At 46.2% G+C, this 144,179-nt stretch overlaps 2 protein-coding genes across 7 annotated transcripts; one reads left to right on the forward strand and one right to left on the reverse strand.

Moving 5' to 3' along the window:
* Nucleotides 1-4,099: 4,099 nt before the first annotated feature.
* On the reverse strand, nt 4,100-115,963 carry NOSIP (nitric oxide synthase interacting protein). 4 transcript variants are annotated; one of them, XM_073570835.1, is made up of 10 exons: nt 115,818-115,963; nt 112,339-112,431; nt 108,073-108,178; nt 91,194-91,275; nt 83,305-83,446; nt 83,025-83,161; nt 82,371-82,558; nt 59,042-59,150; nt 57,141-57,221; nt 54,183-54,471 (listed from the first exon to the last, which is right to left on the reverse strand). In XM_073570835.1, exons 2-9 carry the CDS (start codon nt 112,406-112,408, stop codon nt 57,165-57,167), a joined length of 891 nt encoding a protein of 296 aa, XP_073426936.1. In that variant the 5' UTR covers nt 112,409-112,431; nt 115,818-115,963; the 3' UTR covers nt 54,183-54,471; nt 57,141-57,164. The 4 variants fall into 4 exon arrangements, with proteins under 4 accessions (XP_073426937.1, XP_073426936.1, XP_073426934.1 ...); XM_073570836.1 differs by lacking the exons at nt 54,183-54,471; nt 57,141-57,221 and adding an exon at nt 4,100-6,713; XM_073570833.1 differs by lacking the exon at nt 57,141-57,221.
* Nucleotides 47,372-56,558, forward strand: LOC141085457 (reticulocalbin-1-like). Of its 3 annotated transcripts, none has more exons than XM_073570832.1 (7): nt 47,372-47,487; nt 48,995-49,236; nt 51,581-51,774; nt 52,932-53,107; nt 54,239-54,299; nt 54,528-54,727; nt 55,646-56,558. In XM_073570832.1, exons 2-7 carry the CDS (start codon nt 49,001-49,003, stop codon nt 55,751-55,753), a joined length of 975 nt encoding a protein of 324 aa, XP_073426933.1. In that variant the 5' UTR covers nt 47,372-47,487; nt 48,995-49,000; the 3' UTR covers nt 55,754-56,558. The 3 variants fall into 3 exon arrangements, with proteins under 3 accessions (XP_073426933.1, XP_073426931.1, XP_073426932.1); XM_073570830.1 differs by lacking the exon at nt 51,581-51,774 and adding an exon at nt 51,328-51,521 and having other exon boundaries at nt 47,382-47,487; XM_073570831.1 differs by having other exon boundaries at nt 47,394-47,487; nt 49,000-49,236.
* Nucleotides 115,964-144,179: the final 28,216 nt, after the last annotated feature.

Here is a 144,179-nt window from a genome sequence, read left to right on the forward strand (position 1 = left end):
GTTGGTACTACTCTCTTCTCATTTTGAAGTGTTCTGCTTTGTAACCATTTTATGCTGATTTGAATACATATACAGTATATGATCCATTAATTTTGTATGGTTTTGCTGCCCTTATCCCCTACAACTAGTTAAAACTGCTTTTGGTGCTCATATCTGACAAATATGTACAGTAAGAAAATTCAGAGCTAAAGATATGAAAAATTAAAAAAAAAAAAAAAACAGATTTAAACAATATATTAGAGATTTCAGTTGACGTAGTGTTATTCTAAAGAAGTATATGCAGGTGTTATAATATGAAACACTGTATATAGTTCAGGGTTAATTGCATTTGTACATTTTTTGCTTAGTTTTTGGTGCTATTCGCCTTTTTTGTCATTTGTGCCCAAATCTTCTTTAACTTTGTACCTTTCTTCGAGTCTATTTTATATGTGTTCTCTGTGTTCGCCTCTTTCTTTTTATGTTTGTCATTGTTGGCAGGGTTTCGGGTTCCAAGATTTTTTTTTCCATTATTCATCTCTTGTGACTTTTCGAAAAGTCGCAAAATTTTTCACATATATACTCTGGTCCCTCTCCTTCTTGGAGTGATTTTAAGTACTCCAATCATTTTGGTGCAATTGTTGCTTTATGTTCCGAACCGCGCAACTTTTTTGCGCTAAGGGGATGCAAAAAAAAGGTTAAAGATAAAAATAAAGACCGATCAAAAAAAAAGAAAGTGGTGTAAAAAAAATCACAGCTCATGAATTGCACCCTTAGTGCAATTTTTTAGCTTTCTCATAGCCAAACGGTACATTTTTGTCCCATTTTAGCTACTTTATGCACAGACCTGTAGTTTATTACATGGTAGGTTAACATGGTCCTTAGTTTGGCTCCACCTTTCACCATTATGGTAAATACACCGCTGTCCGGTTGCCCACCCAAGATCCCTACCAGTTGCTTAGCTATCGGGGGGAGGAGGGGGCGAGATAGTCCCGCTTTGGCCCCCCCACACCCGCTGTCCCGCGCAGGATTTTACTTTCCCGCACTGCAGGGAGAAAAGCCGCCACGCCCCCTCCCCATGCACCGACCCTATCCTCGCCCTCAAGCAGAGACCCGGTGTTATCGGGATAGTCAGGTGAGGAAAGTCTCCAGGAGTGGACCCTCTGGATCGTGGCACTGAGGGGCCCCGGGCGAGCCACCAGGTGGAGCTGACCCCTATACAGGGATCATTAAGAGCAGGCCCAGGGGTTCGGGTATCATGATAGCCGGTCCTGAGAGGGCCGGCTCAGAATGGACTGGAGTAAGACCACAGGACTACAGGAGAAAGGACCGGAGCAGGACTGCAGGAATGGACCACGGACAGTAGGACGGAGCAGGGATACAGAGGACAGGACCGGAGTAGGACTGCGGGACTGGACCACGGACAGCAGGATGAAGCAGGGACACAGAGGACAGGACTGGAGTAGGACTGCGGGACTGGACCACTGACAGCACGACGGAGCAGGGACATGGAAGACAGGACCAGAGTAGGACTGCGGGACTGGACCACGGACAGCAGGATGAAGCAGGGACACAGGGGACAGGACCGGAGTAGGACTGCGGGACTGGACCACAGACAGCAGGTCAGAGCAGGGACACAGAACACAGGACTGGAGTAGGACTGCGGGACTGGACCACTGACAGCACGACGGATCAGTGACACGGAAGACAGGACTGGAGTAGGACTGCGGGACTGGACCACAGACAGCAGGATGAAGCAGGGACTCAGAGGACAGGACCGGAGTAGGACTGCGGGACTGGACCACAGACAGCAGGACAGAGCAGGGATACAGAAGACAGGACCGGAGTAGGACTGCGGGACTGGACCACCGACAGCAGGATGGAGCAGGGACACGGAAGACAGGATCGGAGTAGGACTGCGGGAGACAAGTGTGGAAAAGGTGAGAAGCACTAGTAGCGGAACAGGGAGCCTAACGTGCAAAGTAACACGAAGATCAGGCGCCTCCATTACAGGAGGGTGGCCTGATATGCCCCTGCCTGGTCTCCCATTGGTCCGGCGGTGCTTCCGGGTCAGGGCACCGCCAGAGCACAAGAGACAGGAGGGAGGCGCGGCCTATGGCGCATGGGCATAGCATGTAGAGACGCCGTCGGCTGCGGACCTATCAGAAGAGGCCGCCGCAGCTGCCAGGCGGCGAGGGGCTGCGGTGCAGGAGCGGAGGAAGGGTGAGTATACAATGGTGGCATGACACCCGGCCACCGCAGCTCCTCACAGCCTGCAGTGAGATCGCTAGGCTGTTCTGTGTGCACAGGACCTGTGATGAGGTCACAGGAGGGGAGGAGTCATGGGGTCACATGATCAGGGGCCTCCGTGTCTGCAGGACTCTGCTGTGCTGGTTGTCATGGTGCTGGATGAGGGGAGTTTATGTTTGGGGTCAGGTGGAGTTTACAGGGTGGATGTAGCAGAGCCCTGTGTGTATGAGGTGTACGGAGCGGAGCCGTGTGTGTACAAGGTGTACGGAGTGGAGACGCGTGTGTACGAGGTGTACGGAGCGGAGCCGTGTGTATGAGGTGAGCGGAGATGTGTGTGTACATGGTGAACGGAGTGGAGCCAGATATGTACGAGGTGTGCAGAGCAGAGCCGGATGTGTACGAGGTGTACAGAGCGGAGCCGTGTGTCATGATCCAGGTTGGATTATGACAGATTTTGCACAAGTAACTTTTTTTTTTTCCTTTAAGCTGTTTGCTTAAAGTTAGTTTTGCCCCGGTGGCCATTAGGGTCATTACACTGTGGTTGTTTTAGTTCTAGTTTTGCCCCCGGTGGCAGTTAGAGTCATTGCACTCTGGTTACTTTAGTTGAGTTGCCCCCCGGTGGCCGCTAGTGTTATTGCACGTGATAATGAAGCAGGTGTGATACCCTGGCTCCTATCTATAAAGGAGTAGCAGGTGGTCTCACTCACTGTTCATGATATTGCTCATTTCCAACCAAGTCTGGGGAAGGAAGGAACGACAGAGAGGAGTTCCTTGCAGCTCAGGGGAGCTCTGGTGTAATTGCTTCAGGCAGAAGTTGAATTTAGGTGTCAAGCTTCAGGGGTGAAGCTGAACTTTGGTGTCGTACTCTGTTGCTGGGAGTAATAGTAACAGAGCTAAGCTAAGTGGTGTTTTTCCCTGTTTGTTACCTTCCTTGTGTGTGTATTAGTGCATTGGTGGGATTAGTTTCTGCACTGTCCAATTCACTAGAAAGGGATAGGTGCAGGGCGAGCTAGGGATTTGAGGTATCCAGCTCGTCGCCAGATGCAGAACCTGCCTAGGAATCGTCAGGAGTGTAGGGACACTGACTCAGGGGAGTGCAGGAGGTCTCCACGTCTCCGTTCCCTATTGCAGGACCCTCCATTGTAACGGTTTCCCATAACTCTGTTTAAATTCGCCCTGCTGGAGGCGGTGTATCCAGGTTCACGGGTGTTATAGAAATTCGCCCTGCTGGAGGTGGTGTATCCAGTCACACAGGACATTACATTGTGTGTGTGTATGAGGTGTACGGAGTGGAGATGTGTAAGGAGCGGAACCGCTTGTGTACGAGGTGCACGGAGCGGAGCCATGTGTGTACGAGGTGTACGGAGTGGAGCAGTGTGTGTACGAGGTGTATGAAACAGAGCACTGTGTGTACATGATATGTCCTGCACCAGGAGGCTCAGGTGGGCATTACAATGGGAGCCGGGCTGCTGTAGTATCTTTATAGAATCTTTCTTTCTCTCTCTGTTCTTTCTCTCTCTGCTTTTTCTCTCTCTCTGTTCTCTTTCTTTCCCCGTTCTTTCTCTCTGTTCTTTCTTTTTTCCCCCCTTTCTTTCTTTCTCTCTGTTCTTTATTTCTTTGCCCTTTTCCTTTTTCATTCCCTCTCTGTTCTTTCCCCTTTCTTTTTTTCTATCTCTCTGTTCTTTTTTTCTGTCCCCTTTCTCTCTGTTCTTTCTTTCTCTCTCTCTCTGTTTCTTTCTTTCCCCTCTTTCTTTCTCTCTGTTCTTTCTTTCTTTCCCCTCTTTCTTTTTCTTTTCTTTCTCTCTGTTCTTTCTTTCCCCTCTTTCATTTTTTCTCTCTGTTCTTTTTTTCTGTCTCCTCTTTCTTTCTCTGCTCTCTTTCTTTCTCTCTGTTCTTTCTTTCCCCTCTTTTTCTTTTTCTTTGCTCTCTCTTTCTTTCCCCTTTATTTCTTTGTTTCTATCTTTATCTCTCTGTTCTTTCTTTCCCCTCTTTCTTTCCCTCTCTGTTCTTTTTTACTTTCTCTCTCATTTCTCCGTTTTCTTTTTTCTCTCTGCTCTTTCTTTCCCTTCTTTCTTGCTTTTTCTCTGTTCTTTCTTTCCCTTCTTTCTTTCTCTCTCTGTTCTTTCTTTCCCCTTTCTTTTTTCTCTCTCTATGTTCTTTTTTCTGTCCCCTCTTTCTTTCTCTTTGTTTCCCTTCTTTCTTTCTCTTTCTCTGTTCTCTTTCCTTCCCCTCTTTCTTTTTCTTTCTATCCCCTCTCTTTCTCTTCTCGCTCTTTCTTTCCTCTCTTTGTTTGTTTCTGTATTCCTCTCTGTTCTTTCTTTCCCCTCTTTCTTTCCCTCTCTGTTCTTTCCTTACTTTCTCTCTCTCCTTTCTTTCTCTGTTTTCTTTTTTTCTCTGTTTTCTTTCTTTCCCCTTTCTTTCTCTCTCACTCTCTGTTTTCTTTCTTTCCCATCTTTCTTTTCTCTCTCTGTTCTTTTTTCTGTTCCCTCTTACTTTTTCTCTGTTTTCTTTCTTTCTCTCTGTTTCTTTCGTTCCCCTTTCTTTCTCTTTCTCTGCTCTTTTTCTTTCCCCTCTTTATTTCTTTGTTTCTTTCTTTCTCTCTCTGTTTTCTTTCTTTCTCTCCTTTCTTTCTCTGTTTTCTTTTTCTCCCTCTCTGTTCTTTCTTTTCCTCAGTACCAGTCAGTGTGCCAACAGTACCAGCCACTGTGCCCATAATGCCAGCCACTGTGCCCTCAGTACCAGTCAGTGTGATCAGCAGTGCTAAATGGGTGGGACTCTGGACATTGTTAAATGTAAAGTGGGCACTTATTGTTATAGGGGAACTCGGGTAACTGTGACTGTCAAAGGGGCACACACAGGCCATTATTACTTTCTAGGGGGCAAAATATGGGCACTGTTTTCTAGGGCACTTGCACCCGAGTTCACTATATTGTAGAGGGTTGCTTTAGAATTTAAAGAGCACAGAGAACCACCCAGCAGGTGCAGTAATAGGGATGCATACGGCAGCAGCGGCTCAGCATTGGGGTATCAGTAGGATGAGGGGTTTGCGCAGGTTTGGGATAGATGGTGATGGGACTGGAATATGAGAAGTGAAACATATCTTTCTTGTATTCTCTGCAGCCGAGTCCTGGCTGGAGAATTGTCATTGTCGGTCTGGGCCAGATGGAAAAGACGTGAAAAGTGAACAATTCCAACAGAAAGAACGTTGGCGGACACTATCTGTAACTCTGCTGTAATCACTTATATGTTCTGTAGGACTGGTATCTACCACTGACCATATGGCGGTAATATCTATATTGGTCTTTATATAGAGATTATTTTCAGTAACATCGTAGTCATCTGCTGAGGTTCTCCTCCACTATTAGGGTGCGTCACTGAGTTGTAATCAAGTTACCTGGGTAGGGGCCCACTCAGAAGTTTTGCCCCCCTAAATCAAAACCCTAGCTACGCCACTGATCCCTACTGTTTAGCGATGATGTTCGCGAGGTGGAATCATAACCTCGGAGTGGTGTTCTCCTTTCTAGTCCGTTGTCTTCCTCTTATCAGACAGGGATTGTCATTACCGATGTGGCAGCTTGTTCTGCTCCAACATTAGTACACTGGCTCGTTGCTTGAGTATTTCTTAATTTATAATGTATGGAGCACTCAGGTTACAGCTGGATGGTCACAATCTGTGTCAGCACAAATCTGTCCTCCTCATTGTGTGTGGGCCTTCTTGTTCTTCCAGTCACCTGGGATGCCCCACCAGAAACGAAGAAATAAAACACAGCTTCAGGGATGAAGATCTGACATTCAGGATGTAAAATATTAATACTCGCGTACCTATGAGAGCAACGAGGGTCTTATCATAATCTGTGGAGGATGCAAGGCAGGGCAATTTTATTTTTTTCCACCACCAGGAGCTAGCAGTCCCGGCCTATGATCTATAAAGCATGATAGAACAAAATTTCACCTGCACCATGGTTTCTGTATTTTTTTTCTCAACTCGTGGTTTCGTAGAAAATACAAATCTATTTATAAATGATTTTACCCATCATTGTGTCACGTGAAAGGAAACACGTGCTGTACATTATAGGAAAAAAATCACCAATGCAAATGAAAAATGGCCAGATCCAACGTAAATATGTGCCATTTATAGTAGTGGTGTCTTCTCATGCGGTAGTGGGGGTCTAAGGGTCCTGTAAACACAAAGCCCTGTGTTAACATTACAACGAAAGGTGAATAGTTGGTACTTGATAAAATGATAAAAAGACTAATAAAAAGTCCCCATGACGTAGCAAAGTTAAGATGATAAAACTTAAAAGTCAACTGAAAAATAGAGAAATTAGAAAATTTGGACTTATCTGATCATAGTCCTCTACTTCAGGGTAGATGTGACTTGTATGATCTCATTTACACCTTCACTCAAATGTAGGTACAAATCATGTGTCCAGTTCTCTAGTAATCCACACCGCATTCACCTAGTTTCAGGTGCCTCCCCGTCTTGCCTATCACAAAAAAATAAAGAAGGGGGACACGTCGTCTCAATAGTGAAGCTCTGTTTAAATTTGTTTATCATTCTAAAGCTTTTATTATACTCACAGGATAAAAACTTGGTACAACAAACATAAAATCAAGGCGAGGTCAGCTACCTGACTCAGAGTTTCGCTGTTAAGGCTTCTTCTACGCGTTTGATCTCCACTAACTGATTTCTGTTTAAATAGTTCAAAACACCAATCTGCATATAAATACCAGTCTTGTCAAGAGCTTGTTGCTCAAAAATTTTACACATAAAATAGTGGTGAGGTCAGTTGTCCAACTCAGAGTTTCGCCGGTAAAGCTTCTTCTAAGGGCTTGACCTCCACTAACTTATTTCTGTTTAAATACTGTAGTTCAAAACACCAATTTCCATATAAATACCTATCTGTTATAAAAATTTCACTATCACTTTTTTTGTGGTAAACTACTTTCCACGGAGTTTCAATAGAGGAATGATGTGTGCGAAGAGGCACCTGAAACTAGATGTCATGGGTCATAATGCAACACCATGGTAAATCATTACATTCAATTTTGCAATGTGTCGCTGCCATTTTAGTGTCACATGACATAGGTCACCGTGTAGCCATAATTCCTCCTTGAAATGTATCACTAAATTAACAACTGTGTGGGGAGAGGAGGGTCCTGGACCCCTCGATCTCCATGTGCCTATCTGCATGGCATTGGCTTGGAAGAGATTGAATGCAGAATTATTGTTTCTCAGATGATCAAAAAGTCACGGTCTCTTGGAGTACTATCAATACATCTTTCAGCATGTGTGCACATCTGTGGTATGAATCTATGGTATTCAACTCATTTTATGAAGCAATATAGGATATCAGATTAATAACTCTAATACAGTCTTGTCTGCATCAAGGATGGCCACTGGTAGATCTCAAAATCTGACACTGCTCCCACTCATACCAGCAAACAACTCAATAAGACTCTCCATGATTGGCTGGATTGTTTTCTTACATGTTGCTGTCCAAACTGGAGGTTTCTATTGTCTAGACGAAAATTAGATAGCCATATGTAACGTGGCACGGGTATGTAATGTGGCACGGTAGCTGGTTGGGTGTGTGGACTTGTGCTGTGAGGGCGTTACACCCGTGCATGCTACATGTAACTGATGTTGCTGGTTTGCCAGGACCAGTTGTTTCACAGTTCAATGTGGGAGACCACCATTCAAAAATAAAACTTTTTACTGAATGGTAACTTGGTAGGGAATATATACAAGAGTTAGCGGGTACACAGTCTTTTAAATGTTTCCTCACAACTCAAGGCATTTTCCACAGTTTCCTTCCTTTCTTTCTCTATTGGTCTCTATTGCCACTGTTTCCCACTACTTCTCCACACCCCAGCTTAAACACTACAGTCCTGCTTAGTGGTTTATTTGTCCCTCGGTTTTGCGGCCTCTTATCCCTTCAAGGTGCCAGTATAGCCAGTAATGCTGGCGCTCTGGAATTCACGTCCAGGACACTTTACTCGTCCCAGATTCTAAGTCCTGTTTAGGCCCGTTACCTTCCAGAGTTATAAGCTTGGTGCCTTGTGACTAGTCGTCCTCTCCCAGGACCCGTCTCCGGAAGGCAACAGTCTCTTACTCACTTCTACTCCGGATCTCACTATCACTTTTACTTCGGTCTCCTCTCACTTAGGGACACCCAGAGTGCAGCGCGTTGGACCTTTAGGTCCAACTGGCCCTAACTGACTCTTGGACCGGAAATTGACACTTTCACTTTAATATTCACTCATTAGAAGTTTATACTTTTACATGTCTGGAAGCTTAGCCGAATGTTGTTCCTTCCCAGAAGAGCTGAACAGCGAAGGTCATGACCAATCTTTATTGAAACCCTCCGCTCATGCTCTAGTTTGCTAGGTATCCATGACTCGCGCAAGCGCAGATAAAATCTTTGAAGCAAGATGAATGAATAGTTTTATCAGTGATTCCAGAGATGAAGGAATCGAGTGAACTTACAGTGTGTTTCAATGGAGGTTACCAAAGGATGTGTCTTTTGTCGGCTGAGAAGACTTTTTTAACAAGGGGACGCAGAACTTCTAATGAGTGTATATTAGTAGTTGGCTATTTTCTCGATTCCAACACATTTTTAAAGATCATACATAAAGCGTCCACCCCTTTAAGAACCTGTCCGCTTGGCGACACTACATCTCCTGTCTGCCACCCTCCTTCCCTTCTCTCCCCTGTACAACGTGTAAATGTTTAATTCATGTACAGCGTGTGCCTGAAGCTCCATCTCAGCTTGGTGACACCAGATCCTTAGTGACAGACCCTCCTGCTCTCTGCAGACATCTCAATCCCAGATTCCGTAACCGCGGGGTGAGAGATTTGCACAGCACTGAAGGCACCCATCACTTGCCTTGATGTACGTACGTACCTTACCAAACTCTGATACAGGAAAAAGGATATCCATTACGCCATCATGACAGACATGCCTCCCAATCATTACGCTCCCGGCACGCCAGGCTCACTTCTTCTGTCCCTACCGTCTTCCATAGTTCTATTTCTGCAGAATATCCACACAGCGTGGAGTGGACAAGTCAACAAATTTTGGTGCTTGCTATGGGCCCCCTTTCTTCTATATCTTCTACGTGTCTCAACCATAGGATCTCATGGAGCTTTATCATTGAGAGCAACTTTTTTTGCAATTTGATACAACAATCGCCAAACTTCCTATTGACTTTTAATAAAGGGGTATTCCATCTACCTCTCTATGGGATAGGTGATAAATTCTAGATCTACGTGGCTCCGGCTGCTTATATGTCCATTTAGTTTACAAATATTTTTTCCAACCAAAAAATATAGATAGAGATATAGGAGGGAATTCGCAAAGTATTTTAATGCTTTTGAATTATATCAGATATGTCTCAGAATATTATAAAAAAAATTTCCCTTTTCTACTTAAAATATCAGTAAATACCATAATCGTGACATTTTGAAATTTATAGTTTTGACTTGTTTTAATTGAGGGGGCACTATTGCAATGTAATCTATGAAACATATGTGACAAGGCAGTGGTGAAAAATGGTATTGCATGTTACAAACCAAATGTTTGTGCTTCCATACTTATTTGCAGATGACTGAGAATCCAATGAATATCACTTTGCATATTTTCTAACCCAGTGGATCCCCAGCAAGGGTTGTCTGTATTTTTTTACAGTCCCTTTTGATTAGAAGTGTTTTGGGGAACTACATTTGTCACAATTAGTCTTGCTCCTGAGGCCACTAGTCAATTTAAAGGGGTTGACCAAGACTTTAACATTGATGGCTTATTCTTAGGATATGTCATCTATGTTTGATCGGTGGTGCTGTGACACCCAACACCCCCGCCGATCAGCTGTTATCGGTGTCAGCATTGGAGCTTCTCACTTACGTAACTGTCGCACCCCCACTGATCAGACATTGATGACATATCCTAAGGATAGGCCATCGATGTTAAAGTCTCGGATAACCCCTTTTTAAAATTATGGGGTACCTAGCAGCAACTATTTAATTTTCCATGAGCTCCTCCGCAGAAAATAGTAAAGGGGTATTCCCAAAATCATGAAGTAATCATAAAGTCTCATGTTTTCTATACTTAAAAAATCAATCACGTTCTCTGAAGAACCCCATGATCCACCAATTAAATCTCAGAATTGTAAATACTAATGAACACTGGTCACCGAGTAGATCACAGTCAACTTTCAAAACGATCAACGATGGTGACTTCATCCATATGAATAAAAATTGCTCAAGTTGAGCTCTATCTATTTCTATCAGAAAGCAGACAGGACAGAAGACAGCAGAGTGAGGGGCCTGCAGCACTGAGGAGGAAAAGGGCACTGCTGGGAAATATATACTGCTCAAAGAAATAAAGGGAACACAAACAGCCTGTTGCAAATGGAATAGTGTTGCTTTTATTTTTTTGAGCAGTATAGTTTTAGCAGATAAGAGAAGGGCCGCCCATTCATCTCTATGAAGAGGGGCAGAAAGGGATTTAAAAAAGACACAAAGGTACCAGAAGGAAGCATTAATTGTAAGAAAAATTATTCATGCTGATTCTGTGCTTTGTAAAAAAAAAATGCTACCAATGTGTGAATATTCCCTACGAAATACATGGTACCCAGGGGCGTAACTACCACGATCGCAGAGGTCGGCCACTGAGCCCGGGCTCAGCGGATCAGAAGCCCGGCAGGTCAGAGGCACGCCGACACCGGCAAAAGTTAAAATCTGTTGCCGTGCAGGATTAACAGCCGCTGGCCAATCACAGGCCGGCAGCTGACTTCACCGACGTATGACGGCAGCAGTGAGATCGGGCAGCTATTGTTGTGCAGGGGAAGCGCCATTCTGCCATAATCCCGCTATACAGACAGCCAGAAACAATGTATCACAGTGCGGCGCATCCGCCGCATGTCACGCAAAAAGTACCATCGCCACGCATCGCACAGACTGGTACATATCCAAAATGCACAGAGCAGAGTGCTCCAACGGATGTACAAAGCAGAGCACACACACCGGCTTGCATCCACTGGTCGGCCCTTCTTCACACACAGGTTAAATATTGTACATATACGTTACTAGCTGAAGAGCCTGGCGCTGCCCGGGCTTAGTAACTAAATGTGGTTAGTTATAGCAAATTATAATTATCCTCCATCCCATAGTCCCGTGCCCATATACCCATCATACATATCCACGATCCCATAGGCCCGTGCCCATATACCCATCATACAGTACATATCCTCCATCCCATAGTCGAGTGCCCATATACCCATCACACATCCTCCATCCCATAGTCCCATGCCCACACATCCTCCATCCCATAGTCCCATGCCCATATTCCCATCATACATATTCGCCATCCCATAGTCCCGTGCCCATATACCCGTCATACATATCCTCCATCCCATATTCCAGTGCCCATATACCAATCATACATATCCGCCATCCCATAGTCCCGTGCCCATATACCCGTCATACATATCCTCCATCCCATATTCCAGTGCCCATATACCAATCACACATTCTCCATCCCATAGTCAACCATTATGACATCATAATGAGCAGCGGGGCTTGCAACCTATGATGACAGCGTCGCCATGGCAACCATTATGACATCATAATGAGGGGCGGGGCTTGATACACAAACACTTTTTCCCCCATTATGTAGATAGGGGCAAAATTGTTTGGTGAATTGGAACGCACGGGGTTAAAATTTCACCTCACAACATAGCCTAGGACACTCTCCGGGTCCAGACGTGTGACTGTGCCAAATTTTTTGGCTGTGGCTGTAGCTGCGACGGTGCGGATGCCAATCCCGGACATACACACATACATACACACATACATACATACACACACTTTGAGCTTTATATATTAGATTTGCAGGACTTGTATCGTGTGTGCGGCATACACAGGTCCACGATACATACAGTTGTGGCCAAAAGCATTGACACCCCTGCAATTCTGTCAGATAATACTCGGTTTCTTTCTGAAAATGATTGCAAACAAATTCTTTGGTATTATTATCTTCATTTAATTTGTCTTTGGTACCTATTGAAATCAAGTATTTGAACACAAATACAGCCTGCAATGGTCCTCGGTCTACTGAACCACCGCACGACCTGCTCTACCCTCTCCTACTGTATCCTCACCCATCCCTGTAGACTGTGAGCCCTCGCGGGCAGGGTCCTCTCTCCTTATGTACTTGTGTGTCCCTTGTCTTACACGTTTATTATACTTGTCTATATTTCCCCTTTTCACATGTAAAGCGCCATGGAATAAATGGCGCTATATAAATGCATAATAATAATAATAATATTTGAACACAGGTTAAATCCATCGACCCTTTTTAGAAGGAAAAATTCAGTTTATAACTCATTAATAACTGTAGACACCCAAGCAATCTAGGTCTGTAGATTTTAGAGAATACCTGGTGTTACGCCCATTAAAAAAAAATTAAAAGATAAATACATGATAGAACATAGCAAACGTAGCATTTAGCAAGACTAAATGCTTCCTTAAGAAGTTGCTGCCATCTATTGGTAGAAATATGCACAGAGATATCATTTCAAACTGCTCTCATGTCACACTCAGATTTCTTTAGCTGGAGGAATGATTGCGGTCACTGGTGATTTTCTTTTTTGGGGGGACTAAGAAGGTATCACCTCTGTAGGGTAAGGCCGAGTTCACACAAGCATATTTCATCGTCCTTATATGGGCCGCGATGCCCAGACTGACCATTGGTCTCCCTACCTGAACATATAGCCTTACAGACATATATGAGGCTGTAAGTTTGGATTGTTAGACCCGTAGTCTGGGCATTGCGATCTGTGTACGGATCGTGAAAGATTCTCCTATGAACCCGGCCTAAGTGAGAGTAAAACCTAATTGTTGCTTTGAATTAACCAAAAATAAGTTTCAAGTTGGGCAAAGTAGGACAAAAACTAATTATTAAAAGGAATTTGCTCACTTTAGAGACATAGAGCATAATGCGCATCCTGGCTTAGCTTTTATCGCAAGTCTAAGAGAGCCGCTGTACTCATTCTCTGCACAATTGACAGTCGCCTTGGGTTAAAAGAAGTGGGATCCCCTTTAGCTAAAAAAAAAAAAAAAAAAGAGCCACCTAGAGCTCAGCTTTGAGGCATCAGTGTTTCTTTCATTCTACTGAGGTGATAAAGTGCTTGATGCCCATGCACAAATGCCCGGTGCTTGTTCTCTATAAATATTCCTTTGCATTATGTTAATTTTTAGATTTCCACTTCCTTCGCCATATCCAGGGAAAACATGAAGTCACTGTCCCGGAAAGAAGTTTTCAGCATGGGAAGTTTTAGTGGCATTTGTGTATGCTGTACAATGTTTACCCCCAGGGCACAGCATACTGAATAGAAATGGCTGCCAGATCTCCGGTCCTTGTAGGCCCAGTAAGGCAGGACCGCTCGCCCTCCCTCTCCAGCCCTGACATGAAGCTGGCAGATGTATTGAGCGTGACAGAGTGTCCTGATCCCCCCAGGACCCCTTCACACATGAGTCAATCTGCTTTGCATTTTTAATTGACGCCGTCCACGGTACAAAGGAATCTACTTATCTCTGTACGCCCCCGTGAGCATCCGGCTGCGGTGAGCAAGGGTGACAGCCTAGACAACGCCAACCCTCCCTTCTCCCATCTCTTTACTCTCATTGTGTCCCTTCGAGTTATGGCTACTTACTGCCTCTCTCCCTGGCACTTCATTGCCCCTGAAGCCTATCGTTATATTGCTGGGGATATGAGAGAGGATGTTCTGCACTTGCATACTTTATGTTGGCAAATGAGATTGTCAGCCTTGTGGGACAGAACCTCTTCGCTTTAGATTCAGATGCTGCTTCCTTCAAATCCACGATAATTTACTTGCAATGTTTCACTCTAATTATCCATTTGCATTGATAAGGTCTTTTAAAACTTTTTGCCTTGCTCACTATTGAGTATGGAAACACAATATTTTTTTAGCATCCTACTTTAGGACCCCCCATAGAGATTGGCTACAAAAAGCATCCCCCGTGGCTTGCTTATTCTAACGATAAAGGATTACCCAAGGTCAACCCCCTTGACTTCCCACTGATGAACGAGTATACTCGGTGCTCGGGTTTTCCCGAGCATGCTTGGGTGATCTCTGAGTATTTTGTTGTGCTCGGAGATATAGTGTTTGTCGAGGAAGCAGCTGCATGATTTGCGGATGCTAGTGGGTCACCCTCCCAGGGCTGTGGGGTACTCGGTACCGGGCCCATCTCTCAGAGAGGGGAATGTCACAGCAGCGGTGACCCGGTCCGTGGCCCTGGGCGCCCATGTAAAAGGGGTGGAATAAAGTTTATGAGTGAATGATTTGTGACGCCACCTGTGGTGTTCGGCAATGAAGATGTTAAGCCGACTCTGTGGACAGATCCTCTGGGACAGATGGTGGGGTGCAGCAATGATGGTGTAGCCCTCCACAGGCAGGGCTGTAGTCTCAGGGCAGAGTAGATGAAGAGGATAGGTGTTGAGGAAGAGGGTGTAGTGTTTGGCACAGAGATGTAGCAGTGCTGGAGAGTTTGCAGGAAGAAGGCAAGGACACAACAGGGTGCAGTTTCTTTACCTTTACTTTGTAAGTGCAGTCCAGGGTCCAGATTACAGATGGCACAGGAGCTGATTAGCCTGGAAGCAACTCAGGAATCTCTCTATGCAGATAGGTTGTGTAGTCTCCTTCCTAGCGCTTACTTGAGGTACATGCAGTACTGTGTTACACTGAAGTTCCTCCTTCTTGTTCCCTCTCAGATCTACCTCGTATGGCAAACAGCTGTAGCCTTCTATCTCTTCTTTTGGCTCATCCGTTGATGTGGTGCCTCCAAGTCTTAGGTGAGAATAGAGCATTTACAGCTCCCTATTCCTCTGGTTTCTGTTGCAGGACTTTCAGTATCCATACAACCGCGGAGACCAGGCTCCAGATCATGCGCTCCAGCTGGGAACGAGCTCTCAACTCTGCTCCATCCCCCAGCTTCTCTCTCTACGTCTACACACTTCGCCCTCCTCACAGAACTGACTAATTTCCCCTCCTGGCCCCCAGAGAGAAGCTCTTCCCCTTAGTATTGGTTCAGAGCTCCCTCTGCTGGCCTGGAGTGGGAACTGTATTGTATGTAGAGATTAACTGCTAGAGAGACCCTTCATTGCTTCCAAGCCTAACATCACCCTCCCTGGAGGAAGGCAATGCCACTGTGGCGACCAGACTCCTGGGGGCGCCACATTCCCCCCTAGTGCAAATCAGTACTCCTGGACTGATAAAAAAATATGAACATATAAACAAATAAACAATTATAAATGTACAAGATTTAGGGAAAAAAAAATGAAAAATACAAAAACCAAAAGCTCCAAAAATAGTCCTATGACGATTAGTCCATGGTCCATTCCTGGGCAAATGGTGAACTATATACAAGGGGTTCTTAGAGTCTCTGTAGGCACAAAACTTAAAACGTTACATATATACATGTACAGGTTAACATTTACATTATTTGCATAACTTATTTAGATGCGAAACCTGAGGGGTGGTATGCCTTGAGTACTACGGACAGACCTACGTAGCTCTGGTGTGGGTAAACTGGGTAGTAGCAGTCTACGGACTCACCATGGGTATGACAGATTCACCACTGGCAAGGCGAGGATTCTCTGGCTCCACTGCTGGTGTGGCATCTGCTACCTGAACTTCCTGATTTTCAGAGTTCTCTTGAGTCACTTCTTGTACTACCAGTTGGGGAAAGGTCAAAACTGGCACCACTATGGCATTATTCGCTCTAGTCCAATTTACAGGGAATTCTCCAAGTACAGTGCTGACCTTTTCTTCTTCCTCTATGGGTTGGATGTTGTTTTGCTCTTCCATTCTTTCTTTTAACTGGTCAGGGCACAATTTCAAATGATCCCTTGATACTGTTGCTGAGGTTTCTCCCCCATCCTTACTGATAAGGCACACCTTGGTGTTATCGAAGATTGATGGTAAGATGGTGTAGGGTTCAGCTTCCCATTGGTCATCCAGTTTATGCATCCTCCTTTTCCTTTTTAGGACTTGTTCTCCTGTTGACAAGGGAACTGCAGGTGCATGGTGATTGTAGTGCCTTTCTTGCTTTTGTCTTGCCTGAGGTAGACTCTTTTCTACACACTCTTGTACTCTTCGATACTGTTGCTGCCTCTCTGTGTCCCAGTCAGCATCTGGTGATGTTACCTCAGGTGTAAGGACTCCCATATCCAAATCAATAGGCAGCTTACCAGGCCTCGCTCTCATTAGGTAGGCTGGAGTGCAGTTGGTGGAATTTACAGGAATGTGGTTGTAAAGGTCTACCAGATCTGGCAACTTTTCTGGCCACAGATTCCTCTCTTCCAAAGGCAAGGTCTTCAGTAGATCGATCACCACCTGGTTCATCTTTTCACACATGCCATTGGTCTGTGGATGGTACGGTGTTGTCCTGATCTTCTTGCAACCGTACAAGTTACAGAATTCCTGGAACACTTCTGCCTCAAAAGCTTTACCTTGGTCTGTAAGCACTTGCTCGGGGTATCCGTGTGGTCGACAAAAGTGCTGTTGGAAGGCTCTGGCTGCTGTCCTGGCTGTTTGATCCTCGACAGGCACAACTACCAAGAATCTTGAGTAGTGGTCAACGATGGTAAGAGAATAAATGTAGCCTGAACGGCTTGGGACCAGCTTCACATGGTCCAGGGCGACCAACTCGAGTGGTTGTTTGGTTATTATTGGCTGCAAAGGAGCTCGCTGGCTGTTACGGTCCTTCCTGCGCAGGTTACATTGTCCACACTCCCGGCACCAATTTTCAATGGCTTTCCTCATACCAGCCCAGTAGAATCTCTCTCGGAGCAAGACCTCCAACTTCTTCCAACCGAAGTGTCCAGCTCCATTGTGGTATGCTTCCAAGACCATTGATGCTTCCCTCTTTGGGACTACCACTTGCCAAACCAACTCATGAGTGCGGGAATTGATACTCCTCCGACACAGCTTTCCTTCATAGATGAACAGCCGGCCTCTTTCCTTCCACAACTGCTGGGTTTCTTCAGGAGCATTCGACTCTGGGCATGCGTCAGCTTGTGACAGTAGCTCCTTCACCAGGCAGACTGCGGGGTCGCTATCCTGGGTTTCTGCCCAGTCATGATGAGGCAATGGGTTTAGGGTGGCCTCTTTCAAGACAGACCGTCTGTTTCTCACTCCTTGGGCACGTTGGGCCGCAATTGGCCGGTGGAAGGCAGGTAACTCTATTTCTTCAAGTGCCTCAGGGTCTTCTCCTGCATCTGGCAGATTGGGCATTCTGGACAGCGCATCAGCATTGGCATTCTTGTGCCCTGCTCGGTACTTGATGGTGAATTCATAGTTAGACAGCCGAGCCATCCATCGCTGCTCCAGTGCACCTAGTTTTGCAGTTTCCAAGTGAGTCAACGGGTTGTTGTCCGTGAAGATGGTAAACTTGGCTGAAGCTAGGTAATGCTTGAATCGTTCAGTCACAGCCCAGACTATGGCGAGGAACTCCAATTTGAAGGAACAGTAGTTGTCAGGGTTCCTTTTCAGTGGGACGAAGCTTCCTGCTGGCGTAGGAGATCACTCTTTCCTTGCCATTCTGTATCTGTGACAGTACTGCTCCAAGTCCCACGTTGCTGGCATCAGTATACAACACAAAGGGTTGGTCATAATCTGGGTAGGCCAGAACTTCATCTCCTGTGAGAGCCATCTTCAGTCGAGTGAAGAACCTCTCCAGCTCCTCATTCCATTCGAATGTAGGACTCTGCTTTCTGGCCTTCTTGGGCTGACCCACCAGAAGATTTTGCATAGGCGTGGCTATTTCAGTGAAGCCTTTGACGAACCTTCGGTAGTAGCCTACCAACCCGAGGAATTGACGTACCTCATGGAGGTTGCTGGGCTTCTGCCAGTCTTGGATGACAGTGACTTTGTCTGGATCCGGTGCTACACCTTCTGCACTCACTACATGACCGAGGTACTGTAAAATAATGAGATCATCAAGGTACAACAGGACTGTCTCGAAGTTCTTGTGCCCAAGACAGCATTCCATTAGCCGTTGGAATGTCCCTGGAGCAGTGCAGAGCCCGAATGGCATGTAGTTGAACTCGCAGAGTCCCATTGGTGTGGTAAACGCTGTTTTCATCTTGTCTGCCTCTGCCACGGGAACCTGCCAATACCCACTAGTGAGATCTAAGGTGGAAAAATAGTTAGCAGTTTTAAGTGCAGCTAATGACTCCTCAATTCTGAGTAATGGGTAGGCATCTTTATGTGTAATGCTGTTAATTTTTCTGTAATCAACACACATTCTCATGGTACCATCCTTCTTTTTCACAAAGACTATTGGAGCTGCCCACGGGCTACAACTGTCTCTGATCACCCCAGCCTCCTTCACTTCCCGCAACATACCTTTGGCACACTGGTATTCTGTTGGGGGTATAGGCCGGTACCTTTCTTTTATGGGTGGATGATCTCCAGTGGGGATATGGTGTTGAACCCCTTTTGCCTTCCCAAAATCTAGAGGGTGTTTACTGAATACCCGCTCATACTCCTGAGTCACACGGTAAACCCCATTCTTTTAGTATGAAGGGGTGGAGTCAGTTCCCACCTGCAGTTGCTGGCACCATTCCTCCAGCTGCTTTACAGAGCGATTGTCATCCACCTGGTCGGATGAGACCAAGGGCTCTGCTGCCCGTATTGCGTTGTTACTGACAGTAAGCAGCTTAGCAACTGTGGCATACCGAGGTATTGTGGCCTCCTCTTCCCCACAATTCAAGAGGTGTACAGGTACCCTCCCTTTACAGACATCAACTACCCCTCTGGCTGTCAGGACAGTGGGCCTACTATCAGAGTACACTGGTTCTACCATTGCCTGGTAATCTTTTCCTCTGAGGCCTATGGCTACCCGACACCAAATCAACATTTCACATCTGGGGGGTATCGCAATGGGGAAAGAATCACTCACTCTGACGCTGCCAATTTCTCCGCCAGACAGTTCTACCTGCTGTCTTTGCATCAGGGCTCTGATCTCCTTCTGCAGGACTCGTTGTTCACTGGAACCAGCAGTCTCAGCCACCTGTTGCAACAAGACAATAACCTCGGAAAGACAATTTTCAGTCACATTGGTACCAAGAGTCATCATTGGGTTACATTCTCGTCGATCAATATCCACAACTATCAGACCTTGAGATTTTAACACTACTCGCCCCACTTTAATGGTAATCTCTATACATCCTACTTGCGGTAAAGACTAACCATTACTGGCAACTACTGTGAGTTCATCACTTGGGCTGCGGGTAAGTTCAGAGTCAGCCCAATACCGCTTGTAAAGGATATAGGGCATAGTTGTCACCTGGGAGCCAGTGTCCAGCAAAGCGTTCATGGGGATACCGTCAATCACCACTGGGAGGACCGGTCGCCCTCCAACATACTTGGCTCACCAGTTCTTTGGGCCTTGTGGTCCTACTCCTGGGGGTTGGCCCTCTGCCCCAGGGGTTGCTCATTTAAATGACAGAATCTTGCGATGTGACCTGCCTTGTGGCAGTGACGACACATGGGGCGTCCGTCCTGGTCATAGCGATCGTTGTTCCTTCCTCGGAGTGGCGGGATCCTCTTCTTCTTTAGCCACGGGACATCCTCTGGACTGGAGGCGAGCTGGATCTTCTCCTTGGAGGATACCTGCAGGGACTGCACGGTTTTAGCAAGTGCAGCCATACCCTTGGTCAACTCCTGGACCTGAAGACGCAGTTCTGCAGATGGATTTTTGTCCAGAGTCTGTGCATCAGCCTCCACAGGGATGGAAGGGAAAGATGTTGCTTCCTGGTGGTATGTAATCGCTGGGCACCTAAGGGGCGCTGGACGGCTGACATTTGGTTCATGCAGCACCCGGATAGCCCTGTCTATGAAATCAGCAAAGTCTAGGTCAGGGTTTTGTAGGGCTATGATGCGCAGCTGTGCTCTGTGGGTGCTGGATAGGAGTCCCTCAATGAATTGCTCCTTTAACAGTCCGTCTCCATCTTTCACACTGTCTGGGTCAATCTGCTTGATGGCTCGCAGCGCCTCCTGCAGGTTAAGAGCATAGTCCCATATACTGTCCTGCGCTTTCTGCTTACACCCAAGAATCTCATCTTGATTTCAGCTGCAGTGCGGGTGTCAAAAGTGCTTCTTAGCTTAGCCAGAATCTTTTTAACAGTCTCCTTATCAGTGTCCTGTCAGGCTTTTACCTCTCTTTGCGCTGCACCAGTTAGCTACCCAATAAGGATGTTCACCTTCTGGCTTTCAGAGGATACACCTCAAACAAACTGCACAGTCTCTCTTTGAAGTCACTCAGGGTATGTGACTCCCCTGAATACTGTGGTAGCCATGCTGCTCCCGGTATGTAAGGCATAGACAGCGGCATTAATAATAATAATAATAAATTTTATTTTTATAGTGCCGACATATTCCGCAGCACTTTACATTTCAGAGGGGATTTGTACAGACAATAGACATTACAGCATAACAATAATCACATACAGTAGATTATAACAAATACCAAGAGGAATGAGGGCCCTGCTCGCAAGCTTACAGTCTATGAGGAAAGAGGTAGACACGAAAGGTGGGTGGTAACAGTTGCCCTGATTGTATGGACCAGCCATAATGTTAAGTGTGTGACAGTACAGACACAGAGGGCTAATGGATGCATAAAGCATGTGGGAACATGATGCGGGAAATCTGGTTATGGTAAAACTTTTGGCTGTGCCACACAGGGATAGATTAGGTTAATGTGTTGAGGCGATAGGCCAGTCTGAATAAATGTGTTTTCAGGGCACGCTTAAAATTGTGGGGATTGGGGACTAATCGTATTGACCTGGGAAGTGCATTCCAAAGAATTAGCGCGGCACGTGTAAAGTCTTGGAGTGGGAGGTTCTGACTATTGAGGATACTAACCTCAGGTCATCAGCAGAACGGAGGGCGCGGGTAGGGTGGTATACTGAAAGAAGGGAGGAGATGTAGGGTGGTGCTGAGCCATGGAGGGCTTTGTGGGTGAGGGTAATAAGTTTATACTGAATTCTGGAGTGGATGGGTAGCCAGTGTAATGACTGGCACAAGGTAGAGGCATCGGTGTAACGATTGGTGAGGAATATGATCCTGGCTGCAGCATTCAAGACAGATTGGAGAGGGGAGAGTTTGGTAAGAGGGAGACCGATTAGAAGAGAGTTACAATAGTCGAGACGAGAATGAATAAGAGAAACAGTAAGAGTTTTTGCAGAGTCAAAAGTAAGAAAAGGTCGAATTCTAGAAATGTTTTTGAGGTGCAGATGACAAGAGCGAGCCAGTGATCGAATGTGGGGGGCAAAGGAAAGCTCGGAATCAAGTATGACCCCAAGACAGCGGGCCTGTTGCTGGGGAGTAATAGTGGAGCCACACACAGAAATAGCAATGTCGGGTATAGGTACATTAGTAGACGGAGGAAACACCAGGAGTTCAGTTTTTGACAGGTTCAGTTTCAGATATAGTGAGGACATGATATTAGACACAGCGTTTAGACAATCGTCGGTGTTTTCTAGAAAGACTGGCGTGATGTCAGGAGAAGAAGCGTATAATTGGGTGTCATCAGCATAGAGATGGTACTGGAACCCAAATCTACTGATTGTTTGACCAATAGGGGCAGTGTACAAGGAGAAGAGGAGGGGGCCTAGAACCGATCCTTGGGGGACCCCAACAGTAAGGGGAAGGTGAGAGGAGGAGGAACCGGCAAAAGATACAGTAAAGGCGCGGTCAGAGAGATAGGAGGAGAACCAGGAGAGAACGGTGTCCTTGAGGCCAGTGGAATGGAGCATAGTGAGGAGGAGCTGATGATCCACAGTGTCGAATGCTGCAGAGAGATCCAAGAGAATTAGCATGGAGTAATGACCATTTGATTTAGCTGTTAGCAGATCATTAGAGACTTTAGTGAGGGCAGTTTCAGTGGAGTGTAAAGAGCGGAAACCGGATTGGAGAGGGTCGAGAACAGAGTTTTCTGAGAGATAGCGGATAAGACGGCAGTGGACCAGGCGTTCCAGGAGTTTAGAGATGAAGGGAAGATTAGAGACAGGTCTATAGTTAGCGGCACAGTTTTGGTCGAGGGATGGTTTTTTAAGTAATGGATGTATGATGGCATGCTTAAATGAGGAGGGAAAAATACCAGAAGAGAGAGAGAGGTTAAATATTTTAGTTAGGTGAGGGGTGACAGCAGGGGAAAGGGACTGGAGGAGATGTGACGGAAATGGGTCACTGGTGCAAGTAGTTGGGCGAGAAGATGCAAGGAGCCTGCTTTCTTCTTCTGTGACTGGTTCAAAATCAGAGAGTGAGCTAGATGCAGTGGGGGAGGGAGGACAGTGCGTGGTATGAGGTGATTGGGAGATAATTTCCTGTCGGCATTATGGGGACTGCGGCGGTGGGTGCTATTGGAGCCGCAGCTGCGTTGGGCCCTGCATCTTGCGGCGCTGAGGGGTTAGCGGGGGCGTCCGCCGCTGCATCGGCGCGTGTCTCCGACATTCTCTTCCCCCCTAGTTAACGTTAGCCAGGTCCCGAGGTTGAGCAGGCTTAGGGTGGTTTCACATTAGCGTTTCAGGGTGCATCGACGGCCTGTGCACGGCCGCCGCTAAGCCCCGCCCCTGCCGCACCTCCTCCGGTAGCTCCGCCTGCCGGTGCATGACGCTGCATGTGTCCTGCGTCCCCTATCTTTATCACCGCAGTATGCGTTTGGCGGCGCATGCATCCATTTGACGGTGCGCTGAGCGCAACCAAATTGCAACAGGTTGTGTTTGCCGCTGGTTGGCGCACCGTCAAAAGGACACATGCGCCGCCAAACGCATACTGTGCATGGCCTGCATCCCCAGTGATAAAGATAGGGGACGCAGGACGCATGCAGTGTCATGTGCCAGTAGGCGGTGCTACTGAAGGAGGCGTGGCAGGGCGGGGCTTAGCGGCGGCCGTGCGCAGGCCATCGATGCGCCCTGAAACGCTAATGTGAAACCACCCTTACCGGATGCAGCTTTGCAGGCTGGATGATCGGGGCTCCAGGCCTCTGCTCCTCCCACCTCTCGCGCGCTGGCCTCTTCCGGCGCGGCACTTCACTTCTTCGCGCTCTTCGGCTGGCTCCGCCCACGACGGCCCACCTCTTTGGGTTCCTGCGCGCGCCAAGCAGCGGGATAATGGTGGCACTTTCACCAACTGTCTATAGCACACAACACAGTCTCTGGCACACAGGACCCGGGGACACCGGGCTCCGTAAATCCTGTTCGTGACACCAAAATGGGTCGCCCTCCCAGGGCTGTGGGTTACTCGGTACCGGGCCGGTCTCTCAGAGGGGAATGTCACAGCAGCGTTGACCCGGTCCGTGGCTCTGGGCGCCCATGTAAAAGGGGTAGAGTGGTGGAATAAAGTTTATGAGTGAATGATTCGCGACGGCACCTGTGGTGTTCGGCAATGAACATGTTAAGCCGACGCTGCGGACAGATCCTCTGGGACAGATGGTGGGGTGCAGCAATGATGGTGTAGCCCTCCACAGGCAGGGCTGTAGTCCCAGGGCAGAGTAGATGAAGAGGATAGATGTTGAGGAAGAGGGTGTAGTGTTTGGCACAGAGATGTAGCAGTGCTGGAGAGTTTGCAGGAAGAAGGCAAGGACACAACAGGGTGCAGTTTCTTTACCTTTACTTTAAGTGCAGTCCAGGGTCCAGATTACAGATGGAACAGGAGCTGATTAGCCTGGAAGCAACTCAGGAATCTCTCTATACAGATAGGTTGTGTAGTCTCCTTCCTAGCGCTTACTTGAGGTACATGCAGTACTGTGTTACACTGAAGTTCCTCCTTCTTGTTCCCTCTCAGATCTACCTCATAAGGCAGACAGCTGTAGCCTTCTATCTCTTCTCTTGGCTCACCCGTTGCTGTTGTGCCTCCGAGTGTTCGGTGGGAATAGAGCATTTACAGCATCCTATTCCTCTGGTTTCTGTTGCAGGACCTTCAGTATCCATACAACCTCGAGACCAGGCTCCAGATCATGCGCTTCAGCTGGGAACGAGCTCTCAACTCTTCGCAGTCCCCCAGCTTCTCTCTCTACGTCTACGGACTTCGCCCTCCTCAAAGAACGGACTAATTTCCCCTCCTGGCATCCAGAGAGAAGCTCTTCCCCTTAGTATTGGTTCAGAGCTCCCTCTGCTGGCCTGGAGTGGGAACTGTATTGTATGTAGAGATTAACTGCTAGAGAGACCCTTCATTGCTTCCAAGCCTGACATCACCCTCCCTGGAGGAAGGCAATGCCACTGTGGCGACCATACTCCTGAGGGCGCCACATTAGACATGCTGAATACATGTGGGGATTGCCTGTTTGATAGGAATTTCGCACATGTATTTAGGCTGTCTAGCAGCCACAAATCCTGCAGCTGTGTCGACAAACACTAAATCTCCGAGCACTCCAAAATACTTAGAGATCACCCAAGCATGCTCAGAAAAACCCAAGCAACGAGTATACTCGCTACTACTTCCCACTGTGATTACTATCCATGATCTATTAATGATCTAACGCAGTGTTATGTACAAGTATTTACGGCTTTAAGACACCCATACACACCTGACCAACGTCGCCTAGACCTGCCAATATGAACTGTATCAGCCAACAGTGTAATTTCTATGGGGGCCGCCCGACTGTCCCCCAATAGGTAACGTCAGGGTAGGTAGGAATATGGCTGTCAGAGATGTTTGGCAACTTCTCTCTCGAAGAGAGAGGCCCAGAAGAAACATAGATATTTTTGCATCTCCTGTTCTGCCAACACCTCCAAGGCAGTGGTCCTGAAAGTTATCAAACCAGCTTGACACCTCTTGGCAGAAACATACCACCAAGGAAGAAACCTAGAAACTTACCCTGCTATCCGACCACACCAATCCAATAAAATCAAAGCATCCTCCACTCCAACCAGAATACCTAACAACAATATATCAGTCTTAATATCATGGAAGTGTACTCCATCCCTCTATAAAAGATCATTATCTCTTTCCAGCATTCAATGGAGCACCACCACACTCCCAATGGACCGAACAAAACGCAAAATCCAGGCATGCGGCAATCTCCGTGCCCATACAATCGTGGAAAGAGCACTTAATTCTCTCTAAAATATCGTAGCCACCATCTAGACCGTAGTAAAACACAACGGTCAAACAATTGACAGTCTGTAAATTTACCCAAAACAACTATCCTGAGGGATATTAACTCTTCTTATTTTACCAGCCCAGGATCATTACCCCCACCATGAATAATGAGGATGACTGGACCTCTGTATTCCCTCTTAACTTTCATGACCACAGGTAAGAGTTGTACCACTGTAACGCCAATGAACATCAGCTGCTGAAAAACCCATTGGACGCTGATGTGCCCAAAATTCTTCCCAATGAAATTAAGAATGCCCCACGATCAACAGAGCATCTGGAAAATTAATATACACTCATGGTAACTGCAAATGTGGGTGAACATAATACATATCACTGTCCAAGTGTCATCTACCAAAAGGCTTGACACGATCCACACTGACACCCAAAGAATCTGATTTAGTCACTGCTCCAATCCGGTATTAATGTGTCCCGAATTCTGCAAGCTTTAAAAATTGCTTCAAATTGAAGACAAGTAAGTGGGGACCAATTTGCATCACAGGATGTTTCTTTTCCTTCTTCAAACTCCATAAAACCTGGAAAATCTCCCACAAACCCCACATTTTTCTGCTCACTCACCATTACAGTTTAACATTGCGCACACTGCATGTGTACTAAGTAGTCAAGTGTAAACTCCAAATGCCTATTGTTACTATCTATAAAGATGCTACTGGATAATTCATCAAATATTCCCAAAATTTGAAAAATTGTGCATCCAGCTCAGGGCAGGATGCCTTGCTTCATGCCTTTCCAAAAACAGCCCCAAAACGAACATCTACATCAGTAAAAAGTTGTAATTGTACATTCAATTCTTCTAACTCTTGATGCAAAGTTCTTCCATGCAATAAAGCTTTCTAAACCAAAAGATCCTGCCTCATGCTACAATTAACTTTGGTAAAATTATCCGGTCATGAAATCTCCCTGGTTGCCAGCGAAAAGCGCCTAGAGAACACAACATGCAAACCCTAATAAATGAATACTGCAACTGTCTCAATGTCAATTTTTTAACAAGAACGACCTGATCTATTATAGATAGTAAATTAGCCACTTTTTCTTCTGGCACTGTGCATGATGTGGCAGTGACCCAGCAAAGTTCAAAGCAAAGTCTCTTTAATGTTCAGCACATTAATGTTTCATTTGCACAAGGAAAGACTAGAAGCAATGGGATGAAACTGAATGGGAGGAGACACAGATTAGATATTAGAAAAAACTTTTTGACAGTTAGAGTGATCAATGAGTGGAACAGGCTGCCACGAGAAGTGGTGAGTTCTCCTTCAATGGAAGTCTTCAAACAGAGGCTGGACAGACATCTGACTGGGATGATTTAGCGAATCCTGCTTTGAGCAGGGGGTTGGACCAGATGGCCCAGGAGGTCCCTTCCAACTCTACGATTCTATGATTCTATGATTCTATGATTCTATACTCACAAATCAGAAAGTAAATATGAACCTCCAGATCGCAGCCGGGAAACAAGACAGTCCACCTCCGGATCGCAGCCGGGAACAAGACAGTCCACCTCGAGACCAGTTACCGTGGGCGACTGCACCACCGTATACGCTGAGGGGTGCAAGGCCTTTTGGCTCTGCTTGGCCCTGTGTTGCTTCACACAGGTGGTGCTCTGCAGAGCCTTCTGCTCTGCACACTTGCAAGATCAAAATGACACACCCAACACTCTGCTTCAGGGGTTTTTACAAGGAAACTGTGGCCGTAGGCCACATGGAAGACCCAGCCGGGAAGGAAACGGACTGCCCCACTACTATCCTGTAGTACGTTTCAAAAATAATAGCCCAGAGCAGGTATTCTTAAATCTGCCTTGGACAAATAGCTTGCCCAAGACCATCACTTTTATTTTGCATTGAAATCACAGCTATGCTTGTGATTGCAATGTACTCCCACAGCCTCAATACGCCTCTGTGCGCATCCTGGGGGGAACACATAGCGACCCTCGCATATGACACCGGTCACTCCTCACATACCCCCTCCTCTGTTCAAACTTGTGGGTTTAAACACTTGCCACCACACAGGGGGTCTGTGACAGAGCATCTGCATGTCCCTGTGACTTCCACACCCGATGCTCCACTGAGAAACCAATTTTTTGTAAGGACTGGAACCATCAGGTGCCTCACTAATTCCTCTCCTTTACATTTCTCCTCCACACTTTGTAACGTGACCAACCTCCCCGTTCACCATTGCAGAAGACAGGCCCACTTTCCTGACTCCCATAGCTTAAGTACTGTGCTTCTGGCCCTCAGTACAGTTTCCTCAGTACCCTTACCCAGGGCTCGGTGACTATGTCATGCTGGATCACCAAGGTCCACCCAGGCAGCTCCGAGAACACATTCATACTCCGTGCCTCTAGTCTCTGCTGATCAGCGAGAGCTCCATTTTAACCTGACCCCCGACTCTGTCCTTGGCTGGTGCCAGAACGTTCCCCATTGGTACGATCGGAGTCTGCATGGGACCCTGGAGCTGAGCTGTCCCAATCTTACCAGGGGACATTCCCAGCTCGGGGATCGATGGGGTCTCCTCAATCTCTCCTGCTATTACCTCTAGGGGAAACCTATCGGGGTTACACTCTGTCCCAAGGTTGGCGACCTCTATGGCAGGTATCTCTGGCTCGGGATCTTCGAGCTCTGTACCCGGAACAACATTTACCTTGGGAGGGCTAACCTTGGTCTCCCACAGGGACCAGAATAGGAACAAGTCTCTTCCCTACACAGTCCCATATGGCTGGGTCTTCACCACTCCCAGCACATGTTTGATGTCTCCACATGGTGTGGAAAAAATAACCTCCGCGGTCGCGTACTCCCAGAGTTCCCCATGTATACCCATCACCTCCACTTTCCGTCTTTTGGGGTTGTCCCTGGCAACAAGGGACCCTGTAGTGGTGGTAAAGACTGGCTGGGTACACATAGACACAAGGCCAGTATACCCACAGTCTATGGGTCCAGATATCAGGGGGCAGTTGGCAGCCACATGTCCGGGCCCTTGGCACTGCCCAACACTTAATCGCTGCGGCACAACTAGACCTTGGGGCCACTTTAGGGGAAACGGGACTTTTGTCACTCTCACTTCGGGCTACCCCCTCATCATGGGCTCGGCTCTGGTTAGCCTCAAGAGAGGTTTGTGCACCTTTCCCAGGCTCCTGGGCTAACGAGGCCCAAGGTGACAGCCGAAGTAGAGCCGTGTCCCGCACAAAGTCCTGAGTGTCTGTTTACCGCTCAACCAGTCCAACCAGCTGGTCCAGCGGGCCCGGATCCCCTTGACCCACCCAACGCTGTATGGCTGCTGGCAGAGCTCTCACCAGCTGGCCGACCACCACCCTCTCTACTATCTGGGCCGGGGGTTAAGGTCTCAGGCTGAAGCCATATCTTTATTAGCTGCAACAAGTCATAGGCCTGGGACCTGACGGGACGAGACTCTGGAAAGGACTAGTGTACACCCGCTGAGCCCGCACATACATATTAACCCCCAATCGGGCAGGGATCTCACCTCTCAGCTTCTCATAGTCGAGGCTATCTTCCCAACTGAGGTCCACGTAGGAACCGTAGGCCACATGGAAAACCCAACCGGGAAGGAAACGGACTGCATCACTACCATCCTGTAGTACGTTTCAAAAATAAAAGTCCAGAACAGGTTTTCTTAAATCTGCCTTGGACAAATAGCTTGCCCAAGACCAACACTTACTTTTATTTTGCATTGCAATCACAGCTATGCCTGTGATTGCAATGCACTCCCACGGCCTAAATACGCCTCTGAGTGTATCCTGGGGGGACACATAGCGACCCTCGCATATAACACTGGTCAACTGCCTCACACAACCTAACATCTATCTCCTTGGCGACAATTTCGATACATAAGAAGGACAGTCTAGTAACAGGACCCTCCGACTTGCCCTCAGCTACGGAAATCTGAAACCTGGACCTTAATATCATCGAGATAGTGGATTACAGAAAGCAGTCATCCAAACAGCAATGGGATCAAATAGTAATGAACAAAAAGAGAACTCAATGTTCGACTTCGAAATCAGGGTCCCCCATAGCAAACAGCTTCACCAAAGGAAGCGTATGAAGCAGCAAAGCCAAGAGGAGATATCCTCAAATTTGGCAAAGGGGCTCCTGAAATGGGTCTGCCATCCTGCCCCGCTCAACCTCATTTGCAACCATTTTCTCGTGCAGTCTCCAAGTTATCAGATACCGATTTCACATTTTCAGACAGTAACAAAATGGCAGAATGCTCGTATGTATTGAACATGATGCTGCATCTCGTATAGGCTAACAGGCACTCTCCCAAGCTGGGCTCTTCTGCAAAAGCAAAAATCATTCAGATAGAGATCAAGGTGTTGACTTGTCTCCATATTCCACAATCTCAATCCAATCTGATCCATCATTGGTGGGATATTCTGGAAAAATAAGTCTGATCCACGGAGAACACATTCAGAGATCTTGTGGAGTCCATGCCTTGGTTGTTTAGAGCTGATTTGGTTACACGTAAGGGAACTACACAATGTAAGGTCTTGATGTTATGGCTGAGCAGGGTATATCTTTAAGGCTCACAAGGTCAGTAAACATGGCAGTTTTGAACAGTCTGTGTGGCCAATAGTCTTATGTGTTCATGTCTCGGTGTAGGATGCATGGGGCATAAAGCGCTCGGCTCAGTTTGTAGCCTTGGGATACATATAACCTTAATCCAGTTCTGCACATAATTTCCTTTGTTTTCTTTACATAAGTTTCCTCACACCAGCAACATCATTTTCTATTAGATTACATCAGTGACAGGCTCTTCATTTTGCTAATTGTGGTTTCCAAGCGAATGCCTCTGCCTGACACCCGGAATCTTTGCATCGACTCCTCTCCCAGATACTGAGTGAATGAAACGCACAGAGCCAAGTTTATAGGGATCAACACAAAACTTTTGTATAATGTTTCAAAGAAGTTTCTCTATCCTAGACAACTATGGTAGGTTATAGTTGTAGTGACTCGGAATGGAGAAAGGAGGAAGCAATTCTCCAAATAAATGGAGGTCCCAGAGGTGAAGCCTCAATCTATTAACCTTAGACTTTAAATTTTAGTAAGGGTAAGACTCAATGTCTGAAAGATTGAAGTCAACATACTGCAATGAAATCTAATGCTCAATGATCTACAATGACTTTTTGCTAAACGAGGGGCAGGGGATCTCTAAACTTCCAATAAGTGGGAGTCACAGTGGTGCAACCCACATCTTTCAGATATTATGCCCACTTGTTGACCTACTAAAGTGTCTGCCTTACTGGCATCTAATTGTGATTATTGAAACCAAAGCCCCTCATACACATTAGACTAATGTCGGATGAACCTGCCAATACTGATCATTGGGAGAGATGTCGATAGGGCATGTCCGATTTCAGATTTCTGATCTGATTATTCTCTGGAGATAGGCCATTGTCAGAAATGTCAACCGGTGACTTTCTCATACAGAACACAGTAGCGCTCGGCCAAATGAGCGCTCCTGTGTATGGGAGAGTCGGCTGAGATGGCTGTCGGCAAAGCAATTATTCGAAGCAACGTTTGGCCAAAAACCATCTAATGTGTACGACTGGTTTTAGGCAGAAGGTTCCAGGTGGATCTGTAGATTCTACCTAAACAATGATTTGATGGGTTTTTCTGAGACTTTAGTACCGAGTGGTGGGGATCCAATCTCCAGCAAACTCACCAATCATCTGACTTGGTGATTACCGAAACTGAAGCAGAAGGCTCTAGGCTGATCTGAAAGTTCTACCTAAATTATGGTTGAATGGGTTTTTCATACATTTTAGTGCTAATTGGAGGGGGTATTAATTCTGGTACCCCCCCACTAGTCAACCGCCTTAGTGATTACTGAAACTAAAGCACAAGGTTCCAAGTAGATCTACAGGTTCTATGTAAATGTTTGCTCAATGGGTTTTTCAGAGACTTTAACACTGTGTGATAGGGGTCCCACCTCCAACACCCTCACCAATCAGCTGTCTTAGTAACTACTAAAGCAGAAGCAGAAGGTTTCTGGACAATTTGAGTATTCTACCTAAAAGATGCTTCAGTGAGTGGTGGTCCAACTCCAGCACTTCCATCAATCAACTGTCTTATTGGTTAATGAAACTGAAGCAGAAGGTTCCAGGTGGATCTGAAAGTTTTATCAAAGAATGGTGTTTCTAGGACTTTAATGCTGACTTGAGGGGGTGTTCTGGTACCCCCACCAATTAACTGTCTTAATAACTGAAGCAGAAAGTTCCAAGAGGATATGCAGATTTTGCCTAGATGATGGTTTATTGGGATTTTAATACCTTACAAAATTGTTCAATGGGTCTTTATAGGATTTTGATACTGATTGATGAGAGTGCTAGAGCAGGGATCACCACCAATCAACTGCAATACTAACTAAAAAAACTGAAGCAGAAGGGTCCAGGTTGATTTTCGCGTTCTACCCACCAATCAACTGTCTTTGTGTTTAATGAAACTGAAGCAGAAGATTCCAGCAAGATCTGAAGGTCCTACCTAAATGCTGGTTCAAATGGATCTTTTGAGAACTTTAAAGCTGTTATGATCGTGGACGCAGCGTGGCTTACCAGCCAATGCTCCTATGTCGTCGAACCATAACGACGACGGGGTATGCGTCCCAGGTGATCGTGGAATGTGGACCCACTGGACCACACAGGGGGACCCGGGTCTACCCGGACTAAGGAAGGGTAGCGACCGGGGTCTGTGGCAGCTGAGCTAGTGGACAAGATGGCCATATGTAGAACTAAAACACACCGCACAACTTCAGGTATGAAGAAACATAAAGTTTACTTAAATAAAGCAAAAGACATCTAGACACCAGGTTCTCGATTACGCACATCACAAAGGGCACACATCTCAGGTTGACAGGCGAAGCAAGAGGTCATCAAGGGTTGACGCAGTCCAGGGTCATCTGGCACGGGCATCCTAAGAGGACTTCACACTTAGGCCTCAGGAGTGGCACAGGCACAGCAGGAGAACATCAGACACTGACCTCGGACTAGCTTCAGACGATGGCAAGAGGCCATCACAGGTTGACGCAGTCCAGGGACATCTGGCACGGGCTTCCTAGGAGGACCTCTCTCTCGGCCCACAGGAGCGGCACTGCCTCAGAAGGAGAACATCAGACACCGACATCAGGCAGACATCAAACGATGTCTAGGGTCATCACGGGTTGATGCAGTCCAGGGTTATCTGGCATGGGCATACTTGGATGGCCTCTCTCTCAGGCCTCAGGCGTAGCACAGCAGGAGAACATCTGACAACGACCTCGGACAGCCTTCAGACAATGACAATAACAGGAGCCATCACGAGTAGGACCCCAGGGAACCAGCAGGACATTAGAACATAAGCAAGACACAGATAGCACAGGTCCAGGAACGTTGGCACTACAGCACTGGGCATCGACTGGTCAAGTCCAGGGCTCACTGGCGGGACCGTCACCGGGGAACAGAGCTGGAGAATCCCGGGAACCACGGAGGAGGAATCCATCCAGGAACACAAGCGGGACCAACTCAAGAGCACACATTGGACCACCAGGACCATGGACTGGACATCTGGACACAGGCTGGACATCGGAACACAGACTGGACATCGGAACACGGATGGGACATTGGAACACGAACAGACATCTGGACTCAGGCAGGACATCAGGACACAGGCAAGACATCAGGACACAGGCAGGACATCAGGATTCAGGTAGGACATCTGAACATCAGGACTCAGGTTGGACATCTGGACATCAGAACTCAGGTTGGACATCTGGACATCAAGGCACGAGCCGGATATCAGGACATCAGGGCACAAGCCGGACATCAGGACATCAGGTCACAGGCAGGACTTCTGGATATCAGGACATCTGGGCACAAGGAGGACATCAGGACATCAGGTCTTAGGCAGGACATCATGGCACAAGGCGGACATCAGGTTTCAGGTAGAACATCAGGACACCAGAACTCAGATCTCAGATAGAACATCAGAACACTGGCATTGGACTCCGGACATCTGGCAGCGATCGACAGGCTCCGGACATCACGCCGCGGACATGAGGCCGCAGTCATCAGGCTCCGGACATCTGGCAGCGATTGGTAGGCTCCGGGCATCAGGCAGCGAAGGATAGGATCCGGACATCTGGCGGAGGACGTCAGGCACCGGACATCAGGGAACGGTCATTAGACACTAGACATTAGGCCGTGGTCATCAGGCTCCGGACAAGAGGCCACGGTCGTCAGACTCCGGACATCTGGCAGTGTCCTAAAAAGGAACTCAAGCGGTCTGGTGCAAGCACCGCCGGGTTGGACTGGAGCGGGTCGGGGACTGCACCGAATAACAAGCTGAATACAGAGTAGTAGAAACTCAGCAAACTCTCCAGACTCCAACTTCCAAGATGAACCCAGGTATATTCACAGAAAGTCAGCTAGCAAAAAGTCACAGTCACTGGGCACAGGGTTCAAGACACAGAAGGACTTCAGGAACAACACACAGCAGGAATCAGGACAAGGACTCTGGTATCAACAGATAAACAGGGCAAGTCCAGGAACACAGACATCAGCTGCCCCAAAGCTGATAACAGACTGAACAGAAATGGATCTGGGTACTCTGCCCCCCCAGAGCAGGCGGAAAAACAGGCATCAGCTTTCCTAGAACTGAACACAGGCAGGACAGGAGCTGAACACCAAACACACATAGCAAGACTCAGAAACTTAATGCAAAGCTCTGGTAATGCCCCACAGGACAGGGGGAACTTTATATAGGAGCTGCCCCGCAGCAATAGGCTGGGAGCAGCAATTCAAGCACACACCCATTAATCATAAAAGCAGGGGAGGTGTGGCCGCACGCACCCTAAGCACAGCCAGAAACAAATCAGCGTAGCAAAGGACACCTGGCAGCGGCTGCAAGCCCGGACACACGTGGTAAGTCATGCACAACTGCAGAGGACCTTGCAACCCGCGGGTAGCTTCCACAGCGGCAGCCAGGGACCGCACATGCGGGTGGTCATGCAGCGCAGCGGAGACACTCACGCATGTATGGTTACGCAGCGGAGTCGGGAACTGAGCAGCATCCATACAGGTAAACTTAACTGACAACAGCATTCCAGCTCATTAGAGGGAAAGAAGCGAAGGATTAAAGCAGAGATATGCAGAGTAACGCCGGGTAAACAGAGTACAAATACAGCGGCGTTACAAAAGCTGATTTGTGGGATCTAACTTCTGGCACCCCCACCAATCAACTGCCTTACTAACCAAAGCAGAAAGTTCCAATAGGATATGCAGGTTCTACCTAGACGATGGTTTAAGTTTTTTTCTGCGATTTTAATACCTTAAACAATTGTTCAATGCTTTTTTCTAGGACTTTGTTACTGATTGGTGGGATTCAACCTGTGACACTCCAACCAATCAACTACCTGAACTCCCAAAACTGAAGTACAAGGTCCGAGGCCAATATGGAAGTTCTACCTAAATAGTGATTTAATGGGTTCAGTCTCCGACACCCCCACCAATCAGTTGCCTTAGCAATTACCGAAACAGAAGGAAAAGGCTCAAGACCGATTTGTAGCTTCTACCTTAACAATAATTCTAATTTTTTTTTTAGGAATTTAATGCTGATCGGTAGGGTTCCAACTTCTGGCACCCCTATGAATCAACTGAAGGGGCTGCGGCTTGAATAAAATTGTGGATTCAGTGCCAACATACATTACACGCAAAAAAATATGCTGGGAAATTGTAGTTCAACAAGATCCACTATAATAAGATCGTAAATTAGACTTGTCTCGATCTAGATCTCTAGAAGGGAATAAACTAGTGAATAGCAAACACACAAATCCTTGTCAATGTTACGACTCCATGGTACGAGCGCGTTCATCGTCTAGACCATCTTTGCTCTCTGCCTTTCAGCCTCTCTCACCCTCTTCTTGTGTCTCCCTCTCTCTTCTAATTGTAACAGAAAATATGCTGTGAAATTAAGATCACGCAAATCAATTACGATATGCTACTCATGAGTGCGCCTTGTATGCACAGACCAACAAGAGGCGGCAGAATTTCACAACCTATCAGAAACTTTATCCCCCGAAACGGAATGGGTGTCATTTCCATCTCCGATGGCCCAAAAAGGGCAAAATATGTAAAGCACTGAAGCACAAAAGCTCTGTCCTCTCGCTGTCACACACTGTTTTTCTTTCCTTGGTGCACAATTTCCGAAAGAAGTTCCAATTTAGAAAAAGCTTTGTTGCCTCAAGGAATTTCAATTTTATTACTTCAAGTTTTTTAACTCCAGTGCTGCAGCGACAAGCCAGAGTAGTATGTTCTCCAACTTGCTAAGGAACTCGCGGTTCAAAATTGAGGTCAGACTGCCTGGGAGGTGTTCATTTATTATAAGGGCTTGGGATATCGATGATCAGTCCTTAACATAGATCTTCAATCTTAGAACGGTGGGGTCTATTTAGAGTTGATTTGCGGTACACAAGAACCACCAAGCTACAATGTTCCAGCTCCGGTCACTGTGAATTTCCTGTGGCTGTGGTACCGGGAATTGCGTCGTGGGGTTGCCATGACTGGTGGGGGTGCTGGGTCTCTCTCCCCCTACCACTAATCTAAAATTGATGACCTATTCTAAGGATAGGTAATCAATATCTCATTTCGAGATCCGCGAGTCCCTTCCCTACGTGAATGTTGGCTGCAGACGGGTTTGCCAACTATCCAGAAATTCCAGTCTGGGTATTATCCCCCCGACGCATTGTTATTTTCTCTGATGAAGCCCTCTTCAGACTGTTTGTAACATCTGGTAGAATGATTGTCTGGAGAAGAAAAGGTGAGTGTTACCTTGAGATGGGTGTACTGCAAACAGTAAAGCCTCCTGAGACCATTCATGCTGGGAGGTTTCTCACCCATGGAAGGGGATCACCCACAATTTTGCCAGAAATAAAGAATGGGATCTAGAGCAACGTCTCCCAACGACCCGGAAGCAATGTGGTGATGATGCTTTTTCCAGCATGATGGAGTCCAAAGTGATAACTAAGTGGCTCAATGAGCAAAACGTTGAGGTTTTGGCTCCATGGCCAGGAAACTCCACAGATCTTAATCCAATTGATAATTTGTGGTCAAACCTCAAAAATCAGGAGGACAAACAAAAACACAGAAATTGTGATAAACTGCACTGAGTTAAGATTTGTCCCAGAGCTGATATCCAGCTGCCAAGGTGAGGATTAGATGTCCTGAAAACTAAGGGTTGATATTGAGTCTTGAGAAAAACTTGATGTACAGTTTAAAAACATACAATTGTGCTCCAGTAACTATCAAAACCTCTGAGTGAAGAATCTAAAAAACACTGACTCAGCAAATTTTGTGAAAACTAAAATTTTTGTCAGTCTCAAAACTTTTGTCCATGTCTGTGATGATAATAATAATCATGTCTGTTATGATAATGAGACTGCTGAGAAATTATCGCAATAGAACAACTTATTGTGTGGCTCTCCCTACTTGGAAGCAGCTGGGATTCTTGGTTCCGAAGAATGTTTGTATCTCAGGCTGTTATATATCTCATGTTTACTGCTTGTGTGTCAGCTGGAAGTATAGACTGGCTCAGATGTGTTTATGGAAGATGACATTGCCCCCTAGTGGAAAGTTTTAATGGCTGCAAGAGATATGCTTTAAACAATACAGGCCCCCAAATCCATAAAAGGTAGATATGAGCTGCTATTGGAATCATACAAAGGATTTATTAAAATTTAAACTACCATAGAAGTAAAAGGAGAGTCTGTGTATGCTCAGTTACATTGCCACTGTAGCAAAAAGTAAAAACATTTGGTATTGCAGAATGCGCAACTGTACGAACTAATAAAATAGCATAATATTTATTCTAGTTGGCAGATGTTAAAAAAAAACAAAAACTGGAAGCATCACTTTAGAGTAAAAAGATGGGGCAGCATGGTGGCTCAGTGGTTCGCACTATTGCTTTATAACGCTGGAGTCCTGGGTTTAAATCGCATCAAGGACGACATCTGCAAAGAGTTTGTATGTTCTCCACAGGTTTGTGTGAGTTTCCCCTGGTTTTCTCCCAGTCCCCAAAGACATAGTGAGAGTGAGATTAGATTGTGAGTTCCAATGGTGACTGCACGATGATGATGTCTGTAAAGCACTGTGTAGTATGACGATATAAGTAAGTACAATCTATATATATATATATATAAAGCTAAGTGTATGTATGTGTGTGTATGTATCAAGCCACGCCCATTCCACATAGCCCTGCCCACTGGCGGGTGGAGAGCGGGGTTGCACAGGGAAATTGCGGGGACATGGGTGGAAAGTGCGACTCAGATGGAGAGCGGGGCTGCGGAGGGATACAGCGTGGAGAGCGGGGCTGCGGATGGATACAGCGTGGAGAGCAGGGCTGTGGAGGGATAAAACGGGATGGCGAATGGAGAGTGGGGCTGCAGAGGGAGAGAGTGGAATGATGGGTGGTGAGCGGGGCTGTGGGTGGAGAGCGAGGCTGTTAAAGGAGAGAGCGAGTGGAGAGCTGGTCTGCTGAGGGAGAGAACGGGACGGCCAGTGGAGACAGGGCCTGCGGAGAAAGAGCGCGGGACGGTGGATGGAAAGCGGGGCTTCGCAGGGAAGAGCGGGACAGCGATGGGGAGAGGGCCGATGATGGGGGTGATGGGGAGAGGGTCGATGATGGGGGTGATGGGGAGAGGGCCAATGTGGGAGTGATGGGGAGATGGCCAGTGATGGGGAGAGGGCCGATGATGGGGAGAAGGAAATGATGGAGGTGGTGGAATGGGCAATTTCTACATAAAGGGGATCATGATGGGGCATATTTCTACATGAAGGGGATCATGATGGGGCATATCTCTGTTATGAATGAGTCACCGGAGGAGGAAAAAACAAAAATACAAGCTAAGTCCAGAAAACCAGAGAGGTTGGTAGATAGCGGATTGCAGACCCCTGATCCTATTCACAACAACTAACAGTAGCCGTGGGGTGTTCCTACGGTGGTCCTAGACACCTCGTTCACAGCCGAACTAAATAAGCCTAAAGAAAGGGGAAATCTAAACTGCCCCAGAGCAGACCCCAAAGCAATAGACAGCCCCCAACATGTATTGACGGTGAAAACAGATGAAAACACAAACACAGACAGAAAGTTAGGCTGAGCAAACGATGGGGCCCTCACTAACTAGATAGGACAGGAAAGAAAAGCAACTGTCTGCAATCATGCAAAAATCCTGCCAAAAATAATGTCCAACACGTCTGATAAAAAAGGCCCTGAAGTCACTAGACTTCAAAATCACTATATCAGCACTCAGGTATATTCTGAAAACAGATCAAAGAGATCAACTGATCAGAGACAAAAATGGAGTTCAGCCAGTCCCAACCAGGACTGGCTGAACACAAACACTAAGTAAACCAGACAAAATTTCATGGAACAATAGCAGAGCAAAAACTTAGCTTTAGTAGACAGGACTAAACTGGAGGCCAGAGCTCAGAGCAGAGAGGATCACCAGCAACCCAGCAGGGCGTCGGCAGCCTTATATCCACTCAGAGATTCCGGATGTCCAATCACACTCCACCTGTTCAGATGACAGGTTTTTCCCATCCAAATCAATTTCACTACCTCCTTTCACCAGCAGAGGGAGTTCATCGGACATCAAAGGTGAAGGAGAAAATGAGCTCATAACATATCTCTACATGAAGGGGATCGTGATGGGGGATTTCTACATGAAGGGGATCATGATGGGGCATATTTCTACATGAAGAGGATCATGATGGGGCATATTTCTGCATGAAGGGAATCATGATGGGGCATATTTCTGCATGAAGGGGATCATGATGGGGCATATTTCTACATGAAGGGGATCATGATGGGGCATATTTCTGCATGAAGGGGATCATGATGGGGCATATTTCTACATGAAGGGGATCATGATGGGGCATTTGGCCCATGTTGACACTTCATCATAAATAATTGGGTTTTAGGTTGCAGTTTGGGCACTCAGTCTCAGAAAGGTTCGCCATCACTGTCTTATGGTCAACGGGATCCTCTCCTCTAGAGCATAAGCTTTTATGGTGAGTGAGGTCTTCTCTCTCCTGAAGAGTGGAAGCTCTTATGGTCAGCAGGGTCCTCTCTCTCCTGTAGAGTGTAAATTCCTCTCTCTCTTCTGTAGAGTGTAAGCTTTTATAGTCAGCTGGGTCCTCTCTCTCACCTGTAGAGTGTAAGCTCTTATGGTCAGCGAAGTCCTCTCTCTTTCTTTTAGAGGGTAAAATCTTATGGTCAGCAGGGTCCTCTAACTCACCTCTAGAGTGTAAGCTCTTATTGTCAGCAGGGTCCTCTCTCCGGTGTAGTGTAAGCTCTTATGGTCAGTAGGATCCTCTCTCTCCTGTAGAGTGTAAGCTCTTATGGTCAACGGGGTCCTCTCTCTCCTGTACAGTGTAAGCTCTTATGGTCAGCGGGGTCCTCTCTCTTTCCTGTAGCGTGTAACTCTTATGGTCAGTGGGGTCCTCTCTCTCCTGTAGAGTGTAAGCTCTTAAGGTCAGTGAGGTCATCTCTTTCTCCTGTAGAGTGTAAGCTCTTATGGTCAGTGAGGATCTCTCTCTCATGTAGAGTGTAAGCTCTTATGGTCATTGGGGTCCTCTCTCTTCTATAAAGTGTAAGCTTTTATGGTCAGCAGGGTTCTCTCTCCTCTGTAAAGTGTAAGCTCTTATGGTGGGCGGAGTCCTCTCTCTTTCCTGTAGAGTGTAAGCTCTTATGGTCAGTATGGATCTCTGTTATGAATGGGTCACCGAGGAGGAAAACTAAACAAGTTAAGTCACAGAAAACCAGAGAGGTTGCTATCTATGCAGATTGCAGAACCCTGATCCTAACCACACAACTAGCAGCAGCCGTGGAGCGTTCCTATAATGAATCTAGACGCCTCGTCACAGCCGGAGGACTAAATAAGCCTAAAGCAAGAAAAGGGGAAAACTAACTGCCCCAGAGCAGACCCCAAAGGAATAGACAGCCCCCACACATGTATTGACGGTGAAACAAGACGAAAACACAAACACATGCAGGAAAATAGGCTGAGCAAACGATGGGGCCCAAACTAACCAGAAAGGACAGGAAAGGAAAGACACTGTCCGCAATCTGCCCAAAAAACGCTACAAAAATAATGTCCAACACTTCTGATTTCAAAATTAACCCTGAAGTCACTAGACTTCTCCTACTATATCAGCACTCTGAAATATTCTGAGACAGAGCAAAAAAGAGGCCAATCTAATAAGGGAAAAAAGCAAATTGGCAAATACAGATAAATAAGAGTGGAAATTCAGCACAGCCCCAGCCAGGGCTGGCTAACCACACAAAAAACTGAATAGACCAACAAAATCAAGTGTGAACATTAGCAGAAACACTTAGCTTGAGATGACTGGAACAGAGCTGAAAACCAAGACCTGAAAAGCCAGAAGGAATCACCAGCACCAGAATAGGGCGTCGGCTGTCTTAAATCCAGTCTGAGATTCCAAAGATCCAATCGTTATCCTCATCATCAGGTGGCAGATCTCTACTAATTAAATCAACCTCACTACCTCCTGTTACCACCAGAGGGAGCCTGGAAGGAGAACTCACAACTGATAGACCAGAAAATGAGTTCACAACAGTACCCCGCCCTTGAGGGGTCACCGAACCCTCATCCACGCCACCAGGCCGATCAGGATGGGTCCGGTGAAAAGCACGAACCAATCTATTGGCATGAATATCAGAGGCAGAGACCCAAGAATTATCCTCCTGGCCATAACCCTTCCATTTGACCAAATACTGGAGTCTCCGTCTAACCAAACGAGAATCCAATATTTTCTCTACCTCATATTCCACATTGCCTTTAACCAATACAGGGTCAGGAGGTGCTGCCATAGGAACTACTGGCTCAACAAACCTCTTCAACAGTGATTTGTGAAATACGTTATGGATCTTGAACGTAACTGGAAGAGCCAATTGAAAAGAAACAGGATTAAGAATCTCCAAAATCTTATAAGGTCCAATAAATCTTGGCTTAAATTTTGGAGATGCAACCTTCATAGGAATATTCTTAGACGACAACCAAACCATATCACCCACTTTAAACCGAGGACCAATGGTCCTATGCCGGTTGGAAAATCGCTGGGCCTTTTCCTGAGAGAGTGACAACTTATCCACCACTTGGACCCATATCTGCTGCATTCTCTCAACCACAGTGTCCACACCTGGGCAGGACGAAGATTCCACTTGCCCTGAAGAGAATCGAGGATGAAACCCAAAATTACAGAAAAAGGGTGACATCAAAGTGGCAGAACTACCTCTATTGTTCAGCGTGAATTCGGCCAAGGGCAAAAATGAGACCCAATCATCCTGATCAGCAGATATAAAACATCTTAATAAGACTCCAAGGTCTGGTTTGTTCTCTCAGTCTGTCCATTGGTCTGGGGATGAAACGCGGAGGAGAAGGATAACTGAATTCCCAGATTGGAACAAAAGGCTTTCCAGAATCTGGAAACAAACTGGACTCCTCTGTCCGACAAAATGTTCTCAGGAATCCCATGTAACCGAACCACCTGTTGTAAAAACAAGGGCACCAACTCAGCGGAAGATGGCAACTTTGGGAGTGGTACAAGATGGACCAACTTCGAAAATCTATCACAAATCACCCAGATAACAGTCATTCTCTGAGAGACAGGAAGATCAGAAATAAAATCCATTGAGATATGGGTCCAAGGCCTCTTGGGCACCGGCAGGGGCATCAGCAACCTACTAGAACGAGAACACACCGAGAACAAGTCCCACAGGACTGTACAAAATTCCTGACATCACGAGATAAGGCAGGCCACCAAAAAGACCGACTCACCAAATCTCTGGTACCAAAAATACCTGGATGACCAGCCAATGCGGAGCAATGAACTTCAGACATCAATCTTTTTCTCCACTGGTCAGGAACATACAATTTTCCCATAGGCAACGCTCAGGTTTATCCTCCTGAAATTCCTCCAGGGCGCGTCTCAAATCAGGCGAAACGGCAGAAAGAACTACCTCCTCACCTAGGATGGTAGTAGGCTCGGTCACATTAAGAGAATCAGCAAAGAAACTCCTAGAAAGGGCATCTGCCTTAACATTCTTAGTGCCCGGAAGAAAAGAGACCACAAAATTAAAACGCGTGAAAAACAAGGCCCATCTAGCCTGTCTAGGATTCAAGCGTTTGGCCGACTCCAGATAGATCAAGTTCTTGTGATCGGTGAGGACCACAACTTGATGTCTAGCTCCCTCCAACCAATGTCTCCACTCCTCAAATGCCCATTTCATGGCCAACAATTCCCGATTCCCCACGTCATAGTTGCGTTCAGATGTGGAGAACTTTTGAGAAAAGAAGGCACAGGGATTCATCTTAGAAGTCACAGGGTCTTTTTGGGACAAAACAGCTCCTGCACCAATCTCAGAAGCATCTACCTCCACCTGAAATGGAAGTGAGACATCAGGTTGCCGTAAAACCGGAGCTGAAGTAAATCTCCGCTTAAGCTCCTGAAATGCTGAGACAGCCTCAGGAGACCAATTCAGCACATCAGCGCCCTTCTTGGTCAGATCAGTCAGTGGTTTGACAATACCAGAAAAATTACCTATAAATTTACGACAGAAATTAGCAAAACCCAAAAACTTCTGGAGAGCCTTCAAAGAAGTAGGCTGAACCCAATCATAAATGGCCTGTACCTTGGCCGCGTCCATTTCAATAGACGACGGAGACAAGATAAATCCCAAAAATGAAATCCTCTGTACACCAAAGAGGCATTTCGATCCCTTAACAAACACGGAATTCTCCCTCAAAATCCGGAACACAGTCGGGACATGTTCCACATGAGAATCCCAATCACTAGAAAAGATCAAAATATCATCCAGATAGATGATCAAAAACTTATCCACAAAGTCTCGGAAAATATCATTCATAAAGGACTGGAAGACAGAAGGGGCATTAGTGAGCCCAAAAGGCATCACCAGGTACTCAAAATGTCCCTCCGAAGTATTAAACGCCGTCTTCCATTCATCCCCGAGCTTGATGCGAATAAGATTATAAGCCCCCCTGAGGTCAAGCTTAGTAAACCAGCAGGCACTCTTAACTCTGGAGAATAAATCAGACTTCAGGGGTAACGGGTACTGATATTTAACGGTCATCTTGTTAAGGGAACGATAATCAATACACGGTCTTAATGAACCATCTTTCATGGCCACAAAAAAAAACCAGCACCTAAAGGTGACGAGGATGGTCTAATATGACCCTTCTCCAACGACTCCTTAATATAGGATCGCATAGCAACATGTTTGGGTACTGATAAGTTGAAAAGCCGACCCTTGGGAAATTTACACCCAGGCATCAACTCAATTGCACAGTCATAACTCCTATGAGGAGGCAAAGATGCAGACTTACTCTCACTAAATACATCAGAAAAATAGGCCAGATAATCAGGAATATCATGAGACTGAGGAGAGGTGGAGAAAACAGGAGCGTCCCTAAGAACACACTCACAACCCCAACTCAACACAGACACAGATTTCCAATCCAAAACGGGATTATGAGTTTGCAACCAGGGAAAACCCAGAACAATAGTATCATGCAAATTATGCAGCACCAAAAATTTACAATTTTCTTGGTGGTCTGGGGCAACTCGCATTATCACCTGGGTCCAAAACTGAGGTTTATTCTCCACCAAAGGAGTAGCATCAATACCCCTCAAAGAATAGGCATCCGCAGAGGCGTCATGGAAAAACCACACCGTTTAGCAAAGTCCAAATCCATCAGATTCAAAGCTGCTCCTGAATCCACAAAAGCCTTAGTGGAAAACGTGGATAAGGAGCAGATCAGAGTAATTGCCAAAAGGAACTTAGGTTGTACACTGCCCACAGCAAATGTGTGTACAAAACGTTTCTCTCGTTTAGGGCAGACAGAAATAGTATGAGAGGCGTCTCCACAGAAAAAACACAGCTTATTACGCCTTCTAAACTCCTGACATTGCACCCTAGACAAAACCCCATCACATTGCATAGGTTCAGACGTTTGTTCAAAAGGTGGCAGCGCCTCCCGTGTAGTTTTACGTTCACGTAAACGCCAATCAACTTGAATGGCTAATGACATAGAATCATCCAGACCAGGGGGAACAGGAAATCCCACCATAACATCTTTTACGGTCTCTGATAAACCCTTCCGAAAGAGAGCTGCCAAAGCACTATCATTCCATGTAGTAAGGACCGCCCACTTTCGGAATTTTTGACAGTATAACTCTGCAGAATCCTGACCCTGGTCTAATGCCAACAGAGTTCTCTCAGCTTGATCTACAGCATTAGGTTCATCATACAACAACCCCAAGGCTTGAAAAAATGCATCCACATTAGTCAGAATAGGATTTTCAGGTGTCAGAGAAAAAGCCCAATCCTGGGGATCGCCGCGCAGCAAGGAGATGACAATTTTAACCTGCTGCGCAGAGCTCCCCGATGAGTTAGGCTTCAAGGCAAGAAATAATTTACAATTATTCTTAAAATTCAAAAATTTAGACCGATCCCCAGAAAACACATCAGGAGTAGGGATCTTAGGTTCAGCAGCATGTGACTGAATGAGGTAGGTGGAAATTCCCTGCACTTCAGCAGCAAGTTGCTCCACACGATCAGACAATTGCTTAATCTCCATTAGCAAAAAAAAATCCTCCTACAGCCCCAGAGAAAAAGAGGAAAAAATACATAAAAAAAAAATTCTGACACTTTTTTTTTAAACAAATTTTTCCTGCTTTTGAGTACCCTAGAATCTGCGGTATGGCTGGTGATTCTGTTATGAATGGGTCACCGAGGAGGAAAACTAAACAAGCTAAGTAAGTCACAGAAAACCAGAGAGGTTGGTAACTATGCAGATTGCAGAACCCTGATCCTAACCACACAACTAGCAGCAGCCGTGGAGCGTTCCTACGATGAATCTAGACGCCTCGTCACAGCCGGAGGACTAAATAAGCCTAAAGCAAGTAAAGAGGAAAACTAACTTCCCCATAGCAGACCCCAAAGGAATAGACAGCCACCACACATGTATTGACGGTGAAACAAGATAAAAACACAAACACAGGCAGGAAAATAGGCTGAGCAAATGATGGGGCCCAAACAAACTAGAAAGGACAGGAAAGGAAAGACACTGTCTGCAAACTGCCCAAAAAACCCTACAAAAATAATGTCCAACACTTCTGATAACAAAATTAACCCTGAAGTCACTAGACTTCTCCCACTATATCAGCACTCTGAAATATTCTGAGACAGAGCAAAAAAGATGCCAATCTAATAAGGGAAAAAAGCAAATTGGCAAATACAGATAAATAAGAGTGGAAATTCAGCACAGCCCCAGCCAGGGCTGGCTAACCACACAAAAAACTGAATAGACCAACAAAATCAAGTGTGAACATTAGCAGAAACACTTAGCTTGAGATGACTGGAACAGAGCTGAAAACCAAGACCTGAAAAGCCAGAAGGAATCACCAGCACCAGAATAGGGCGTCGGCTGTCTTAAATCCAGTCTGAGATTCCAGAGATCCAGTCGTTATCCTCATCATCAGGTGGCAGATCTCTACTAATTAAATCAACCTTACTACCTCCTGTTACCACCAGAGGGAGCCCAGAAGGAGAACTCACAACTGGTAGACCAGAAAATGAGTTCACAACAGATCTCTCTCTTATGTAGAGTGTAAGCTCTTATGGTCATTGGGGTCCTGTCTCTTCTATAAAGTGTAAGCTCTTATGGTCAGCAGGGTTCTCTCTCCTCTGTACAGTGTAAGCTCTTATGGTGGGCGGAGTCCTCTCTCTTTCCTGTAGAGGGTAAACTCTTATAGTCAACAGGGTCCTCTCCTGTAGAGTGTAAGCTCTTATAGTCAGCGGGGTCATTTGTCTCCTCTGTAAAGTGTAAGCTCTTATGTTCACCAGGGTCCTCTCTCTCCTGTAGAGTGTAAGCGCTTTCTTTGCCCCAATTCTAATTTTAGGGGGAAATTCTGCAAATTCGAATTTCAAAAGATCTGCTCATCTCTTGTGAAGATATTTTTTTATTTTTTTGAGACTGCAAATTTCTACCAATGAAAAATAAGCTAAAAAAAAACCCCAGAACATGTTATACAACTTTCCGCCACTAGGTGTCACTTTATACCAGTAAATGCAGCCCAGCTCACTTTACAACACGTTGCTCATGCTTCTCACCAAGAAAAGTCATAACTCCTGAATGTCTCACTACTTAGTAGCCGCATCTTTCCCCAAAAGCCCAATAACAAGTAATCAACACGCATGTGTCCCAAACTGGGCCGATAAAAATATCCGTGCAACCCGTAAAAAACAAATCCTTCATCGACGGGAAAATGGTGAAAAAAAAAACTTTTTCTTTTATACAAATGTCTGAAGGTTTAAAATAATAAAGTATCCAAATTTGGTATCGCTGTAATCGGACTGAGCGGGAGAAGAATCATATGAGCAAGGACTTTATACCGCACAATGAAAGGCGTAAACACACGGTAAAGTGAACGAAGTCATTCATAATTACAGCTCGTACGCCTGTGTGGACACAAAACCGAAATGTTGCGGCTGTTAGACGAAGGAGCGCAAAAAAGGGGCCAATAAAGGTTAATCACAACTGAGAGCTAGGTGGCAGCACTGAGTGTGGACTAACTGGTTAGTTACTATGGAAACACTGCTTCTCTGCACTAAGAAATTGAACTTCGAATCTTTTTGACCCAATGCGGCACCGGTAGCACTCGCCGGCGTGTTTAAGGCGTTGCTTGGTAACATACCTACCATCTGACGCCCCGCCTCTGTGCAGCGCGTCTACACCCACAGAAGACAGTCAGAAACACGTGGTCGTGTCAACGTGGCGAGCACTGACCAATGGAAAGCAAGAGCTCGGTCCAGAACTTTCTCTGACCACGCCCCATCAAGGGCGTTCTGATATTCTAATTTGCCAGAACTCGTCCTTTCCACGCCTACTCGCTGCGAGCATTTTAAAGGGGCCGTGCAGCTGATACACAGATGCAGACTGCGATCTCTGAGGCGGAGGCTGGAGGAGCAGCACGAGGTAAAGCATCGGGTGCGGGGTGACAGGGACATGACTGCTGCGCTGTGATCGTGCGTCATGATGTGCTGCAGGAACAGACTGTGCACTCTGCTGTGCGCCCCTAACTCCCACCCGTCCTGTAGCGCTAGACCTTGCAGAACGACTACTCCCAGCATCCCCCATAGCTCTGGGCATAGCAGTACAACTCCCAGCATCCCCCATAGCTCTGGGCATAGCAGTACTACAACTCCCAGCATCCCCCATAGCTCTGGGCATAGCAGTACTACAACTCCCAGCATCCCCCATAGCTCTGGGCATAGCAGTACAACTCCCAGCATCCCCCATAGCTCTGGGCATAGCAGTACAACTCCCAGCATCCCCCATAGCTCTGGGCATAGCAGTACTACAACTCCCAGCGTGCCCCATAGCTCTGGGCATAGCAGAACTACAACTCCCAGCGTGCCCCATAGCTCTGGGCATAGCAGAACTACAACTCCCAGCGTGCCCCATAGCTCTGGGCATAGCAGAACTACAACACCCAGCATCCCCCATAGCTCTGGGCATAGCAGAACTACAACACCCAGCATCCCTCATAGCTCTGAACATTGCAGAACTACAACTCCCAGCATGCCCCACAGCTCTGGGCATAGCAGAACTACAATACCCAGCATCCCCCATAGCTCTGGGCATAGCAGAACTACAACTCACAGCGTGCCCCATAGCTCTGGGCATAGCAGAACTACAACACCCTGCATCCCCATAGCTCTGGGCATAGCAGAACTACAACTCCCAGCATCCCCCATAGCTCTGGGCATAGCAGAACTACAACTCCCAGCATGCCCCATAGCTCTGAGCATAGCAGAACTACAGCACCCAGCATCCCTTATAGCTCTGGGCATAGCAGAACTACAACACTCAGCATTCCCATAGCTCTGAACCTTGCAGAACTACAACTCCCAGCGTGCCCCATAGCTCTGGGCATAGCAGAACTACAACTCCCAGCGTGCCCCATAGCTCTGGGCATAGCAGAACTACAACTCCCAGCGTGCCCCATAGCTCTGGGCATAGCAGAACTACAACACCCAGCATCCCCATAGCTCTGGGCATAGCAGAACTACAACACCCAGCATCCCCATAGCTCTGGGCATAGTGGAACTACAACACCCAGCATCCCCATAGCTCTGAACCTTGCAGAACTACAACTCCCAGCATTCCCCATAGCCCTGGGCACAGCAGAACTACAACACCCAGCATCCCCATAGCTCTGCACCTTGCAGCACTAAGCTCCCAGCTTGTCCTGTAGCGCTGGACCTTGCAGAATTACAACCCCCAGCTTGTCCTAGTACTAGACGTTGCAGAACTACAGATCCCAGCATGTCCAGTTAGTCTGCATTCCCTGTATCTCCCATTATACTTTGTTTCATGAGTACAACTCCCAGCATGCTCTGTAGAGAGGCGCAGCTGTGACCCAGTACGGTGAGGTTGCAGGTGACATTTCTAGCTGTCTAGTGACGGTTGGCTCTTGCAGGGCAGAATGATGCGGGCACGCTGCTTCTTCTTCCTTCTCCTCGCTCTGGGTATTTGCGCCTCAATGGTGACATGCAAACCGGCCCAGGAAAAGAAAGACCGCGTTCACCACAGCAAGGACCTGAGCGACCACGCGCACGAAGACAGCAAGGACTTCCAGTACGACCATGAAGCCTTTCTTGGCAAAGAAGAGGCCAAGACGTTTGATCAGCTCACCCCCGAGGAAAGCCAGGAGCGGCTGGGGTAAGAACGCCATGTCTAACCCTTCCTTACCACCTGGGTGACATTGGGCAACTGTTGCAAAACTACAACTCCCAGCATGTAGGATATCTGGGCTTTTTCAGAGGGTCAGGCTGTAGACTGATCTGCCAGATGGGCACCATGCACGCAGAGCTGTGGGGAAGTATTTACCATAGGTTTCTCTGACCCCGGCCTTTATAATGTGGCATGTAAGCGGTTAAAGCGGGGTCTCCAGTTTAGGGGAATAGGGACCCCCCCATCCCATTGTGCTCACTTTTTTTAGGGTCCGTTCTAATACATAGAATTAGGAAGTTACGGATTCCAGACGTTAAAGGCCACGTAATTTCCCTAAAGTTATGACCCTCCAAATCATGGGGCTCAGTCTGCAAAAAAAAAAAAGCCAGGTGTCCAATGTGGGTTTGGTTTACAGGGTGGATGGCTGTTAAGTCTCATGGAGGAGGAACGGTCCTCACCATATCCCACCCACAGTAAGCCTGGAGGGGGGCCGGGAACATTCCAGACTGTGAACGTGGCAGTATCCAGATTTTTTTGTCTTGAAGTAGGAGGGATAAAAATGGGGAAGGAATGAGACTGTTCAGGTCTCGCCCCTTTTAAGGATGCAGAAGACCTCTCTGCACCAGTGCTCGGTGGCTTTTGCTCTGTACTGGTGTTATTTATCCCCTGACACCAAAGTTCGCTCCACCAGTGTTAATCGCTGATGTTCTGGATTGCAATCCAGAATTCATTTGGTTTTCAATGCAATTCTAAGTTTTCTCCCCTGGATGGGTGGACATCAGTGAGGCTGCTGGGACTGGTCACTTCTGACCCATTCATAGTATCTTTTTTCTTAATGCCTGTGGCTGCTTTGCATTTATTCCTTCTCCCTCCCTCCATCCATGTACATTTGGGTTTAGATGGACCCTTTCTGATGTTTTGAGGGGTCTATAGTAAGGCTCTCTGAGCAGATACTTGCTCTGGTGGACCCAGCTCCTCTGTGTTGCAAGAAAAGTCTATTCCTTTCAATGGGCATCAAGTGATGCTTCATTTTACCCCATGGTGGTGCTGTTTCAGAAACTAACACTTGCTACCTGATCGCTCTAAGTAGGATTATCAGAAGCTTCTATATACAAGGAGGAGGTCCTGACTCGCCCTTAACAACAAATGTCAGGGACTGAAGAATGGGGCTGGTGGATTTGGATATGCCTAATCCTTTTGATCATAGAAGTAAATGGCATCAGCTTATTCCTTTCTCTCCACTGAAAACACTTGCACACTCAGATGACCTGAGAATGCATGTGTCTAGGTGTTGGGAGGGATAGCTGATGTGGCCAACTTTAGTCCAGGTGGATGCGCTTGTGTCCTCTGAGATTACCTCGTTGCAGGGGAGTCGTCAAAATACAAAATGGGGGTCATATAATGTAGAAAAGCCCCTCTAAACTGTAAATTCAGACCAACGCTCCGCATAGTCATGTAATACAGAACCGGGGTGTGCAACGTAAAGGACGACTTCCATGGGTCTGTGCACAATTAGTACAGGTGTCACATTAACAATTCACAAACTTTACCAGTCTATCAAGATTTATCAGTGAGTAAACCAGACCCTCAAAACTAAGGCTCACACTTAAATTAACTTTGACCCAAGCCAGACCCCTAAAATGAATGGGACCCACGACCAGTTTCCCTAAAATGAATGAGACCCAAGACCAGTTTCCTTAAAATGATTGGAGCCCAAGACCAGTTTCCCTAAACTCGTTCAAACCCCAGTGCAGACACCAACATTAACTCTGACCCAAGACCAGACCCCTAATCCAAGTCACACTCCTAGCAAAACCTAAAACTAAATCCATCTAAAATGAATAAGACCCCTTAAATTACGGTAAATCGGACCTTCCCGGTTCTGCTGCACACAAGCTCTGAGCTGTGACCAGTCCAAGATCTTGTGTGCCAGACCATGAGGGGCCACCTCCCTCATCCATGCTTCTATGATGGGAGGTCTGTGGGGTCTAGACAGAGTAGTACCCCTTGCTGTGTTACTGATAGGCGCAGGACACGGCGCTCGTGACATTAACCTCTCCAGTTTTTGGTTTGTTGCAGGAAGATAGTTGATAAGATTGACAGTAATAATGACTCCTATGTCACAGCGTCAGAGCTCTTGGCCTGGATGAAGTTTGTGCACGGGCGCTTTGTTTCGGAGGATGTGGATAAGCAGGTGCTGCTGTGCGATAAGAACCGCGATGGATCGGTGTCTTGGGAGGAGTACTCCAAACAGATGTACTCCCATCTCATAGGTACGGGCCTTGTGCGCTCTCGGCTTAATTGTTTGGGTGTTTTTTTCTGTCTCCTGCAGGAAGATAGTAGATAAGATAGACAAGAATAAAGATGGCTTCATTACTGGCGAGGAGCTGAGAAATTGGATCACGCATTCCCAGAACCGATACATTTATGAAAATGTGAATAAGCACTGGGCAGATTACGATAAGAACAAGGACAATGCCATCTCCTGGGAGGAGTACAAGAACACCACGTATGGGTATGCCGCAGGTAAGGGGATGAGAGCATGGCCTGTCAAAGGGGAGGGCTCATACTCCTGTCAAACTGCCGCTTCTTAAAGATCATCTTCACCTAAATGTTCTACAGAAAAGCCCGGTGTCTCCCTGCCAGTTCGAATTAATCTGACGCGGGTTTGATACTATAGCTGACCCCTAGAGGATAGGTGACTACTAAAATCTGTGGGGTCTGACCACTGGGACTTGCTCAATCTAAGGGCTCCTGTAGTGAGCATGCTCAACCATCACCAAAGCTGCAGCAGTCACACATACTCACTGCCATTCCCAACGACCCATGGAAGTGGAAAAAAAAAAAAAAAAACAATCTTTTCATTTCCGCAGACCCCCTTTCTGAAACCATTATTTCCATGATCATAATTCAGGAGCGCACCTGCCTCCTGCTTGTCCGTGGGACAGTGCACTCCTGGTGATTGACAGTTCGGACAAGGCTATCTCGTGCAGCAAGCAGGGGCAGCTCTACCTCTGCAGCATAAGGGTCACTGAAGCTGGCCACATCTAACGAGCAGGCGTGGCGTTCATTGCCCAGAAAGCTGGCCACATCTAGCGAGCAGGCATGGCGTTCATTGCCCAGGAAGCCAACCACCTCTTGTAGACTGCAGCACTGGCCGGTAACCTATACAGCGAGCCTCTAGACTTACAAACCTTGGGAACAGAGAGGATTTCTAATAAGGGGTAAATTGCAAAGTTTCTACAATTTTACCCCTTTAAATGGTAGTATAATGTCCCGTGTAAATGGAGTAGCAGGGAGCATCGCTCTTATGGCAGTGTGAGCCTAGCCAACAAAATGCATATATTTGTGATTTGCATCGCTTTCCCCCATATTGATGGCACATTGGACTTCTTGGCGGGCTTGGGTGCAGTTTGGGGCACAGTGCTTGCTCCGGGCAGGATTATGCTTTCATTCCCTTATCGTGCATGCTCTGGTGGAGTAATAAAATACGGAATAGATGACGTTTGGTAACAAAACTGTGCCGGGCCCGAAGGGGTGGACACGACACCTGGATTAAGAATGTGTCGTGCCCGACCCACTTTAGGCCCTGCACCGTTTTGATGTCATAACTGTGAGTTTCTGGTTTGATTAATGTTAAACCCAACCGATGACAAGTAATGTCCATCTCTTGTCCTTCTCAGGAGAAGTCGAGTTCTATGACGTCCCCGATAAACAAACCTACCGGAAGATGATGAAACGCGACGAGAGACGATTCAAGCAAGCCGACAAAAATGGTGACCTGATCGCCACCAGGGAGGAGTTCACGGCGTTCCTGCACCCCGAAGAGTTTGACTATATGCAAGACCTCGTGGTCACGGTGAGACTCAGGGGTTCATCTCAATATTCCCCTCGCTCTCACCGTGAGGAGGGGGGGTTCAGGATGCCTAGATATATAATATTAGCAAATATCTCCAATTACAAATGTAGTATAGTTCTTCAGATTCGCTATGTCGCTTACCCCATGTGCAGGGCATTGCAGTACTTTAAATCTCCGTGGTTACAGCCACTAGCAACTGTCACTGCACGAGTGGTCGTAAACATGGACACCCAAGTTAATGCAATGCTCTGTACATGGGGTAAGCGACATAGCAAATCAGAAGAACTATACTACATTTCTAATTGGAGGCATTTGCTAATATTTGTATTATAATTATAGCTACTACATATTGTGATAGTATCTTGGCAATTGTAATACCCCCTTTTAAACCGATATCTTCAAGATCGTCGATAGTTGAGGTTGAAAGTAAGCGCCAGTCCATCAAGTTCCTCTTATAACATAACATGTTGATCCGGAGAAGGGAAAAACCCCAATGAGGCAAGATGATTGCCCCATAGTAGGGAAAAAATACTTCCAGACTCCACATATGGCAATCAAACTAGTTCCCCAGTTCCGCATCCCATCACGGTATCTAGTGCCTAGAACCTGGATTTAACAAAAAAGGAATCCCTCCTTGTAATTTCTTAAGTGAACTGATCATTACAATGTCATGTGGCAGAGTTGGTCCCATAATCTCACTGCTCGTACAGTAAATGATCCATGGTCTCACTGCTCGTACAGTAAGGAATCCATGGACTCACTGCTCGTACAGTAAGGAATCCATGGACTCACTGCTCGTACAGTAAGATCACCCCTAATACTTTGCTTTTCAAAACTGAATAACCAAGTGTGACCACACTAGTGACTTGTATAGAGACAAAACTATGTTTTCATCATGAGCTCCTCTGCCTCTTTTAATGCATCCCATTATTTCATTTGCCTTGGTAGCAGCTGCCTGATACTGGCCCTAAAGTGACATTTGCATTCCAACCATGTGACAGTTTTATCACTCCAGGTCATATAACTAGCCACCTCTGTGTTGATTCTCAGGACCCTCAGCAATCACTTCACAACATGGGTTTGTTTTTTTATTTTGCCTACTTCTAAACTTTGCCTTGCTGGCTTTTGTAGGAAACCATTGAGGACATCGATAAAAACGGAGACGGTTCAGTTGATGTTGATGAGTACATTGGTGAGTTATTATTACAAGCCCCTTTTTATTAAAAACCTCTGGGCGTCATAAAGGGGGTCTTCCCTCTGGCTGTTACAGATTGGGTCATTTATTCTGATGGACCCTTCCAATATACAATGTTGTTCATCTGGCCAGCTTTGATGGAGGAAATAGGTTCTCTGCTTTGTTTTTCCTTTAAAAAAAAAAAAAAAAATCATGTCATTATTCTTTTTTTTTTATCCTCCTTAGGTGATATGTTCACTCCTGAAGCTGACGAACCGGAGCCCGAATGGGTTAAAACAGAGCGCCAGCAATTCAAAGATCACCGCGACTTAAATAAGGACGGAAAGCTGGACCGGTCTGAGATCAGCCACTGGATCCATCCACATGACTATGACCACGCAGATCTGGAAGCCAAGCATCTCATCTACGAGTCTGACAAAGACAAGGTAAGCGGTCGTGTAATGACGAAACTCGACGATTATCCAAAGCGCATAGGAGGATCAGGCATGTTGGATGTTGACATGTCCAATCCTTACAGTAGATAAGCTGCCGCCAGAATTGGCTGGTAGCAGAGTGTTTCCAGCTCCGGTGAGTGTTCATGTGGACTCTGTGCTATAGATCTCCGCAATGATAATCTCATCAAATATCATTTAAGTGTGAAGGTGGAAATTATTTTGACTAGTAAATTAAAATTTTTTTTAGCACCTTTTAGAAACTGTCCAAAAATAGCATAAAATATCTCTTCCCAGTCCACATTCTTCTGCATGGATATTCGGGATATATGTCTGTGATGATTTAGTGAACCATGCTTTGAGCAGGGGGTTGGACCAGATGACCCAGGAGGTCCCTTCCAACTCTACCATTCTATGAATCATTGCAGAACCACCTTCAGACACAGCCAGATGCCACAAAGAAAAGGCAGAAACTGCTTATTGCCTCTCCTGCCTTCCAGATCACTGAGTGAGCGCCAAATATACAGTATCAGAGTGTTCTAACTTGCATTTATTCCTCCGGACACGGCCATCATATGATTGTCCAGAAGAGAACAAGAGCTGCAAGGACTGACCAGACCCAGATCAGCTCTGCAGCACGGAAAGGAGACTGAATTTGCCCTGTAATGAGGAAGTGGCAGCAAAAGTGAATGAACTGTTACAAAAATCTCATGCACATATTGCTGGAAACAATCATCTCTGCAAAATGTCAGTGCAGATTTTGGAAACTGCATCATTTTAACTTCTGCTGTAGACACTGAACTCTGGGGGGGCTAATCTACTTTTCCCCATAAAGGCCAAAAAGTGAAGGCACAAAGTAGTGGCGTTTGTAGATAGATATTTGTATTAAACCTTTTTTTTTTTTTTTTTTAGGATGACAAACTGACCAAGAGAGAAATCCTGGACAACTGGAACATGTTTGTGGGCAGTCAGGCAACAAACTACGGTGAAGATCTGACGAGGCGGCATGATGAATTTTAGGACGTTTGGTCTTTTTCTGCTCCCAAACGAGCGTACATCACCCAGCACATTGCTGGTAATTGACAGACTGGATTCCTATTGTGACAAGGGGGGACTGGAAGGGTGGAAAAAGTGGGTATTATATATAATTTTTTTTTTTCTTTCCCTCTCAAGAAATAGGACTGCTGCCATCAGGGAAATGACGACAGCCACGCTTTCCTATATTTCTAAAACTTTTTTTTCCCCTTGTCTGCATAAAAGTCATATCTGATACGGAAAACCTAAATAGCAGTATTAAGGGATCCGCGCCACTAAGCAATAAAATGTCTGCAAATTGTGAAGTGGGCCTAGATGTGGACAGGAGTGGTCATGGCAGCTGATCAGACCACTAAGGGTTAAGTCTTGTTCAGACATCATAGTACGGACGGCTGCGATGCACGGAGCGGCCACTGGTCCCAAGACCCCCAACTTGATAACCTCGTAGGCATATGAGGCTGAGTTTGGGCCCGGAGACTTTCGGTCGGTCCGTACTCTGATGTCTGAACGAGGCTTGTCCCATCACAATAAACATAATCATCTACTCCAATATAAGGACTCTAAATCCTCATCTCTTTAACTATCAGTATTGGGGTCTCCTAGCCCCCTTATAGGATACAACTGCCTTTACGATCTCGCCATCCCCATTGTGGAGGGTCGGATCCTAACATTACAAGTTCTTGTGTCCATCACTACGTCTCATTTTCACGACTGACCTAATGTTTTTGTATATTTTTTTTGTACTTTTTTTATTGAGCCCATTTTCAACAAATCAATAAATTATATTAAATGTATAGAATTTTTTTTTTAAAGTAATTAAGAGACCGCAAATGCGATTGCTGACAACTTGGTGCAAAACTGTTAAAACATCATTTTAATTGAAGATGTTATGTAATTTTTAAATCTTGAGATAAAATGGATTTTCCCTGAAAAATACACGTTATCCCCCCACCTTATCAATACCATAGAGTGGATAACTTTTTGGCCAAAGGTAGGGGGGGTCTGACCACTGATCCAGTTTCTAAGGGAGCTTCAACTTTATTTATTGCCTACTGGACTGCTGGAAATAGTCGACCGCTGTAATCCGCTTTCTCTGGACGTCCCGGAAAGAATGGATGGAGCTTAGGTTGAACGTGCGCCAACTCCACTCTGATCAAGATGCAGCTCTACAGAGACCGATTCTTAAGATCCTGGGGCAGTCAGACCAGGAAGTTTTCTTTCCCCATTTAATATCAATAACTGATAACTTTTGCTATTTAGGAAAAAAAAAAAGAGTATTTTTGGTACTCACCACAACATGTTTTATTTGTAGCCTTCATGATTTTGTGTTCCCCCCCCCCCCATGAAGTGATAGAGGATTTTTGGTACTCACCGTAAAGTCTTTTGCTTGTTGCCTTCATGGTTTTCCTGTGTCCCCCACCCCGCTCACCCACAATGAAGGGACAGAGAAACCCTTTTAAATACAAAAGGTATAGCAGTGATTTTATTGAGGTTTGTGTAATGCTTCATTTTCCCAGCGGAGGCGCTGCAGGAAAACCGAACAGCTGGCTCTGGGGAACCCCCAAAAGTTAGCTCTAAGCCGCTGAACATGGAGTAATCCAATTTGCAATAGACTCCATTTTAGGCAGATTATAACAGACAGATGCATTATGCGTCTACACACCAAGAATTTCTTTGGAGGATGCAACATAAAGAGGTATTTATTGAATATGGATCAAGAAATTCAACACATTGTGTAATAACTCAATGACATTTTTTTTTTACCATAATTTGGAGGGATAAAATCCTAACAGGCGAAAAGAATAGTTTAAAAGGGATTGTCCATGGTTTAAAAAAAAAAAATGTATTATTAAAGTCATCCCCCCCCCGATCTCCAGGTATTTGTGTCAGCCGCCTCCATACACACAAACTAAAGTTTGATATTATATTAGAAATAATAATCTTTTTATATAGCGCTAACATATTCCGCAGCGCTTTACAGTTTGCACACATTATCATCACTGTCCCCGATGGGGCTCACAATCTAAATTCCCTATCAGTATGTCTTTGGAATGTGGGAGGAAACCGGAGTACCCGGAGGAAACCCACGCAAACACAGGGAGAACATACAAACTCCTTGCAGATGTTGTCCTTGGTGGGATTCGAACCCAGGGCTACAGCGCTAACCACTAAGGCCTGTTTCACACTTCCGTTTTTGTGTCCGCCAAACGGATCCGTTTCCGTTTTTTGACGGAAACTGATGCAAACGGATCCGTTTTTTTAAAAACGGATCCTTTTTTTGACGGATCCGCGGTAACCGTAATGGAAGTCTATGGGACAAAAAAAACGGATCCTGCAAAAAATGGCGGATCCGTTTTTTTACGGAAAACAACGGATTTTGACGGATTTGAAAAAACGGAAGTGTGAAACAGGCCTAAGCCACCATGCTGCATCTATAAATTTTTTTCTCAACTGGACAACCCCTTTAAAAAGATTTCATGGTTTCGGAAAAGCACATTCCCTACTTTTTTTTTTTCCTTTATTCACCCTTCTCGGGTCCAGAGCAGTCTCTGCCGCTGCTCCCACCATCTTATTGTCAAGTTGATATCGATTCATCCAATCACTGAGCTCATTGATTGGCTACAGGGACTGGAAGCAATGACCCAGGCTCCATGTTGGACTTGGGTAGTGCGAGTAAAGGATATTGTGTTGTTTTTTTTAACAAACTTCACTTTTCTAAATAAAGAAAATCTTCTTTAAACATTGTATTTTACGACTTCTAAATAAACTAAAGGGAATGATTAGTTTATTAATGTGGATGTGACACTGATTAGCTTCAGTTTCAACAAAACAGACGAGATTTTACTGCGCAACGCCTATATTCACCAGGCGGCCACTGGAGCAAACGTGATGATAGAATTCCGAAAAATACAAATAAAGTAACGTTATACGCAGCACACAGAAAAACAGAATGACGCGTCAACAGAAAGAACAAGGAAACGTCCCATTATCCTGCATCATCTTGTCAATTTATGTTGTGGATTTACTCCACGTGTGCATGAGATTTTTTAACACTTCATGCACACATGCCGCAGCGACCTGATTGTCGAGAATGTATGGAATCTTTTTGCTGCCGACGCCGTATCATGCCTGCATGACTGGCCGTGCTTCCTTAGCTTCTAGCTGAACTCCAGACCCGGAGAATCCCGTCCCACCCTGTAATACAAGTATATGATGGGATCCATGTTTGCTGCCCTTAGTACAAATATGAAGGACCAAAAAATGTCTACATACCCTCTGCAGCACGATGATGTCCTTCTCGGTCAGCTTGTCCCCGCTGATTGGATCGGTCATATCCTTCTTGATTAGTTTTTCAACACACTCCAGGGTAACAACTGCTCCCCTGCAGAACAGAACAAGGAATAGAAATGATATTAGGAACCAGTCACTCTGGACAAAACTTCTGAGAGTTCTTTTCTACCGGTTCCCGTTGCTATGTTTTGTTTTTTTCCAGCAGTTCTCTAGCTTCATGTCACAGCACAACTTCCTCGTTGCCTGCACAGAGCAGGACCGGTTGAATAAGGAGAAGGCTGCAAAAAGAATGGTGGAGGGGGGAAAGGAGCAACTAGAATTTGTTTAGAATGATTCTTTACTGCCTTAAAGGGGTTGTCCACTACTAGGTTAATCCATTCTTGATCTAAATGTTTGGCCCCGATAAAATAATAAAGCCTATACTCTCCTCCTGTGCAGGCGCCGTTCCAGCGGTGTCTGCACTCATGGTCCCTGGACTCACGTGCAGTTTAATGACGCGTGACCCCAGCACGGACTACCTCTTCACGTTCAAAACTTCAGAAGGCAGAGACAGTCATGCCAGCGCTGATTAGGCGCCGAGGTCACGTGTCACTATAACTGCATGAGAGCCTGGGACTGGCGACACCACTGGAACAGCGCTGACACGAGAGGAGAGTAAAAGGGTTTTATATTTTATTGGGGCCAAACATTTAGATCATGAAGGGATTGTCCTAGTAGTGGATAATGAAAACTGTGATGCAGCAGCAAAAAAGGCAAATGCAATTCTAGGATGTATTAACAGAAGCATACAGTCTAGATCACGTGAAGTCATTATTTCCCTCTACTCCTCTTTGGTCAGACCTCATCTGGAATATTGTGTCCAGTTTTGGGCACCACATTTTAAAAAAAAGACATCAACAAACTGGAGCAAGTTCAGAAAAGAGCGACCAGAATGGTGACCGGTCTGCAAACCCTGTCTTATGAGGAAAGGTTGCAGGATTTGGGAATGTTTAGTTTGCAAAAGAGAAGACTGAGAGGAGACTTAATAGCTGTCTACAAATATCTAAAGGGCTGTCACATTGTAGAAGGATCAACTTTATTCTCATTTGCACAAGGAAAGACTAGAAGCAATGGGATGAAACTGAATGGGAGGAGACACAGATTAGATATTAGAAAAAACTTTTTGACAGTTAGAGTGATCAATGAGTGGAACAGCCTGCCACGAGAAGTGGTGAGTTCTCCTTCAATGGAAGTCTTCAAACAGAGGCTGGACAGACATCTGACTGGGATGATTTAGCGAATCCTGCTTTGAGCAGGGGGTTGGACCAGATGGCCCAGGAGGTCCCTTCCAACTCTATGATTCTATGAAAATAAATAAATATACAGTATATTTCTAAAAAAAATAAATAAATAAATATACAGTATATTTAAATAAATAAATATACAGTATATTTCTAAAAAAAAAAAGTTTAAAGTTGCTGGAATTGAAGTCACCTCAGAAACACAGGTATTACTTACCTGGTAATGTGTTTTTTCCATGACGGCACCACGAGAGAGGGGATCCGCCCTTCCAGGACAGGAAACCCTCAAGATAAAAAGGGCGGCTCCTCTCTTCGCATCAGTTATTTTCCAGAGCATGAGAGGAACTCCGCTAATTAGTATATGTAGTGAAATATGTATGACCAGCAGTAAATTAACATCTGTCATTAGACTGCAGCTCTCCACACAGGTCATGACCTATGTTATCCTGAGAAGGCAGTCTCCTGTCTCCAATCTCACCAGGGGGATTTACTGAGAACCACAAAGTGGAAACATTTCACACCTTCCAGCTCTTTTGAAGAGAGATGCCAACTGCAGCCTAACACTATCCATGAGAAAGGTTACACAAAGAGTTTCAGAGAAAAATAATGTATTCATTGGCAGACTCGCCATGGTCCAGTCACAAACCAGCAATTAGAATATTAACATGAGAAGCTGGTCTAGCAATCTGATCTCTGAGCTAAGTCTATAAATTAGGCCTACACGCAAAGAAAGATGTTCACATGTGAGGGCAGCATGGACACTGATGTGTTCCATTTCCCCTCCCTCAGGAACAGAATATCAGACTGCAAAGTTCGATATTTCTGTAAGTTTTCTTCCTTTTATTTTATCACTGTTTTTGCATATTTGAATGTCACTTTTTATTTCCATTTTTATATCGTTTTATTGTGTAAGAACTGTACCTTTTATATTAAACCTTGAAACTTTAATAAGTTGAACATGGTATGCTCTAAAGAATCCATAGCCTTAGAGTGTGTGCTCCTGGTGATTGGCAGACAGTAGTAGTAATATTTCCGGGACTCATCGCCTGTGTGTTCGGTGAGTGGTGGCAGCGTGCATGAAACTGGGTGTGTGGTCTGTGTCGGGGTGTGATTTATGCTCCCATTGCAGCACAAGACAGAGGTTGGATGCTGGACTGCCTGAGTGGAGATAGATTAACCCTTGGAGGAGCAACCCCAAGCCACATGCTGGTAAGTGGGTACATGACAATTGGTGAAGCGGTGGGATATACGAATGTATCCTCCCTTGTAATTCGTGACAACTGGTGGCAGCAGTGGGATATACGAATATATCCCCCTTGTAATTCGTGACAAATTGGTGGGAGTGGTGGGATATACGAATATATCCTCCCTGGTAATTCGTGACAAATTGGTGGGAGTGGTGGGATATACGAATATATCCTCCCTGGTAATTCGTGACAAATTAGTGGGAGTGGTTGGATATACGAATATATCCTCCCTGGTAATTCGTGACAACTGGTGGCAGCAGTGGGATATATGAATATATCCCCCTTGTAATTTATGACAATTGGTGGCAGCAGTGAGATATACGAATATATCTTCCCTGGTAATTCGTGACAAATTGGTGGGAGCGGTGGGATAGAATTTATGGTCCAGTCTCTCCAGAGCAGTGGGACAGAATTTACTTCTGTTAGAGCATTAGTGCATGGTGTAAGCAATTATTCCCTGTACTAAAGAATTGGTATCCTTGCGAGGAGTGCACCAGTTCTACAAGGTTCAGCTCCGAGAGCTTATTTGGACATACTTGCAAACAGTTTCCCTTCCCCGTTTTTCTTTTCTATCTTTTATTTGGCAAAGGCTGTTCATTGGTATGAATAAACCTCAATAGAAGGTATATAATTATATATCTTTATTCGGCATAAATGGCCTTCTTCCGGGGGAGTGAACTATATACACTTATTTGTGCACTGTGGTTTTACCTACAGTTTATACAGATCTATTTGTTATTGGTGTGTGGTGCCATCTCATGGCTAACTTTGATATATATATATTTTTTTCTTGTAATTTTTAATGATTGATTTTATATGTATGCTATTATGCCTGAATAAAGATATATAATTATATACCTTTCTATTGAGGTTTATTTACACCTTATTTTTTATATGCTCAAGTTATTGTGGTGTAGAACCATATCTGTCCATATTATTTTATAAGATCACTATTATTTCTTATTTATTAAAGGGAATCTGTCACCCTTTTTTTTCGGCTTGCAGCTGCCGGCATAGACATCGGGGGCTTATCTACAGCATTCTGTAATGCTGTAGATAAGCCTCTGATGTAACCTGAAAGATAAGAAAACACGGGTATTACATACCTGGTAATGTGTTTTTTCATGAGACATGACGGCACCACGAGAGAGGGGATCCGCCCTACGAGGACAGGAAACCTTCAAGATAAAAGGGGCGGCTCCTCTCTCCGCATCAGTTGTTTTACAGAGCACGAGAGGAACTCCGCAGGTTAGTGCACACATAAATAATACCTATTTTACACTGCTAAATTTCCAACACCAAGGGAGTGTATAATACTAACCAAACACCCAACTAATGACGTGATCAAATAGGGCGGGAATATAAGGGTGCCGTCATGTCTCATGAAAAAACACATTACCAAGTATGTAATACCAGTGTTTTTCCATGGTACATGACGGCACCACGAGAGAGTTACAGAGATTTGTATTCTCTTTTAGGGGGGGATCACTGCCTGTAACACTCTTCTCCCAAATGTGAGATCAGAGGTAGCAGATAGGTCTAATCTGTAATGTCTGAAAAAGGTAGATGGAGAGGACCAAGTGGCCGCCTTACAGATTTGGTCGATGGAGGCGTCCGCTTTCTCCGCCCAGGATGTTGCCATGGCCCTCGTGGAGTGGGCTTTTAGGCCCTCTGGAACAGCCCTACCTGCACTACTATATGCTAGTATGATGGCCTCTCTCACCCATCTAGCTATAGTTTGCTTAGAGGCTTTAAGGCCTTTCCTTGCCCCCTGATATGAGACAAATAAGGCCCTCTGTTTCCTCCATGGTTTTGTCACCTCTAAGTACTGTAGGATACATCTCCTAACGTCTAAGCAATGTAATCTCTCTTCTTTTTTGTTACCGGGGTTAGGACAAAAGGAGGGCAAGGTTATTTCCTGAGCTCTGTGGAATCTTGACACTACCTTAGGGAGGTATGCTGGATCTAATCTCAACACGACTCTATCCTCCATAATCTGAGTGTATGGTGGATCTGCTGCTAGTGCATGTAAGTCCCCAACCCTACGTGCCGATGTGAGCGCCACTAACAAGGCTGTTTTTAAAGTTAACACTTTATCTGATGTTGCGTTTATCGGCTCGAACGGACTTTCCGTTAGGGATGATAGGACTAAATTTAGATCCCAGGGAGGAGGTTTAGGAGATGGGACAGAGTCAGCTCTAGCACAGGCCCGGATAAATCTGGCGACCCATCTATCGCTTGCCAGGTCATAGTTGAATAATGCTGCCAGGGCTGAAACGTGTACTTTCAGGGTGCTGACCGCTAAGCCCAGGTCCAACCCCTTTTGTAGGAATTCTAGTACTGCTCTCACAGGTACTTCCCCCTCCTGTATTGGGCCTGAGGTGGACAAAAATTTCCTCCATATCCTCCCATATATTTTTGTGGTCACTGGCTTTCTGCTACTGATTAGGGTGGAAATCAATCTTGCTGAAAACCCCTTCTTCTCTAACAGTGACCTTTCAAATTCCAGGCTGTCAAATGCAGCCTGGAATTCGGAGGGTGATTGAAGGGACCCTGTGTTAGGAGGTCGTGATCCTCTGGGAGCACCCATGGGTCTGTCACTGACATCACCCTCAGCCAATAGAACCACGGCCTTTTCGGCCAAAAGGGAGCTATCATAATTACTCTGGCTTGGTCCTCCCTGATCTTTTTCAGGACTAATGGAATGAGGCATATCGGAGGGAATGCGTACAGGAGACCTGATGTCCATTTTATTGTGAAGGCGTCTACCGCCAGTGGCATGTCTGCTGGTCTTAGGGAGCAGAATTTTTGGACTTTTCTGTTGGTTTTTGAGGCGAAGAGATCTATTATGGGTTTTCCCCACCTCTGCACAATTTGCTGAAAAATGGACTCTTTTAGGCACCATTCTCCTTGTTTTAAGTGGTTCCTGCTCAGAAAGTCCGCCTTCAGGTTGTCCGCGCCTCGAATATGCAGGGCCGATAATGAAAGGAACTGATGTTCCGCCAGAGTCAGGATTCTTTTTGCTATTTCCATCAATGACCGAGAACGAGTGCCTCCTTGATGGTTCACGTATGCAACCGCTGTACGATTGTCTGATAGGACTTTCACATGAAGTCCTCTTAGGTGTGTTAGCAATCCTTCCAGCGCTCTTTCGATGGCTAGTAGTTCCCACTCGTTTGAGGATAGATCTTTTTCCCCCTGCGCCCAAGGGTCTTGGCCATCTTAAATAGCCGCTTTTTTTTTTTTTTTTATTTTAGACCAATTGGTCTCGCACCTGCCGCGCCTGTGGACGTGTGCGCGCGTGCTCTGCGTGCCCCCCCGGGACCGTGCACACCTTCTGCCTCTCCCAGGCCCCGCGGTGCTGTGCGCGCCGCTCTACTTCCGGGTCGCCGCAACCACTTCCGGTTCGGCGGCCATGATGCGCGCTCCCAGCGCGCGCGCCTCCCGGTGCGGCCATACGAACCCGGCCGGGTGAGCGCTTGTATTTCGGGACCCCCAGACACACTTACCTGCATGGTGGACCCCATCCTATGCGCAGGTATGTGTAAAACCGCTGCGGGGTCCGGTGTCTGGTGCTCACAGGGAGGGTACACAATCTGTGGCCTCCGAGGAGCTTTCTGCCCGGGCACCGATGTGCCTCCCGGGCTGCATGGCCACTGTATGTCCACAGGGAGGGAACACTACCAGTGGCCTCCCTGGACTCTCGCTGACATCTTGAAGGGTCCCCCGCTTCGCCTGGGCATCTACCCTCCGGCTGTGGCCATGCTTTCGCTCAGGGGGGACATAGGTATATATGGCCCCCGAGGCGACTACCGGTACCCGGTGTCGGGTGTAGCAGACCCATGCCTGCCATTAATCACCCGACCCAGGCCCAGGCATCCTCTTCTCGGAATCTTCAAAGAGATTTTCATCTTGAGGGTTCCCCGTCGAGGACAGGAAACCAACTGATGCGGAGAGAGGAGCCGCCCCTTTTATCTTGAAGGTTTCCTGTCCTCGTAGGGCGGATCCCCTCTCTCGTGGTGCCGTCATGTACCATGGAAAAAACACGTTATATTATACTCACCGTGGTGGGCGGTCCGGTCCGACGCCTCCGGACCAGGACATAAATCCAAGGAAACCATGTCCGGAAAACTTCCCTGTGATGGAGAAGGATACGGACTTAGATACTTTCCTTTGGGGGTTTGAAAAAACCTGCAGGCAATACCATCTACCCAGTGAGCAGTGGGCGCAGTATCTAACCCCAGGGTTGAGAAGCAAAGCCCTGGAAGTTTTTGCTGGCCTCTCACCAGAGCTAAATGGGAACTATGAGTCAATAAAAGAGGCCCTGATCAGGAAATACAACCTAACCCCAGAAGTGTATCGGAGAAAGTTCCGGAACCTGCAACATGGATCAACTGACAGCTATGCGGATTTTGTGAGCACCTTGAGGACCACGTTCCACCAATGGATCAGGGTACTTTCTGTTATCAGTCTTGAGGACTTAATGGATCTTATGGTCAAGGGTCAATTTCTTCATATGTGCCCCACCGATGTACGACAATGTGTGTGTGATCGAGAGCCACAAACCGCGGATCAGACTGCAAGGATGCTGACTGTTATGTTCCTAACAGGATGCCTGAGGTGCAGAAGCCATCGTGATTCAGCTGGAAGGGAGGTAAGCCAGACGGGGACCCTTCTCCCTCTGTCGGCCGATCACCAGTGCTGCCCAGGCCCACCTCCTATGGGGTCCTGGGGAATAGACCTTCTCTAGGCGATACACGCCAATGTTTCGCCTGCAGCAAAGTGGGACGTATGAGCGCAGTCTGCCCTGATAGGGACAAACACCCAACTACCACCCCAAAGCCATCTGAGTCCCCACCTTATGTCCTTTTTGTGGCCAGCTCTGATGTGAGGACTAATGAGTACTGGCAACCTGTCACTGTTGGCAATAAAGTCACCATTGGTCTCAGAGACACTGGGGCAGAGGTGACTCTGGTGCGCCCAGCAATGATAACGCCTGCAGACATCATACCAGGAAAGACTGTCTATAGCTGGAATTGGGGGGGGTCTGCCCTACCGTGCCAATGGCCCATGTGTACCTGGACTGGGGAGCAGGGAGAGGACTGAGAGAAGTGGGAGTATCAGAGGCTATTCCCACCAATTGTGTTGCTAGGCACAGACTTGGAGAGGATGGTGTGCCACTATATCCCTCCCTTGCAAATAAATGCTACAGAGAAGGTGGAAGCAAGTGAACCACTTGAGATCCCGTGCGTGGAGGGAAAATGTACCAATGCACAGGAAGGTATGTACAGTGCCTACAAGTAGTATTCAACCCCCTGCAGATTTAGCAGGTTTACACATTCGGAATTAACTTGGCATTGTGACATTTGGACTGTAGATCAGCCTGGAAGTGTGAAATGCACTGCAGCAAAAAAGAATGTTATTTCTTTGTTTAATTTTTTTTTTTAAATTGTGAAAAGTTTATTCAGAGGGTCATTTATTATTCAACCCCTCAAACCACCAGAATTCTGTTTGGTTCCCCTAAAGTATTAAGAAGTATTTCAGGCACAAAGAACAATGAGCTTCACATGTTTGGATTAATTATCTCTTTTTCCAGCCTTTTCTGACTATTTAGGACCCTCCCCAAACTTGTGAACAGCACTCATACATGGTCAACATGGGAAAGACAAAGGAGCATTCCAAGGCCATCAGAGACAAGATCATGGAGGGTCACAAGGCTGGCAAGGGGTACAAAACCCTTTCCAAGGAGTTGGGCCTACCTGTCTCCACTGTTGGGAGCATCATCCGGAAGTGGAAGGCTTATGGAACTACTGTTAGCCTTCCACGGCCTGGACAGCCTTTGAAAGTTTCCTCCCGTGCCGAGGCCAGGCTTGTCCGAAGAGTCAAGGCTAACCCAAGGACAACAAGGAAGGAGCTCCTGGAAGATCTCATGGCAGTGGGGACATTGGTTTCAGTCAATACCATAAGTAACGTACTCCACCGCAATGGTCTCCGTTCCAGACGACCCCGTAAGGTACCTTTACTTTCAAAGTGTCATGTCAAGGCTCGTCTACAGTTTGCTCATGATCACTTGGAGGACTCTGAGACAGACTGGTTCAAGGTTCTCTGGTCTGATGAGACCAAGATCGAGATCTTTGGTGCCAACCACACACGTGACGTTTGGAGACTGGATGGCACTGCATACGACCCCAAGAATACCATCCCTACAGTCAAGCATGGTGGTGGCAGCATCATGCTGTGGGGCTGTTTCTCAGCCAAGGGGCCTGGCCATTTTGTCCACATCCATGGGAAGATGGATAGCACGGCCTACCTGGAGACTTTGGCCAAGAACCTCCGCTCCTCCATCAAGGATCTTAAGATGGGTCGTCATTTCATCTTCCAACAAGACAACGACCCAAAGCACACAGCCAAGAAAACCAAGGCCTGGTTCAAGAGGCAAAAAAATCAAGGTGTTGGAGTGGCCTAGTCAGTCTCCTGACCTTAACCCAACTAAAACCTTGTGGAAGGAGCTCAAGATTAAAGTCCACATGAGACACCCAAAGAACCTAGATAACTTGGAGAAGATCTGCATGGAGGAGAGGGCCAAGATAACTCCAGAGACCTGTGCCGGCCTGATCATGTCTTATAAAAGACGATTATTAGCTGTAATTGCAAACAAGGGTTATTCCACAAAATATTAAACCTAGGGGTTGAATAATAATTGACCCACACTTGTATGTTTAAAATGTATTAAAATTTAACTGAGCAACATAACTTTTTGGTTTGTAAGATTTATGCATCTGTTAATAAATCCTGCTCGTGTGAAGTTTGAAGGCTCTAACTTATTTGCATCTTATCAAACCTGCTAAATCTGCAGGGGGTTGAATACTACTTGTAGGCACTGTATGTGGCCACTGTGACCCGGAGTCAGGCTGCGGCTCAGACTCAACCCCAGAGATTAGAGGATGAGGCTCAAATAGAACTGCCAGAACAGGAGGACCATACTGTGGCCCAGGAGCCTCCTCCCATGGCAGACCAAACAAGGTCCCTGATAACCGACACTGAACACTCAGCTTTAGACCAGGGCCTGGCAGTCACACTAGGCCAGGGGCTGCAGACTGACAGAGCTTCCAGGAGGCCCTGCGGACAGATGTCAGTCTGGAGAAGCTCAGATGTCTTGCAGATCAACCACCCACTGCTTCTGACAAAGAGACAATATACTGGGAACAGGCCAGACTGTATAAAGAGATTCTCCCCACTGATACTATAGAACCTTGGGACTGTGAAAAGCATCTGGTCGCTCCTTAAGGCCCCGTCTCACTAAGCGACTTACCAGCGATCCCGACACCGATATCAAGGTGTCAGGATCGCTAGTAAGTCGCTATGTGATCGCTGGTGAGCTGTCACACAGACAGCTTCACCAGCGATCAGCACAGCGATGCCGAGTGCCCGGCATCGCTGGCCATCCTGTAAAAAATAGAATCAAAATAAAAAATATAGTTATTCTCACCTTCCGATGTCCCGCGCAGTCTTCCGGCCTCTCTCCACGCTCCGGTCCCAGTGATCCTTTGCATGAATGACCGCGAGATGTCACGGTCTCGCGGGATAACAAAGTCTCGCGGTCATTCGTGCAAAGGATCACTGGGACCAGAGCGTGGAGAGAGGCGGGATGGCTGAACGGGACATCGGAAGGTGAGAATAACTATATTTATTTTTTTTATTATTTTTTACACCTGATCGCTGGTCTCCCGCTGTCACACACAGCGATGTGTGCTGGCCAGCGGGAGACCAGTGACCAAAGAAATGTCCAGAGATTTCTTGCAGTGATCAGCGATACCGGCAGGGGGGCCGCTCGCTGATCGCTGTCACACACAGCAATCTCGCTGGTGAGATCGCTGTTACGTCACAAAAGTTGTGACTCAGCAGCGATCTCGCTACCGAGATTGCTTAGTGAGACGGGGCCTTTAACCATTTAGGGAACAATTATTGAGAATTGCTCATGAACTTCCTCTGGCTGGACACTTTGGAATACAAAAGACTAAAGCTCACCTAACACAATTTTTATTGGCCCAAGATGGGGACAGATATAGCCAATTAAGGCCCCGTCACACATAGCGATCTTGCTAGCGAGATCGCTGCTGAGTCACAATTTTTGTGACACAACAGCCATCTCACCAGCGAGATCGCTGTGTGTGACAGCGATCAGCCCCCCTGCCGGTATCGCTGATCGCTGCAGGAAAGGCCAGGACTTTTTTTTTTTTTTTGTCGCTGGTCTCCCGCTGGCCACCACGCATCGCTGCGTGTGACATGTGGGAGACCAGCGATCTGCTGGTAACTAATGTACACATCGGGTATCCAAGGGATGTGTGTCCCTTAGATACCCGATGTGTACGTTCGTTACCAGCGCGCTGATGCAGGGAGCTGGTAACTAACGTACACATCGGTTATCTAGGGACGCACGTCCCTTGGATACCCAATGTGTACGTTAGTTACCAGCTTCCTGCATCAGCGCGCTGGTTACTAACGTGCACAGCGACGCCGGGCGTTGGAGTTAGAAAGTCTGGGGATATACAGAAAGCGCCATTGAAACCACTGCCAGTGATCGATGAGCCTTTCCAGCGAGTGGCTGTGGATATCGTAGGTCCACTTGCAATTCCTAGCAGCTCTGGCAAAAAGTATATCCTCACAGTGGTGGACTATGCTACACGGTATACGAAAGCTGTGGCACTGTCCTCCATCCGAGCAAAGTGGCGGATGCTTTACTGACTGTGTTCTCTCGTGTGGGTTTCCCCAGGGAAATGATAACAGATCAGGGAACCCAATTCATGTCCGATCTGATGGAAAGCCTTTGCGAAAAAATACAAGTAAAGCATTTTGTGGCCAACGCCTATCATCCCCAAACCAACGGACTCTGCGAGCGTTTTAACGGAACATTAAAACAAATGCTCAAAATGCTGGTGGACGCTGAAGGAAGAGACTGGGAACGGTACCTACCTCATCTGTTGTTTGCGTACAGAGAGGTACCTCAGGCGTCTACAGGATTCTCCCCCTTTGAACTGGTTTATGGGAGGAGGGTCAGGGGGCCACTTTATTTGATTAAAATTTGATTAAGGACTGTTGGGAGGGAGACCCCAAAACTACGGGCATTTCGGTGGTTGAATATGTACTGCGGCTCAGGGAAAGAATGCAAAAACTGAGCAACCTGGCCCATGAGAATGTGACCCAGGCCCAAATCAACCAGAAGGTCTGGTACAACAGTAATGCCAGACTGAGGGCCTACGAGGGGCAGAAGGTTTGGGTGTTGGTTCCTATGTTACAGAATAAATTACAGGCCGCATGGGAGGGACCATACACTGTACACAAGCTGCTAAATTGTTAATTATGTGGTGATGAGCATGCAAACCGTTAGAAAGTATTCCAAGTAAATATTTTGAAAGCCAGGGGAGTGTCTAACGACTAATATTCACTGAACACACAAGAGTGATAAAGAAGGGAGGGAATCTAAGGGTGCCGTCATGGGTCAAAAAAACCAAATCACCAGGTAATACTCGTGTTTTTCCATCACCCTTGACGGCACCACGAGAGAATTACAGGGACTTGTAGTTACTTACGGAGGGATCACGGCTTGTAGCACCCTTCTCCAGAACATGAGGTCAGAGGAAGCAGACAGATCTAATCTATAATGTCTGAAGAAGGTAGAAGGAAAGGTCCAGGTGGCCACCTTACAAATCTGGTCGATGGAGGTATCTGCTCTCTCCGCCCAGGATGTCGCCATGGCTCTCGTGGAATGGGCCTTCGGACCTTCAGGAATGGCCCTGCCTGCACTGACATAAGCAAGCTTTATGGCCTCTCTCACCCATCTAGATATTGTCTCTTTGGACACCCTAAGGCCCTTCCTCGACCCCTGCAAAGCAACAAACAGGGCCCTCTGCTTCCTCCAGGACGCTGTTACCTCTAAGTAGCGTAAGAGACACCTCATAACATCCAGGCAATGAAGCCTCTCCTGGTTACCCGGGTTAGGACAGAACGATGGCAGGACTATTTCCTGAGCTCTATGGAAACTTGATACTACTTTGGGGAGGTAGGCTGGGTCCAACCTCAACACTACTCTATCGTCCATAATCTGAGTGTAAGGAGGGTCTGCCAATAGTGCCTGTAAGTCACCTATCCTACGGGCTGAAGTGCGTGCCACTAGTAGGGCTGTTTTTTATGTAATTACCTTTTCTGAAACAGAGTGTAATGGCTGAAAGGGACATTCTACTAAGGCTGACAAAACAAAGTTTAGGTGCCAAGGAGGAGGTATAGGCGAAGGGACAGAATTTGCTCTGCTACTGGCTCTGATGTACCTGGCCACCCATCTATCGTTAGCCAGGTAACAGTTGTATAATGCGGCCAGAGCGGAGACCTGCACCTTGAGGCTATGTGCACGCGCGTGGAATTCCCACGGGAGTTCCAGAATTCCATTCCGCAGGAAATATGCGAGAAATCCGCAGTTTAAATTCCGGTGTATTTCCCGCAGAAAAACTAGCGATTTGCAAGAGTAATTAGCTTGCAGAATGCTAGCGTTTTCCAAGCGATCTGTAGCATCGCTTGGAAAACTGATTGACAGGTTGGTCACACTCGTCAGTGTTTGACGAATGTGACCAACTTTTTACTATGAGGCTGCATATGCAGCATCAGTAGTAAAAAGATATGTTAAAAATAATAAAAAAAACGGTGTTTTCCTCACCTTCCGGAGGCTCGCGCAGCGTTCCCGATCATCGCGATGCTCCCGGCAACTCCCGTTCCCAGGGATGCCTTGCGACAATGACCTTTGATGACGTCACGGTCTTGTAAGACCACTACGGTATCGCGAGACCGCGACATCAAAGGTCATTGTCGCAAGGCATCCCTGGGAACGGGAGTTGCCGGGAGCATCGCTGAGGTCTGGTGACGCTGCGAGGGATGCCAGAAGGTGAGAATAACATGATTTTTATTTTAATTCTTTTTTTTTTTTTTTTAACTGGGATATGGTACCCAGGGCCTGGAGGAGAATCTCCTCTCCTCCAGTCCCTGGGTACCATCCGCAAATGTTCCGCTTACTTTTCGCATGGTGGGCATAGCCACATGCAAAGTAAGCGGAACAATGCAATCCTATGTGTGGGGATTTCCCGCGATTCCGCACAAAGAATGAACATGATGCGACGCAATTCCGCCGCGGAAAAATACGCAGCATTAGCACAGCATGTGCGGAATGCCATAGAATTGCATGGGATGCTTTTTTTTTTCGTTTTCGTGGCAAAATCGCGCGTTTAAAAAAGCCGCGAAAACGCAAAAAAAAAAAAACTATGTGTGAACTCGGCCTGAGGGTACTGACTGCTAAACCCAGTTCTAGCCCTTTTTGTAGAAACTCTAGTATAGCAACTACTGGGACCTCCCATTCTTGTATCGGCCCAGAGGACAGGAATTTTCTCCAGACTCTCCCGAAGATCTTAGCGGTTATTGGCTTTCTACTACTGAGCAGTGTAGAAATTACCCCTGCTGAAAAACCTCTCCCTTCTATAAGCGACCTTTCAACCTGAGTCAGAAGGTCTAGATCCCCTGTGAGAATCCATGGATCTTTCACTGACATTGTCCTCAGCCAATAGATCCATGGCCTCTTAGGCCAAAATGGAGTTATCCTGGCTTTGTCTTCTCTGATCTTTTTTTTTTTTTTTTAAACCATAAATTTTTATTAACAAATTTGTGCCAAGCATTACATCGCATTGACATTGCTTTCTTAATGAATAACACAATATTATAGGGAATGGGGAAGGGAGGGATAAAGGGGAAAGGTGGTGACATTAGATTTACCATCCAGTCACATTCTCCAAGTGCGAATCTACATATTTACTTAACTACAATATTTAAATGGAAGGATAACTAATTATTCCATTTTTTATGAAATAGAGACATTATTGTTAGATGCAGCAATTGTTTTTTCCGATAAACCATTTTAATCAGCGAGACTACTTCGGACAATGAGGGGCATTTGGGTTTTTTCCAAAAGCTAGCAATTTTAATTCTTGTTGCTACAATAATATGTACAATTACTGTGCGGAACCCATAGGTAAACGAGTCTAGATCAATGGCGAGTAGAGCCTGCTGTGCGGTAAGCGACACTGATATACCACAAATTTGAAGTATCAAATGGTTTATAGCTTCCCACAGACTCCTAACATTACCGCAACTCCACCATATATGTAACATATCTGCACCAGGGTTTCCACATCTCCAGCACGTGTCTGGGGAACTGCAGAACATCCCGGACAGCCTATAAGGAGTGAAATACCACCTATATAATAATTTCTTTGCATTCTTCCAATAATTAAAAAGGATGCTCTCCATTGATCCAATGTAAATGTGCAATTAAGGTCTTTTCCCACTTTTGTAAGTTTGAAGTTAGTGAGGGGAGGGCATTCTCCAACATACAATCATAGCCTATGGATAACACCCTAATTTGTGATGTGGGGTTTAATAGCATAGAGTATAGTTTAGATGGTGGAACATGTACCTGTTCGTTCCTTTCAGTCAGAAAATGCTGAATCTGCAAATATTTATAGAAATCCCTTTGAGGGACATTGTATCTATCCCGCAATGATGAGAAAGTAATTAGCTCCCTCCCCTCATACAAACTCCCAACCGAAGCGGCTCCGGAAGATTTCCAATTTTGGAGTTTGAGGTTCAGGATTCAATACTCCAGCGTCTCTATGGGGGATGTTAGAAATGCGGTTTGTATAAGGCCTAGTTTACTATTCAATCTTCCATAGTTCTAGAGCCGCGTCAACTGTTGGAGAAATGTTTAGGTTTCTATTAGGAATTGTGATGTGCATGGTAAAAAGCTGAGACATTGGAGGTTCTCATCAAATGTTTTTCAATCGTAATTGTTCAAAAAACCCGGCTCTGTAGTACCGGACCACCGAGGGGCATCCCAGGCCTCCCTTCTCATAGGGATGTAAAGCGTATCCGCTTGGACCCCGGATTTTTTCTCTTGTCAAATACGAGCAAGAGCAATATTTTAAGATCATTGCTTGGATCGCTTTTAATATTTTCATTGGGAATATGATGGGGTGATTGCGGAACAGATACAGTATCTGGGGAGAATGAACATTTTAACTGACGCTATCCTGCCCAGCCATGATAGTTCATGTTTCTTCATACGTAACATGTCTGACTGGATTTTCTTCTTCAGAGCCTCATAGTTTGATAGCAATTTATCTGCTGATAGTGTAAGCCGAATACCCAGGTACTCAATACTATCATTCCCCCATTTAAAAGGATATTGATCCTGAAATTTTTTGGGATACACTACAAATGGGGTTAAATTTGATACCTGACATTTAGACATATTGAGCTTATAATATGATATTTTAGTGTATGATTCAATTATTTGCATTGCTGCCGGTAATGATAATGTGGGATTTGTTAACACTAGGATGATATCGTGCGCAAATAATCCGATTTTGTGTTCCGTTTTATTCACCTGGATTCCTGATATTGTTGAATGTAGCCTAATTTTTTCCGCTAGAGGTTCAATCACCAAAGCAAATATAAGGGGTGATAACGGACACCCCTGTCTAGTCCCATTGGTAATAAAAATCCTATCCGACACCATTCCCGCGATAGAGACCGACGCTGATGGGCGAGAATTGTCAGGAACACCGCACTGAAGTTGCTCACTGAGCCAGTGGGCGTGTCCTGAGTAAAGCAAAACAGTGCTCAAAAGATACCTGTGGAGCGGGCAGCAACTGAATAGATGCGTACTTCAGAGCCGCAGGACCTGAAGCACGTGACTGCTAGAGGCGTGGCCTAAACTCCACAGAGCTAGGAGCTGCAAGAGAATTCCTAGCAAAGTAACTGCGAGACAAAGTTACCAAGGGGCATAGACAGTGAGAATAGTCAGGACGTAGCCAATGAGTCACACACAGAGATAGCTGTAGGGTACCAAAGGGGGCGAGCAGAGAGTAGTCAGGTCACAGGCAACGAGTCATACACAGATAATAACGCAGTACAAAATCAACAGGCAAACTCACAACGGGAAACAGAGCCGGGTCAGAACCATATAAACAAGCTATAGCAACAAACAGGCACACGGGGGTCAGCACACTAGGCCAAAGGCAAAAGTATAACTGGCAGGGATTGAAGCTTCCCAGGGGTTTAAGAAGCTCTCCCAGAACCAGAAAGAGGCCACAATCATTAACCCCAAGTGTGCAGGTCAAAACCTGCACAGAGCTCCAGACATTAACCCCCGGTGTGCAGCTCAAAAACCTGCACTGGGATCATGACAAGAATATAACAGAGTAATTGTCTTAAAAATATTACCCTTAAATCCGAACCTGGTTAAGACCTCAAACAAATATACCCAATGCATCCGATCGAACACCTTCTCCGCTTCCAATGATAGGAGCAGAGAAGGCGTCCGATTCCCCCTCGCCACATGAATGAGATTAATCATTCCTCTGGTGGCGTCCAATGTCTGTCTAGATTTAATAAATCCAACCTGATCCCTGTGCACCAGGGAAGGGATTATATCAGAGATTCTATTTGCTAAAATTTTGGAGTACAGCTTGAGGTCTGTATTTAAAAGGGATATTGGCCTAAAATTATTTGGATGGTTGGGTGATTTGCCTGGCTTAGGGAGGGGAACTATGGTCGCTTGTAACATTTCATCACGTATTTTGCCCGTTTCGAATATGTTTTAAAGAATAATAATAGGTGTGGGGACAAAATTTGGTAGAATAACTTCAAGTATTCATTGGTTATACCATCCGGTCCTGGGGATTTGTTATTTTTGGTTGCTTGAATGGTTTGTTGGATTTCTTTTTGGCTTATGGGTTGGTTTATTACCATCAGTTTATCCTCTGGGATATGGGGTAGGGTAATGCTGTTCAAAAAATTATTAATTAGATCCGCATTTGGTTGTGGGGTCAGATTATCGCTCTCGAGATTATAGAGAAGAATAATATTTTGCGAAGGTATTCGAAATTTCTTTAGGGTTGTAAATTTTATTCTTTTGGGAGTCTTGTATATGGGCTATTTTTTTGCTTTGTTAATCTCGCTTTGATTTTATTGGCTAGTATTTTACTCGCCTTATTCACTTGCCAATAATATTTTGCTGTTTCTCCTCAAGTTATGCTCATATTTATATTGGAATAGCTGATATAATTCATATCTTGCCTTTTGTAGTTTTCCATATACCGTGGGTGAAGGATTCTGTTTATGGGTGTCCTCCAGTGTTGCTATATTTTTGTTTAGCTCTTCTATTCGTCACATTCTTAAATTTTTTGTGTTGAGCTGCCATCTGTATTAGTCACCCTATTATATAGGCCTTGTGGGCGCACCATACTGTGGTCAGTGACACATCGGGGGGTACGACTGATATTAAAATATTCTTGGAGGAGGTCACTTACTTGGGATTTGATGTTATCTGAGGATATTAGAAAGTTATTCATTCTCCACGGAGAATAATTTACACTATTGTATGTCTCTTTAATTTGACAAGTTACAGGGGCATGGTCCGACTAGGTTATGTTTCCAATTTTGTCTGACTGTATATTCTGCAGGAGCCATTTATCCACTACCATTAGATCTATTCTTGAATATATTTTATGTGGGTGGGAGTAATACGTATAATCCCGCTCAGAAGCATGAAGGACTCTCCACGCGTCATACAATTCTTCTGACATGAGACACTGGTATAACGCATGGGACTGGGGTTTTTTCTTCGAGCACCAGGATTTATCTATACTAGAGATTGGAGCGATGTTAAAATCTCCACAAATTAGCAGGGATCCTTATTTTATTTTAGATAATTTAGTTAAAAGCTCTTTAATGAAGGTGATTTGACCTGAATTGGGTGCGTATATGGACATGCTTGTATACACTGTATTGATATTGCATATTATTACATATCTGCCTTCATCTAGAATGCTATCAATAAGTTGGAACGCTATAATATCTTTTATTGCAATCGCTACACCTCTCTTCTTTTTCGCCGCACATGACACATAGATACGGGGATAGTTTCTATGCTGTAATCTATGCGCATTTTCACGGTTTAGATATGTTTCTTGGACACATAATATGTCCGCCCTTAAGTTTCTGGGCTTCCTTCCAAAGTAACGATCTTTTAAAGGGGCTATTTAGACCTTTTGCATTGATGATTGAAATCTGAAATACCATCGGTTACAGTATAAGTAAAGGTATCAATAAGTCACCAAATATGGGGCAATAATTGGGAAAATGAAGGAGTTAAGGTTATTAACTATAACAAGTACAACTTGTACAACTCAGAGTCCGGTCGTATGTGAACCAACTGGATATTCGTTCCCATCCAGTGTTGGGGGGGGGGGGGGGGGTGAGAATAGAGAAAAGAATGTTATTCTCATGTCCCTTCAACCTGCCAGCAAAACAAAAAAAATACTATCAGTTGGGTGTCCCGGCCTAGGCACACAGGGGCCACATATAGTCACAGTATACTTGCGTTGGGATTAGGTCCATTCTTTGCTCAGCATCGGGGGTCTCTTCTTTAGCGGGGAGCTAGTGTCTTCATCCACTGATGCCAGGGACCACTCCTGGAGCTGGGTCATGCCCTCTCTGGGGGACACAAGGACGTGAGTGACTCCGTTCTTCATCACGACGAGCTATACCGGATATCCCCACTTGTAGGTGATATTGTTGTCCCGTAGAATCTTGGTTGCAGATGAAAATTCCCGCCTCCTGTTCAGGGTGGTTGCGGACAAATCTGTGAAAACCAAGATGCTCCGAAATCTTTCTGGAAGATCCTGCTTTGCTGTCGCTGCCCTGATCACTGCCTCCTTGAAGTGGTAGAAGTGCAGCCTGGCTTTCACGTCCCGTGGTGCGGAGCTGGGAGCTGACTTTGGCTTAGGGATCCGATGCGCCCTGTCAATCAACAGGTCTCTTTGATCCGCCGACGGCACTAGTGTTGTAAAAAAGTCCGTTAGAAACTCCTTTAAGGCCACCGCTGTCACACTTTCAGGGATTCCTCTGAAGCGCAACTTGCGCCTGGAACGGTCTTCTAAGTCTGCAAGCTTCAGTTTTAAGGCCATGATTTCTTCGTCCGCTTCATTATGCACATGCACAAGATAGTTATGCGCTGTGGTATATTCTTCCAGTTTCCTCTCTATGTGTGAGGTTCTGTCGCCAATCTGCGTAATTTCTTTATGTACCGCAGTGAAAGCCGTTGTGATATCAGTATGAATGGCTTGTTTCAGGTCTCCCAGCAGGGATCTGAGTGTGGCTACAGTGACTGGGGCAGATTTGGAGTCTTTAATAGGAGATTGCAGGGGAATGGTCAGGGCTGTGCTTTGTAACTGTAGATCATTCATCAGGCTCTGGACCTCCAGCACTTTTAGCAGGGGATAGGAGCAGGGACTGCAGCGCTGGTGAGTTCTGTGCGACCAGGGTGTTTGCAGCTTTATTGGGGGTGTGGGGCTGGTGGTGTGCTTCAGTATGCGGCTCTGAGCTCTGCCCATACTGTTACTGCTCCTGCTGCTGCCGGCGGCCGCCATCTTGGATCCGACTGCCCGCCGCCTCAAAGACCTAGACCTTGCCTGGCGCCTGCTCCCTCCTCCTTGCCCGCTTCATTCTTAGTGCGCCCGTCGCTCCTGCCTCCTGAATTGGCCTCCTCCAGTAACCCTCATGCACTTTGAGCCGCTTATTTAGTGCTGGTGGCTGGAGAGCACGGGCCGCACACGTTCGCTCAGCTCCACATCCGGTCACACCCCCCCTTCTCTGATCTTTCTTAAGACCGCTGGTATTAGGCATATTGGAGGAAAGGCATAGAGGAGCCCTGATGTCCATTCTACTCTGAAGGCATCTACTGCGTATGGATTGTCTGCTGGACTTAATGAACAAAACCTTTGGACTCTCCTGTTGCTCCTTGAAGCAAAAAGATCTATCGTGGGCTGACCCCACATGTCAACAATCTGACTGAACACTGATCTCTTAAGAGACCACTCCCCTTGCCTTAGTTGATTGCGACTTAGGAAGTCCGCCTTCAGGTTGCCTACTCCTCGGATATGCAGGGCCGATAATGAGAGGAAATGATGCTCTGCCAGACAGGATCCTTTCTGCTATTCGCATTAGTGGTCAAGATCGAGTGCCTCCCTGATGATTTATGTACGCCTGATTGTCTGACAGGATTGACACATGCTGTCTTTGTAGATGCGGTTGCAGTCCCTTCAGCGCCTTCTCGATAGCCAGAAGCTCCATTCGTTTGATGATAGATATAACCCCTCCTACTGCTGCTACGGCGTGGTTGTTTCTTCTCCTGTGAGCGTGCTCGGTGCCTCTCCGGCTCCAGCTGCCCCTGCTGCTGAGGAGGCTGCAAGTGCTCAGGTGAAAAGACATCCATGGTTGCCAGCATCCACCTGCCTGCCGCCCTTAAATATCCTCAGGCTTCATTAAGAAGGGTGCCACCCCTTCCTTTGACACACCTGTGTCATTTCCCCCCCCGGAACGTCTGGCGTCTTTTTTTTTCCCTTTTTTCACAGGCATCTTCTCGTTTCCTAGGGGTATGCAAGCGCATTCTACAGGCCCGCACTGCCGCTTTTCTACTGGCGTGCGCTGGACCTGAAGCGCGCTCCCCAGCCCCTTCTAACCCCGCGCGCACTCGGCATCCTACTTCCAGTGCGAGCTTGGGTAACTTCCGGTATACGATCCTGGCCCATCCTGGCTGCTGCGGCCGCGCTTCATTTCCTGCATATGCTGGGGATAGTGCTGGCGTCCCTTGCCGCCCACGTGCTGCCACCATGACACCCCACAGCCGTCGTCCTACTCGGACCCAGGACCGAAGCGCTGCAGGAGGGAGCAGACCTTACTCAGCACTTCTCAGGTACATCAGGGCACAGCAGAATGTGATCCTGCCTCCACCTGTTACCAAATGGGCTGCAGGCCATTACATCAGGGAGCTTTTTTTTTTTTCCACCCGGGCATCGCCTCATGGGCTGCCTGCTTCAGGAAGGACCCAGTAAATGTGGCCTCCGAGGCATGCTATATCACCCGGACACCAATGTCCCTCGCGGGCCGCATAGCCACCATGTGCAACAGGGAGGGCACAGTAAATGTGGCCTCAAGGCTTCTTTCCTAGCCGGGCACCAATGGGCCTCGTGGGCTGCATGCATCAGTGAGGGTACACCAACCGTGGCCTCCGAGGCTCCTATCTTCACCTGGGCATTTGCCTCACGGGCTGTGGCCATGTTACGCTCAGGAAGGGCACGGCAAAAAGTGGCCTCCGAGGCGACTACCGATATCTGGTGAAGGATGCAGCAGCATGGCTGCCAAAAACCATCCAATGCAGGCACGGGGATCCTCTTCTTTCTTCTAAGGATTTTCATCTTGAGGGTTCCCAGTCAAGGACAGGAAACTAACTGATGCGGAGAGAGGAGCCATCCTCTTTATCTTGAAGTTTTCCTGTCCTGGAATTGCAGATCCCCTCTCTCGAGGTGCCGTCATGGGTTATGGAAAAATCATATTGCCAATTAATTTTTCCTACTACTTAAAAACACTGGCAGAACTGCGTTTTTTCTTTTTTTTTTGGGGGGGGGGGGCGTGTGAGGGGAGAGGGAGTGTTTCCACCATGTTGCCTCACTTGTAATTTCTTCCCCTCTTTTCAGTATATCATATGGTTAAGTGAATGGTCCCGTTTAGGCCTGTTTCACACATCAGTTTTTTTTTGTCAGTCAAAATCCGCTAAAATGGCGGATAGCGGATCCGTTCCTGTACTGACCACAACGTTTGTCACCGGACCGTTATTTTAACGGATCCGTCAAAGGAAGAATTTTAAAGGAACCGCTGCCTGAGGGGAGAGAGAGAGATTTTTCAGCCACCAGAACACATTTCCGGCTGAGTGAAGTCTTTCGGGCATGCGCAGTGAAGTGCGGATCCTGCCGGCCGAAAAAACATTGCATGGCCCGTTCGGGCATGTCGGCGGACGCCAAAATTTTGGCGGATGCGCAAAAAAACAGATCCAACGGATGGCCATCCGTCAACATCCGCCGGTAATGCAACTCAATGGGGAAAAAACGGATCCGCCAAGAAAAATGGCGGATCTGGTTTTTTTTTTGCAAAACGGCGGATTTTGACTGATGGACACAAACGGATGTGTGAAACAGGCCTTACCAACAAGCTCGCAGGTCTCCCCATGCAGAGTATACATACTTACAAGACACCTCATGGATCACCAATAGTGATCAGCAAGCGTGCTCGAGTGCTTATAGAGCATCTTTGACATGCTCAAATATGTTCCAGTCCCTGCGGCTGTCACAAGCAGGGACTGCCTACGACACAGGCAATCCCTCCACGTGTTTCGGCTGTTAAACAGCCAGGAGACATGCAGCCACAGCGAATCAAACATAGTATTCGAGCATACCGAAGATGCTCTATTAGCACACAAGCATGCTGTGATAACACCTTAGCCAAGAACAATCACTAGTCACTACTGCTTTCACCCACCAGGTGGCAGCAGTACCCCATGCAGAGCACAGATGGATGCGGCACGTTCTGCAATACAGAAATAACTGCTGTCTAGACTGCAGACGAGAAAGGGCGTCCGCAGCCCTGATGGAGGCAGAGAACGACGCACGCATGCTGATCATGGCCTAAATCTGTCTGTTCAACAAGGCAATGTTAGGTCACACTGGCATCATTAAATAATAAAATGGTTATTAGTGATGGGAAGAACTCCCCCTGTGCTGTAGAGTAATGGGGTCAGACGTGCCCATGGCCTCATTATACCACCGTGATACAAGAGGAGCTCTAACTTACGAGGGCCGCAGCACGGCGCAAGGAACGGAGTTGCCCAGCATGTCCCGAGTCACAGCGCACACGTATCTGTCCTGGCGGTTTATGAGACCCACGCGATCCACTTTGTCATCCACCGCTGTGAACTTCACCGAGATTAAGTCTTTCATCTTCAGGGGTCTCCTGCTCATGGGGCAGTACACCATCTTATCCTTTATGAAAGAGAGAAGAGCAGGAACGACTGAAACCGGACACATTTCAAGACTGCACAGACGCCCCTTGCAACAAACAGTCTATCACCCCCAAAATGCATATTAAACCAGCTGTACAGTGCTATAGAGGACTTAGCCCTTTAATCATACCAGCACTGTACATTTTATTGGTGCCTGAGAAAATTATGTCATGCAAATGAGGGGGAGCTTCTGCGCACCCTCAGCATGGACAAGAGCTCTGTGCCCTCTCCATTTCCATTTTGAGGACTTCTACTGCTTCTTTTTAACAGTGCTTGCTTCCCATGAGCAAGAGTTACCTAAAGTTAGGGCCGCCAACATGCAAAATGAAAAGGCGTAATAATGCACTAAGCCTTTGGTCACACTAAGGGTGCATCGAAATCCTCTCATTTGCATTTTCTCAGAGAATGTGCCACGGAAATGTACACTGATGGAAAGTGAGACTCACCGGCTTCTTCACCTGCGTTGATTTTGCTTCTGGTGTCAGCGATGGGATCCAAAAGCTGGGAAGTTGCTTATTTTTCTCCTCGCCGCTCTGCTGACTGCTGCTCCCTGCCTCTGCCACCCCCGCCGCCCCGCTACTCTCTGCTCATACAGAAATAAAACCAGAATCTCATATCACAAATTAGACGTGGAAAATATTCTAATTTTACACTATTAATGTAACCAGAAGCCTGACGTTACTGTGAGGGACGCGTCACACGACTGAAGCGAGGTCTGGAAGTTACCTGCTTTCCTTGTAAAAGGATTAAGTGGTTTACTGATGATTGACATTTCTTTATCGAGGAATACTTTCATCTTGGATTCTTTGGCAGCTTTGCTTAATTCCTCCATTTCTGTTTTTTTCTCGTTCTTCTGTTTTTCGTAGGCCTGTGTGATAGAAAAAAAAAAAAAAAAAAGTAATTACCGTAATCACAGATTCATTGACAGAAATATAATATTACTGGCCTTGGAAAATGGTAAAATAATAACGCTACGGGACTCGGAGAATAGTGACACAACCCAAAAATTTTATTTTATTTTTTTTTTTACCAGTTAAATGAAAAAAAAAAAAAAAAAGAAAGAAATCAATGTAAGTTTTGCATTGCTGTAGTATCGCTGACATGGAGAATAACATAAGCAGATCATTGTTACCATGCAACGAATGCAGCAAAGAAAAAAAACAATGGAGAATTGAATTTCTTCACCTTTTCATCCCAGGTGTAATTTGTTTACACCCACAAAAAAAAAAAAAAAAAAGAATGGGGTCATTCAAGACTACAGCTCATCCCATAAAAAAAAAAAAAAAAAATCCATCATACAGCTGCGTCTATATAAGAATAAACAAAAGTTATGACTCTTGGAGAACGGAGAAAAATAAATGAAAACCTTAATAAAAAAAAAAATTAAAAAAAAAAAAAAAAGGAGTGATTGGCCATGCAATACAGTGAGGAAAAAAGTATTTAGTCATCCACCAATTGTGCAAGTTCTCCCACTTAAAAAGATGAGAGAGGCCTGTAATTGACATCATAGGTAGACCACAACTATGAGAGTCAAAATGAGAAAACAAATCCGGAAAATCACCTTGTCTGATTTGGCAAGATTTATTTTGCAAATTATGGGAAATAAGAATTTGGTCACCTAAAAACATGCAAGATTTCTGGCTCTCACAGACCTGTAACTTCTTCTTTAAGAGGCTCCTCTGTCCTCCACTCATTACCTGCAGTAATGGCACCTGTTTGAACTTGTTATCATTATACACTGTGTGCAGAATTATTAGGCAAATGAGTATTTTGATCACATCATCCTTTTTTAAACGTGTTGTCCTACTCCAAGCTATATAGGCTGGAAAGCCAACTGCCAATTATGTAAATCAGGTGATTTGCATCTCTGTAATGAGGAGGGGTGTGGTCTAATGACATCAACATACTACATAAGGTGTGCTTAATTATTAGGCAACTTCCTTTCCTTTGGCAAAATGGGTCAAAAGAGAGATTTGACGGACTCTGAAAAGTCAAAAATTGTGAGATGTCTTGCAGAGGGACGCAGCAGTCTTAAAATTGCCAAACTTTTGAAGCGTGATCACCGAACAATCAAGCGTTTCATGGCAAATATCCAACAGGGTCGCAAGAAGCGTGTTGATAAAAAAAGGCGCAAAATAACTGCCCATGAATTGAGGAAAATCAAGCGTCAAGCTGCCAAGATGCCATTTGCCACCAGTTTTGCCATATTTCAGAGCTGCACTGTTACTGGAGTATCAAAAAGCACAAGGTGTGCCACACTCAGGGACATGGCCAAGGTAAGGAAGGCTGAAAAATGACCACCTTTCAACAAGAAACATAAGATAAAACGTCAAGACTGGGCCAAGAAATATCTTAAGACTGATTTTTGTAAGGTTTTATGGACTGATGAAATGAGAGTGACTCTTGATTGGCCAGATGGATGGGCCCGAGGCTGGATCAGTAAAGGGCAGAAAGCTCCACTCCGACTCAGACGCCAGCAAGGTGGAGGTGGGGTACTGCTTTGGGCTGGTATCATCAAAGATGAACTTGTGGGACCTTTTCGGGTTGAGGATGGAGTGAAGCTCAACTCCCAGACCTACTGCCAGTTTCTGGAAGACACCTTCTTCAAGCAGTGGTACAGGAAGAAGTCGGTATCCAAGAAAAACATGATTTTCATGCAGGACAATGCTCCATCGCATGCATCCACATACTCCACAGAGTGCCTGGCCAGTAAAGGTAAAAGAAGAAAAAATAATGACATGGCCCCCTTGTTCACCTGATCTGAACCCCATAGAGAACCTGTAGTCCCTCATAAAATGTGAGATCTACAGGGAGGGAAAACAGTACACCTCCCGGAACAGTGTCAAGGAGGCTGTAGTGGCTGCGGCATGCAATTTTGATCGTAAACAAATCAAGCAACTGACAGAATCAATGGATGGAAGGCTTTTGAGTTCTCATTGTAAAGAAAGGTGGCTATATTGGTCATTGATTTTTTTTTTTTTTGTTTTTGAATGTCAGAAATGTTTATTTCTAAATTTTGTGTTGTTATATTGGTTTACCTAGTGAAAATAAACAAGAGAGATGGGTATATATTTGTTTTTTATTAAGTTGCCTAATAAATCTGCACAAACAGATATCCTCCTAAGATAGCCAAATCTATAAAAAAAAAAAAACACTCCAACTTCCAAAACTATTAGCCTTGATATTTATGAGTCTTTTGGGTTGATTGAGAACATAATTGTTGTTCAATAATAAAAAGAATCCTCTCAAGTACAACTTGCCTAATAATTCTGCACGCGGTGTAAAAGACACCTGTCCACAACCTCAAACAGTCATTTTACAAAATCCACTATGGTGAAGCCCAAAGAGCTGTCGAAGGACACCAGAAACAAAACTGTAGCCCTGCACCAGGCTGGGAAGACTGAATCTGCAATAGGCAAGCAGCTCGGTGTGATGAAATCAACTGTGGGAGCAATAATAACAAAATGGAAGACATACAATACCACTGAACCTTCCTCGATCTGGGGCTCCACGCAAGATCTCATGCAGTGAGGTCAAAATGATCACAAGAACAGTGAGCAAAAATCCCACAATCACACGGGGGGACCTAGTAAATGAACTGCATAGGGCTGGGACCACCGTAACAAAGGCTACCATTAGTAACACGCTACGCCGCCAGGGACTCACATCCTGCAGTGTCAGATGTGTCCCTCTGCTTAAGCCAGTACATGTCCGGGCCCATCTGAAGTTTGCTAGAGTGCATTTGGATTATCCAGAAGAGTTTTGGGAGAATGTCATATGGTCTGATGAAACCAAAATAGAACTGTTTGGTAGAAACAAAACTCGTTGTGTTTGCAGGAGACAGAATGCTCTAGTTGAATCCAGAGAACACCATACCTACTGTGAAGCATGGGGGGTGGCAACATCATGCTTTGGGGCTGTTTCTCTGCAAAGGGATCAGGACGACTGATCCTTGTGCATAAAAGAATGAATGGGGCCATGTATCGTGAGATTTTGAGTGCAAACCTCCTTCCATCAGCAAGGGCATTGAAGATAAAACGTGGATGGGTCTTTCAGCATGATAATGATCCCAAGCACACTGCCAGGGCAAAAAAGGAGTGGCTTCATAAGACTCATATGAAGGTCCTGGAGTGGCCTAGCCAGTCTCCAGATCTCAACAGCATAGAAAACCTTTGGAGAAAGTTGAAAGTCCGTGTTTTCCCAGCGACAGGCCCAAAACATCATTCCTCTAGAGGAGATCAGCATAGAGGAAAGGGCCAACATACAACCAACAGTGTGTGCCAACCTTGTGAAGACTTACAGAAAATGTTTGACCTCTGTCATTGCCAAACAAAGGATATATAACAAAATATTAACCTTTGTTAATGACCAAATACTTATTTTCCACCATAATTTGTTAAATAAATCTTGCCAAATCAGACAAGGTGATTTTCTGGATTTGTTTTCTCATTTTGACTCGCATAGCTGTGGTCTACCTATGATGTCAATTACAGCCCTCTCTCAACTTTTTAAGCGAGAGAACTTGCACAATTGGTGGCTGACTAAATACTTTTTTTCCCCCACTGTATCTATGGGGATAAGCTGCAAAGACAAAACATAGAGAAAATCTTTCCCATTAACCCCTTTCTGACATCAGACATACTATCCCGTCCATGGGACCCGGGACCCTATGCCCATGGACGGGATAGTACGTCTAGCGCGATCAGCGGCGCCCACGTGGTCACGGACCGCCCCCGACACGTTAACCCCTTGCACACCGCGATCAAACATGATCACGGTGTACCGGGGGTTAAATGGAAGTATCGGCAGGGAGGGGGCTCCCTCCGTGCTTCCCTGAGCCCCCCACAGCAACGCAATGTGCAGCGCTGCTGCGGGGGGCTCTTTCCCTGCAGGCCCCCGAATCCAAGATGGCGACGGGAGCCTTTGGGGGCCTGCAGTGATCTGTGATGTGACAGATCAGCGATCTGTCACAGGACAGTGATGTCCCACCTGGGACTATGTAATAAAGTAAAAAAAAAAAAAAAAAAAAAAAAAAAATTGCCAAATAAATTAGAAAAAAAAAAAAATATTCCCCCAATAAATCCATTTTTTGGAACTAAAAAAAAAAAAAAAAAGTACATATATTAGGTATCGTCGCGTCCGTAACGACCCGCCCTATAAAACTATCCCATTAGTTAACCCCTTTAGCGAACCCCTTAAAAAATAAAAAGAAAAAAAACGAAGCAAAAAATAATGATTTATTATCATACCGCGCGATCAAAAAGATGCATATAAATATCCATGGTACCACTGGATATTTATACGTCATCTTGTCCCGCAAAAAACGAGACGCCATACAGCATCATCAGCGAAAAAATAAAAAAGTTATAGCTCGTAGAATAAAGCGATGCAAAAATAATTATTTTTTATATAAAATAGTTTTCATTGCATAAAACCGCCAAAACATAAAAAAATGACCCAAATGAGGTATCGCTGTAACCGTACTGACCCGAAGAATAAAACCGCTTTATCAATTTTACAGCACGCGGAACGGTGTAAACGCCCCACCCCAAAAGAAATTCATGAAACGCTGGTTTTTGTTAATTCTGCGTACCAAAAATCGGAATAAAAAGCGATAAAAAAAATGTCACATGATCGAAAATAGTACCAATAAAAACGTCAACTCGTCCCGCAAAAAATAAGACCTGACATGACTCGGTGGGTCAAAATATGGAAAAATTATAGCTCTCAATATGTGGTGATGCAAAAACTATTTTTACAATAAAAAGCGTCTTTTAGCGTATGACAGCTCCCAAAAATAAAAACCGCCATAAATAATAAATCAAATCCCCCCGTTATCACCCCCTTAGTTAGGGAAAAATAATAAAATTAAAAGAAAATGTATTTATTTCCATTTTCCCATTAGGGTTAGGGCCAGGGTTAGGGCTAGGGTTAAGGGCTAGGGTTAGGGCTGAGATTAGGGTTAGGGGTGTGTTTGGGTTCGGGTGGGAGTTAGAATTGGGGGTTTCCACTATTTGTGCACATCAGGTGCTCTCCAAATGCAACATGGCGTCTGATCTCAATTCCAGCCAATTCTGAGTTGAAAAAGTCAAATGGTGCTCCTTCCCTTCCAAGCTCTGCCATGCGCCCAAACAGTGTTTTACCCCCAAATATAGGGTATCAGCCTACTCAGGACAAATTGCAAAACAACTTTTGGGGTCCAATTTCTCCTGTTACCCTTAGGAAAATAAAAAATTGGGGACAAAAATATAATTTTTGTGGAAAAAAATGATTATTTTCACGCCCGAGCGTTATAAACTTCTGTGAAGCACTTGGGGGTTCAAAGTGCTCACCACACATCTAGATAAGTTCCGTGGGGTGGTCTAGTGTCCAAAATGGGGTCACTTGTGGGGAGTTTCAATAGTTTAGGTACATCAGGGTCTCTCAAAACGCACATGACACCCGCAGACCATTCCATCAAAGTCTGCATTCCAAAACGTCACTACTTCCCTTCCGAGCCCCGACGTGTGCCCATACAGTATTCTCCCACATATGGGGTGTCAGCGTACTCAGGACAAATTGGACAACAACTTTTGGGGTTCAATTTCTCCTGTTACCCTTGGGAAAATAAAAAAAATTGGGGACTAATTGATCATGTTTGTGAAAAAAAATACGATTTTTTTATTTTCATGCCCGGGCATTATAAACTTCTGTGAAGCCCTTGGGGGTTCAAAGTGCTCACCTCACATCTAGATAAGTTCCTTAGGGGGTCTAGTTTCCAAAATGGGGTCATTTGTGGGGGATTAACACTGTTTAGATACATTAGGGGCTCTCCAAAGGCAACATGACACCCGCAGACCAATCCATCAAAGTCTGCATTCCAAAACGTCACTACTTCCCTTCCGAGCCCCGACATGTGTCCATACAGTAGTTTTCTCCCACATATGGGGTATCAGCGTACTCAGGACAAATTGGACAACAACTTTTGGGGTCCAATTTCTCCTGGTATCCTTGGGAAAAAAAAAAAATTGGTGACTGAAAGATCATGTTTGTGGAAAAAATACAATTTTTTTATTTTCACGCCCGGGCGTTATAAACTTCTGTGAAGCACTGGGGGGGTTCAAAGTTCTCACCACACATCTAGATAAGATCCTTGGGGGGTCTAGTTTCCAAAATGGTGTCATTTGTGGGGGGTTTCCACTGTTTTGGTACATCAGGGGTTTTCCAACCGCGACATGGTGTCCGATCTCAATTCCAGCCAAAAACGTCAAATGGCGCTGCTTCCCTTCCGAGCTCTGCCATGCGCCCAAATAGTGGTTTACCCCCACATGTGGGGTATCAGCGTACTCAGGACAAATTGCACAATAACTTTTAGGGTCCTGTTACCCTTGGGAAAATAAAAATTGGGGGTGAAAAGATCATTTTTGTGGAAAAAATATGATTTTTTAATTGTACGGCTGTACGTCATAAACTTCTGTGAAGCCCTTGTGGGTTCAAAGTTCTCACCACACATCTAGATAAGTTCCTTGGGGGGTCTAGTTTCCAAAATGGGGTCACTTGTGGGGGGTTTCCACTGTTTAGGTACATCAAGGGCTCTCCAAACGTGATATGGCGTCCGATCTGAATTCCAGCCAATTTTGCATTGAAAAAGTCAAACGGCGCTCCTTCCCTTCTGAGCTCTGCCATGCGCCGAAACAGTCGTTCCCCCCCCCCCACATATCAGGTATCAGCGTACTCAGGACAAATTGCACAATAACTTTTGCATTCCAATTTCTCCTGTTACCCTTGGTAACAAAAAAAATTGAACCTGAAGTATTTTTTTTGTGAAAAAAAGTTAGATGCTCATTTTTTTTTTTTTTAAATATTCCAAAAAATTCCTGTGACCCACCTAAAGGGTTAATAAACTTCTTGAATGTGGTTTTGAACACCTTAAGGGGTGCAGTTTTTAGAATGGTGTCACTTTTGGGTATTTTCTATCATATAGACCATTCAAAGTGGCTTCAAATGTGATGTGGTCCGTAAAAATAAAATGGTGTTGCAAAAATGAGAAATCGCTGGTCAACAAAAAAAAAATTTTGGTTCCAAAATTGTGCTGATGTAAAGTAAACATGTGGGAAATGTTAGTTATCAAGTTTTTTGTGTGCCGTATCTCTGTGATTTAAGGGCATAAAAATTCAAAGTTGGAAAATTGCAAAATTTTAATTTTCGCCAAATTTCCGTTTTTTCACAAATAAACTCAAGTTATTTGAATGAAATTTTACCACTATCATGAAGTACAATATGTCACGAGAAAACAATGTCAGAATCACCGGGATCCATGGAAGCGTTCCAGAGTTATGACCTCAAAGGGACAGTGGTCAGAATTGTAAAAATTGGCCCGGTCATGAACGTGCAAACCACCCTTGGGGGTGAAGGGGTTAATCTAAGGCCAAAATGAGAGAAGCGATAAAGAAACTGGAAGTACAACCCCTTTCCACGCGTCCCAGATTTTATTTATTGCACATGTGACAGCAGATATGGCAGAATGTTCATTATTGTGAATTTATAACAGATTCTCAATTCATAGGGTTCCATTGGCTACAAATCATGACAGTTTTCACACTTTTCTTCCCCTATCACATCAGAATATTTTTTACCTTCATCTGTCGAGCAATTTCTCTTTTCTGATGTAATATGTACTCCAAAATTGCTTCTTTCTCAAAAATATATCCATCTGGCCTAAAAAAAAAAAAAAAAAAGTATGGTCACACAGACAGGATTTCCTGTAGGAAAACTTCATGTTCTGTTCTCCAGCTAAAGGGAACCTGTCAGCAGGCTTGCTCTGAGTAACCTACAGACAGTGTCAGGTCAGTGCAGTTATACTGATTAAAATGATATTGGGGTTATGAAATCCGTCTTGTGGTTGTTGTTTCATCTTTATTTTCAGTTTTGAGTTAATTATATGCTCGTGATCCGGGGCGGCTTGTGGGGGGGTCTTCATGTGGTGCTCTGATTAGGTATTCATCTGTATGGCTTCTAACAGGTCAATGATCCCTCACTGACCTGCCCCATATTTTGCATAATGAATATTATATATTGTGGTGTAGTGACCACTGTGTCCGCTAGGGGGTGCTGTGTGGATGTCCTAGGAGAGAGGATGAATGGCAGAATACTGAATGAGGTTGTGTATCTCAAGGTGGGTGGCCTTGAGATGGAGACTTATGTGTGTGTTGATCAGCAGCGATAATGCTGAGGTGCTGTTTCAATGTGTCCGGGACAAGTCTCCAGGTAGCTGGTGAGTCGGGCAGGACTAGTTACCTACAGATCCACCCAGGGGTGTGGTTAAGAACGATATTGTTAAGTGTGTGAGAATGGTTCAAGGACCTGTGATGAGGTCATAGCCATGTGACCCGGTGGGCGTGGCTACGGACCACATAAGGTGGCCAGGGTAGGTCACATGAGGTGAATGCTGGGACCCGGTTGGTCCGTTGTGGAAAGTCCCGCTGGGAGATGTGTCTCCTTTCCTGACAGCACGTGAATGCTGGGTTGAATGGCTGCACGTGCCTGATGATTCCCTGGAGGGAATGGATGTCTGCAGCATGATGAAGGAACTATGAGGAAACCCTGACGTGGGTGAGATATCTGAGGCTGAAGAGCCTGCGTATGCATAACATGTGTGACCACAGGGATTACAGAGCTGAACTCTGTCATGGACGCTGAATAAACCGCATGGACTATTATTGTTTTATGAAAAACCCGTGCCGGATCTGGTGTTGTGGCGGCTAAGCGAGTATCCCCTACTTGAATAACAGCGCTACCTTACAAATGGCGGAGATTGCAAAGGACAATGTTGTAGCCTTGTTGCTAGGGGCAACGGAAGAGGACTGCAAAACTCGGTTGCCAAGGGCAACGGTTCCAAAGCACATGGTGCAGTGCTGGCAACGCTGAGCCAGGAGGGCGGACAATCGTGAAAGCCGTGTAATATGCTGACCGGCCACGTGTGTGAGCAGTAGGGTGACCGGATCTCATATGGGGGGAAAAAATGTCGGAATCTTGTTCGTCTGGACCCCACAAAACGATTCCCCTTTCCAGATATTGAGATAGCCAAAATTTCAGCTCGATCAAACGACGTTAACCCGTGCCGCTCGTCGCTCAAAGTTTGAAAAAATCCAAATTGAGGTATTTTAAGATTTAGGTATTTTGCATAGTCTGTTAGACTATAAAGAATGTGACAACAACATTGCAGAAATAGCCCTGACCAAATTTTCGAACCATTTGTGGTATTTGAATGCAGAGTTGGTGGGATTATCGTTTTTTGATCCCACCATTACAGACAATGAAAAGTTGTTAATGGCTAATAAATTGCTCAGTAGCACAGATGAACCATCAGAGCACGCTAACCTACATGAGTTGATAATTTTACATAGTTATCTAATCTATTCTAGAGCTTTTGTTAAAGTACTTTTTGAAACGTCAGAATATAATGCTCGGCATTTGCTTACAACTTGCAGGACATATTGCTTTGTTCTTCATCTTTTGTCAGAAGGTCGTTAAAGTCGTTTACTTCCTACCTCTTTTAATTTTTCTTTCCTAACTTTTGGCTTTACAACCCTAGCATGCTCTGATGGTTCATCTGTGCTACTGAGCAATTTATTAGCCATTAACAACTTTTCATTGTCTGTAATGGTGGGATCAAAAAACGATAATCCCACCAACTCTGCATTCAAATACCACAAATGGTTCGAAAATTTGGTCAGGGCTATTTCTGCAATGTTGTTGTCACATTCTTTATAGTCTAACAGACTATGCAAAATACCTAAATCTTAAAATACCTCAATTTGGATTTTTTTCAAACTTTGAGCGACGAGCGGCACGGGTTAACATCGTTTGATCGAGCTCAAATTTTGGCTATCTCAATATCTGGAAAGGGGAATCGTTTTGTGGGGTCCAGACGGACAAACTTCCGACATCGATTTTTTGCGGTCACCCTAGTGAGCAGAGCCTGTGACTGCCTGCATTTGGGGAAGCCACTGCCCGGCTGTGGTTCAGGAACCGTGGGGCGGCCTGGTGAGTAAGGCACTGTCCGGATCGGTGATCCCAGTGCGGCCGCTTCCCCAGGAGAAAGACTGGTGATTGCTAGGGTGCCTCTGCGGAGAAGAGGTACCCGAGGACCTGTGTGGCCGACACAGGTAACGGACAGGTGTTCGTGGGGTACTGACCTGGGTCAGTGAGTAAGACTGTGTACCTGGAGGGTCAGTGTTGGGAGATTCTAGGAGAAAGAATCAGATCCCGGGAGCACGTGGTATGACCTTGGACCTGGTGAGGCACGAGTGTTGTGCAGTCTCAGGCGGAGACGGATGTCCTGAAGAAAACCCGCCGAGCCCCTAGACCTGGTGAGGCCGGTGTGTGGGGAGACCCTGGGAGGAGGGTCGCTGTCACGATCCATGCTGGATTGTGACAGATAAAAGCACATGTAACCTTTTTTTTTCCTTTAAGCTGGTTGCTTAAAGTTAGTTTTTGCCCCCGGTGGCCATTAGGGTCATCACACAGTGGTGTCTTTAGTTCTAGTTTTTCCCCCAGTGGTGGCTAGTATTATTACACGGGAATCACTAGCAGGTGTGATTGCTCTGGCTCTTGCCTATAAAGGAGAGTCAGGTGGTCTCACTCACTGTTGGTGATATTGGTCATTTCCAACCATCCTTGGTGGATGAAGGAGCTGGAGAAGAGTTCCTTGCAGCTCAGTCAGAGTCCTGGTGTGGAAGGAGCAACAGTGAGGAGTTCCTTGCAGCTCTGACAAAGTTTAGGTGAAGTAGCAGCTATTCATGAGGAAAGCGGCACTCAGGTGCTGGACTCTGTTGCTGGGAGCAATAGCAACAGAGCAAAGCTAAGTGGTTTTTCCCTGTTTGTAACTTTCCTTATGTGTGTTTTATTGCAGTGGTGGGATTAGTTTCTGCACCGTCCAATTCATTAGAAAGGGATAGGTGCAGGGCGAGCTAGGGTTTTTAGGTATCCTGCTCGTCGCCAGGTGAGGAACCTGCCTAGGGACCGTCAGGAGTGTAGAGACACTGACTCAGGGGAGTGCAGGAGGTCTCCACGTCCCCGTTCCCTATTGCAGGGCACTCCATTGTATCGTTTTTCCCATATCTCTGTAAATTCGCCCTGCTGGAGGCGGTGTATCCGGCTGCACGTTTCATTGTTTAAATGCGCCCTGCTGGAGGCGGTGTATCCGGCTGCACGTTTCATTGTTTAAATTCGCCCTGCTGGAGGCGGTGTATCCAGGGTCACGGGTGTCATAGAAATTCGCCCTGCTGGAGGCGGAGTATCCAGTCACCCGCGACATCAAGGTCGCTCCCTGAATCGCACACAGTGCGCCCTGTGTGTTGGACGGTCTAAGGCGGAGACGGAACGTCCTGAATAGAACACAGACAGGACACGTGAATTTTGTGTGGTGTGTTTTTTTCTCTTGTCTCAACTCAGCTTGCGGTGGCTCAGTGGGAGTCAAGAAGGCGACAAGCGGCTTGCTGTAACTCGGCGGGGTTACGAAGGAGACAAGCGGCTTCCAGTAACTCAGCGGGGTTACGAAGGGGACAAGCGGCTTCCAGTAACTCGGAGGGGTTACGAAGGGGACAAGCGGCTTCCAGTAACTCGGAGGGGTTACGAAGGGGACAAGCGGCTTCCGGTAACTCGGCGGGATTACGAAGGGGACACCAGCAGCTGTGTGTGAACGGCAGCCGGTGGTGTCGAAGATCGGTGACAGCAGGAGCTGTGGTGGTGCCAACAAGGATTTGTGTGGTATTGTAAGAGACAAACTGTGTGGTGTGAACTGTGGTCTGAGAAGACCTGTATAACGGACATGGGGAAATCCCGAAAGAGGGCGGTGGCCCAAATCGGGGTGGGCGTCGAAAAGGGGGTGGAGTCCCAAATTGGGGTGGTAACCCAAAAAGAGGTGGAGTCCCAGAGAGGGGCGGTGACCCAAATTGGGGTGGTGGTCAAGAAAGGGGCCAGTGTGGCTGGCAAAAGAGGAACCGCAGCGTTCGTGTATGTTTCCAGAATGTGGGATATTCTTTCCGGATGATGACTGGCCGCAAGTATGTACCGTGATGCTGCACAGGGAAGGAATCTTGGGACGGTTGGACTCAAAGAGTCAGGTGACTGACAGGAACTCCTCTCACTTTCTGTCTGACCGAGAAAATGGTCCAGGTTCGCTGTAAACATGGGGTTACGGTGAACTATGCGGTAGACAGAGTAATGTTTGAGGGGTTCGGAGGCAGTGAGTGCCAAGGTGGCAGTAAACCACCAGACTTAGTGTATGCCTTGGAGTGGGGCCGGGGCTTTGTCAGGTTTGATGACATATGCCAGGAGGTTGGAGACAGTCCTACTGTTGGGCTAACCGATATTAAGACGGTGACGGCTCCTGACGTGGAGGAGGTCAGAGGTAGAAGTGACCAGGAAAAGGGGTACGTCTGCCCAATGGACGGACCTGACATCTCGTGACCGGACTGACGTTAACCTGGTTGATAAGACGGCTGGAGTATTGGCACGGTTAATGGGTAACTGGAGGTATTGCTCGGCAGGTCGGGGTGACGCAGACTCTGGGGGTGACTGTGGCTCTGAGAGAGAAAGGGAGCACAGAATAGAAGGGCTAGAGAAGGAAGTCTCTGAGCACAGAGGTCACCTGTCAAAGTGGCAAGACGTGAACAAGACCCTTAGGGAAGAGATGGAAGAACATATGAAACGGGAAAGAGGCCTGAGACAAATGACTGAGCACAGGGTCGAGGAGCTCGAGAAAGAAGTCGTGGAGCTCAGAGAAACTGTAAGAGGTCTTCTGCGGGAGAAGAGCTTGGGCGAAGATGTACAGCAGCCGGGCCCGAATGACAACAAGACGGAACTGCCAGTACCAATCGTGGCAAAGGGTCATGAGGAGATAAAATCTTGTGATGTTGGTGAGCAACGAACTGAAGAAGACAGTCACCCGGTCGGCTCAACGGTAGTGAGGGAAGTGTCCTTGGTAAAGCCAGAGTCTTCTGTCCAGGAAGAGAGAAAGACCACGACCTTGAAATCTGTAGTCGATTTACCCAAAGACATGCAAGAAGCCTGTGCTGAGGAAGGTGTTCATGAGGTTTTCAAAGAGGCGGTCAAGGCGTGTAAGGTCCACTGGGCCCCTGAGACTCGGCAGTTGGTGATATCAGCCAGAGAAGATACATCAAACCGAGTAGCTGTCCTGAAAGAAATGCATCTGCAATGTCTTCACGCCAAACAGCTGATTAGGCGGAGTAATATGAAAGCTGCTCGACGCCTAGAGTTAGCAAGAGAAGCTATGGATTGGCTGGGTTTGCGTAAAGATGTGATTCTGGTACCCAAGGGTCTAATTAGGAGAATCATTGGAAGATTCGGGAAGGTAATGCAAGACCCTGTGAATATCTCCAGAGTGGTGAAGGTGAGGATCCCTCCTGATGATGAAGACCAGATATCCAGTGAAGAGGGTAGGATTCCCATCATGGTGGTTGGCTCCGTGGTAAGCCTGAGAAACTTTTGGATGCTATTGGAGTATCGAGTGGGGTACCTGCAAGAGATTGAGCAGTTAAGGCTGGACCATCGACGGATCAATAAAGAGGTACGAAACACCAGGTGGCAGCCGCCCTCAACCCAAGATTTAAGGACTCGAATATAGACCAGGGCCGATATTCTGACCGCTGGGGGCGGGAGAGGCCTAAAGTAGCAAAGAGGCCGTATGACAGATGGAGACGGTTCTCTCGACCTGGGGGGCAAGGTGTAATGAGTGCCCGGTCTCGAGATCCTGGTGTAAAGTTGTGTGTTCAACCCCACAAGTTTGAAAAGAGGGGGGGAGGTATGTGGTGTATCTGTATCTGCTAGAGGGCGCTGTGTGAATGTCCTAGGAGAGAGGATGAATGGCAGAATACTGAATGACCGTTGTGTATCTCAAGGAGGGTGGCCTTGAGATGGAGACCTATGTGTGTTGATCAGCAGTGATAATGCTGAGGTGCTGCTTCAACATGTCCGGGACAAGTCTCCAGGTAGCTGGTGAGTCGTGCGGAACTAGTTACCTACAAATCCACCCAGGGGTGTGGTTAAGAAAGATATTGTTAAGTGTGTGAGAATGGTTCAAGGACCTGTGATGAGGTCATAGCCATGTGACCCGGTGGGCGTGGCTACTGACCACATAAGGTGGCCAGGGTAGGTCACATGAGGTGAATGCTGGGACCCGGTTGGTCCGTTGTGGAAAGTACCCCTGGGAGATGTGTCTCCTTTCCTGACAGCATGTGAATGCTGGGTTGAATGGCTGCACGTGCCTGATGATTCCCTGGAGGGAATGGATGTCTGCAGCATGATGAAGGAACTATGAGGAAACCCTGACGTGGGTGAGATATCTGAGGCTGAAGAGCCTACGTATGCATAACCTGTGTGACCACAGGGATTACAGAGCTGAACTCTGTCATGGACGCTATGCTGATTCTATGAACTGTATGTTACTGCTGTGGGTTTATGATGCTGAATAAACCGCATGGACTATAATTGTTTTATGAAAAATCCGTGCCGGATCTGGTGTTGTGGCGGCTAAGCGAGTATCCCCTACTTGAATAAAAGCGCTAATATATATATATATATATATATATACATACACACACACACAGTGGGGAAAAAAAGTATTTAGTCAGTCAGCAATAGTGCAAGTTCCACCACTTAAAAAGATGAGAGGCGTCTGTAATTTACATCATAGGTAGACCTCAACTATGGGAGACAAACTGAGAAAAAAAAATCCAGAAAATCACATTGTCTGTTTTTTTTCATTTTATTTGCATATTATGGTGGAAAATAAGTATTTGGTCAGAAACAAGCAATCAAGATTTCTGGCTCTCACAGACCTGTAACTTCTTCTTTAACCCCTTCACTACCAAGGGTGGTTTGCACGTTAACTACCGGGCCAATTTTTACAATTCTGACCACTGTACCTTTATGAGGTCATAACTCTGGAACGCTTTCATGGATCCTGGTGATTCTGACATTGTTTTCTCGTGACATATTGTACTTCATGTTCGTGGTAAAATTGCATTCAAATAACTTGCGTTTATTTGTGAAAAAAACGGAAATTTGGCGAAAATTTTGAAAATTTCGCAATTTTCCAACTTTGAATTTTTATGCCCTTAAATCACAGCGATACGGCACACAAAAAACTTAATACATAACATTTCCCACATGTTTACTTTACATCAGCACAATTTTGCAACCAAAATTTTTTTTTGCTAGGAAGTTATAAGGGTTAAAATTTGACCAGCGATTTCTCATTTTTGCAACACCATTTTATTTTTAGGGACCACTTCACATTTGAAGCCACTTTGAGGGGTCTATATGATAGAAAATACCCAAAAGTGACACCATTCTAAAAACTGCACCCCTCAAGGTGCTTAAAACCACATTCAAGAAGTTTATTAACCCTTTAGGTGCGTCACAGGAATTTTTTGAATATTAAAAAAAAATGAACATTTAACTTTTTTTCACAAAAAAAATACTTCAGGTTCAATTTTCTTTATTTTACCAAGGGTAACAGGAGAAATTGGACTGCAAAAGTTATTGTGCAATTTGTCCTGACTACGCTGATACCTGATATGTGGGGGGGAACCACTGTTTCGGCGCATGGCAGAGCTCAGAATGGAAGGAGCGCCGTTTGACTTTTTCAATGCAAAATTGGCTGGAATTCAGATCGGACGCCATGTCACGTTTGGCGAGCCCCTGATGTACCTAAACAGTGGAAACCCCCCCAAGTGACCCCATTTTGGAAACTAGACCCCCCAAGGAACTTATCTAGATATGTGGTGAGAACTTTGAACCCACAAGGGCTTCACAGAAGTTTATAACGTACAGCGGTACAATTAAAAAATCATATTTTTTCCACAAAAATGATCTTTTCACCCCCAATTTTTATTTTCCCAAGGGTAACAGGACCCTAAAAGTTTTTGTGCAATTTGTCCTGAGTACGCTGATACCCCATATGTGGGTGTAAATGACTATTTGGGCGCATAGCAGAGCTCGGAAGGGAAGCAGCGCCATTTGACGTTTTTGGCTAGAATTGAGATCGGACACCATGTCGCGATTGGAAAACCCCTGATGTACCAAAACAGTGGAAACCCCCCACAAATGACACCATTTTGGAATCTAGACCCCCCAAGGAACTTATCTAGATGTGTGGTGAGAACTTTGAACCCCCAAGGGCTTCACAGAAGTTTATAACGTACAGCAGTACAATTAAAAAATCATATTTTTTCCACAAAAATGATCTTTTCACCCTCAATTCTTATTTTTCCAAAAGTAACAGGACCCTAAAAGATATTGTGCAATTTATCCTGAGTACGCTGATACCCCACATGTGGGTGTAAACCACTATTTGGGCGTATGGCAGAGCTCGGAAGGGAAGCAGCGCCATTTGACGTTTTTGGCTGGAATTGAGATCGGACACCATGTCGCATTAGGAAAGCCCCTGATGTACCAAAACAGTAGAAACCCCCCACAAATGACACCATTTTGGAAACTAGACCCCCCAAGGAACTTATCTAGATGTGTGGTGAGCACTTTGAACCCCCCAGTGCTTCACTGAAGTTTATAACGTCCGGGCGTGAAAATAAAAAAATCGTATTTTTTCCACAAACATGATCTTTTAGTCCCCATTTTTTTATTTTCCCAAGGGTAACAGGAGAAATTGGACCCCAAAAGTTGTTGTCCAATTTGTCCTGAGTACGCTGATACCTCATATGTGGGAGAAAACTACTGTATGGGCACACGTCGGGGCTCGGAAGGGAAGTAGTGACGTTTTGGAATGCAGACTTTGATGGAATGGTCTGCGGGTGTCATGTTGCGTTTGGAGAGCCCCTGATGTACCTAAACAGTGGAAACCCCCCACAAGTGACCCCATTTTGGAAACTAGACCCCCTAATGAACTTATCTAGATGTGTGGTGAGCACTTTGAACCCCCCCAGTGCTTCACAGAAGTTTATAACGACCGGGCGTGAAAATAAAAAAATCGTATTTTTTCCACAAACATGATCTTTTAGTCCCCATTTTTTTATTTTCCCAAGGGTAACAGGAGAAATTGGACCCCAAAAGTTGTTGTCCAATTTGTCCTGAGTACGCTGATACCTCATATGTGGGAGAAAACTACTGTATGGGCACACGTCGGGGCTCGGAAGGGAAGTAGTGACGTTTTGGAATGCAGACTTTGATGGAATGGTCTGCGGGTGTCATGTGCGTTTGGAGAGCCCCTGATGTACCTAAACAGTGGAAACCCCCCACAAGTGACCCCATTTTGGAAACTAGACCCCCTAATGAACTTATCTAGATGTGTGGTGAGCACTTTGAACCCCCCAGTGCTTCACAGAAGTTTATAACGACCGGGCGTGAAAATAAAAATATCGTATTTTTTCAACAAACATCATCTTTTAGTCCCCATTTTTTTTATTTTCCCAAGGGTAACAGGAGAAATTGGACCCCAAAAGTTGTTGTCCAATTTGTCCTGAGTACGCTGATATCTCATATGTGGGAGAAAACTACTGTATGGGCACACGTCGGGGCTCGGAAGGGAAGTAGTGACGTTTTGGAATGCAGACTTTGATGGATTGGTATGCGGGTGTCATGTGCGTTTGGAGAGCCCCTGATGTACCTAAACTATTGAAACTCCCCACAAGTGACCCCATTTTGGAAACTAGACCCCCCACGGAGCTTATCTAGATGTGTGGAGAGCACTTTGAACCCCCAAGTGCTTCACAGAAGTTTATAACGCCTGGGCGTGAAAATAAAAAAAACATTTTTTTCCGCAAAATTATATTTTTGCCCCCAGTTTTTTATTTTCCTAAGGGTAACAGGAGAAATTGGACCCCAAAAGTTGTTTTGTAATTTGTCCTGAGTAGGCTGATACCCTACATGTGGGGGTAAAACACTGTTTGGGCACATGGCAGAGCTTGGAAGGGAAGGAGCACCATTTGACTTTTTCAACGCAGAATTGGCTGGAATTGAGATCAGACGCCATGTTGCCTTTGGAGAGCACCTGATGTGCCCAAACAGTGGAAACCCCCAATTATAACTCCAACCCTAACCTCAACACACCCCTAACCCTAATCTGAGCCCTAGCCCTAACCCTATCCCTAACCCTAACCCTAGCCCTAACCCTAGCCCTAACCCTAACCCTAACCCTAACCCTAACCCTAGCCCTAACCCTAGCCCTAACCCTAACCCTAGCGGGAAAATGGAAATAAATACATTTTCTTTTAGTTTTATTATTTTTCCCTAACTAAGGGGGTGATAACGGGGGTTTGATTTACGATTTATGGTGGTTTTTATGTTTGGCGGCTGTCGCACGCTAAAAGACGCTTTTTATTGTAAAAATAGTTTTTGCATCACCACATATTGTGAGCTATAATTTTTCCATATTTTGACCCACCGAGTCATGTGAGGTCTTATTTTTTGCGGGACGAGTTGACGTTTTTATTGGTACCATTTTCGGGCACGTGACATTTTTTGATCGCTTTTTATTCCGATTTTTGGGATGCAGAATGAACAAAAACCAGCTTTTCATGAATTTCTTTTGGGGGGTGCGTTTACACCGTTCCGCGTGCGGTAAAATTGATAAAGCGGTTTTATTCTTCGGGTCAGTACGGTTACAGCGATACCTCATTTAGGTCGTTTTTTTATGTTTTGTCGGTTTTTTGCAATGAAAACAATTTTATATAAAAAATAATTATTTTTGTATCGCTTTATTCTGCGAGCTATAACTTTTTTATTTTTTTGCGGATGATGCTGTGTGGTGGCTCGTTTTTTGCGGGACAAGATGACGTTTTCAGCGGTACCATGGATATTTATATGCGTCTTTTTGATCGCGCGTTATTGCACTTTTTGTTCGGTGGTATGATAATAAATCATTATTTTTTGCTTCGTTTTTTATTTTTTAAGGGGTTCGCTAAAGGGGTTAACTAATGGGACAGTTTTATAGGGCAGGTCATTACGGACGCGGCGATACCAAATATGTGTACTTTTATTGTTTTGTTTTTTTTTTATTTTCAAAAAATGGATTTATTGGGGAATATTTTTTTTTTTTTAACTAATTTATTTAGCGATTTTTTTTAAATTATTTTTAACACTTTTTTTTTTTTTTTTTTTACTTTATTACCTTGTCCCAGGTGGGACATCACTGTCCTGTGACAGATCGCTGATCTGTCACATCACAGATCACTGTGACAGATCAGCGATCTGTCACAGGCACTGCTGCAGACTTCCTCATGCCTGCGCTTTGCAGGCACTGAGGAAGCCAGCTTCCTCAGGCCCCCGAAGGCCCCCGTCGCCATCTTGGATTCGGGGGCCTGGAGGAAGGGAGCCCCCCGCAGCAGCGCTGCACATTGCGCTGCCGTGGGGGGCTCAGGGAAGCACGGAGGGAGCCCCCTCCCTGCCGATGCTTCCCTTTAACCCCCGGTACACCGCGATCGCGTTTGATCGCGGTGTGCAAGGGGTTAACGTGTCGGGGGCGGTCCGTGACCGCCCCTGACACATTGTGCCGGGTGTCAGCTATGATAATTAGCTGACACTCGGCCGCGATCAGCGGCGCTCACCACGTGGGCGCCGCTGATCGCGATGACGTAATATTCCGTCCATGGTAATTAGGTCCATGGTCACATGGACGGAATATTACGTCAATTGTAGGTAAGGGGTTAAGAGTCTCCTCTTTCCTCCACTCATTACCTGTAGTAATGGCACCTGTTTAAACTTGTTATCAGTATAAAAAGACACCTGTGCACACCCTCAAACAGTCTGACTCCAAACTCCACTATGGTGAAGACCAAAGAGCTGTCCAAGGACACCAGAAACAAAATTGTAGCCCTGCACCAGGCTGGGAAGACTGAATCTGCAATAGCCAACCAGCTTGGAGTGAAGAAATCAACTGTGGGAGCAATAATTAGAAAATGGAAGACATACAAGACCACTGATAATCTCCCTCGATCTGGTGCTCCACGCAAAATCCCACCCCGTGGGGTCAGAATGATCACAAGAACGGTGAGCAAAAATCCCAGAACCATGCGGGGGGACCTAGTGAATGAACTGCAGAGAGCTGGGACCAATGTAACAAGGCCTACCATAAGTAACACACTACGCCACCATGGACTCAGATCCTGCAGTGCCAGACGTGTCCCACTGCTTAAGCCTGTACATGTCCGGGCCCGTCTGAAGTTTGGTAGAGAGCATTTGGATGATCCAGAGGAGTTTTGGGAGAATGTCCTATGGTCTGATGAAACCAAACTGGAACTGTTTGGTAGAAACACAACTTGTCGTGTTTGGAGGAAAAAGAATACTGAGTTGCATCCATCAAACACCATACCTACTGTAAAGCATGGTGGTGGAAACATCATGCTTTGGGGCTGTTTCTCTGCAAAGGGGCCAGGACGACTGATCCGGGTACATGAAAGAATGAATGGGGCCATGTATCGTGAGATTTTGAGTGCAAACCTCCTTCCATCAGCAAGGGCATTGAAGATGAAACGTGGCTGGGTCTTTCAACATGACAATGATCCAAAGCACACCGCCAGGGCAACGAAGGAGTGGCTTCGTAAGAAGCATTTCAAGGTCCTGGAGTGGCCTAGCCAGTCTCCAGATCTCAACCCTATAGAAAACCTTTGGAGGGAGTTGAAAGTCCGTGTTGCCAAGCGAAAAGCCAAAAACATCACTGCTCTAGAGGAGATCTGCATGGAGGAATGGGCCAACATACCAACAACAGTGTGTGGCAACCTTGTGAAGACTTACAGAAAACATTTGACCTCTGTCATTGCCAACAAAGGATATATCACAAAGTATTGAGATGAAATTTTGTTTCTGACCAAATACTTATTTTCCACCATAATATGCAAATAAAATTAAAAAAAACAGACAATGTGATTTTCTGGATTTTTTTTTCTCAGTTTGTCTCCCATAGTTGAGGTCTACCTATGATGTAAATTACAGATGCCTCTCATCATTTTAAGTGGTGGAACTTGCACTATTGCTGACTGACTAAATACTTTTTTGCCCCACTGTATATACACACACATATACATACACACGGTCATGGCCAAAAGTTTAGAGAATGACACAAATATTATATTTTCACATGATCTGCTGCCCTCTGGTTTTTATGTGTGTTTGTCAGATGTATTTATCACATACAGAAATATAATTGCAATCATATTATGAGTAACAAAAAGGTTATATTGACAGTTAGAATGAGTTAATGCAGCAAGTCAATATTTGCAGTGTTGACCCTTCTTCTTCAGGACCTCAGCAATTCTCCCTGGCATGCTCTCAAACTTCTGGATCAAATCATGACTGTTAGCAGTCGATTCTTGCAAAATCAATGCTTTTATTTTGTCTGAATTTGAAGGTTTTTGTTTGCCAACCCCTCTCTTGATGATTGACCACAAGTTCTCAATGGGATTAAGATCTGGGGAGTTTCCAGGCCATGGTCCCAAAATCTCTATGTTTTGTTCCCTGAGCCATTTCGTTATCACCTTTGCTTTATGGCAAGGTGCTCCATCATGTTGAAAAAGGCATTGTTGATCGCCAAACTGCTCTTGGACGGTTGGGAGAAGTTGCTCTTGGAGGACATTCTGGTACCATTCTTTATTCATGGCTGTGTTTTTAGGCAAGACTGAGAGAGAGCCCATTCCCTTGGCTGAGAAGCCACCCCACACATGAATGGTTTCAGGATGCTTGACAGTTGGCATGAGACAAGACTGGTGGTAGCGCTCACCTGGTCTTCTCCGAATAAGCCATTTTCCAGATGTCACAAACAATCGAAAAGGGGATTCACCAGAGAAAATGACTTTACCCCAGTCCTCAGCAGTCCACTCCCTGTACCTCTTGCAGAATATCAGTCTGTCCATGATGTTTTTTCTGGAGAGAAGTGGCTTCTTTGCTGCCCTCGAGACCAGGCCTTGCGCCAAGAGTCTCCGCCTCACAGTGCGTGCAGATGCACTCACACCTGCCTGCTGCCATTCCTGAGCAAGCTCTGCACTGCTGGTAGCCCGATCCCGCAGCTGAAACACTTAAGAGACAGTCCTGGCGCTTGCTGGTCTTTCTTGGGCACCCTGGAGCCTTTTTGGCAACAAGGGAACCTCTCTCCTTGAAGTTCTTGATGATGCGATACTCTTCCCTGTTAGGCCATTTTTGTGCAGTGCAATGATGACTGCACGTGTTTCTTTAGAGATAACCATGGTTAACAGAAGAGAAACAATGATGCCAAGCACCAGCCTCCTTTTAAAGTGTCCAGTGGTGTCATTCTTACTTAATCATGACAGATTGATCTCCAGCCCCGTCCTCATCAACACCCACACCTGTGTTAATGGAGCAATCACTGAAACGATGTTAGCTGGTCCTTTTAAGGCAGGGCTGCAATGATGTTGAAATGTGTTTTGGGGGATAAAGATCATTTTCTAGGCAAATATTGACTTTGCAAGTAATTGCTGTTAAGCTGATCACTCTTTATAACATTCTGGAGTATATGCAAATTGCCATTAGAAAAAATGAAGCAGTAGACTTTGTAATATTTGTGTCATTCTCTAAACTTTTGGCCATGACTGTATATTGAAAAAAATCCCCTTCTGCAGGCAGGCACCGGTGGTGGCGCCTGCGCTGCAGCATGATCGCATCTATAATGTGTATTTAATTCTTTCCTTTGCTGGCATTCATAAATTCATTAAAAAAATAAAAAATCAGTTTGAAAATGGTGCCCATTGTGCCTGCAAAGTGGCAGCTATTGGCGATCTGATAGCTGCTACTACGCAGGCAGCAGCGCCATCTTGGAGGTGGCAATTTTTTTTCTTCCGCAGATAGCTGCTAATGTGCAAGTGCAGCTGGCGCCATTTTCAGCCTGTTTTTTTTTTTTTTCAATGGATACCATCAAAGAAAACAGGCTGAAAATGGCGCCAGCTGCAATTGAACATTAGCAGCTATCTGCGGAAGAAAAAAAATTGTAGTAGCAGCTATTAGATCGCCAATAGCTGCCACTTTGCAGGCACAACGGGCACCATTTTCAAACTGATTTTTTATTTTTTATGAATTTATGAATGCCAGCAAAGGAAAGAATTAAATACACATTATAGATGCGATCATGCTGCAGAGCAGGCGCCACTGCCTGCCTGCAGAAGGTGATTTTCAATATATAATATTGACTATGTAAAACTAGATGTGTGCCCGATGCGATCGCATCGGGAGAGCAGTAACATCACGATGGGGGCAGCTTTGTGGCGCTGGGGGTGGCGGCCCACCCACTTCTGTGCAGTCACAACCAGCAGGAAAGACGGTATTTTGCAGCCTGTGCTGGAGATGGTGTGCGGCGCCACCAGAGGGTGGCCGCACTCAATCCCCAGCACAGGCCTCAAGCCGCGTTCTTTCCTGCCGGCTGTGACTGCTCAGAGGAGGGTGGGCAGTCAGCGGCGGGATCCAACGCGTATAGCCAGGCGTTGGGTCCTGGCGGGGGTCCACCGACGGCATCCCTCTCATTACTCCCCCCTCATTACACACCTCTCGTTATATCCCCTCGTTACACCCCTTTCACAGCCTCGTGATCGCAGTGGCGGCCTGGATCCGAGCGGCAGCTGGGATCTGAGCAGCGGCTGGGATCGCAGAGGTGGCCTGGATCCGAGCGGCAGCTGGGATCCCAGCAGCGGTCGGGATCGCAGCGGTGGCCTGGATCCGAGCGGCAGCTGGGATCCCAGCAGCGGTCGGGATCGCAGCTGCATCCTGGAACAGAGCGCGTTTGGGATCGCAGCTGCGTACTGGATCCGAGCGGCATCACCTAGGTGTTCCAAAATGGCGGTCGGCGTACTTCCGGCGCAGTGCAGTGGATTGTGGGATTCAGGGACATCCAGTCGGAAGTGGATGACAGACAATTTAAGGCAAATTATATATATATATATATATATATATATATATATATATATATATATATATATATAGGCAGGTCAGTGAGGAATGAGTGACCTGTCAGAAGCCATACAGATGCATCAGAGCGCAACAAGAAGACCCCCCACAGGCCACCACGGAGCATGGGTATATCATTAACTGAAAACTGAAAATAAAGATTAAACAACAACCACAAGATGGATTCCATCACCAGGTATCATTGTAATCAGTATAACGGTGCCAACCTGACACACTCTGTACGTTACTGTATATGTTCTTGCTGATAGGTTCCCTTTAATTGAGCATTCTCTCACAAGTCTTTAAATAGGAAGAGAACTGTCAATCAGCTGGAGTTAGAGAAGCCCTGGACTAGTCAGTTCTCTCCCTATAGTCACTTTTTGGCTTTTCAAACTATATTTTCTCTGAAACACGGCAGCACTTAGAGAAAGCTATACCTGGCTGCAATCATGGAGCCGGGTTCAAATTTATGCAGCCCGTGGTCTGATTCTAGTGACGGGTTCGCTTTAAAACATTCAACAGAATTTCCAAACTAATAATAATTGCAGATCTTATAATAAGTTGATGTTGTGGTTTTCAGACACTTACGTCACCACCGGGTCTTTACACGGCTGAAGGGACAAGCAACAGCAATCGAAATCTTTTACGGCATCTTTGCTGAGACGAACCGTCTGAGTGCCATATCCCGAGGCAGCTGAAAACAGAAGACGTCAGTGTGTCATCTATCAAAGCGGACAATGGAACAGAATTTATATGTCATGGCGGCTGCATAAACAATCGTGCAGTTTGGGTTTTTTTACCCTCTCCTTCTTCTAAGAACCTTAACATTTTTTTTTTAACTTTTCGTTCACATGCCGGCTTGTTTTTTGGGGGGAGGGAGAAGTTAATAATTTTGAATCACATATTTCATTTTAATATTCAAATTGCTAGTAAAAATAAGTAATTCCGCCAATGAATTCTTTGCATTTCATTTTTACCTGCCAACGCGATTCTTCGAGTCAGTAAGGATATGGTGAAACCATTATCAGTTTTCTTTCTTTTCATTATTTTAAAATAGAATTCAAAACTTTGTAAAAACAAAAATTTTGATCTGTTTCAACTTTTTCCAAGATCAGTAATTTTTTTTTAGCTGACAAAGCTGTGTGAGGGCTTGTTATTTTGTGTGCCAAACTGTAACTTTTACGGTTACCATTTTGGGGGAACACAAGACATTTTGATTATTTTTCACTGCATTATTTTTTTTCCAAGGGTGTGGAGTCGAGTTGGAGTGATTTTTATTTTTCCTTCTTCATTTGCAGTTTTACTCTTTGCCACATCGGATTTTCACAGACCACCTGGCCATACTAAGTAAACTAGATACTTCTTTATTCTAGGACAGGGGTGGGGAACCTTTTTTCTGGCAAGGGCCATTTGAAATTTTATAATAGCGTTCGGGGGCCTTATAAAATTATTAACTTAAACATCAGACAACTACATTTATTCAAACATTTAAAGGGAACCTGTCAGCAGTTTTAGCCAATATAAGCCAAGGCTTATATACAACTTCCATAATGCTGCATATAAGCCCCCAACCCGACAAGGAAGAACTGAAAAATAACTTTTATTATACTTACCTGAGGGGCGGTCCGATGAGTGTTGCCAGTCTTGCTCCGTCGCCTCCCATCTTCTAATGATCGCCACCCTCATGCTTGCTTCTTGTGGATGATGCATCCCTGCATCATCCACACAGGCTCCCCGGCATTGCGTTATTGTGCAGGCGTACTTATCTGCCCTGTTGAGGGCAGAGGAAAGTACTGCAGCGCACAGGCGCCGGGAAAGGTCAGAGAGGCCCAGCGCCTGCACAATGCAGGACTTTGCTCTGCCCTAAACAGGGCAGAGCAAAGTACGCCTGCGCAGAAGCGCAATGCCGGGGAGCCTGTTTTGGCTGCATCTTATATTGGCCAAAACTTCTGACAGGTTCCCTTTAAATAACTCCCACCTAATGTGATGGCTGGAATGACTTCCCCAGGGAATAATAAGGTGATCATTAAATACACACATAAACTAATAAAAGAAAATATACCCCCTTGCCCAACAATTTCCAAAAGTGTTAACCCAGATTTTATTCCCTTATAAATAAATCTTTGAGAAAAGCGTATACACAAATTCTCTTTAAGGCTAAGTGCACATGTAGCAGAAAATTTCTACTGGAAAACCTGACTCCCTTCCCAGTAACCGCGCGTTCTTTTCTGCGCGTTTTTACCGCAATTTGTGCGGTTTTTATGCGTTTTTTTACGCGCGTTTTATAAACGCATAGAAATAATCAGAAACGCGGAAAAATCCACAAAATTAATGAGCATGCTGTGTTTTTTACCGCGATGCAGTTTTTTCACGGTAAAAAACGCATCAATGTGCACAAAAAGTGGAAAATGTATAGAAATGAATGAGAAGCTTATTTTTCGCGGATTTATTGGAAAATCCGCGGTAAAACCCGAGAAAAAAACGCTACGTGTGAACACAACCTTAGGACTCTCCTATCTGTATATGATGGAGAAGATGCGTTTAAAGGGATTGTCTCCTTTCAGAAAATCTTCATCCCCAGCTGCGGTTATAAAGGAACACATCGTCCTTTATTCACCCTTCCTGGGTCCAGCATTTAGCCTCCAGTGCTGCTCCTGGGGCCTAGTATTGGCTATGGTGCAGATGTCCACAACGCTGCAGCCAATCAGTGAGTGATCTGCGTACATGGGCAGAGCTCATGATTGGCTGCCTCACTGTCCTTGTGACAATAACAGATACCAGGAGCAGTGGGGGACGCGGGGAGGGGGAATAGAGCATAATGTTATTTTAAAACTACAGCAGGGGACAAAGAATTTCTAAACAATAAACACTGAAAAATAAGAATAGCCATAGCAATGGTGAAAAAGGACAACATAATAGGAGGAAATAAAAATGTTGCAAGAACAAGATGCACCATGCAGCTGAGGCTGCAGTCACAGTGGTGATGTAAGGGGCATGCAATGATGTAATACCAATGTAACAATACAGGAAGTGAGAGAGTACTGTGTATAGATATGTGACCTGCCTGCTAACGATAGAAGAGCAGAGGTATCATGACATACATGATAGTGAAACACATATCGCGTCAGCTTTCTCCTGGCTCTTACCTTTCAGGAGGGGGAGCAGTGTATAATAGGACCTCTAATGACGTCACACCCATGTGACCAGACTCCTGCGCAATACTGCGCACACCTCTGAAGAATTAAGCAGCCTAAAAATGGGCAAAATAGCTGCGGGCCGCACCAGATAATATCGCAGGCCGTATCAGGGACGTTCCCCACCCCTGTTCTAGGATGAGAATAACAGAGGGTGGTTGATTCAATTGTTTTTTTACACTCTTCTTTGTAATTTTTAACATCCCAAAGGGTACTTCAATCTGTGATTGTTTGTTGATCACTTGTACAATACACTACAAATGACTTGGTATTACAAAGTGAAGCGAAAAAAGGAAAAATATGCAGCACTCACCGATATAGCTGAAAAACTGTGCGTCTTTATTTCACATAAATTCCATCAATAGATATGTGGACACGCAGGACGTTAGAGGAATGCTAGGGGAGGGAGGTGCCGGACAACGGCCGTTTCACGATTACTCGCTTCTACGGGTCCAGGACCCGTAGAAGCAGGGCTGTGGAGTTGGAGTCGGAGTCGTGGAGTCGGTGCTCATTTTGGTGGAGTCGGAGTCGGTATAAAATGGACCGACTCCTAAAATATATAATAAATTGGGTACAGTAATTCAATGCAGGATGTGCTGAATATTTTTTCATAGGAGTTTGGGAAAGTTATGAAATGTCCTATAAATGGCTGTTATATTCCTGATCTAAGGCTACATTCACACACAGCGTTTTTCCTGTGTTTTTTGAGGATACGTTTTTCAGCTGCAAAAGCTGATCATCTTTTTAAAAAACTGCATCACCTGAAAGGTTTTTGAGCTCATAGATTATGTTTTCAATAGCAAAAGCAGATTAGAAATCTGCTCTATCCATATCGTATCTGTACCAAAAAGAATGAAAACCGGGTAGCACACCAATATATATTCTGTTCTATCTAAATATCTTGATTATTGGATCATAAAAATGATTAAATGTCTGAGGTTCACATTGTACTACAATAAATTTTTCACTTAAATATAAGCAATATCTGTGGGAGTCGGAGTTGGAGTCGATGTAAGGGAAATTGAGGAGTCGGAGTCGCAGGTTTGGCTTACCGACTCCACAGCCCTGCGTAGAAGCGAGTAATCGTGAAACGGCCGTTGTCCGGCACATCCCTCCCCTAGCATTCCTCTAACGTCCTGCGTGTCCACATATCTATTGATGGAATTTATGTGAAATAAAGACGCACAGTTTTTCAGCTAAATCGGTGAGTGCTGCATATTTTTCCTTTTTTCGCTTCACATTGAAATATTCATGTTTTTTCATGCAAGCACCTCCGTTTTTTGACTGAAATATATACAGCAATACTTCAGATAAATAGCTCCGTCTGTTAATGTGGTGATTTGTGTGCCCTAGTATGCCGTCCATCTGTATGCTCTTGGCTGGGATTATTTGACTTGGTATTACAGCATAAAATGAAAAATCACACTGACCTGTGGGTGAGAGCAAGAGAATGACCTCTTACCCGATTGATAACCCTCTTCTTTTGATTAGCCTGGCTGATGCGATGTGCGCAATGTGGCTAGATGATGCTGTGCCAGGCTGGCTAATCGAAAGAAGAACTACCAATGCCAGGAGGTAGGAACCGCCTGTCCTGCTCACATACCATTGTTACTGATGGACTGGGGTGTGTAAATTCATTTGCACCAATTCTAGTACCAACCTGTATCTTTCTTTTTTTCATAGTAGGTGTAGACAGCTCCAGCAGTGCAGTTTTTTCCATGCCTTGTCATTTTTTACCTTTATGCACCCAACTCTGTAAAAATAAAAATTACATATATGTATTAAAACATAACACGACAGTAAAACATGGTAAGTAGTGATGAGCGAACGTACTATGATAAGGTGTTATCCGAGCATGCTTGGGTGCTAAGCGAGTGTTTTCGGCGTGCTTGAAAAATATGTTTGAGTCCTCGCACCTCCATGTCTTGTGGCTGTTGCATAGGCGCAACACATGCAGGGATTGTCTGTTTGTTAGGTAATCTCTGCATGTGTTGCTGTCGAACAGCCACGTCATGCAGCCGCGAAGACACTCAGCACCAGAGCATACTCAGATAACATCTTATCCCAGCACAGTCGCTCATCACTAGTGGTAAGGTCATCACGTCAAGACACGAGCTGTGACTTTATAGCGTGGAGTGATCTCCGAGGCAGAAAAAAAGAGAAAAAGACAAGCAGAAAAGTGGCCGGAGAAGTGTTAGCGTTTGGTGCTGGCATGGCTGCACCGCTTCCTGCATCTGTGCGCTCTCTAAACCTGACAGCAAAAGTAACTTTAGCTCTGCAGAATCGGAGGAGCACGGGGGAACCGCAAATAGCTCCAAACCACTGCCCTTGTTGCCTAGACCAGCTACCACTGATAAGACTGCAGAGGTGGCCGGTAACCAAAGCAACAATCAGTAACCAATAAAATTCCTCCATTTTCAGGGCCAAAAAGATGTTTTAATAACAAATAAATGTTTTCTGTAAAGACATTTGTTTTTTTTTTCCCCTATTATGACCTTTAACCCCTTAAGGACCGCCGATACGCCTTTTAACTGCGGTAATTAAGGGTACTAAAACCACAGCGCCGTTAATTCTAGGCGCTGTGGATAAAGTACATAGCGCCCCCCCCCAGTGTCGGATTGTCTCCGGGGTCTCGGCTGCCAGGGGTAGCCGAGACCCCAGAGAACATGAATCTGTCGGTTTTTACCGACCCCGCTTTTGCGATCGCCGTTATTAACCCTATAACGGCGACCGCAAAAAAAAAAAGAAGCCGCGATTATGCATTAAATTTCTCTTTCCTTTGATGTGATCGCACATCAGAGGAGAGAGAAATAGGGTCCCTGATCCCCCCCCCGGTACCTCTCCGTGGTCCTCACTTCCCTCCCGGTGGTCCCGCGTCCCGCCGGCGTCCTCCGATGGGCGTCACCATCTTGAAAATGGCGGGCGCATGCGCACTGCTCCCGCCGGGAATCTGCCGGCTCCGGCTGGCAGATTCCATTCATTATTTTGACCACTATGATCAACGATCATAGTGATCAAAATAAAAAAAAATAGTACATAACCCCCCCGTTTATCACCCCCTTATATAGGCAAACATAAAAAGAAAATATTTTTTTTTTTCAGTTTTCCATTAGGGTAAGCCCTGTTTCACACTTCCGTTTTTTCAAATCCGTCAAAATCCGTTGGTTTCCGTAAAAAAACGGATCCGCCATTTTTTTGCAGGATCCGTTTTTTTGTCCCATAGACTTCCATTAGTGGTTACCGCGGATCCGTCAAAAAAACGGATCCGTTTTTTTAAAAACGGATCCGTTTGCATCAGTTTCCGTCAAAAAAACGGAAACGGATCCGTTTGGCGGACACAAAAACGGAAGTGTGAAACAGGCCTTAGGGATAGGGTTGGGCTCGGGTTAGGGCTCGAGCAAGAATTGAGGGGTTTCCACTATTTACCAACTTTGAGGGTCTAAAAAAATCACTTTTGTGGAAATAAAGACTTTTTATTTTCACGGCTCTGCGTTTATATACTTCTGTGAAGCGATTGGGGGTTCAAAGTGCTCACCACACATCTAGATAAGTTTCTTAGGGGGTCTAATTTCCAAAATGGGGTCACTTGTGGGGGGTTTCCACTGTTTAGGCCCATCAGGGGCTCTGCAAACGCAACATGATGCCCGCAGACCATTCCATCAAAGTCTGCATTCCAAAATGGCACTTGGCACTCCTTCCTTCCGAGCTCTTCCATGCGCCCAAACAGTGGTTTCCCCCCACATATGGGGTATCGGCGTACTCAGGACAAATCGCACTATAACTGTGGGGGTATGATTTCTCCTGTTACCCTTGTAAAAAAAAGAATTTGGGGGCGAAAAGATCATTTTTGTGGTAAAAAAAAGGAATTCTTATTTTCTACGTTATAAACTTCTGTGAAGCACTTAAAGGTTCAAATTGCTCACCACACATCTAGATAAGTTCCTTAATGGGTCTAGTTTCCAAAATGGGGTTACTTGTTGGAGTTTTCCACTGTTTAGGCACATTAAGGGCTCTCCGAACGCAACATGGCATCCGATCTCAATTCCAGCCAATTCTGCGTTGAAGTCAAACGGCGCTCCCTCCCTTGCGAGCTCTGCCGTGTGCTAAAAAAGTGGTTTACCCCCACATATGGGGTATCGGCGTATTCAGGAGAAATTGTACAACAAATTTTGTGGTTGATTTTCTCTTTTAACACTTTTGAAAATAAAAAAATTGGTTCTGAAGTAAATTTTTTGCAAAAAAAGTTAAATGTTAATTTTTTCCTTCCACATTGCTTTAGTTCCTGTGAAGCACTTAAAGGGTTAATAAACTTCTTGAATGTGGTTTTGAGCACCTTGAGGGGTCTAGTTTTTAGAATGGTGCCACTTTGGGGTATTTTCTGTCATGTACACCCCTCAAAATGACTTTAAATATGATGTGGTCCCTAAAAAAAATGGTTTTGTAAATTTTGCTGTAAAAATTAGAAATCGCTGGTCAACTTTTAACCCTTATAACTTCCTAACAAAAAAAAATTTTGCTTCCAAAATTGTGCTGATGTAAAGTAGACATGTGTGAAATGTTATTTATTAAGAAATTTGTGTGATACATCTCTCTGATTTAAGAGCACAAAAATTTAAAGTTTTAAAATTGCAAAATTTTCGCCAAATTTCCATTTTTTTCATAAATAAACACAAGACTTATCGAAGAAATTATCACTAACATGAAGTACAATATGTCACGAACAAACATTCTCAGAATCAGCGGGATCCGTTAAAGCGTTCCAGAGTTATAACCTCATAAAGGGACAGTGGTCAGAATTGTAAAAATTGACCTTGTCATTAACCTGCAAACTGGCTCTGTCGCTAAGGGGTTAAGTGATTAAAAATGTCTAGAATCCAAAAAAAAGTCACTTTGTTAGATTTTTTCCAATACATTCCAGTTAATACAGTTGTTACCATAAAAATGCGTCAGCTCAGAGGTCACTTTATAGTGCTACTGCACGAAAACAGCCATAGAACTACAAGTCTCAGCATTTTTTCTACGCCAAGAGCTGCTGGACGTTCAACTACGGCAGAAATGTCCCACACAGTACAAAAATAGGAGGAGAGACTGATGAGCAGGCGCTCACCTTACCGTGCGCCACACAGCTGCCGTGTTTACCTCAATAATGTCGCTCGGTAGGAAACCCGGGTGTCGCAGGCTGATGACGTCGCGGCGCTGCAAGTACATGACACGTGATCAGGAGAGGCGGGGCCAACGTGCAAGGCGTTCTTGTTCTGATGACGTCATTTGGGCGGGAAAGGGAAGCGTTGGTTTTCGTGACTTGTAACCAAATGGCGTGAGCCTCAGGCACGCAGTGAAGTGACAGAGAGCTCTGTGCTGGGCATGCATACACATAAATCACGCAATAAAACTTGTTACCTATGATGTAAATACGTCACTACAGACATATCAGGGCCATATTTTATTTTGTTACAATAATTCATTAATTTTCTGTCAGGTTTCACGTCCGGACTACTTGAGGGCCAGTCTTAGACCTAATTAGCCCATTTTTATCCCATTAGTTTTGACATATTTTATTTTTTTTTATTAAAATGCAATGAAATACGTATTAGACCACAGAGATTAGGTGTAACACACAAATATTCGGCCAATGTGCATTTGTAACCTCATTCCTAAGGATCCACCCGTGTAAACATGCAGGTGATGACTTGACAAAGAAGGGGAACCCATATATATGTCTCAGTTCAAACGGACAGTGACATCCGGATTCTGTGGGACTCCCGATCCGTGCTCAGCATAAAGAGGCTGTTGGGTTTGGGTCAGGAGCGTAAAATCCATCTGAACCCGGCCTTATCACCAGCTCATTGCCTTTTATACAGCGGATGTGCTGCCGATAAAACAGCGCTGTGAGGGGAAAGAACGATCATGTTGGTAAATAATCAGCGAACAACTTGTTTTATAGACGATCGACTGGCGAAACTGTAGAAGTGCTCGTTTCCAATCAACCAACGGTGTAAAAATGCAGGCAATCAGCCTCCAAACAAGCAGAACGCTTGTTCCTCAGGTGATCTGATCATTTATTATCGTTCTCGGTAGCACGTCACCCGTTGTAAAATTCAGGTGCGCTGCTCACAACATGATTACATTATAGGGACAAAATGGTCTTATTATCAATTGTTCTGTCTTCATCATTATCTGTCTGTGTAGACAGGCGCTAAAAAACTGGGGATAGCTGTTGGCCAATGGCAGCTATCTCTTACGAATCCTCCATGCACAGCAATGAACATTCACACTCTCTATGAGAGAGCCACTTACAGACTTCTCCGATGGTCGACCTCGCTGAAAACGAAAGGATGTTCTGTCTTTATCATTGTTGGTCCGTGTAGACAGGCACTAAAGACTAAGGGGCACCATATACAATAGATCGCTGTTGACTGATGGCAGCTATCTCTCCCTACACCTCCATACACAGTAAAGAGCGTTTGCACTCTTTACGGTAGAACCCCTGACATACTCCTCTGATGGTCGACCTCGCCGAGAACAAAAGGATCGGCAGTCCGAAGTTAGGCTTACTATACTGTTATATCACCCGACATGTCAGCGAACAATCGAGAGGCCTCCTGTCTTTAGGCAGGTTTCATATTTGCCAACAAGAAGAGCAATGATTGGGCCAGCCATTAGATCTCAGAAGTCTCACAGGCATATATGAATTCGGGTTAGGAGATTTGCAGCCAGATCGGACACCACATACTCGGACCATGACTGTCGGAAGTGTAAAACCAACTTATATATGGTCCATAAGTGCCCATTTAGTGGTCTGAAATCAGATAGAGAAAAATGAACCTAAGGTTCATAGAGGATGTAAATAACCAGTGAAAAATCGGTTGAAAGGCTGACCACTTCAACACAGAGTGACCACCAGTGTACTCTCTCCTTAAATATTGACAGCTGGACTGCCCACCATTAAAGTATTCCTCTACTACCTTTATATTGACAGCCAATCCTTAGGATACTCTGCTGCCACCGGCCGGATGTAAACAGTGTATGGTGCGGAACAGCACAGCTCCATTAAGGCTAAGTTCACACGTACCGGAACTCTCGCAGAAATTACCGCGAGAATTCCGGAATGCTAGCGTTTTCCAAGCGATCTGTAGCATCGCTTGGAGAACTGATTGACAGGTTGGTCACACTCATCAAACATAGTGTTTGACAAGTGTGACCAACTTTTTACTACTGAGGCCGCCTATGCAGCATCAGTAGTAGAAGATAAAATGTAAAAAAAAAATAAAAAATGGTGTTATTCTTACCTTCCGACGTCCCGCGCAGCCGTTCCCAGTAATCCTTTGCGAAAATGCCCGCGATGAAGTCCGTTCTCGCGGGATCGCGATGTCTCGCGGTCATTGGCGATGACGTCGCACGAATGACCGCGAGACTTCGCGATCCCGCGAGAACGGACGTCATCGCGGGCATTTTCGCAAAGGATTACTGGGAACGAGAGCGTGGAGAGAGGCGGGAAGGCTGCGCGGGACGCCGGAAGGTAAGAATAACAATATTTTTTATTTTAAATTCTATTTTTTACAGGGATATGGTACCCAAAGCCCGGAGGACAGTCTCCTCTCCTCCGGACCGTGGGTACCATCCGCAAATGTTCTGCTTACTTTCCGCATGGTGTGCACAGCCACATGCGGGAAGTAAGCGGAACAATGCATTCCTATGGGTGCGGGATCGCCACGATTCCGCAAAATTAATGAGCATGCTGCGGTTTTTACCGCGAAGCGATTCCGCCGCGGTAAAAACCGCAGCATTAGCATAGCATTGCAGAATCCCATAGGAATGCATTGGATGCTTATTTTTCGCGGCAAAATCGCGCGGTTAAAACCGCCGCGGAAACACGAAAAAAACGCCACGTGTGAACGCAGACAAAATGTGTTCCTTCAAGTAGGGGCAGCGGCCACTACATAGTTGAAAGAAATGTGCCTTTCTGCTGCACATCTAGACTGCCACCAAAAATGAGAATACCTGATCGGTGACACTGCCACAGCAAGGCGCGGGAGCGCCGCTCTGACACACAACGGGACAAGGTCCTGCACTACACCAAGCGCCCAATAATCAACATTGTGCTGTAACAGCTGTAATAAAACACTCCGGGATCGCCTTTGCTGGGGTCAAAGGTCACGTGCATTCAGCATGAAACTCAGGCGCAGAGCTGGGATTCGTGTATAACTGACCCTGGGTCAGGTTTATTAACGGTGAAAGCAATGCAAAAGGAAATAAAACATAAAACAAATCCTTGCCTGTCCGGCACTAACTAAACAATGGACAACCTAACTACCAACTGGCGGGCTTCTCCCGTTCAGCCAAACCACAGTTGCAGTGGGCACTGCTTCCACTCACGTGTGTCTCTCACACAGACAGGCTCTCTGTGTTCCCAGGCTGAGACACTCACACAACCACCTTGCATCCTTTTATATCCACCTCCCATTATTCATTAGCAAGCAGGTGCGATACTGACCAGACTAGGCCACATAGGAAAGGAATCTGGGCGAGATATACCTGCCCTCATCCACTATTCCCACATGATTCTCACATATCCCCCCCCTCTGCTCAGACCACTCTGGTCGAGCAATGACACCCGCCAAACAGTGCACTCGGGACAGGGCATCGGAATTCCCCATCTGTACCCCTGGGCGGTGCTCCACCGTAAAAGTGTAGGCCTGCAGGGCAAGGAACCACCGGGTCACCCGGCTATTCCGTTCCTTGTTCAAGTGCATCCACTTGAGAGGGGCATGGTCAGTGATCAGCCTGAACTTTCGGCCCACCAGGTAATATTTGAGGGCCTCTAGAGCCCACTTAATGGCGAGGCACTCTTTTTCTACGACTGCATACCTTTGCTCGTGTTTATTCAGCTTCCTGCTGAGATAGAGGACTGGGTGTTCCACCCCGTCCCTCACTTATGAGAGTACGGCCCCGATACCGGTATCAGAGGCATCCGTTTGTACCACAAACTCGCTGCGGAAGTCCGGAGTCACCAGTACGGGCTGAGAGCAAAGTGCCCGTTTTAGGCTATGGAAGGCTTCTTCAGCCGCTAAACTCCATTTAATCATGACGGAGTCTTTCCCTTTTGTAAGATCCGTCAGGGGGGTAGCGATGGCTGCAAAATTGGGTATGAACCGGCGATAATAGCCGGCGACCCCCAGGAAGGCTTGCACCTGCTTCTTGTTGACAGGTTGTGGCCAGTCCTGAACCGCCTGAATCTTATCAACCTGGGGTTTAACAACACCCCTCCCAATTACATACCCCAAATACCGGGCTTCTTCTAGCCCGATGTGACATTTCTTGGGGTTCGCGGTTAGACCTGCCTCCCACAGGTCGTCAATCACAGCTTGTACTTTCTGGAGATGAGTCTCCCAGTCCAAGCTGTAAATGACAATGTCATCCAAATAGGCCGAAGCGTACCGCCTATGTGGCCTCAAGACTCGATCCATCAGTCTCTGGAAGGTCGCCGGTGCCCCGTGCAGTCCAAACGGCATATACACATACTGAAATAAACCTTCCGGCGTAGCAAATGCCGTCTTTTCTCTGGCAGCCTCAGCCAGAGGGATCTGCCAATACCCCTTTGTTAGATCTAGGGTCGTAATATACCGGGCTTTTCCTAACCGATCTATTAACTCGTCGACCCGGGGCATAGGATAGGCATCAAATTTTGAGACCGCATTCAGTTTCCTGAAGTCATTGCAGAACCGGATGGTGCCGTCCGGTTTAGGAATTAGCACAATCGGGCTGGACCACGCACTGTGCGATTCCTCAATGACTCCTAACTCTAACATTGCCTTCACTTCTCGGGAAACGGCTTCACGGCGCGCTTCCGGGATTCGGTAGGGCTTTACGTGAACTGTGACACCAGGTTCCGTTACGATGTCATGTTTCATTAGCATAGTCTGCCTGGGTTTTTCTGAGAAAAACTTTTGGTTGTGAAGTAGAAACTGCCTGACCTCAGTCTTTTGCGGCTCCGAGAGAGTCTCTGCAACCCGTACCTCCGGTACGGGATGCGAGCAGACAGGACGGGCCAGCTCCGCTGACAAGGCAGACCGATCCTTCCAGGGCTTTATCAGATTTACATGATAAATCTGTTCAGGTTTCCGTTTACCTGCCTGGTATACTTTGTAGTTTACTTCACCAACTCTTTCCTTGATCTCAAAGGGGCCCTGCCACTTTGCCAGGAACTTACTGTCCACCGTGGGGACCAGGATCAACACCCTATCTCCGGGTGCAAACGTACGGATCTTGGCGCCCCTATCATAGATTCTTTTTTGGGCTCCTTGAGCCTATATCATGTGTTCTTTGACGATAGGCATAACAGCCGCAATACGGTCCTGCATTTGTGTGACGTGATCTATCACTGTTTTAAATGGAGTGACCTGACCCTCCCAGGTTTCTTTTGCAACGTCTAACAGTCCGCGAGGACGTCGGGCGTACAATAACTCGAAAGGCGAGAATCCCGTGGAAGACTGGGGTACTTCCCTGATGGCAAAAAGCAAATACGGAAGTAAATAGTCCCAGTTCTTCCCATCCTTGTCTATCACCTTTCTCAGCATCTGCTTCAGAGTTTTATTGAACCGTTCAACCAACCCGTCTGTTTGAGGGTGATACACGGATGTGCGTAACGGTTCGATTTGTAACAATCGGCAGAGCTCCTTCATTATCCTGGACATAAAGGGGGTCCCCTGGTCGGTGAGTATCTGTTTTGGTATACCGACCCGACTAAACACATGCACCAGCTCCTTGGCAATCGTCTTGGTGGCCGTGTTACGCAAAGGGATGGCCTCCGGGTAACGAGTGGCATAATCCAAGATGACCAGGATATGTTGGTGTCCACGTGCAGACCGTGGAAGGGGCCCAACTAAATCCATCCCAATCCTCTCAAACGGGACTTCAATAATAGGTAGGGGTACCAAAGGGCTACAGAACCGGGGCTTAGGTGCAGAGGCTTGGCAGTCAGGACAAGACTCGCAATATACACGAATATCGTGATGGATGCCTGGCCAAACAAAACAGTGTAATATCCTTTCGGTGGTTTTCTGGACTCCCAGGTGACCTCCCATCACATGTCCGTGGGCCAGGTCCAGCACCTGCCGCCGGTAGGGTTTTGGCACGACTAATAGTTGCACCGTATCTTCCCCCTTTTTCTCTATCTGATAGAGTAAATCATTCTCCAGAACCATGTAAGGATATGCCAGCCTAGAGCCAGGTTCTACGGGTACCCCATTTATCACTTTCACATTTGTCCTAGCCTGAGAAAGGGTAGGATCCTTTATTTGCTCGCTTTGGAAGTCATCTTTCTGAACTTCTAAATCCGGCAAACGGGGAGGTGGACGGTTGTCAGCCTCCTCCTCTTCCCCGGTCTCCTCATTATCACCCGCCATGACTGAAAACGGGAACTGCAGGTCATTTCCCGCAGACTCTTCCCCCGAGTCTTCCGGGGAGACCTCTTCCAGGGGTTCGGGACCCACACGCTCCCTGGTAGAAGAATCATGTACACTATTACCCGAGGGCATCAACTGATTCTCCCACAATTGCCAGAAGTGGGGAAAATCCCGGCCCAGGATAACATCATGCAATAACGCCGGGACGAGTCCCACTTTATGTTGCACAGACCCATAGGAAGTAGTAATGCATATGACCGTGGTGAGGTACGAACAGGTGTCTCCATGCACACACGTTACAGAAAATTTGTCTGATGGTCCAGTCGGGGCTGACACCAGACTGGCCTTCACCAGAGTCACCACACTTCCCGAGTCTAACAATGCCACCACATTTTTGCCATCAACAGTTAAATCACACAAGTGTTTTTCCACATCCTTTTGACCGGCATTCACACTCACTACCCGTGCAACCATAGACATGCGGTTTTTAGAGTCTGTGACGTCGCACTGCATGGGTTCAGTAGTGACCGGACAGTTCGCAGCAATATGTCCCATCTCTTGGCAGCGGAAACACCTAACGGGCCCCTTGCTTAGACCATAGTTCGTTACTCTCGGCCTCGCAGTGCGGGCAGTCCCGTTTTCCTCCCCCACTGTCTTAGGGATTTTTCCATCTCCCCTACTCCCTGGAACAGTCTTACCGGTTCCACGTGGAGATGATGAAGAACGAGGTGGGGTAGCGTCGTCTCGGAGTCCTTCCGCCACGGAGTAACGTTCAACCAGATCCACCAGTTGATCTGCCGTCGTAGGATTTCCATGGCTTACCCACTTCCTCAGGGCTGGCGGTAGAGCTCTCAGGTACTTGTCCATGACGACTCTCTGGATTATCTCTGGCGCTGTCAACACCTCGGGTTGTAGCCACTTCTTCGTCACGTGGATCAGGTCGAACATCTGGGACCGCGGTGGTTTATTCGGTTGATAAGTCCATTGATGCACTCCCTGTGCACAGACAGCGGTCGTCACTCCCAGCCGGGCCAAGATCTCGGCTTTCAGTTTGTCAAAGTCCTGTTCGGCTTCAGGCTCTAAGTCATAATAAGCCTTTTGGGCCTCACCGGAAAGAAACGGGGCAATCAGGCCGGCCCATCGTGCCTTCGGCCATTTTTCTCTCACCGCCGTCCGTTGAAACGTGGTCAGGTATGCCTCGACGTCATCTTCGGTCGTCATCTTCTGCCAGTACCGACTCACGTGAATCACTCTCGACTCGGCTTCCAGGTTAAGCTCAGGTAAGCTTGCCAAGCGCTGCGCCACCTGCTGGAGAAGCGAACGATCGGTAACTGTCATGTCCACCAACTCCTTCAGCTGGGCCATCATCACCCGATTAGCTTCTTGCTGGACGGCGGTGGACTGTACCAGCGCTTTCACCACGTCCTCCATGCTCATGCTTGCAACGTGATGCCCGCGTTCTCCACCACAATGTGATAAAACACTCCGGGATCGCCTTTGCTGGGGTCAAAGGTCACGTGCATTCAGCATGAAACTCAGGCGCAGAGCTGGGATTCGTGTATAACTGACCCTGGGTCAGGTTTATTAACGGTGAAAGCAATGCAAAAGGAAATAAAACATAAAACAAATCCTTGCCTGTCCGGCACTAACTAAACAATGGACAACCTAACTACCAACTGGCGGGCTTCTCCCGTCCAGCCAAACCACAGTTGCAGTGGGCACTGCTTCCACTCACGTGTGTCTCTCACACAGACAGTCTCTCTGTGTTCCCAGGCTGAGACACTCACACAACCACCTTGCATCCTTTTATATCCACCTCCCATTATTCATTAGCAAGCAGGTGCGATACTGACCAGACTAGGCCACATAGGAAAGGAATCTGGGCGAGATATACCTGCCCTCATCCACTATTCCCACATGATTCTCACACAGCACTTTATTGGCACCTTTCTAAATACATTAGCCCTTTGGGACCGCTCTATACCCCTACTGCACTACAGTGCTTTATCTCATGTATGTACCAAGATCAAAGCGATATATGATTAAGACCCGGCGGAGTCGAAACGTCACCTATAATCGCATTTGTAACTCTGCTCCCTGGCTTAATATTTGTATCACAATAAAATTTACTCTTTATGCAAGTCATTCCACTTGAGTGTGCGGTGAACATTAATTCCATTGATTTAGGACCTTATGGTCCATTACGCCAGCACCTCAGAAATTCACACAGTGTGCACGCTAATCAAATTATTTGTCACATTCAGTAACTGGCAGCACTTTGGACGCAGCACAAGTGCGCTGCCAGCTATTGAACGCAGGTGAATCCGCATGTGTTCATTGAGCCGTGCAGATTTACCGCATCCAATACATTGTACGGATGAAATTTATCTTGCGGAGACAAATAAATATAAATTGACATGCTGCGGTCTGGAGAGACATGCTGCATGTCCGTCTCTGCGGGTGAGCTGCGGACGTCTGTGCACGCATAGTGGGCATGGGATTTCTTGAAATTCCATCCACTATGCTGTAACAACTGGACGCTGCACAAGTAAGCAATGTCCAACCCTGCATCGTTTACTGACCGTGTGCACCTACCCTTAATCCAGCTGAGGAAGAATGATTGGTACAGATAGTCCTCGATACAGTATAATGCACGTCCCGTATAGTACATATAGTAAAATGCACTTGTGGCGCCCCTGAGGCTCAGTCGCCACAGAGGTACTGCACCTTCTCCTAAGGTGTGGTGCCCCACCATCCAGGTAAGTTGGAGGCTCTTGACCACGCTCCAACACTCTCATCCCACACAATAGAGTAGTTCAGCAAAACCACATTGCGGCTCCTTGCTTAGAGAGAGTCAGAGCACCTTTGGTGGTTCCCTGCTTGGAACACTAGACGTGCTGGGAGGTGGGTGGAGTTGAGTATACATATAAAAGAGTGGGACGGTTCCAGGATTGAGGTTCAGTTCAGTTCCGTCTGACAGGAGGTTGAGTAGGAGAGGAAACCACTCGGGAGGAGTGGGGATCCCTGGAAGAGGGATGGAGGAAGGAGTGCTGCAGCTGCCTCAGTGACCTGAGCCAGCTGGCACGGGATAGGAAAGGAAAGAAGGAGAAGAACATTGAACCGAAGCCTGAGCTTCCATAGAAGGGAAAAGACAAGTACGGAACGTAGGAGTAAAAGGGAACATAGAGGACGTGGATTAGAGGAAGAACCCTGCCTAGAAGTTCTAAGCGCAAGGCCGGGGCCCGGTCCCCGAGGTTGTATGAACACTAACTGTTCTGCAGCAGACACCGGTGGAGTAGTGGGCTGTAAATGCACTACTCCCATCTAAGACTTGAGGGCAGAACAGCAATACGGATAGAGAGCCGGGACTTAGGAGTAGAGAGTCCCCGAAGCAGGCTACAGCTGTCTGCTGTGCAAGTAGAGTTCTTGGGAACATCTGTCAGGAGGAACTCCAGTGTACCACAGTACTAGGAGATCTTTACACTTAAAGGCGCTATAGAGGAGACGTTCAGAAAAGGCACATGTTGGCGGAGTGTGGAAGGGAGCATTCCATCTTGCCTGGAGGTTGACTGAGTCACTGACCCGGAGGACACGGCACGGAAGCGGGCACTACAGACTGTGAGTAAAGCTTTGGAACTACATGCCCTGGTGTCCACCATTCCTTCCTGCGTCCGTTCGCCTAGCACTGCTGCATCCCCTGTGCCAGACACTACACCACCTAAGTGTCTCCACATCTACACTGCCCTGGGACAACAGCCCTGCCTGTGGAGGGCTATACCGTCATTGCTGCACCACACCATCTGTCCCAGAGGATCTGTCTGCAGCGTCGGCTTAACACCTCCCTTGCCGAACACCACAAGTGGCGTCACGAACTGTTCCATTGACTACATTACACCATTCACATCTTCCTATTACTTGGGCGCCCAGGGCCACGGTCTGGGTCACCGCTGCTGTGACACATCCCACTGATACCGGCCCGGGACCGAGTACCCCACAACCCTGGGAGGGCGACCCACACTCCCCATAGTCCTTGATAGAGTATACTGCAGCCCCCCTTAGAGCATACTGCAGCCCCCCCTCATAGAATATACTGCAGCCCCACTCATAAAGTATAATGTAATCCCCTCATAAAGCATAATGCAGCCAACTCAGAGTATAATGCAGCCCCCTCAGAGTATAATGCAGGCCCCACACATACACACAGTATAATGCAGCTCCCTAAGAGTATAATGTAGCCCCCCCACACAAACAGTATAGTGCAGTCCCCCACACACAGTATAGTGTAGCAGACACACACACACACAATACTTACCTCTCCTCCTCGATCCCCAGCTGCTGACTTCTGCAGAGCGTCTCTTCAGCTCCACTGGTGAAACACGCTGAGTCACAGACAGAGGGGGAGTGATGGAAGAGGGAATGTCACATGACGCTCTCTCCTCCATCACTGCTTTCAACTGTATCGGCATCTATGATGCCGATAAGTTGAATGCACGATGTGGGGAGGGGGCGGTGCCGGGCCCCTCTTACTCAGGGGCCCCATAGCGGCCACTGGCTAGGGGCCCTTGGAGGAGCGGGAAACCTAGGTGGCTGATTGGTCTGCCTGCCCCTAAAGCCGGCCCTGCCCCTTGCACAGCCCCCACTACAGTGTTCCGTGATTGCCAAACCGTGGCTCTGCATACCGCCTCCTTTTTCCAGGCATACCCGACCCATCTTTGATTAGTGGGTCTGAGAAAATGTCATGCGTGCGTTACGCTACAACAATTACATCTAACCTCGCCGTCAAGTCAAAAGAGGCATCAGGAATCCCATCCGGCATCAACAAACGACTGATGTGTCCACAGGACCATGGACCAGCGAATTTATTTGCTCATCCCTCGTATACAGCCCGAGTGAAGAAGAGGATCTGGACCTTTTTTTTTTTTTTAACGGTCGTAGAGAACAATCTGACAATTCCTTTGATGGATTGCAATTTTCTAGTATTTTAGGCCATAGCTGAGATTAGCGCTGTCCCATATTTGCAATCAATCTGACACTAGAAAGGTCAAGTAATGGGTCACCTTGTCACCCTCTGTAGGCTTGACATATGGCAAATAGATTGCTAAGAGCACAGTCGATAAAAAAGTTAAAGAAAATACTGCCATAATAGTACCATAGGGCCTACATAATACTGCTGTGCAGTAGAATGGAACCTGTATAAAATGGCCGTAGTAGATTGTGTTTGTAGACCTTTTATTTGATACTACTGCTACATAAAAGTTTGATGCATAAAATAAGAGTGCTTTCACTATAATTGGGTAATAAAATCCTTGCTAACTTTTTAAAATTGTTTTAGCAGGAGAGTGAGGATTGTAGCCCTTAAAGAACACCGCCAATTTTTAGTTTGTATACCCAAGGCCTAATTCTAAAAATTCCTCATTCCATTCTGCCCCCTAAATGTACATACTTGCCAATAGACAGCCTCATTTTGGCCAATCCACAAAGGGTCTGTGTTTGTGTGATCCTTGCCCAAAAGTAGGGAGCATTATTTTAGGGTCGTACAATGTTGAGACTTAATATTCTAATTTAGGGAATTATAATGTTGGTACAGATGCATGTTCCTCTGCACTCTTGAGTAATGCAAAAATGGGGATTGCTGTTTTTAGAAAGGTTCTCGGAGACTTTGATGGAACCCGAGAGATTTACCCGGAGTCAGGCAGCAACTCGGGCATTCTGTGAGTGTTGGTTAATAACTGGCTCACTAGCTAGCTAACTAAAATTTTCAGCACTTGGGTTTACCAAAGACAAAGCTGAACTAGTCAATAGGAAAATAGCTATGGGTAAATCACTATTGAACACACTGGATATGCTCTTCAAAATGAGGAACATTTCACTGGTAACAAAGACATGGCTCGTACATAGTCTGGTCTTTTCTGTAGTAACATATGGATGTGTGGCGCCCCTGAGGGTTCAGTCGCCACATAGGTACTGCACCTCCTCCTGAGGTGTGGTACCCCACCATCCAGGTAAGGTGGAGACACCTGACCACACTCCGACACCAGCATCCCACACAACATAGTAGTGTAGCAAAGCACCCTTTGGTGGCTCCCTGCTTGGAACACGAAGCGAGCTGGGAGGTGGGTGGAGTTTAGTTTGCACCAAAAGAGCGGGAAGAGTTTAGGATTTAGTCAGTCAGACAGAGTCAGTCTGTGAGAGAAGATCCTCGGAGCGGGATGGATGGGGGAGGTGCTGCGGCCGACCTCTGTGGCCTGGGTGCGCTGGCACAGGAGAGGAACATTGATGGAAAACCTGACTCTCCTTAAGAAGGAAAGGATTAGTACGGAATGTGAGGAGAAGAAGAGAACTAAGGATTAGAGTTAGAGGAGAACTCTTCCCAAGTTCTAAGCGCAAGGCCGGGGTCCGGTCCCCGAGGTTGTATGGATACTAATGGTCCTGCAGCAGACACCGGAGGAATAGAAGTTGTCACCACTTTATTCCCACACAAGACTTGGGGGCACAACAGCAACGTGAGTGAGCCAGGACTAGGTAGTAAGGAGTCCACGAAGCAGGCTACAGCTGTCTGCCTTACAAGTAGAGTTCACAGGAACATCTGACAGGAGGAACTCCAGTGTAACTCAGTACTGTGAGTACTTCACTAAAGGTGCAATAAGGGAGACGTTCAGAGAAGGCACATGTTGGCGGAGTGTTGGAAAGGAGTACTTCATCTTGCCTGGAAGTTGGCTGAGCTCCTGACCCTGAGGACACGGCACAGATGCGGGTCCTTGTACCACAACAGACTGTGAGTAAAGCTTTGGAACTACATGCCCTGGTGTCCTCCACTTATTCCTGCGTCAACCTGCCCGGCACTGCTACATCCCCTGCTCCTGACACTACACCATCTACGTGTCACTTCACCTACTCTGCCCTGGGACTACAGCCCTGCCTGTGGAGGGCTATAACATCATTGCTGCACCACACCATCTGGCCCAGAGGATCAGTCTGCAGCGTCGGCTTAACATCTTCATTGCCGAACACCACAGGTGGCGTCACGACTTTCATTCATAAACTCTAATCATCATAAGCTCACTGAATATTCCCCTTTTACAATGGGCACCCAGGGCCACGGGCCGGGTCCCAGTTGCCGTGACATCTCCCATTGAAGCTCATCGGGCCCGGTACCGAGTACCCCGCCAGCCCTGGGAGGGCGACCCAACTTGACGTCACGAACAGGATGACGAAGCCCGGTGCTACCGGGTTCTGTGTGCCTAGGATTTATTGGACTTAAAGATTGCTGACAATGTGCAGGATAATCAAATTGCTAGACTTTAAAATGGACTCTAAAAATGGCCGCCGGCGCGGTGAAGAGGGGCGTGACAACATGGGTGGTCCTAAGAAAAGACCGCGAACTGTCCTGGGCCTCCCCTGCCTGAACTTCTATGCCACCGCAACATGGCCCACCCCCCAAGGGGTTCGTATACTGGCTTGGTATGGAGGAGTAGGAAGAAGACGCCGCCCTCAGAAGGAGGAGTGAGAGCCGGTGGTGGGTTAAGAGTCCAGACAGGAAGAAGAAGAGGGAGAGAACGCCATGATGGAAGAAGGAGGGAGGCCCGAAGAGCGCAAGGAGGTTGAGCTGAACCTCCCCTGCGCATTGGCTGAAGGCTCCGATCCGACTTCCAAGATGTACCGCCAGCAGCTGGAGGCCGAGATCACCCACCTGACAAACCGTCTACGGCTGAGGCAGGAGGCGCTCTGGATGATGAACTGGCAGCACACCCGGGAGGGGCCTACGCCATCGGCACCTCCATTCCCGGTACCCTCCCCATTGGTACCCGCTGTCGCTGCTGCCATACCAGTACCTTCACCTGCGGTACCTGCCACCGCTGCACAGGACTTCCCTCAGGCAGCACCCGTGGAACCGACAGCTGCTGCAATGTTACTGGCAGCGTCTGTTTCCACCTCCACGCTGCAATTACCGCTGGTCGCGGCCTGCGAGGAGGAGTTCTCCAAGGGCTGGGGAGCTGAAGCAGAGGAAGTAGAGCCCCAACCTGGACCTGACGCGGCTGCGCAGGCCCCACCGGAGACCCCTGCGGACCCGGAGCCGCCATCTGCCCCACCATCGTCCCCGACCTTGGGTCCGACAGCGCCGGTGAACGTCGTACACCGCCGGGAGGCTCCAGGTGTGACCGCCACCCTACCCAACGGGTTGCCCCTTGAGTTTTCGTGTACTGAGGCCGGCATGCTTGAACTCCACATGGGACAATTAGATGAGCTGTGCTCTCAATTCAGAAGCACTAAGCTTACTGCGATGGAGAAGTGGAAGAAGTCCCTGCTGAAGAGAGTGAGACTGGAGCAGGCACGTCCCATTCGGCATCTCGTGGGTTTGGCAGAAGAGTCTGAACGGCTGGGGAGTATTAGTATGCATCACGGGTTCCCTTTGCCACAGATTCAGGACCCCAGCATTTCACCCTACAAGCGCCTACAGACCCCGGTACCACCAGATGTCAGGCCAAAAACCAAGGTGGTAGTGCCGCTAACTGCAGTACCGCCTGAAATTGAGGAACAACATCCAATGGTACCAGCTGCAACTTCTGCAGAATTACAGGCAGCAGAGATATCACCAGCAGCAGTTGATGTGCTACCTATACAGGCAGATGCCAACCTCACTCCAGGAGAAAAGGAGTACCTGCAATTTGTGGCCAGTCAGCAGGAAGAGGATGTTCGCAATTTCTTCCCTGGAAGCATCCCAAGTCATCAGCTTCCAGCACCCCAGTAGGGGAACACCAACACTAAAGATCACTGACTAAGGGTACTGTCACACTTAGCGATGCACCAGCGATCCCGACCAGCGATATGACGCGGTCAGGATCGCTGGTGCATCGCTAAGTGGTCGCTAGTGAGCTGCCACACAGACAGATCTCACCAGCGACATCGCAGGGGTCGGGGGTCGCTACTTACCTGTCAGACGAGGTGATCCTGACGTCCTCCCGCCCGCGTCCACACGTCGCTCGTCTCCACAGGAGGAAGCTGACGACGAGAAACGGTCCAGGACGTTCTCGCGTGATCAGCGATAACCAGAGGGGGAGCGGTCGGAGGTAAGTATCAGACATAGCGATATTGCTAGTAATATCGCTGCTGTGTCACAAAACCAGTGACGTTATAGCGATATTGCTAGCGATATCGCTTAGTGTGACAGGCCCAGGAGGGTATTTGCACCATTGTGCCTGTTTTTGTATTTTTGTTATCATGATGTTTCCCTGTTGATTCCAGTTTTTGTTGCCCAGTTTTATTGCTGAACTGTGGAGATCATGGACACTGAATGATCCAGAACTGTAATGTAAATAGTTGCACCTCTTTAGGTGCCCTTTCTTAGTTTTACATAAGTCTTTTAAGAATAAGGACTACCTCACTAATTAGCGTTTTACATTTGGAATAAGGACATTTCAAGACATATTGGCTGCATCAATGTCTATATTGCACTTATTAATAATGTTTAGCATTTTTGATAGAGAAAGTAAATAGTGAATGCTTTATAGAGTTTAGACTAATGCTAATATCTGAATAAAGATTTAAAATTTACAGGTGACGAACCAGGCATCAGCGGTTGTCACTTAAGGTTAATAGTAGAAAGTAGAAAATGTGAAAGAAGAGCTGATGAAGAAATGTGTTAATGATAATACTTGAAGTGGTAGTGAGTTACTGCCAATAGCACTTTTGAATTAGGTACTGTATTAGGGCATAGATAGTTAGTTAAAATTGTTTGCAACATTCAAGAGTCAGTGCCTCCCACATTGGGAAGTTTAGATAAGAATTGTTCATTAAGCATTATAAAATTTTTTTGCATGTTCCTGTATTTTTCCATCTTTGTTTCTTTTGCAGCCCGCAGATGTGCTGTGTTTAACGGGGGGGTATGTGGCGCCCCTGAGGGTTCAGTCGCCACAGAGGTACTGCACCTCCTCCTGAGGTGTGGTACCCCACCATCCGGGTAAGGTGGAGATACCTGACCACACTCCAACACCTGCATCCTACACAACATAGTAGTGTAGCAAAGCACCCTTTGGTGGCTCCCTGCTTGGAACACGAAGCATGCTGGGAGGTGGGTGGAGTTTGGTTTGCACCAAAAGAGCGGGAAGAGTTTAGGATCTAGTCAGTCAGACAGAGTCAGTCTGTGAGAGAAGATCCTCGGAGCGGGATGGATGGGGGAGGTGCTGCGGCCGACCTCGGTGGCGTGGGTCCGCTGGCACAGGAGAGGAACATTGATGGAAAGCCTGACTCTCCTTAAGAAGGAAAGGATCAGTATGGAACGTGAGGAGAAGAAGAGAATTAAGGATTAGGGTTAGAGGAGAAGCCTTCCCAAGTTCTAAGCGCAAGGCCGGGGTCCGGTTCCCGAGGTTGTATGGATACTAATGATCCTGCAGCAGACACCGGAGGAATAGAAGTTGTCACCACTTTATTCCCACACAAGACTTGGGGGCACAACAGCAACGTGAGTGAGCCAGGACTAGGTAGTAAGGAGTCCACGAAGCAGGCTACAGCTGTCTGCCGTACAAGTAGAGCTCATAGGAACATCTGACAGGAGGAACTCCAGTGTAACTCAGTACTGTGAGTACTTCACTAAAGGCGCAATAAGGGAGACGTTCAGAGAAGGCACATGTTGGCGGAGTGTTGGAAAGGAGTACTTCATCTTGCCTGGAAGTTGGCTGAGCTCCTGACCCGGAGGACACGGCACAGATGCGGGTCCTTGTACCACAACAGACTGTGAGTAAAGCTTTGGAACTACATGCCCTGGTGTCCTCCACTTATTCCTGCGTCAACCTGCCCGGCACTGCTACATCCCCTGCTCCTGACACTACACCATCTACGTGTCACTTCACCTACTCTGCCCTGGGACTACAGCCCTGCCTGTGGAGGGCTATAACATCATTGTTGCACCACACCATCTGTCCCAGAGGATCTGTCTGCAGCGTCAGCTTAACATCTTCATTGCCGAACACCACAGGTGGCGTCACGACTCATTCATTCATAAACTCTAATCATCATAAGCACACTGAACATTCCCCTTTTACAATGGGCGCTCAGGGCCACGGGCCGGGTCCCAGCTGCCGTGACATCTCCCATTGAAGCTCATCGGGCCCGGAACCGAGTACCCCGCCAGCCCTGGGAGGGCGACCCAGATGTGAATCTTGGACGATAAAGAAGCAAGATAGAAGAACAGGCTGCACAGCGGCCCAAAAATACCTCCAAAACTGGTGGAATTTTGCATTATGATGAGCTATGGGACTGGAACCAAGGATGGCAAGAAGAACAAACATATCAATTTTGGAAAAAATCAAGCCAGGCATGTCACTGAAAGCAAGGATCACCAAGCCACGACATGCCTTTTTTGGACACAGCATACGAAGAGAGCAATCACTGGAGAAGGACGTCATGGTCGGCAGAATAGAAGGAACAAGGTGGGTCTTTTCTGTGGTAACTTATAGACGCAATATCTGGGCGATAAAGAAACAAGACAGGAAATGAATCAATGCCTGTGAAATGTGGTGCTCTAGAAGGATCCTAGCAATACTATGAATGGTAAAAAGAACAAACAAATCAATTTTGGAACAAATAAAGCCAGATATGTCACTGGAAGCAAGGATCACCAAGCTACAACTTGCCTACTTTGGATACATGATACGAAGAGAGCAATCACTGGAGGAGCAATCATGGTCAGAAGAGTAGAAGGAACAATGTGAAGAGGAAGACCAGCAACCAGATGGCTTGATATAAACAAAATAAAGACCCTCGAGGAAATATGCAGGCTTGCACAAGACTGATCTTTTCACAGAGTGTTCAACTGTAGTAATCGCAGGTACGAGGGATGCAGTGACAAGACGGGAGACGAGATGAACTTTAAGATGTAACTTTTATATATAATAATAATAATAATCTTTATTTTTGTATAGCGCTAACATATTCCGCAGCGCTTTACAGTTTGCACACATTTTCATCACTGTCCCCGATGGGGCTCACAATCTAAATTCCCTATCAGTATGTCTTTGGAGTGTGGGAGGAAACCGGAGTGCCCGGAGGAAACCCACGCAAACATGGGGAGAACATACAAACTCCTTGCAGATGTTGTCCTTGGTGGGATTCAAACCCAGGACCCCAGCGCTGCAAGGCTGCAGCGCTAACCACTGAGCCACCGTGCTGCCCATATATATATATATATATATATATATATATGTAGATGCCTATAGGGGCTATCTCGAGCAACCAAACAAGTTAACAGCAGTTATCCTCGCAGGGATCAACACAAGAATACACTGGTACCACAAACACGACTAATCCGGCAAAGACCGGTCACTATAGGGCCGCGGTATGGCCGACTACGGGTCCAGAATGTTATCTACAATGTGTCACTTATCCTCTCTGACGTACGGTGGAGCGATGGTCGATGATGCTTCGGCGTATCAGCCGCTGGGCCCAGCCAACAAGGATTTGGCGGAGACTTCGGGTGTTCCTACGCCCCAGCGAAGTGGGGGCACAGCAGGCCCCTGAAGAGTTCCTCTGCGTCACACCTCCCGTCGGAGGTGGGACGGCGTTGCCCGGGGACCGGACGTGTAGGCCGCAGCCACCAGCTGGGGACCGGCGGTGGCAGCGGACAGGCCACACCCGCGGGGTGGAGTTGGGCGGTGGCGGCCATGGGTGGCAGTGGACAGGCCGTGCCCGCGGGGTGGAGTCGGGCGGTGGCGGCTGCTGGGAGCGCGGGCAGGCGGTCGGTGTCTCTCCGTTGGACGGCTCTGTGCCGTCTCCCTTCTGTCGGTGGTGAGTCTCCCTTCAGTCTCTCCTGTCGCTGCTCTGCTCTACTCTCCTTGCTCTCGCTCTGGCTCTCTGGCGCCCCCTAGCTTTCTTGCTCCTTCTCTCCTGCTCCGTCGACTTCCCTCTGCTGGCGTCCTCAGACCCTTTTATATTAGCTCCTCCCCTGACCTTTCTAGAAGTGTCTGCGGTCCGTCCTCTAATTATGTTCCCCGGAAACAGTCCCCACTAGGAACCTTGGTGACGGCCCCCTTGGTTCCGGCCTGGACACACAGCGGGGACTCCTCCTCCTCCTACACAACCATCAATCGCCAAGGCTTGAGATCAACCTGAAAGCTGTTACATAAATGAAAGACAAAGGTAAGGAATTCTATGTCAGCAAACTATACCACCAATTTCAGTAGGACCAGCTGACCTTCTAAAGTGTACAGTGGCCTTAAGATTCCGCCGGGAAAGAGAAGGTTTTGGCTTGTTTAATTTGAATGGCTGATATTTTTGTTCAGCAAAACATTTTTTGAAAAATACATATTGTCAAAAAGAATCACCAAAAAAATCATGGTTGGAACATAGCCATAGAGAGCATAGGAACACCTTTCCGACTGGTCTGGTGTATGGGGGAGTCAGGAGAGACAGCTGTCAGCCGGACAATCGTTCAGTCTACAGCTATGTAATGTGTATGGGGCTATTACACTATTGTGACAATATTACACAGCCTTGGAATAAAAACAAACACCATTGTGATATAACTAAAGCAGAATCCAGCCCAAGGAAATAGAAGAAGCCCCACTGTGACATCATCACAAAAGACCACGGTCAACATACAGGCAAACACTATTGAGACATCATTTCCATACAACATAGAATGGAGACGAGCAGTCACATCACACCATTGCAGTAAAATGCTGACAAACATTATAGTGATACCACCGATACAATACAACAATGGGAATTAGGACAAACCCAATTGTGATATCATTACAACAGAACACAAACGTAGCAACGAAGATAAACACTATTGTGACATCACAGAGAAGGGTTTCTCAATATATTTTACTGGAGCCTCATCAGACAGCTCTAGATAATGCCTTAGCCTTATCAGGTACACCTAAAGGCCCCGTTATACATAACGATGTCCCAGCGATCCCACCAACGATCCGACATGATGGGGTCGCTGGGACATCGTTTAGGCTGATGCTGGTGAGCTGTCACATAGACAGCCCCTCCAGCGATCAGGACCAGCGACGCTGATCAGGACCAGTACGCCGGTTTCCAAGGTAAACAGCGGGTATCCAGGATCCGCGGCTCCTGGATACCCGATGTTTACATTAGAAACCAGCGTCCAGTGTCGCTGATCGCTGGTCTCTCGCTGCCACACACAGCAATGCATGCTGGCCAGCGGGAGACCAGCGATCGAAAAATGGCCCAGGATGATCAGCGATAACCGGCAGGGGGGCCGGTCGCTGATGCCCGTCACACACAGCGATCTCGCTGGGGAGATTGCTGTGGCGTCACAAAATCAGCGATCTCGTGTGTGATGGAGCCTTTAGTCTCGGCCTTACTAACTGCAGTGGAAGTCAATACTCATATTAAAAATAGTTCTCAATTTTTTTGCCTCCTAAACCCAACATAAAATAAATGCAAAATGAGTCAATTATGTTTCTAAACTAAATATTACTGCAGCCATAAAAAAGGTCTGGGCACCATATGATCATTTTTAGTCATTCAAACCCGTCAATATTAATAGTCTAATGTGTATGTGCGCCTCCTGACTCACATCTGACAGGCAATGTTGAGTAAAAGAAGAATCTGGGGGTTAAATTTCCTACTGCGGGAGATAAGCTACAGTTAGAGGAGTCTGGCAGTGGCTTTCTCAGAACTGAAGAGCAGCTTTTTCAGCCGAGCTCAACCTTCCTGTGCATAGGGGATACGGAGGACAGGGGTGGACATATAAACAAGCTGCACAGAGGCCTAAGAACTAAGGGGACCCATTTCTACCTTCAAGACTGGTGAAAGTTTGCATTATGATGAGCTATGGGACTGGAATCATCGATGGCAAGAAGAGTAAACAGATCAATTTTGGAACAATTCAAACCAGACTTGTCACTCAAAGCAAGGATCACCAAGCTACGACTTGCCTACTTTGGACACATAATACGAAGAGAGCAATGACTGGAGAAGGACTTCATGGTCGGCAGAATAGAAGGAACAAGGTGAAGCGGAAGACCAGCAACAATCAAGATAACGGTGGAGAAGACCCAGGTTAACCTATCTAGGATTGCAAAATATCGATCGCAACCTCCATAAGCAAGTCACAAAAAAATTGAACAGGTTATGACTTTTTTGCAACTTGTTCCCTACAGGCCCATACATTTGTATTTGTGCTACAATACAGCAGCGGCACAGAGTAATCTTTCCAAAGTCTCTGTGTAGCCCCAGACATGTTATAAAAGTAGGATTATGAGGTCCAACAATGGGGACCTCCAGATTAAGGTGTGCGGGTGACAGATAAAACTGAATGTGCGAATATTACATGCAGATGTGTCTTGCTTTACTTTTTTTCTTATTATTAACTAGCTGAAGAGCCCGGCGTCGCCCGAGCATAGTAACTAAATACGGTTAGTTATAACAAATTATAATGATTATATCTATCTATACTGTATATATAAAAATGAATGTATGTACAGTGGGGAAAAAAAGTATTTAGTCAGTCAGCAATAGTGCAAGTTCCACCACTTAAAAAGATGAGAGGCGTCTGTAATTTACATCATAGGTAGACCTCAACTATGGGAGACAAACTGAGAAAAAAAAATCCAGAAAATCACATTGTCTGTTTTTTTTTCATTTTATTTGCATATTGTGGTGGAAAATAAGTATTTGGTCAGAAACAAAATTTCATCTCAATACTTTATGATATATCCTTTGTTGGCAATGACAGAGGTCAAACGTTTTCTGTAAGTCTTCACAAGGTTGCCACACACTGTTGTTGGTATGTTGGCCCATTCCTCCATGCAGATCTCCTCTAGAGCAGTGATGTTTTTGGCTTTTCGCTTGGCAACACGGACTTTCAACTCCCTCCAAAGGTTTTCTATAGGGTTGAGATCTGGAGACTGGCTAGGCCACTCCAGGACCTTGAAATGCTTCTTACGAAGCCACTCCTTCGTTGCCCTGGCGGTGTGCTTTGGATCATTGTCATGTTGAAGACCCAGCCACGTTTCATCTTCAATGCCCTTGCTGATGGAAGGAGGTTTGCACTCAAAATCTCACGATACATGGCCCCATTCATTCTTTCATGTACCCGGATCAGTCGTCCTGGCCCCTTTGCAGAGAAACAGCCCCAAAGCATGATGTTTCCACCACCATGCTTTACAGTAGGTATGGTGTTTGATGGATGCAACTCAGTATTCTTTTTCCTCCAAACACGACAAGTTGTGTTTCTACCAAACAGTTCCAGTTTGGTTTCATCAGACCATAGGACATTCTCCCAAAACTCCTCTGGATCATCCAAATGCTCTCTAGCAAACTTCAGACGGGCCCGGACATGTACAGGCTTAAGCAGTGGGACACGTCTGGCACTGCAGGATCTGAGTCCATGGTGGCGTAGTGTGTTACTTATGGTAGGCCTTGTTACATTGGTCCCAGCTCTCTGCAGTTCATTCACTAGGTCCCCCCGCGTGGTTCTGGGATTTTTGCTCCCGTTCTTGTGATCATTCTGACCCCACGGGGTGGGATTTTGCGTGGAGCACCAGATCGAGGGAGATTATCAGTGGTCTTGTATGTCTTCCATTTTCTAATTATTGCTCCCACAGTTGATTTCTTCACTCCAAGCTGGTTGGCTATTGTAGATTCAGTCTTCCCAGCCTGGTGCAGGGCTACAATTTTGTTTCTGGTGTCCTTTGACAGCTCTTTGGTCTTCACCATAGTGGAGTTTGGAGTCAGACTGTTTGAGGGTATGCACAGGTGTCTTTTTATACTGATAACAAGTTTAAACAGGTGCCATTACTACAGGTAATGAGTGGAGGAAAGAGGAGACTCTTAAAGAAGAAGTTACAGGTCTGTGAGAGCCAGAAATCTTGATTGCTTGTTTCTGACCAAATACTTATTTTCCACCATAATATGCAAATAAAATGAAAAAAAAACAGACAATGTGATTTTCTGGATTTTTTTTTCTCAGTTTGTCTCCCATAGTTGAGGTCTACCTATGATGTAAATTACAGACACCTCTCATCTTTTTAAGTGGTGGAACTTGCACTATTGCTGACTGACTAAATACTTTTTTTCCCCACTGTATGTGTGTGTCACCAACCAATCACGAAGCATCTTTCATTTCACCAGAGCTGTTCAAAAGAAGCTCAGCTCTGATTGGTTGCTATGATCAACAGTTTTCCTTACAAACAATCACTAAGCATCTCTCATTTCACCAGAGCTGGTTAAAAGTAGCTGATCTGTGATTGGTTGCTATGACCAACAGTTTTCTCACTGCATGACAACATCTCAGCAGACACTGACCGGATGGGAGAAATCTAGCTTCCCCAGGAATATAAGCTCCCAGCCATTGTCTGCCCCCCAGAAAGGAGCACAGAGCACATGACAGAAATGAATCCCCCCCCTCCCATGGATCATTGGTATGCAAGTTAGGGCAAATCCACTCAGCGTTTTGGTACTGACCCCAGGGGAAAAAGTTAGCTAAGTTGCTACTACACATTCTCATGGTGGCCAGGTGCCTGATCGCTCTCAACTGGAGGCAGATCTCTTCCCTTTCGCATCTTCATCTACTATATAGAGTCAACAACATCCGAAGGATGGAATACATGATGGCGATTCTAAATGTGAGGGTGGAGAGTTTTGAGTCAATTTGCGCTCCATGGGATTACTTTTGGGCCCAGAGAACTGAATAGGCTGTTCTTCATACTCCTAAACCCCCTTCTTTTGGAGCCTACTCTTCCCTCTTCCCTTCCCTTCCTTCTTTTGTGTGTCCTGTCTATATGTTTGTATATTTAAGTTCTCCTCATATCTTTTCTATGTAATGCAAATGTTGGTCCTGATCTATTTTCACTTGTCAAAAGTTGATAAAGTTGTAATAAAAATTTACAGTTATAAAAAAAAGATTTCCATTTACTAGATGTAAGGATCCCAAACCGAACCCTGATAACAGCCCATAGTATTACCCCTCCTCAGTGTCGGACTTGGGTGCCAAGGGTCCACCGGTAACATTGACTTTGCTTTGGGGGGGGCCCACTTTTCCCCTGCATACAAATATTACATTACCCATGTTCACAAATGTATCTATATCTCTATATAATAGTAAACTGGGTAGTTTGGTTAATGAATGATGATTTGCTGCTTTTTTCTGCACAGAGTAAATCGAGTGAATTTTGCTAAGTACTACCCATACAGTGGGGTTGGGGGCCCAGATCTGGACAGGAGCCCACCATGGGATTCCCCTGTTCCACTTTGGGCCACTTTGGGCCTCCTCCACTAAACATACAGCGGACACAATACAGTCAGGCCAGTAATGTTGTCCTGGAATCATAAAATCCAGACTCCTCCATCAGACACAAGATTAAGAAGTGTGATCCGTCACTGCACAGAACACATTTCATCCAGAGTCCAGTGGTGTTGGATTCACACCACTCCATCCGACACTCGGCATTGAGCTTGGTGATGTAAGGCCGCAAGCACCTGCTAGGTCATGAAGCTCCCGGCAGGGCTCAGTGTCTTTGCTGATGGTAATACCAGAGGAGGTTTGGACTCTGCAGTTATGGAGTCAGCAGAGCGTCGGTGACCTTTTTTGTCCTCTGCTCCTCAGCACTCAGCCCCTCCCTCTGTAATGTTATGGGGATTCCACTTCGTGACTGAATTAGTGCGGTTCCTTCAACTTCTCAATAATATCGCTCACAGAATATGAGGGAAGATTTAAGAGTAAGAAATGTAAAAAACAGACTTGTTACCGGTGGTCTCTATTACAGGATCGCACTGCTATCAGTGAGTTCTTCACCATCTGTTACATTAGTAAGCACAGATGGCATGGTGGGCTGGTGGAGTTGATACACTCGGGGGCGAGTGGCTGAATATTATACACCAAGGGGCCAAATGTTATACACTGGGGGTCAGGGATCAGATATTATACGCCGGGGCGGGGGGGTGAGATGCTGGATCATATGCATCAGGGGCAATGGTACTGATGGAAAAACTTTATTTCAGTGATTAAGGCCCGCGTCCTAATACATTTTTGTCTATTTAGTCTATCTTGATCTGGACTTTTGTTAGAACAGTGCCGGTGCCCCTACATGAATCACCTTTCCCTTCCCAGCAGGGACGGCATACCCGTACGTGCTCCCTCGGCGCCTGCTTCCTCTCAGGACCTGTGCATGGCACGCAGGTCTCCTGGATGTGTGCTTAGTGTGCGCGCACTACCTGCCTTTAAATGGGCAAGTGTGCGCTTCTGAAAGCGTCCCCAGCCAATAGCTGAAAGGCATCTAATATTTAAGGCACCCTCCCCTATTGGGAAGTGCCTTAGCAACTTCAGTATTCAGTCTGTTTTCTGCTACCAAGTGGTAAGGTCCCTGTTACTGTGCTCTATCCGAACAGGACCCATTGTGACCCGCTTACCCTGTCTGAACCTGACCCTGTCCGACCTTCCCTCCCAAGTCCGAACTTGAGTCCATCCGGCTTGCCTGCATCTGATCCTGCCTGCCATATCCGCACAGATACCGCTACCCTCATCAGTCCAGTATGAACCTGCACCTGTGATCCCAAACCTGAGCGCGTCCTGTGTTCCTAAACTCATCCTGATCCGGTACCGGTTCTGTCTACCAGCCGCATGGTCCCCTGTATTCCAGTTCCTGTCCGAGTCTGCTTCCCTGCCCCTTTAGAGGATCAGCTGCCGTGGTTCCAGAGACTGTCCTGGGGTGGCACTTGGCATTCACCTGGACTCAAGTTATCTACATCCCTCCAGGCTCTCCCCAGACTGTGGCACAGTGGTTCCACAATGTGTATAACAGCCTGATAAGTAATTCACTAAGCTACATTTATGACTACATATGTATTTTTTTCTATCATGTATCTTACATGCTATTAAATAGTCTTTGGTAAAAGACACTTCTTGATACATGAGAGTGTTACAACATTACAGTATCTATGGCAATAAAAATTCAATGTGATAAAGGTTGCAGTTCTGGGTAAAATCTCATAATGCTTCACACTATTATAGCAATAAAATTGTAGTTATTATAAAGTAATTAATGCGGCTTTTGGACTTTTCCTTGTGGTGTATAAAACCAGTAGTTTGGTCCAGTATATTTACTGTCTTTGGGTAAGTTCACACAGAATTTTTTGCTGCTTTTTTTCTGCAGCAAAACCAGATCTTCTTGACAGTAAAGAAGCCGCGGGAAAAACACAGGTTTAGGTACGTTTTTTGATGCGTTTTTGGTGCGGTTTTTTTTGCCTCTTTTTCCATGCTAATGTCCATGACTTTTCTGCAGCAAAAACGCTGCAAATAATGACACCTGCGTTTTTGATGCATTTTTGCAGCGTTTTTTCAACATCAATTCAAGTCAATGGTGAAAAACTCTGAAAAAAGCAGCAAAAACTCTGAAAGAAGTGACATGCTCTATGTCCAAAAAACGCAGGAAAGCACAAAATCCTGATCACACAAAAAACTAATGTGTGTGCATGAGATTTCTGAAATCTCATAGGCTTTGCTAGTAATGGAAAAAGCAGCTGAAAATTACCATAAGAAACATGAAAAAAAAGCAGCAAAAAGTCCTGTGTGAACTTACCCTTTCTCATCATCTTTCATTTTAACATAGACAATGCAATGAAAAATAGTTTTTACATTTGTTATTGGTCACCTTTGATGTAATAATAATCTCTTTATTTATATAATGCCAACATATTCCGCAGGGCTTTACAGTTTTTGCACACATTATTATCACTGTCCCCAATGGGGCTCACAATCTAAATTCCCTATCAGTATGTCTTTGGAATGTGGGATGAAACCGAAGTACCCGGAGGAAACCCACGCAAACACAGGAAGAACATACAAACTCCTTGCAGATGTCGTCCAATATAAATTACAGTTGGCATACTTCATTCCTTCATTAATTTTCACACTCCCTGAGAAGCAGTTTGCAGCCTGATCTGAGTTTCAGATTTTTTTCTTGTGGGATTTTCTCTCCGGATGTGCGGTCTGTCTGCATCCAGGTTAGGCCGGGGTCACACTTGCATGTGTAATGCGAGAAACTCTCACGAGTCTCTTGCATCAATACCCGGCACTGCCGCTGACACTCAGACCGGAGTGTGCGCCTGCATGTATTTCTATGCAGCCACACACTCTGGTCCGAATGCCGGCGGCAGTGCCGGGTATTGATGCGCGACTTTCATCGCATTAAATATATAAAGTGCTCTCAGTGAGAGAAACAAAATAGGAATCTTGTGGGTATAATACCTTTTAATGGCTAACAGATAATAGTGAATGATGTTACAAAGCAAGCTTTTGGGACTGCTTACATCCCTTCATCAGGCTGATATAACAAAATATTTGAAGAAACCTTATTTATATACAGTGGAGAGCAAATATTTTGTTATATCAGCCTGATGAAGGGACGTAAGTAGTCCCGAAAGCTTGCTTTGTAAGATCATTCACTATTATTTGTTAGCCATTAAAAGGTATCATACCCACAAGATTCCTATTTTGTTTCTCTCACAGAGAGCACTTTATATATTTTTTTCTACTGGCTAACACGGTACCAAACCACTTTTCTCGCGTTACACACGCAAGTGTGACCCCAGCCTTACTGCTGTTTTCACTGCTCATATATCAGCACATCTTCTATCCTATACTTATTTCCTCTTTCTTCCTTTATTCTAGCTGTTTTCTATGCCCACCCAGTAATACTTACTTCCTTTTCCAGGCTGTGGAGATCTTGGTACACCCATTTCCTTTCTGCTATCTGTCATGATACCAGCGCAGGTTTTTGAGCTGCACGTCAGGGGTTAATGTCTGGAGCTCAGTGCAGGTTTTGACCTGCACACCTGGGGTTAATGATTGTGGCCTCTCTTTGGTTCTGGGAGGGCTTCTTAAACCCCTGGGAAGCTCCAATCCCTGCCAGTTATACTTTTGCCTTTGGCCGAGTGTGCTAACCTTTGTGTGCCTGTTCGTTGTTATAGCTTGTTTATATGGTTCTGACCCGGTTCTGTTCCCCGTTGTGAGTTTGCCTGTTGATTCTGTACTTCGCTACCCTCCCTGTGTATGACTCATTGCCTGTGATCTGACTACTCTCTGCTCGCCCCTCTTGTACCTTGCAGCTATCTCAGTGTATGACTC

Source organism: Dendrobates tinctorius, unplaced genomic scaffold, assembly GCF_039654945.1.
Source record: "Dendrobates tinctorius isolate UK_male_01 unplaced genomic scaffold, ASM3965494v1 ptg000028l, whole genome shotgun sequence".
In the NCBI taxonomy this organism is placed as follows: Eukaryota; Metazoa; Chordata; class Amphibia; order Anura; family Dendrobatidae; genus Dendrobates; species Dendrobates tinctorius.

Excerpts from the sequence above, each read along its gene's own strand:
- LOC141085457 (XM_073570832.1), top strand. The coding sequence starts at position 49,001 with ATGATGCGGGCACGCTGCTTCTTCTTCCTTCTCCTCGCTCTGGGTATT. Across the intron at positions 53,108-54,238 it reads TGCAAGACCTCGTGGTCACG|GAAACCATTGAGGACATCGA; the intron begins GTGAGACTCAGG and ends TGGCTTTTGTAG. Across the intron at positions 54,300-54,527 it reads TGATGTTGATGAGTACATTG|GTGATATGTTCACTCCTGAA; the intron begins GTGAGTTATTAT and ends TATCCTCCTTAG.
- NOSIP (XM_073570833.1), bottom strand. The coding sequence starts at position 112,408 with ATGACAAGGCATGGAAAAAACTGCACTGCTGGAGCTGTCTACACCTAC. Across the intron at positions 108,179-112,338 it reads TGAAAAAAAGAAAGATACAG|CTGCCTCGGGATATGGCACT; the intron begins GTTGGTACTAGA and ends TTCTGTTTTCAG. Across the intron at positions 59,151-82,370 it reads TGCGCCGTGCTGCGGCCCTC|GGGAGCAGTTGTTACCCTGG; the intron begins GTAAGTTAGAGC and ends TCTGTTCTGCAG.